The sequence below is a fragment of the Eupeodes corollae genome, chromosome 3 (assembly GCF_945859685.1).
Source record: "Eupeodes corollae chromosome 3, idEupCoro1.1, whole genome shotgun sequence".
Lineage (NCBI taxonomy): Eukaryota > Metazoa > Arthropoda > Insecta > Diptera > Syrphidae > Eupeodes > Eupeodes corollae.
The window spans coordinates 133101598-133219406 of NC_079149.1; the positions used below are offsets into that span (position 1 = coordinate 133101598).

General features: G+C 34.2%; 4 protein-coding genes across 7 annotated transcripts in view; all 4 read left to right on the top strand.

Moving 5' to 3' along the window:
* LOC129952863 (solute carrier family 66 member 2-like) overlaps nucleotides 1–5477 on the top strand; it is a 104501-nt gene extending 99024 nt beyond the window's left edge. For both annotated transcript variants that reach the window (XM_056065757.1, XM_056065756.1), the window contains one exon: nucleotides 5340–5477. In XM_056065757.1, the coding sequence (XP_055921732.1) occupies nucleotides 5340–5423 (84 nt within the window). In that variant the 3' untranslated portion in view covers nucleotides 5424–5477. The remainder of the gene's footprint in view (nucleotides 1–5339) is intronic.
* On the top strand, nucleotides 5437–7664 carry LOC129950813 (uncharacterized). Its single transcript, XM_056062732.1, has 3 exons — nucleotides 5437–5458; nucleotides 5509–7200; nucleotides 7258–7664. Exons 1-3 carry the CDS (start codon nucleotides 5437–5439, stop codon nucleotides 7662–7664), a joined length of 2121 nt encoding a protein of 706 aa, XP_055918707.1.
* Nucleotides 7665–28321: 20657 nt separating this feature from the next.
* Nucleotides 28322–33271, top strand: LOC129950814 (uncharacterized). Its single transcript, XM_056062733.1, has one exon. It carries the CDS (start codon nucleotides 28322–28324, stop codon nucleotides 33269–33271), a length of 4950 nt encoding a protein of 1649 aa, XP_055918708.1.
* A 7446-nt stretch (nucleotides 33272–40717) lies between these two features.
* Nucleotides 40718–111899, top strand: LOC129951038 (ubiquitin-conjugating enzyme E2Q-like protein CG4502). Of its 3 annotated transcripts, none has more exons than XM_056063030.1 (6): nucleotides 40718–41304; nucleotides 110031–110130; nucleotides 110186–110414; nucleotides 110493–110622; nucleotides 111258–111607; nucleotides 111714–111899. In XM_056063030.1, the coding sequence occupies exons 3-6, from the start codon at nucleotides 110269–110271 to the stop codon at nucleotides 111796–111798; spliced, it is 711 nt and encodes a 236-aa protein (XP_055919005.1). In that variant the 5' UTR covers nucleotides 40718–41304; nucleotides 110031–110130; nucleotides 110186–110268; the 3' UTR covers nucleotides 111799–111899. The 3 variants fall into 3 exon arrangements, with proteins under 3 accessions (XP_055919005.1, XP_055919004.1, XP_055919006.1); XM_056063031.1 differs by lacking the exon at nucleotides 40718–41304 and adding an exon at nucleotides 109730–109885; XM_056063029.1 differs by having other exon boundaries at nucleotides 110031–110414.
* Nucleotides 111900–117809: the final 5910 nt, after the last annotated feature.

Sequence of the window (117809 nt, forward strand, 5' to 3'; positions counted from 1 at the left end):
GCCACCAAAATTAAATTGGAAAGAAGACAGAGCGCACGAGTATCGATACAACCTGGAACGGAATTTTCCAACGGCAACCCCAATTTCAATATGCGACATTGAAAAAATTATAAAACTCTCATGCCCGGAATCGAGAAGATACCAGGGAAAAAATGTTTAAAAGTAAAGAAAAATGTTTCGACGTAGATTGCGAAAAAGCACGCAAAAATCATTCGGATGGTTAAAAGCTTTTAGAAAATTCATTCATTATTCCTTCAAAAAAATGTATTTAGTAGCAAATGCAGAATTCAAAGAAATATGCAAGGAAAAAAAAAGAAACTTACAAACTGCAAAGATTCCAAAGAATTCTGGATGGCGATTATCCAATAAAATGGAGCAAAACCAAAAATCTGTTTAAAACTAAATATCGATGTATTGCATAATCACTTCCCATTACTTTTGAACCCAGAGAGTCTTCTTCCATTCCTATTCAATACGCTTAACCTTCTTACTCGAATGATATTTTGGATAGTGTCATAACTCATGATGGAGTTAAAACCGTATTAGTGAAATTGAAGGACTGAAAAGCTTCAGGACCTGATGGTATGCCACTGGAATTTGGAACGGAAAGGCTAACATTAAATTTCACTTCGGCTTTCAATACAATATTGGATAATGGAAGTATTCCAGAACAGTTTAAAAATTCCCTAATTTTTCCCATACACAAGAAAGGCAACATTGATCATCCATCCAACTACCGTGGGATATCCTTTCTCAACGCTACCAACAAGATATTCGCAAAATTATTTAATAACCGATTGACCCGTTGGATACATACATGATAATAAGTTGCTTGGGGAATTTCAGGCAGGTTTTAGAAGTGGCTACTCGACTATCTACAATATTCTGCATAGCATAGCGGCAACCTCTATTGAACAAAAAAAAGAAGCTCTACGTATTTTTTGTCGATTTCAATGCAGCTTTTGATACCGTTAAACGCCGATCACTATTCTTCAAGCTTTACAATTGTGGGATGTCAGACAAATTTGGTCAGGTACTAGAAAGCATCTATGACGAAAATAAGGCAGCGGTCCGAAAATTTGGGGTGTTTCGAATCGAAGATGAGAGTCAAGCAAGGTTGCAATTTAAACTCGAATCTTTTTGCCTTGTTCATAGAGGACCTGATTGATTTTCTTCCTGGTGGAATTGAAATATCGAGGACACTCATCAAAACCTTGCTTTTTGCAGATGACGTCATATTGTTTGCTTACTCGCCCAAAACCCTACAGTTGATGATTAACCGACTAAATGTGTATTGCTGGTTATGGAATCTGAAATTTAATTTGAGCAAACCAAAGGTGATGATATTCCGGAATGGTTCTGTTAGAACAGCCAGGAATGAGAAATGACACTATGACAGAGAACCAATCGAGATTGTTAAAGCCTTCACATATCTAGGATTTAGCATTCTTAGTATGGAAACACATCTTAAAGAAAAGCTGATTAAATCTAAAAGTGCAATATCTGCAACATGGAAGAAATGCTTCTCAAATCAGTCAATATCTCATAGTTTTAAATATAAGGTTTTTTTTTTGCAGTGGCAGAATCTATCATGATGTATGCAGCTTTCGTTTATCGAAAAACACCCCAAATCATATGATCTCAATTGAGACAGGATTACCACCGCTCTTCATCAAAAGTTTTAAATATGCCAGATGAAAGACTCCCAAAAATTCTGGCATTGAAAACAATTGAGAAGAAAAATTTGTGGTATAAGAAGCTAGAAGACCTTGCTGCCTACTGTAGAACAGACTTTCGAATAGTTGATGAAAATGGCAATTACTGCGATAACGACCTTCGGAATCTTATTGCAAATTTAGATGAAAAACTGAGAGACGACGCTATTAATGAAGCTACACCCCCGGTGTAAGCCTTAAAGATTTTACTAAATTATTTTTGTAATCAATGTACATAAGAATATAAACGAATATTAATAAATCGAATTATCTATCTATCTGGTGCAAAACAGTGATAGCTGTGAATAATCCTTACATATATATAACTTTAAAGTCAATTTCAGATTTCAAAACCTACACAAAATTTGGCAACCAAACAAAGCTGTTGTAAACGGTGATTTTTTAAGAGTTTGAGAACTTTTTTTAAAAAAAAAAACGCATAAAATTTGCAAAATCTCATCGATTCTTTATTTAAAACGTTAGATTGGTTCATGACATTTACTTTTTGAAGATAATTTCATTTAAATGACCGCGGCTGCGTCTTAGGTGGTCCATTCGGAAAGTCCAATTTTGGGTAACTTTTTCGAGCATTTTGGCCGGAATAGCCCGAATTTCTTCGTAAATGTTGTCTTCCAAAGCTGGAATAGTTGCTGGCTTATTTGTGTAGACTTTAGACTTGACGTAGCCACACAAAAAATAGTCTAAAGCCGTCAAATCGCATGATCTTGGTGGCCAACTTACCGGTCCATTCCTTGAGATGAATTGTTCTCCGAAGTTTTCCCTCAAAATGGCCATAGAATCGCGAGCTGTGTGGCATGTAGCGCCATCTTGTTGAAACCACATGTCAACCAAGTTCAGTTCTTCCATTTTTGGCAACAAAAAGTTTGTTAGCATTGAACGATAGCGATCGCCATTCACCGTAACGTTGCGTCCAACATCATCTTTGAAAAAATACGGCCCAATGATTCCACCAGCGTACAAACCACACCAAACAGTGCATTTTTCGGGATGCATGGGCAGTTCTTGAACAGGTTCTGGTTGCTCTTCACTCCAAATGCGGCAATTTTGCTTATTTACGTAGCCATTCAACCAGAAATGAGCCTCATCGCTGAACAAAATTTGTCGATAAAAAAGCGGATTTTCTGCCAACTTTTCCAGGGCCCATTCACTGAAAATTCGACGTTGTGGCAGATCGTTCGGCTTCAGTTCTTGCACCAGCTGTATTTTATACGGTTTTACACCAAGATCTTTGCGTAAAATCTTCCATGTGGTCGAATAACACAAACCCAATTGCTGCGAACGGCGACGAATCGACATTTCACGGTCTTCAGCAACACTCTCAGAAACAGACGCAATATTCTCTTCTGTACGCGTTGTACGCATTCATGTGGTTTAATGTCCAATAAAGTAAACTGAGTGCGAAACTTGGTCACAATCGCATTAATTGTTTGCTCACTTGGTCGATTATGTAGACCATAAATCGGACGTAAAGCGCGAAACACATTTCGAACCGAACACTGATTTTGGTAATAAAATTCAATGATTTGCAATCGTTGCTCGTTAGTAAGTCTATTCATGATGAAATGTCAAAGCATACTCCCGCGTGATCTGTCAAATACTAATGCATGAAAATCCTAACCTCAAAAAAATCACCCTTTATAAGATTTTTCTTAAAGTGCTTTATTTATGTGCACAAATGAAAAGAAAACTATTTAACTTAAAAGTAAGAAATGTTCCTATTATTTTGACCAAAGCTTTCAATCTACTCACAAATAAATCACAGAAATGAATATATTAAAAATAGACTTTCATAGTCATAGACGTTGAAATCTCCAAGGACAAGGAATCTACTTTTTGCCACTTTCAAAATTCCCTTCAAAAGGAAAATAAACCATCACCAACACTCCTAGCTTCAAATCCAATTTTGAAAACTTTTCATTTTCACAGTAGAGCCGTCATTTCCTTTTGAACTTGATTTAAGCATCGAGCCATATAAGACGCTTTCTGTCGTTAAGAAACAAAAAAAAAAAAACGCTTAAATCAGTAGTATTTTTATCTCTGCGCGGCGCAAGGACACATTAAATCGCAGCTCACCATCCAAATAATCCTCCATTGTAATCCTACCCTCTCACTCCTCATAAAACCAAACGAATTTGTCGCCTAGATAACAGAATAATATTCACATCCAACATACCACCGACTACCTTCAATTCACAGAAAGGATCCGGATCTGGATCCATGTCACTCGGGTGATGTAACAATTCCTGTCTTCCTATGCTCATTCAAGTGCAATATTAATTTTATCTCTCTGGTTTGAAATTGATAGTGATATTGATAGACAGACACACAGACAAACAGACACACCGACAGACAGAGGAAAGAAATGTTTTATATTTTTATATCAACATAATCTAGTTTATCATTTTTCATTGTTCTTGAATTGAGAGCATTGATTTATGCGTCCGTCGTCGTCGTCGTTGTCGTCGTCAATTGTCCTTGTCACATATTTCACCAAATAGAGATAGATTTTTGTATTCGAATAAAATATTAATGTATGTTTTGTGTTACACATATCGGGGTAAAGGATATTAATGACGTGGGTTTATTATTATTGCAAGGAGCAGCATAAGAGAAAAATTTGCACTCCACATCAAAAATATAACAGCAACAAAATAAAACACATAAATGTGACAATGGTTGAAGGACATTTCACAATTTTCTTTTCCTTCTCTCGTTCATTCTCGTTCTGTCGTTCTCTTTCCATCGTGAGCTATTTACGGTAAAGTAATCCTTTTAAAGTGAAGGATGTTAAGTGTAGTACTTTTTGAATAATTATAATGGCACACATGACTGAGAGAGAGAGAGCTCAGAGAGGTGAAGGATATTTGAGTTTATTTCCGTTGAAAAAGAAAAACTATTTCAGTTTATTTATGAGAAAATATATGCAAGAGTTAGTAATTGACATAAAGCTTTAATATAATTACGCTTATGGTTGAGCTTTTGTTAATTTGAAGTCATGGAGATTAGGTGATTCGAGGTCTTTAATCGACTTCTGTAGAATAAATAAGGACAAAGAGAATACGCTGTATGCCTCCTTGAAATGGACTTGTCCTTTTCGAGCTTCGTCTTCTTCTTCTTTTAATCAGAATATCAATGTTATATGAGGAAAACGGTAACAAGAACTTGCTCTTATAAGAACTTGAAAACTTGGCGAGTCGGGGTCAATCGGCTTTAATTTTTGAGCCAGCTTGATCTTATATGGTTGTAAACCAAACTTCTTTCGCAAAATACGCCATAATGTGGTCTGATAGATGCCCAATTATTGTGAAGTCCTGGAAATGGCACGTTTCAATCGTTAGGAAATTCTTTTCGAGCTCAGTTGACCCAATTTTAAGGCTGTAAGGACGACAGATGTTCAGACTTAATCTCCTGATCCAGCTTTTCCAACTCTCTATTAGCATAATGTCATTCTTGGTTTAAATCTCTATTGTTTTAGGGATGGAATATCTGCCATATGTCACCCTTATGTCACAAGTGAGCAAAAAAATCTAACCTCCTTTTATCCTTTTGTGTTTAAATTAGCATTTAACATTTCTTTTGTTTTTTTTTTCTGTATTTTTTCAGGTCAGCTTAGACATTGCCATTCTTCTGCAAGTTCACATTTACCGAAAAAATTCACAACCACGCAGCGTCCACCGTGGTGATTAGCAGTTTGCCCCCGATGAACAACAACAACAACAGCAGCAAAATCATCCCCAATTACAAAATCAAAAATCCATACCTAATGCAATAGCCAGCGGTGATGATCATCTGCTGGCCTCACATACCGACGTCCGTCATCTAAACGACTATGATAACAGAGCCTTCCAGCACACAATCACGGGTAACAACAATAACAACAACAATAACTGTGTTGGCATTAAATCAACAGCAGCTGATTCTGCCATCTCAATTCCAGATCCAGATGATCTCAATGCAATTTATGTGGCGGAGCGTACGTGTCGCCATCACCGTAACAAACGACAGCGACACAATGCCACCCAAACACCAGATCTGGGTTATCCCAGTTGGAAGCGACAACATCACACCGCCGCCGCTGAAATGGACTGCTGTGCGAAGAGTTGTTGTTGCTATTGTTGCCACTGCCATTGTCATCCGCACCATCATTGTCATGGGGCTCCAGCGACAGCGACGTTACCGACGACAATCCTTCCTCACAACAACCAAAGACAGAAAAAGCGAATAACAGCGGCAAAGAGACTTCCAGAACTGCCATCGAGCAAGCACCTAAAGCTCGCACCAGAGTCTTCCCAATCTTTGTCCAGTCCAGACGATGTTCGAGAGTGCGGACAGCATCATCGGAATTTGCATCATCGCCACCCACAGCGACGACAACACAAATGCCGACTTCCAGAAAAAATTCCAACTGGTGGCACAATCGCTATTGAAATCGATGCCGCCACACTCACCGATGACATCAGCTGCTGCAGTAGCATAAGTAACCATTCGTTTGCAATAGCCATGGCAAACGAAACGACCAACAGCAAGGACATTCTGGTCCATTGTAGCGGTGACAATCATCACCCTCACGAGCAGCAGCAGAAGCACAACCATCAACGTAGGCGGAAAAGCCGACCAAAAGCCCATCATTGTGAGCCATCTAGTCATATAGACACGGTTTGTTCCACGCCATCAACAACAACCGAGGACGAAGTTATTGTTGTGCAACGAAAATGTAAGCGCGGTCAATACATACCTCGTCGACAGGACACAATCGATGGAGCCGCCGATGTCGAAGAGGACGAAGACGAAAACGAACACGAGGAAAAATTGACCAGGACGAGAACGTGCTGCGACGTCAGCTGTTGCAGAGTCAACGAAAGTGTAAAAATAAAACGTAAACAGTTCAACAACCGTAACCTTAACTACTGTAGTAGTTGCAGCAAGTGTAGTAGTTGTAGTTGTTGCCAACAGGAACTGGATGGAGTGTTGCATAAAGCGTGCAGCTTCAGTAGCAGTCTCAGTCATATTGAGGACGATGGCGGGGTAGAGGGTGACGATGAAGTGTGTTCGCGTTGCGATGCTAAAGGCGACGACAGTGATGCGGCAGCTGACCACAGCAGCAGTCAACAGAGTGCGGAGAGCTTCTGCTCCTGCAACTCAACCAGTCGCTGCTATTGCAGTTGCAGTTGTGACGAAAGTGATACCATTCGCAAAGACTCTGCAAGCACAACTCCGGCCACAATGTCGGATGTCTCGACTCCAGTCGAAGCCCCGTACGAAGGCAACTTTGGCGAAGACGCTTTCAGCATGGCCGGAAAATCTTCGGTTTCCCAATCCGAATACTTCTCGCTGTCCTCGGACAAGCCGCCATCACATAGTGTGGCCTCGACGCCGGCGTCGCCACCAGACTCAGTGATGCCCAGCCCACCGGCACTCCCTCGCAAGCATTGCAAACACTACAGCAAGCATCATCGGCACAAGAGTGACGGAAACTTTGACACGGTCTTATGACGAAGTGTTTCGCTGGTCGCGTGGCCAGCGATAGACGTCAACTCACTGTTGCAGCAAACCATCCGCAAGTCGGCCATTCTCCATGAGACACTCTCCGTCGCACCCAAACCACCTGCTTCCGCCTTCTGCGGCAGCGAGGACTCTTCCACCCTCACACTCACGCCGTCGCTAACGACAATTGCCAAATTTCCACCTTCCACTGAGAATAATGTGGCGACAGCTGTGGCCGTTGCCACCATCCATCCTACGACGAATGTTAATATTGGAGTGAGTACAGTGGTCACAACGGCCACCACCTCGACCAGCTACCATCAATCGCATGCTCTGCACCATCCACGCAGCAATGTTCCACGATCGGCAAAGCTTTCGCCAGTCGCTGCAGCAGAAGCATTTGGGTGTGATCCAATGCTAAGATCTGCTGAAATCATTTTATAGCAGTTTTATTGTGCAATAAATAAATTATTTAGCCGCAAATGCTGCAACTCTGCATCGATGCCATATCCAAGAGTCTCCTTATAAATTGTCGTCCAACGGACTGAGTGCTGCTACTTACTTCTCGTTCGTGTCTTTTAATTATTATTATTATTTTAAATAGTTTCTACTCGTTTAAATAGTTTTATTATGCTTTGTTAAAAAATTAAAACAAGATTAACTTTAATATAATAAAATGATTGTATTGTATATGGAATGGATTTTGTCCAAAATGTGAATAGGGAACTGTATGTATATAGCCATGTCAATCTTTGCAATCGGCTTTAAACTTTTCTTAACTTTCAGCCAATTGCAGATATCTTGACATTGACTTGTAACTTACGGGCAGCTTTAAATAAATTTTTAATAATAAATTCTGTTGTTTTTCGGGGGGAATTCGTTTATGAGAAAAATAATAACAATTATTTTTCTTTTTGTTTCTAAATAAAGTTAATCTTTGTGTAAAATCTTATAAATAATTGTTAAAAAAAAGAAGAACTGAATATAGTTTATTTATTTTTAGAAAATCAACAAAATAAAAACGTATTTTGTTTTATTTTTATAATTTTTTGATTTTAATCAACATATCCTCTTTAGTTAAATTTATACATTAGTTTAAACAAAAAAGAGAAATAAACATTACAATAAAAATACATAAATGTATAAATTGTAAATTTTCTTAAACACTTTTTTGTAAATGGGGTTGTTTGATGAAACAAATTGTTTTGTTTAAACAAAAGTGAAAAACAAACAAAATAATTGATATTTTAATGTTTTTTTTTTAAATACTCGATAGAAACAAAATATTAAACAAAAAAACTGAACTAAATATTTTAATTGACCTGAGTTTCCATTATTGTTTAAGTTTAAATTACAATTGAATTTTTTGTATATTTGTTTTTCTTCCAATTGCATTTTATTTAATTTTTTAAATGTCCTGTTTTTTTGAAGTCAAAGTTTTTCAATTTTAATTTGTGTACAAAAAAAAGAAAATGAAACATCACATGTTGTTTAAAATTAGAAACAATTTTATTATTTCAAAAGAAAAAATATAATAAAAATACAAATCCATTTTTTTACAAACCTTGTTTATTTTTTATTATTGTTTTTTTAGTTTCCCAGTTTGCTGTGGGTTTTGAATTTTAGATTGATGTGTGGCTTTAAGAGCTTGAAGGATCAAAAAACTTAAAAGTTTTTGATCAAGTTCGAATTGTATGATTTGTAAAAAAAAGAACTTTTCAAAAATATAGGACTTGAAGCTTGGACACCTAGCACCTGGGCTTTTGAAGTATTGTTTAATTTTTGTATAAGTTTTTATGAGCTATTTACACAAGAACTTTTTGACCACAATTTTTGCACTCCTTTTGTTGTTTTTGTTTTGTTTTAAGCGTGCATTTTTTTAAAGTATTTTATTATGGATGTGTTAAGAAATGTTCAAAGTTTTGAGTGACCAGTTTTGTTTTAATTTCAAACAACTTTTGAACCTTTTAAGACTATTCACGTGGCCTGTTCATACGTACATAGGAAGTTATATTACAATTGTTCCTTTCCATCTTTTAAGACAGCAACAAATTATATAGAAGGTCCAAAAATAAGGCCCATGGGGTTTGATAGCATTTATTTAAATCCGATTCCAAAATTACTATCACATCAGGTTTTTAGAATATTGCTTTTTAAGATTTAAAAATATGTAATACATATACAGCTGTGGACAACTAATTAGAAACACAAATTGAATTCACTTTTAAAGCAGTTTCTTTTTTGAAAACATATTTTTTTTTTCAAAATATATTTTTTAAACTTAAAACAATGTTTCCCAAACTTAAAATTTATTTCATATGGCAGTTTCTACAAAAGACACAGCGTTTATTGGTGGACAAATAATTAGAAACAAAGAGAAAAATCATATCTTATTATTACTCGTATATAATATCATTTACCTTATATTTATCATTAATACCTTGTTGCGAAACCTTTTTACTTCAAAACTTCCCGACATCTTCGTTCCATTGATGAAATAAGCCGCCTGCACTGCTCTACGGGTATAGCCCTCCAAGCAGCTTATTATTATCTTTAATACCTTCGAAAGAACATCATTGTTGGAGTTATTTTTAAGAGGAACAGCTTTTTAACATCGGCCCAAAGACGCTCTATCGGATTTAGGTCTGCACTTGATGAAGAACAAGAACTCTTTCGTAATTCCAGCAGTGTGCTTGGGGTCGTTGTCTTGCTAAAACTTCCATATCACTGGTGTGATATGGCCCAAGCCACTATTCGTTCCTTAAGAATGCCAATGTATTTAACGGCTGTCAGCGTTCCATCGATTCGAAGGATTGGGCCAACTCCTCACCACGAGAAACAACCCCAAACGTTAAGCGAGCCGACTCCATGCTTAATTACTGTCAAAACGTATTAAGGGTGGGACGCTGTTCCTTTTGGCCTTCGGAGATGACGTGCACCATCTTGGCCCATCCTATTTATTTTAGTTTCGTCACTCCACACTATGTACCTCCATTCGTTTGTTGTCCAGTTGGCGTGTTATCTTGCGAACTCTATTTTAAGTCGATGATACCTTGCGGTTACTAAGGGTTTCTTCCGAGAAACACGACCATGCAACCCATCTTCCACCAATCTTCTTCTGATTGTGCGTGGCCCTATCGGGACATCGAATGCAACCGAGAGTTGGCGTTGTATCTCTGTGGAGCTTATTTTTGGGTAATTTTTGGCCAGCCTACTAATTGCTCGATCTATTTGGCAGCTTGTCTTACGGGCTTGTATTTTACGAGGTACATTTTCAGCAGCGATGTTTTGAAAATGCTTTATTCCATTGAAAACTTTCCTTACAGAACAATTCTTTTGAGATGCAATTGCTCTATAGGACATTTTAAACTTCCAAAGCTCAAGAATCGCTTTCCTTGTAGTTGGATCACAACTCTTTAATTTTCCCATTGCAACTACCTCCAAAATTTAAAAATTATTCTTTAAAAACGTTTACAGACAATCCAGAATTTTTTACTTACCAATGCAAAATAAAAAGATTATTTTTATTTCACCCAAATCAAATGTAATTTAACTGGGGTGCCAGCACGTAACTTGATACAACCGAGTTTAGTCGATACAATCGAGCATTGGCAGCACACATTTTGGTTCAATCGAGCTTCCTCGATTGTTTCGAAAGATTTGGCAGCACACAAACTTCAAATTGACGTTTGAAACAAAAGTTTTCACTCGACAGAAATAAGCTATCGTCGGCAGTGATTTTTGTGCGGAAAAATGGAAAAACAAAATATTGAAAAACAAAATATGTCCATAAATAGAAAACAATGTGAAATTTTGACGAACTTCATGAGTGCTCACTTTGATTTAGCGAGGGGAATACTTAAAACTGCCCAAGGGAGGAAAGATAGCAATATGCTGTGGGGAAAAGTGACGGAATCCCTAAACACAGAGGGTCCTCCACAAAAAGATCTGAAAGATTGGAAAAAAGTAGGTTGATGTTAAATATTATGTATATATATATGTACTTATTTACAGATCATTTTTTTTTTAGACCTGGAGTGATCTTAAATACAAGGTGAAGAACAAACTAAGAAGCAATAAACTTCACTTAAAAGGCAACGTTCGGCGAAAGAACTTGGAAACTGTTGTCTGTGCCATACTTAGCAACACGTTTGTTCCAACATTGGTTTGGTAACTCCCACTAGCTAGGAGATTTAATGTTGCACACAGCTGTAGAACTGGTGGAACTGATGTTCTTCTTCTGTCTTGTGGAAGATCTAACGAGCTGAGTATCATTTTAAAACATTCCTTGTTGACTCTAAACTGCTGTACAAAGCTAAAAAAAATTGTTTTACAATTGTTATAGGAACATAATCTTTCTTTTCTTTTTGAATATTTACTCATTTTCACTCAATTCGAATGGGTTGCTGTTATCTCTCAAATATCTTCTTTTTATTTTGGCATAGGACACTTCTTCGCCTTCACTTTCAGTCTCCGAATCAAAGAAAAACATTTCGAAAAAACTTATAATTGAAACTAGAATGGAATAATTTCAAAGAAAACTCATTTGACATTTCATTTTATAGTTCACAATGACTTTTTTAAGTAAAAGTCACAATGGAACTCGTCTCAAATTACGTGCTGTCAAAAATAATTTGTTTCGAGTTCATCGACGATCGACAATCCTCGATTGTATCAAGTTACGTGCTGGCACCCCTGTTTCTAATTAGGTGACAAGTTGAAACGATAAAGTGAATGTGGAAATGAGAAGCAAGTAATGTTTCTAATTAGTTGTCCACAGCTGTAAAAGGCATTTTGAGGGTATCTAGATTCATGGGGTAGTTTTTTTTTGTCAATATAATTTTCGATGGTTTTCCAAATCAATAATCCCTACCTTCAATATTCAGTTCAAACACTTATAGTATTTTATTAAATTGTTGAAATATCTTGGCAAGTTAGATTTCACCTGTTTTACATAAGAATTTAAGAAACGTGGAACTATTTATGCTAAAATTGTTATTAATAGAAAAAGGCAAAATGGTTTGCAAGGAATTTATATTTTTGTACTGAATTCATCAAGCATATTGAAAATTATAAAAATAATGTTGAAAATAGGTAATGGGTATACTAAATTGAGCAGATAAGACTTAAAATCGAAGCTAGGATTCAAAATCAGCACTAAAGCTCAACTTCAAAACGTATTTTTCAAAACCATGAAGGCAATAAATTCAAGATTTCTCAAAACTTTATACCGAATCATATGAAAACTAACTTCCAATGAGAATATCTAGAAACTAAATGCAATACTTAAATGATTAAATTTATATCTAGAAGCCAACAATTTTTACTTCAAAAAATCATCATAAAATGTTGTGTTCAGAATAATGAAAAGACGATTACAAAAAAAGAGGCTGGGATCCGAACCACATTGATAACTTCCCGATCCCGTCTGTCGATTAGTCTTGCTTAAAAGGGTTTGTAGGTTTTGGTGTTTCATTAAAAAGGTTGTCAGTTGAATCATTTAAAAAAAAATGGCTAAAAATATGTTGAATATCAAATAGTTTGATTTTAAAATCTGTTTTTGTTAACGAGATTTTTAGTCTATAACCAATTTTTAACAATTTAAGTAGCATTTCTTGAAAGTTTTTATTCTTTTATAAACAAATGATTGATTGGATTTTTCGAAGAAAATATATAACAGAATGAAATCATTTTGAAATCAATACCTTCATTTATGCGCGGGATATCAAGAACCGAACATTAAATTTTATCAACTTGTAGTAACGTGTATTTAGGTTTCTATTTTTTGTAAAAAAATCAATTCGTCAATTCGATTTTTTTCAAAATTTTACGTTATCTTCCTTACACAACATTTTTTGGAGTTAAATCATTCTTTGTTTGTAAAATATTCGAGGTGACAATTAATTTTTTTTTCAGTGTTTTTGATTTATAAAACAAACCGTTGTTTGGATATTTTCCAAAAATATACTAGTTCGGTATACAATTTAATTCAAGTCGCTAGCATTACTGATTCGTGAGATATTTGCGGTTAACCACTAAATTTTTTGGAGAGTAGTTTCTGCATTATTACCTGTTTAACAAAATTTTTTTGAAGTCTATATATCTCCACCGGTTCTTGAGATATGGACAAGTCAAAAAAGCTCTCCTAACGTACGGATATACGGAGTTATGATCGTCCGTACACACACAGGCACAGACATCTTTCATAAAATCTTTTATTTAGACTCTAGGGACCTTTAAACGTTGAGAAATGTCAAAATGTTTTATTCAAAAATTCCAATGGAAAGTTAAAATTCCATTACATTTACTTGAAACTGAAATTTCTATACATATTTCAATTACTTAAAAATGTATAATTGAAAAATTTTTATAATCAATTACATTTAATTAAAAAATTGCCAGTTAGTTGTAATATAATCACATAATTGTAATTGAAAGCAAAAGTGATGATCGAAAAAAGCAATCATAATTGCTTTTTCCAGTAATCATTGCACAAAAATGTAATCAAATATTACTCGTATATTCGTCAATCACATTGTATTCGATATAAACAAAATAATTTATTGAAGTACTTACTTTTTGTATGTTTGCTCAAGATCAAGATAACAAACCCTTAAAATTGTTCAATTACAAAAAGTTTAATTACTAATTATTATTATAAGAAATATAAGCTTTTATTTGCCATTATTGATATTTTGTAAAATATTTATTTACATTTTTGTTTACATTTTGTTTCTTTTGAATGAATTACTATATAAAATTGACATATTTTCTTAATCAACTTTAATATGTGAGTAAAATTCTATGATCTGGCATAATCCTCCCCAATGTTGCCCAAAGATTTCTATCCTTTGCGTCATTGTACCAACTTTGTCTTTCTTTAAGCAAATCGCAGGCCAATCTTTTCTTCGGTAGTCCAATTGGTTTTCTGGTTTCCTGTGGTGTCCATTTTTAATGATTTTTGTCCATCTTTGGTCCTGCATTCTAGATATATGTCCTTTCCAATTCCATTTAAGGAGTTTTTCTCATTCAACTACCTCCGTTAAACCAGTTCTTCGTCTTATTTCTCTATTTCTCACTCTCTGGCTAATTCGTAGGTTAAGTAGTTTTCTTTCCATCTTGGTTTGGCATATTCTTATTTTGTCAAGTAAACTTGAAGTCAAGGATATAGTCTGTAACCCATACGTCATAACAGTTAGAATAGCAGAGTCTAGTATAGATTGTAATATTTGTTTTAGACTCCAAAATTGTTTCCAACTATTGGTAATGCGTCTAGAAACTTCTTTTTTCTCTTGGTTAATGAATGACTTAGTCTGTCCTAGATAAGTATAGTCTTCTACATATTCTTTGTGTTCGTTATCCAGTATTATGTCATCTTTAATATGGTTAGTCATTATCTTAGTTTTTGATTTATTGATATAAAGTCCAACTTTCTTGCATTCATTTGTGAATTCTATGAGCATATTTTGTATTTGTCCGGAAGTTGATGAAATGGGAACTATGTCATCAGCGAATCTAAGGTTATTGTCCCCAAATATTTATTCCATATCTATTGACCCAGTTTAGTTTCTTGAATATTTCTTCCAGTACGGCAGAGAATAATGGTGGGACATTGGATCCCCCTGTCTTACGCCTCTGCTTATTTTTATTTCTCTTCCTATTCTTTCGGTTTTTATTTTCGCCATACTGTCTGTATTAGGGTTGTTGCGAATGCTTTAATAAAAAGCAGGATTGCAGCCTTCTCAGACTCAGACTGTTTCTTAGTGGATCGTATATTAATCCAGCTCCACAAAATAGTTGTTCGCTGGGAACACTGGCTGATAAATACCTCAGTGCAACTTTGGAGAGCCTTTTAAAGTATGTTTGATGGACTTTCCACCAATCAAGTGGATTATTATTCAATTGTAATCTTTTTTATTTCGGTAACATGCTAACTCCTATTTGAGAAGTGCTACGGGACTAGCGTTATCAGATACTCCTTCGATTTTGTCTTAAGTTGATGAATCTAACATCATTGCTTCTGAAGCAAGCCTTGTAACTTAAACCGGACGTTCCTGGTTCCGAATGTAAAGTCTCATCCATTTTCTTCTTTTTTGTGTTGTTTGCATTTGGTGACAACGTAGGAGAACTGGTGCTTAATGGATCATTTATCATCTTTACAATTACATCTTTTATTCTTTCCTCGATGATGGGTTTGAAAAATGTATGCTTATAGCGAGGGTCTAAGTATGTTGAAATCGCATACAAATCGTTGTCTTGCAAAGATGAAAATTTTGTTAAAAAATTAGTTTTAAGATTCAAGGCTGCCAGCCGAATGGCATCAGTGTCCGATGGTTTTGATAAGTATTCATCAAGTTGTTTCTTAAGCATGATACATATAAGTGCCTGAGAGCTGCTCATTTCACGAGAAGCTTCTTCAAAAAGTTTGAGTAGTTCAAGGCAGCTTTCAATTATTTTCCACTCTTCTGGCAAAATTGGTTCAATATTTTTGTCATTGGCATAAAGACTTTATGCATCTTTTATTTTGGAAAAACGCTTTAACATATAGAATGTGCTATTCCAGCGAGTCACCTAATCCTGTAGTATTTTGAGATGTCGTTGATTAAGTCTGCCCTGATTTTGAGCTGGGATCTGTCCAAATATCAGAAGTAAAAGACATGTCATATTTTTCAAGCAATTCTTTGACTTTAGCAGCAACTTTTCCGTAAAGTTCATTGCAAATAAAATCAGTAAAAAAGTTTCGACCTCTAAAATTATATTTGGGTGCTAGTTTTTGTATAAGACGGCGAAATCCAAGTCCGTCTACAAAGGTAAATGGTAAATTCTGAAGCACTATCATTTCTCCAATTAGTTTGTCAATTTTATATGAGTTGCTGCTGCTAATATTTGTTCCCTTTTGCAAAGATTCCTCTAACGAAAGTTGTTTCTTTGCTTCTTGTAAAGGTGTTACAATTTTTCCTAAAAAGTAAAAAGATGGTTTATGTTTATAAAAAAATATCATACCTGCATCTTCTTCCTTTTTTTTAAGATTTTCATTGTTGACGCTCTCAAATAAAACAAACTCTTCTGGGTGCTTTGACTTTGACTTCAAGTGGTTTTTCAACGAAGAAGTAGTGCGTCCTTTTCGTGAATATGTTTTACGACATATTTTGCATTCGGAATTGTCAGGATCATTTTTATTTAAATTAAAATAGATCCAGATGCTGCTTTTTGTTGGTGGTGGCATTTATGTTCTGTATCTGTATCACTTTTCACTTAATATTTAAAAATAAACTGTGGCCTCTGGCCACTTAGCAAGAGCTTTTATATCCTCAAATCTGTGACCATTGCATATGACTTGTTGTTGCTTTTGTCGTCGCCTATTGGGGACCGAGATTTTTGAATTTAAAATTTTTTCTAAGGGTGAAAGGGTCGTTTTAATTGATCATGATATAGTATGCCGTGCTGTTGCTATTTTTCGAATTTGAAAAAAAAAGCGGTATAAAACATCCGAATCCGCAACAGACTCCACATCCTTATAATTATAGGATGAATTCCTTAGTTTGTCAGCGCTGTCTATATTTCGTCATGTTCTACTGATTCAAATGCTTTGCTGAAGTCAATTTATAAAAGATACAAAGGTTTTTCAAATTCGATAGTTTTTTCAATGAGTTGGATCATTGTTTGTAGATGGTCAGTTATTGAAAAACCTTCTAGGAATCCTGCTTGTTACCTTGGCTGACTTCTGTTTAATGTGTCCTTAATTTTTGTGTACATTTCTTTGGAGAACAGTTTCTAAATAATAGAAATGTTGCTTATTGGTCTGTAGTTACTTATGTCATCTTTATTTCCAATACCGTTTATGACAATACCGTCATTTCCTGTACACTTATCTGTCTATAGATCAATTGCTTGTTGAATATAGGTTTTTGTAAAAAGTGTAACAGTATTTAAGTTGGAGTAACTGACCGCCATCGGTATATTATCATCTTTTATTTCATTCGTCGGTTTGAAGAGTTCTTCGAAAAACTTGGTGTATCTTATCAATAGAGGTTGTTATTTTTGTTTGAAATTGATGTTATCCATTCTTTTCCGTAGTCAAGAATTGATTTTGTCATTTTAATAGATTTTGTGTTGCTTAATATATCTTTATCGCTGTTAACCTCCTTAGGAAGTTTTTGTCACGGGTCCGATTTGCCAAATTGAAAATTTTGAAATTTCTCGACGTTTCAAGGTCCCTAGAGTCGAAATAAAAGATTTTTAGAAAGATGTCTGTGCGTGCGTGTGTACGTACGTTCGTACGTCCGTACGTTCGCGACGTTTTTTCGTCGTCCATAGCTCAAGAACCAGAAGAGATATCGATTTGAAATAAATTTTGTTATACAGATAATAAGGCAGAAAGATGCAAAAGGGCTCTCAAGAAAATTGCGTGGGTGGTTTTCCTACCATAGTAGTTTGAAAAAAAGGTGAAAAATTTGGTTAACCCTAAATATCTTAAACGAAAAACGCTAGAGACTTGAATTAAATTTTATATAATATATTGTAACGTAATATCACAGAAGTATATTTTTTGAAAAAAAATCCAACTAAGGGTTTTTTTTTATAAATAAAAAAAAAACTGAACAAAAAAAATTGTCGTCTCCAAAATTTTACGACTAAAATATGATTTCATCTCCAAAACAATTTTGCGCAACGAAGAAAAATGTTTTTGACATCTGATAAATTTTTGAAAAAATCGAATTGACAGTTTTTTTTAAAAAAAAATTATAAAAATTGGTAAAAATTGATTTTCGACTCAAATATCTTTTCTAAAAATTGTAGATATCGGCTTTAAACTACTTTTATCTTTCAACAAATATTGTTGTTAACATTCAGTAAAATTTTAAAAAAAGTCGAATTGATAGTTTTTGGACAAAAAATTAAAAACCTACAAAAAATTTAACAAAGTTGGTAAAAATTGATTTTCGACTCAAATATCTTTTCAAAAATTTGAAATATTGGCTTCAAACTAATTTTATGTTATAAAAAATATTGTTTTTAACATTCGATAAAATTTTGAAAAAAATCGAATATACAGTTTTTTACAAAAAATAAAACTCTAAAAAAAAAAAACAATACTAAAACTTGGTAAAAATTTACTTTCGACTCAAATAGCTTTTCAAAAATTAAAAATATTGGCTTCAAACTTATTTTATTTCACAGAAAATATTGTTTTCGATATTAAGTAATATTTATATAAAAATCCAACAGTCCGTTTATTCATAAAAAATAAAATCTTCAAAAAATAAACAAACTTTTAAGCAAGACAAATCGACAGACGGGATGGGAAGTTATCAGTGTGGGTCGCATCCCAGCCCCTTTTTTTGTTATATTTTTGGATATCATTTTTCGCATCTTCTTCAATGGTTTTCCGAAGGTATCTTAGTTCATTTTTTTCCTGGTCTGATAAGTTGTCCTTGTTTTGTGGGTTATCTCTTCTGGTTATCAGCGCTTTAGCGTCATCTGTTAATTTATCAGGCTTTGGAGTAACAGCAGTCATCTTATCTGTTCTAATGAATCATATGTATTTTTCGTTTATTCTATTTGTATTATATTTAGTCTTATTTCATTCTTAAGCATGTCATTATATTTTTCAATATTTTCGGTTGGTATTATTCTAGGAATACTAAGTGTTTGTTTGTTTCTTTTCAACGTATTACGGTCCAACTTTTATTTTTGCTCTTACAAGCCTATGGTCACTATCAAATTTAAAATTATTCAATACGGAGATGTCATTAATAGTTTTTAGTCTATTTGTTAGAACTAAGTCAATTTCGTTCTTTGTTATGCCGTTCGGGTGAATCCAAGTCCATTTCCGTGTTTCTCTCTTTTGGAAGAAAGAATTTGCAAATCTGAGATTCGTCTCTTCCAGCCACTTTATTTCTTCGTCTGTATCCAAATGGTCCCATTCCTTCTTCATCGTTGTCAATCTGTTTCCCTAACTTGGCGTTGAAATCTCCTATAACATACATTATCTCCGTCTTTGTTTCATTATATACTTTGTCCAATAAATTGTAGAAGTTCGAAATTTCTTCGTCAGTTGGTGCTTTGTATTTCTAAACATAGGCTACAAATCCTTTCACGAAGAAGAGGCTGGGATGCGACCCACAATGATAACTTCCCATCCCGTCTGTCGATTTGTCTTGCTTAAAAGTTTGTCTATTTTTTGAAGATTTTATTTTTTATGAATAAACGGACTGTTGGATTTTTATATACAAATTACTGAATATTGAAAACAATATTTTCTGTGAAATAACATAAGTTTGAAGCCAATATTTTTAATTTTTGAAAAGCTATTTGAGCCGAAAGTAATTTTTTTTTATTTTTTGTTAAAAAACTGTCAATTCAATTTTTTTTTTTAAATTTTACCAAATGTTGAAAACAATATTTCTTATAAGATAAAATTAGTTTGAAGCCAATATTTAAACTTTTTGAAGAGATATTTGAGTCGAAAATCAATTTTTACCAACTTTTGTTAATTTTTTTTTCAATTTTTAATTGAATGTTAACAACAAGATTATTAGAATGATAGAAGTAAATTAAAGCCAATATCTCAAAGTTTTGAAAAGATATTTGAGTTGAAAATCAATTTTTACCAACTTTTATACATTTTTTTTAGGTTTTTATTTTTTGTAAAAAAAAACTGTCAATTCGATTTTTCTCAAAATTTTATCAGATATCAAAAACATTATTCTTCGCTGCACAAAATTGTTTTAGAGATGAAATCATATTTCAGTCGTAAAATTTTGGAAGTGACAATTTTTTTTTCAGTTTTATTGATTTATAAAAAAAAAACCGTTATAAAAATGTTCACCTTTTTTTCAAACTGCTATGGTAAAAAAACCACCCACGCAATTTTCTTGAGGGCCCTTTCTGCATCTTTCTGCCTTATTATCTGTATAACAAACTTTATTTGAAGTCGATATCTCTTCTGGTTCTTGAGTTATGGAGGACGAAAAAAACGTCGCGAACGTACGTACACACGCACGCACAGACATCTTTCTAAAAATCTTTTATTTCGACTCTAGGGACATTGAAACGTCGAGAAATGTCAAAATTTTCAATTTGACAAATCGGACCCATTACAATAACTTCCTATGGGAAGTTAAAAAATCGTACATTTATAATTCTGTCCTTGAAACCCTTTTTGATGAGAAATCCAACTCCATGCAAGCCTTTGGTCTCACCAATGTAACAGAATTTATCAGTCTGGTTTTCACTTAAGTTTTGTCCAAAAGTTTTGCCCCAGTATATCCAAGTTGATAGTTGATAATGCTAGTCTTAGTTCTGATTGTTTTGCTTCTGTACCTAATGTTCTTAAATTGTATGTACAATTGTCTAAAGTGCTTTTGGATTGACCTTGGTTTGATGGGTAGTTCGGAGGGAATTGGCCGTCATTCCCCACGATGGCTAATCGGCTTGGGGTAGTGTCCTTATTATTATTCAGAATTTGCTTCTTTTAGTTTCTTTTTGCTTTGATTGTAGAAATCTATGAATGTTGTTGTTATTACTAATAACTTGTAATTAAAATAGAAGTTGAAATCAATTATGAAAAGTAATCATTAATTCTCAATTTTGGTTGGTGTTTAGCTTCAAAAAACGCCATTTTTGGTTGTCTTTAAAATTTTTTGAAAGACAAATTTTGAAAACCTGATGTGACAGAAGTATATTGATGAGATGGGATTCGAATTCAGGATTGAAACGAACACTTCATTTTCTTGACTACTGATAATTTAAGACTAAAAGGAAATATAAGCTTTCTTTGGTACTCGGTCGTAAATCTTGAAGCTTTAGAGAGTTCTTTTTTTTCAGGAATACGCTAATTATTTTGTGTTCTTTGTAACCTATTAAACATTTTTTGACAATCTTTTAAAATATTATTTAAATTATTTTTAAGGAAACTTGTTATTCTATAAAATATCGAAGAGAACTTCCTCTTTTTCTTTAGAAACCATCAAAAACAACTCAAATTACCTCAGTTTCTTAAGCCTATTAAATTTACTTTGTAAATATACTACATAAAATTATTCATCTTCCTAAAAGATTAGTTATATTATATTATAAATTAGTTATGAATTATGATGTACAAACAATAAATATATGTAAATGTTTTTTATGATTGTAATTGTTTAAAAATAAGTTAGTTTGTTTTTTTTATAGTTTTTGTTAGCAATATATTATTAAAGCGTTTTTAAACAAAAAAATAAAAAAAATTCTAAAGTTAAATTTGATATTACAACTTTATATATATAATATAAATTTTTATCTTATTTTAGAGCTTACTATAATTAGCAAAGAGAGATTCCAAAATAAATCACACAAACTACCAGACTTTGTCTAGGAAACAAAACAAAAACAAAACAAAGACCGATATAACACCACATCAAGTGGAATTAGTTAAAAAAAGTTTAACTTTAAATTATTAATTATATATAAGAAAAAAAAATTAAAAAAAAGAATACATTTTTTCCAATTGGAATACAAAATGTTGAAATTTTGTTAAGTATTAATTCAAAAAAGTCACTATATCAGTAGTTTTTAGAAAAATGTGCATGTGGAAACTTTTAAAGGTTCAAATTAATTTATCAAATGTCATAAAATGATTAGAATAAATTCAATGTATAACAAAAAAAGAAAAATAATTTTAGAAACAATTTAGTATAGTTTATTTAGTTTTTTATTGGTACTGTTGTAGTTCATAAATTCAGTTCGAATTCCACACATCTTGATTTTTCAGTCGACTTCTGTCTTGGATAGATTTTACCCACCAAAAACTATAATTCTTTACTAAATGTTCTTGAATAAAGAAACTTAAGGGCCTTGCACGTGACTTCTAACAAAGAATGAACGAATTTTACATATTTCAAAAAGTCAATTTCAAACAAAAAGACATTTATATTTTAAGAAACCAATTGACACTAATGTTAAGATAATAAAATTTGCATTTTGTTCTCTAAAACAAGAACATTTTATAGAAACAATTTGGTAGTAACGAATTGCAGTCTGGTTGCTACTAACTGTCAAATTTTATTCGAGTTCCACATAAGATCCACGTTGCGCACGGATAACTTAACCTAAAAATTGTAGCACTCTTGTTTTGTTTTTTTTTTGTGTGAAAGGTCATGGCTGAGGAAAATAAAGAAACAAAATTGACAATTCGTCGCTGTCTGCGAATAGAAATAAAGCTCATGTGAAAGAAATGTCAAAATGTTCGCATATTTTGACTTTTCTTTCACATGAGCTTTATTTCTATTCGCAGATAGCGACGAATTGAATTACCCTTTTCTCCATATTTTCCTCAGTCATGATCTTTCACACAAAAACAAAACAAGAGTGGTATAATTTTGAGGTTTTAAGTTGAGCGCGAACAATTTATTCGTTGCAGTATGGATGGTATGTGGAACGCGAATAGAGTTTGACAGTTCGTAGCAACCACACTGCAATTCGTTGCTACCTAATTTTTTTTACCAAATTATCTTGTTTTAGGAAACAAAGTGCAAATTTTATTATCCTAACGTAAGTGTCAATTGGTTTCTTAAAATTTAAATGTGTTTTGTTTGAAATTGACTTTTTAAAATGTCCAAAATCACGTTTGTTCGTCCATTCGCTCATTCGTTGTTCGCTCTCATGTGCAGGGCTTTTAAGCTTTTCGTCAGAAAACGAATCACAAGTATTTTTTTTTAAATAAGTAATGTCAAAAATATTGTCTGTCTTCCATTAATCATCGTTAGAAAAAACCAAATTTGAAATGTTTTTCTTTTGTTTTTTCGTTTTTGAAATTTGAGTGTGAAATTCTTGTGTTCTTAAGTCTAATAAAATTGGTCTTCCCAAATGAATTGCAATATGTACATATGTACGTTGAAAATAGACAAACTATACTAAATTGATAAATACCTAAAAGCAAAAAAACACATATGAAACAATGCAACGTTATCGTGCAAAAAGCTTTATATTTGTAGTGACTGGAACTTAAAACATTCAAATTTATTATGTAGTTGAATTGGTTTTCAATTGTCAAATAGATTGTAAAACGCTCAAAAGTTTGATAAGTCCTGCGTTGCAAATTTCGGTTTAGGTCCAAACTTAAGAAAAGTATTACATTTCTTATAGCTTTACAATAAATACCTTTTTAGATTCATTCAAAATTTATGGGAAATTTAAGATGACATTTCAAAAATTGACAAACTAACTTTAAAAAAATAGTATTTCAGGTGATTTCTTAAGACTTAGAGTAGAAATAGTGTAAAACGCATTAAATTTCAAACGCATCTTTCTTCGTCGTTAGCCATTTTTGTTTACCAATTATTTAACTGAAGCAACAACTTGAAGATAAGGCAAGTTCTAAGAATCTTATTGGCCAGCTGTCAAAATTTTGTTTCCAATTAAGCAACTAATGGAAAATAATTGACTGGAAAGTAAGTTAAAAAAAAATTCCTAACTATCAAGCCAAGACTACTTACATACGCCAAAATGACAGTTGATCATGTTTTTTCATTTAACTAAAAGCTGAACTTTATTCGTGATCAATTTATTAAATTGGAAAAGGAATAAGTAATAGTTCTTTAAATACAAAAGATATACATCTCAAGATTGAATTTTAGCTTGCCTGAGAAGTGTTTTGTAGACAATCGTTTTTGGTAGGTTTTGCACGGTCAACTGAAGGTAAAAGTAATTGAAGTGAAGTTCAGAGTTTGAAGTTTATGACACTTAAAAAACAAACTAGTTGATTTAGTTTAAATTTACGTTCAAAGAACACACTTGACTGCAAATAAAGTCCCTTACGTTGTCAGAACCCACCCATTACCTTCCAATTAAAGTAACTTAACAAAAAAGTTGATTAGAAGGTTAGTCAAGAAAAAACTTAATGCGAGTCTACTTATGTGAAAATGACAGTTGATCATTTAACTGAAAGCTCAACTTTTTTAATCTATGTTTTTGTATATTCTGCATATTTCTATTTAATTTTTTCTGGATGGACTTATAGCTTGCCTAAGGTGTACGATGAACTTATGGTGAAATCAGTGAAGTAAAGTTCCAAGTTTGAGATTTATGACACTTAAAAAATTAATTAATGGCTGAACTATAAACACGCTTCGTCTTCGTTTGCGTTACGGTGGGCCTACTTCGAGCTTGCTTCGAATGACATTTCTATTATTTCCTCCCTCCAAAGAACAAATATTTTGTTTGTTGACATTTTTTACAGCTGTTGAACTGTCAGACAAAGCGAATGTTGAGATAATTGAACTAGAGCTTCCATTTGGAGTCATATTACGTTACATTACGTTCTTTTCTTACGACTGTCAAACGAAACGTGAGGTCGAAGCTCCATAGTGAAAGCATGCATTGAATTCCTATGGCTGAACTCGTAAACGTCAGGTGAAGGCGAAGCTGAAGCGTGTTTGTGATTCAGACATAACTGCCTTGGTCAAAATGTACATTCATAGAATGAAGTTGACTGCAAAAAAGTCCCTTATGTAGTCTGAACCTGACAATTTTTATCATGGAAGAAATGACAAATTTGACACTTGATTACCTGTAAATCTAACATATTGGGATTATTGAACTTATCATTGGGCTCTACAAGTCGGATTCTTTGCTTAGACATGCTGTCAATGAGCTGAAAATAGCCAATTTTGTACCAAAGCTTTATCAAATTAGATTTTGTATCTTACAATTAATTATCATGAACATTTTTCAAAGGTCCTAAGCAAACACACCTGATGTTTTCAAACGTAGTCTGACAATTGTTGAAATGATGTTTCTTGCAAAATTGGACAGGTTTAGAAGACATAATGAAATTTATATGAAATCATCCGCACTTTTTAACGCAAATTAACACCAAAAGGCAATTAGTTGATTTCCCAGATGTTGTCAATTTCAAACATCAAACCTTACCTCGTTTACCTTTAACTTTAGTTGTTTATTCAGAAAATACCAAAACGTTATTATTTATAAATATAAAAGAATCCCTCTCACATGCTAAAAATGTATTATCAGATTAGAAATAATACTAAATCATTTTCTAATCTGACAATGAATATTTTAATATAAAACCTTAAATGACATTATGCAAAAAAATAAATAAATAAACACAAAAGAAATGACGTTCATATTCCTATTGATTGAAAAGTTATGAACACCTGGTATTTTTACACATCAGTAGGCTTTATTTTTATATTATTTGCAACTTTTCTTGACTAAATTTTTAGTCATAGACAGCTGGATGATCAAATATTGCAAACATTTCTTACCTTAAGTCACTTACATATGTCGTCTGAATCAGCCCAATTACAATAAAGAAACTGTCAGTAATTTTCAAAAATATCTTTATCAACGACATCTCACAGTTTAAGCGTCTCCTGTGAATAGGCAGGGTCAGAAAACATAAAGGACTTCATTTGCAGTCAACTGCATTATTTAAACGCAAAACTATACCAAAGTAGATACATATGTTATTTTAAAGATGTCAAATTTGACATTGAACCCATTTCCAATACTTTTTATATAAAATTGGGCACTAAATAAATAAATCACAGAGTTATGTTTTCATTTGAATAGAAAACACATTTAGTTGGCATTTTGACAGATACTTAAAACTTTTCTTTTCTTTAAGCCCCTTCAGTCATTCGAACCTGCATTTTGACAGTTAAAAAACTGGCATAAAGTGTAAAAAACATTTTAAGCAATGACAACTCACAATTTAATAGTCGTCGTTTGACAATGGCTGCGTTCAATCTCAGACAGATAGGGTATCCGGATACCTTTTTGTTAGTGTTTTACGTGTAAAAAGGAATCCAAAGGTATCCAAGAACTTCGATTGTATGTAGGTATCTGACAGAACAGCTGATTCAACACATGGTTGAATTTCAAGAAACTTGAAAATTGCTTCAGCTTCTTGTATTTGTTGGTAAACAAAAGGATACAAAATAATAGTTGAAGTTGTATTTGAGGATGTTCTGTACATAATAGACGATGAAGAGGCTATTTGCCTCCGAATTTTAGAAAGTAATTATGATCTATTTTTTCAAACTTCAAAATTGACTTATTTTGTTCTCGTTTTGTAGATGTATTATCCATTAAATGTTTTATCTTACAACAATTTTGACTTTGAAGCTTAAATGTTTCTCTGCTGAAATTTGATTTTATATTTTGACAGCTATTTCAGTACAGATATCCAACTCGTTCAAGAAGTTATCTAAAAATCAACTTATGCAAGATACCCTATCCAACACGAGATTTAACGCAGCCAATGGATTAAAATGACGTTTTTGAAAATACTGTCAAACAAAATAGTAAGATATTTCTAGAAGTGGAAGATCGGACAATCGTTTATGCTTCAAACAAAAATTAATAGAAGGTGCAATAACTATTAAAATATACTATTTATGTGTGCTCAAATTTGTATTGAATTTCTGTAAAACAATCATCATTTTCTGCATTTAAAATAAAAGGTGTTTCCTGCATACATAACGTTCTAGTCACTCTAAAAATGTAGCTTTCCTTTAATAGGGTTTCAAATAAGTACGAGTAGGTAAAACAAATATACTATGTATTATTATTAAACCTTAAAATAATTAAACCAATACGAAATTTAAAGAACAAAAAGCAAATGAAAGGACCTATCTATATATTAAAATTTCATTCATTTAAAATGTTGCCTTTTTTATTAACCTACAAAATTATAACTTTAGATACATAAAATATACCTTACTTGAGAAAAACAATACCTACTACCTTTAAAATCTTGTAGATTATATGTATTAAAGTCTTATAAAGTAAAGTACATAATTTTGAAACTACAAAAAATAAAAACAAAAAAAAAGTGTCTAAGTTTTACAATTTAAAAGAAATAAAAAAACAAACACAAAATCAAGAAGAAAAATTCAAGCAATAGTAACTTTTAGGAGACCTATTTTCTCCATTTTTAGTAAATTTAAAAATATATATAAATGTAACACACGATACAAAAACCAATTATAGGTTTATTCATTATATATGACCATTACTCCGCCATGATATTGTAATTCTTAGAATAGTGATATTAAAAATATAAAACTACAATTATTTGATTGATATGTGTTTAAAAATTAAAACAAAAAATATCCATACAAAAACTTCTTCAACAAACACACATTTAAATTAAATTAAATTTATATATAATTATTAAATAGTTCATTGTGTAGAACTGTTTTAAACAGAAAAGAAAAAAAGTATATATATATTAAAAGAATGTAGAAGATTTACTCAAAAATTCAAAACTGTTTTTCTTTTAGAAGGTAAAGAAATGAAGTGAATACCAAAAGTGATATCAATTTACTAATGAATTGTGGAAGCTAAATCTGTCATATAAAAATTCACTTAAGGTCCTTGCACATGAGAGCGAAGAACGAATGAACGAATGGACGAACAAACGTGGTTTTACACATTTCAAAAAGTCAATTCCAAAGAAAAACACATTTAAATTATAAGAAACCAATTGAAACTAATATGAGGATAGACAAATTTCCATTTTGTTCTCTAAGACAAGACAATTTTGTAGAAACAATTTTGTAGTAACGAATTGCAGTGTGGTTGCTACGAACTGTCAAACTTTATCCGTGTTTCACATATCATCCACTGCAACAAATAAATTGTAAATCCACAGTTAGCAGTTCATAGTCGTTGCAAATGTGCAAGATGCTTTAAATAGAATAAAATAAGAGATGTGTTTGAATTATCACACATCAATTATAGGAACTGTAAGAAAATAACACACTCAAAACCACTTAAGACTCTTGCCTGGCTGCTGCCATTCCTTACCAATCTGAATATACCATTTTTGTATTTTTATGTTGGCACAACATGCTGGAACCAAGAAACAGCCATATTGTTTTTCTATATTTTTCGGACGAGAAGACATCACCGGCACATACATTCAGACGGATACAAAATTGATGAATATTTTAAGTTGTACAATAAAACGAAAATTTAAGCCAATTAAAATAAAATAAAGTTTGTTTGAGCTTAAATTGCGTAATAGTTTAATTTCATGACAAAATCTTAAATTTTCTGGCGATAAAGTTTCCAACTCGTGTCCGTGTGCCATGTCTTCGTCGCAACAAGAAGAAGCTCATCAAGACAATCCTGCGCAAGAACTCAATGATCAGCCGCAGCAGCAACACCAGCAGGCATTGAATGAGCAGCAGCAGCAAACAGAAGTGCTTAATGAACAGCAGCAGTCCAATCAAAAGGGATTCCAAAATCGACATCGAGATGCGAGATGCAAAATTTGTGGACAACGCTACAACGACCAGATGGTTCTGTGCGATGGGGTATGTAAAAAATGGTATCATTTAGATTGCGTAGATATAAGTAGTAGTCGGGCAGAGGAATTATTTAAGTGGTTTTGTGACGATTGCTCAGTTATTCACATGAGAAAAATTGATGCACTGCACCAAAAAATTATTCTCCAAATCAAAGAAGTTGAGCGTAATGTTATGTATAAAAAGCGTCAGACAACAATTGACAGCTCATATAAAAAATGGTTAGGTATGAAAAATGGGTATATAAAATTAATAGGTGTGTATGAAGACAGTGAGGGGAATCCGCTTCCAGAACCGAGGTTACAACTGAATGAGGCAAGAGAGGGAAGTGAAGCCGGCAGACGATCGAACTCGTCCATTAACAGCCGGTCGTCACAACGAAGCCTACGTTTTAATCTCTTGCAACAACAAAGGGACCTCCTAAAGGAACAACGCGATAACTTGCGAAAAGATGAAGAGCTTATTAAACGTCAAGAGGAACTTTTTAATGAGCTATCAGACGAGGTGAGTGATGAAGAAGTTGACGGCGATTGTGAGTCAGGCGATCAACAACGAGGTCGAACCGTGATCGCTTCAGCAGTTCCAGCATTCAAACCATCCGCTGTCAAAGTAGCAGATTCAGCTTTCAAACCAACAGCATCTACCTTCAAGCCATCAGCTCCAGCGTTCATACCACAGCAACCGTTCACTTCGATGACTCCAGCATTCACTTCCACAATCCCAGCGTTCACCTCGATGACTCCAGCGTTCACCTCGATGACTCCAGCGTTCACCTCGATGACTCCAGCGTTCACTTCAGTGACAACAGCGTTCGCTTCAGCAGTTCCATCGTTCACCTCAGCGAATCCAGCGCTCACATCAGCTTTCACACCAGCTCCACTGTCGTCAACAACGTATTTCAACTCACCACAACTAGACTCGAGGCAACTAGCTGCAAGAAAAATTTATAAAGAGCTTCCAACATTCACGGGTAGCCCAGAAGAATGGCCACTCTTCAAGCGCATGTATGAGCAATCAACTCAAGCATGCGGATTCAGCGTAGAAGAAAATCTAATGCGCTTCCAAAGGGCCCTGAAAGGGAGAGCACGTGAATTAGTTTCGAGCCAATTAGTTGAGCCGTCATGTGTGCCGCAAATAATGATTTGTTTGCAGATGGCCTTCGGGCAACCAAATATTATTTTGCAGAATCAAATTGACAATATAAGTAGACTTCCTACAGTCAAAGCTGAGAAGTTAGAGTCTATCGTTGAATTTTCAACGGCTGTAACGAATCTCAATGCAGTGATGAAGGCCTCAAATCTTGAAGGGCAATATGACAACCCGTTACTTCTTAAGGAGCTTTTAAAGAAACTCACCAATGATATGAAGATGAGGTGGGCTACATATTCTTTGGAGAGCCAAACACGGGGTGTATTGGCGTTCGGCACCTGGCTACAACTGGAAACGCAGAAAGTTTTTGAAGTATTAACAAGTTCCGATATGACTTGGCCATTGTTCAATTCTGCCATCAAAAGAGACACAGGGCGAAATGATAGGACGATTAAAGAGGCTAGAGTCAACGTTCACGTTCAAACCAAGCAAACTGCAGAATGTTTAGTATGTGGTAAAAAGTGCAAAAGCATTGAGTGCTGTGAAGAATTCAAAGAAATGAACTCTTTAGCAAGATGGGAGAAGGTGAAAGAACTGAAACTCTGTCGTCAGTGTTTGACCGTCCATACAATGAAGTATCCATTTGTATGTAAGAAGGCGGTCAGATGTGACGTTTCTGGTTGCAAAAGAAGACACCACCCATTGATGCACCAAGTCGTCGATGGTATCGTAAACCCTCCTATTGTAGTTACTTCTCAAAATAGCCATACTAATGAATGTGATTGTTTCCAATTTCAATACATCCCAGTGACCTTACGACACGGCAACAAGAAGGTAACAACTATGGCCTTTCTAGATGGTGGATCTAGTGGAACTAGAATCGAAGACAGTGTAGCCAATCAATTGGGTCTTACCGGTCCCAAAGTTATTTTGCATCTTAAATGGACAGCAAATGTCCGTCGGCAAGAGGAATCTAAAAAGGTCTCAATGTTCATATCTGGGGCTTACAATGGCGCAAAGGAGTACGCAATTCCCGTGGCACACACCATTCAAGAGCTTAACTTACCAAGGCAGACTCTCAACTATGAAGAATTAGCAAGCAAGCATCCTCACCTTCGTGGCCTTCCAGTAACTTCATACTTTGGAGAACAACCAAGAATTATGATTGGAATGAGTGACTGGCATCTCGCTCTTCCAAGTAAAACCAGAATAGCTGGCCAAAATGATCCTGTGGCCACCAAGAACAAATTGGGATGGTCTGTGTTTGGATCGCGGAGCTCGTCCCAAAGCCAAAGTATAAATTATCATATTCAAGAATATGCCGAAAAAGATGATGAGAATCTAAGCGAGATGATGAGATATTTCTTCGCAGTGGATAGCCTGGGTGTGAAGATACCTTTTTATGAAGCCACGTCCAAAGATGAACGCAGAGCTAAGGACATCATGGAGAAGACAGCTATGTTTAATGGGGAACGATTTGAGATCGGACTGCTTTGGCGATACGATGATCCTGTGCTACCAGATAGTATGCCCATGGCCAAACTCAGGCAGCTAGCACTCGATCGAAAACTCAAAAAATCTCCATCATTAAGAAACAGTATGAATCAACAAATGGAAAGCTATATGAAGAGAGGTTATGTCCGAAAGTTATCACCCAAAGAGTTAAACGAAGAACATAAGCGGATCTGGTATCTGCCACTCTTCCCTGTATCCAATCCCAATAAACCCGAAAAAGTAAGGGTAGTCTGGGATGCAGCAGCTAAAGTTAATGGAGTGTGTCTCAATTCGTTTTTAGGAAAGGGGCCTGATCAACTTCCCTCACTTTTCGGTATTCTGCTAAGGTTTAGACAGAATGCTGTGGCCATCAGTGGAGACATAGAAGAGATGTTCCACCAGATAGAGATTTCACCCGAGGATCGACATGCCTGTAGATTTTTATGGGATGATGGTACTGGCGTAGCAGTATACATCACACAAGTCATGACGTTTGGCGCGTCTTGTTCCCCAAGCTGCGCTCAATTTGTGAAAAATAAAAACGCTGAAAGATTTATTGAAGAACACCCTCGAGCCGTAGAAGCAATTATCAATAATCATTACGTCGACGATTTACTGGACAGTGTTAATACTTCAGAGGAAGCAATAACCCTTGCTAAGGATGTAAAGATGATTCACTCGGCTGGTGGGTTTCACATTCGAAAATGGAAGTCCAACTCAAGAGAAGTGACGGCTGCGATGAACGAAATTACGTCAACGCCCGATAATCGAATCGATCTTGATAAAGAACCAATGTACTCCACTGAGAAAGTTCTTGGAATGTGGTGGGATACCGAGAGTGACTCGTTTACCTTCTCCTTAAAGTTTAACAAAGGAAACCAGGAAGTCCTCAAGGGTGCCATAAAACCAACCAAGCGGGAGATGCTAAGAATCATGATGTCGATCTTCGATCCTCTGGGTTTAATTGGCCATTTTACGAGTTATTTGAAAGTTTTGATGCAAGATGTATGGCGGTCCAGAGTTAGTTGGGACGACGAGATCTTAGACGAACATCAAGAAGACTGGCTACGCTGGTTACGTGAACTACAGAAAGTTCAATCTGTTTTCATCCCAAGATGTTATGCAGCTGGGATAGTATGGGAAATTTCCGAGACTCAGCTCCACGTATTCGTTGATGCCAGTAAGAATTGCAGTGCTGCAGTAGCATATCTAAGAGTCCAATCAGGTGAAAGGATTATGTGCTCACTTTTCGGTTCAAAAACGAAGGTAGCACCTATTAAACTCATGTCAATACCGAGGTTGGAACTCGTAGCAGCAGTCATAGGAGCCAGATTCGCCGATAGCATTCGTCAATCACTCTCTATTCATCTCAACAAGATTGTACTGTGGTCAGATTCTGCAACTGTTTTGAGTTGGTTGAGCTCCGATGCCAAATCAGTAAAAGGCCAATTTGTAGCGTTCAGAATAGCGGAGATCCAAGAAATCACAAACATTGCTGATTGGAGTTACGTGCCGTCCGAAATGAACCCAGCAGATGATGCAACGAAGTGGAAGAAAGGGCCTTCACTAGATATGAATGATCGTTGGATGCAGGGTCCACAATTTCTGTACATGAAGGAGGAAGACTGGCCATATACATCCCGAGAAAACTATCATGCTATTTCCGAAGTAGTGTCAGTAATCCCAACAAGTAAATTTGAAAGCTGGGGCAAGTTGCTGAGGGTCACAGCATATGTTTGCCGCTACATGGACGCATTACGTGGTATAAAAAGAGAAAACCTAGCTTTGTCTTCGGAAGAATTCCAACGAGCAGAGCGTGTCGTCTACAGGCATATTCAAGCAGAATCGTTATCTTCGGAATTGGAATTCGCTTCATCACCGAGAAACGTTGCAAGGAAGACAGCCCAGTGTTCGAGTATCATACTCTCAATGAAACCCTATTTAGACGAAAACGGAGTAATGAGATCCATGAGTCGAATTGATAATGCAAAGTGGCTGAACATATACACAAGACGTCCAGTAATACTTCCCGACAATAATCGAGCAACAAGACTCTTAATACGTCATTATCACGAGAAATTTCGGCATATCAACCACGAATCTGTCGTGAACGAAGTAAGAAAGAAATATTTTATTCCCAAACTATGACAGCTGCTGAAACGCGTGAGGAAACACTGTTTTCGGTGTAAGATGAATGTAGCCAAGGCCACCCCTCCTGAAATGGCAATTTTACCAGAAGTTCGAGTATCAGCATTTACACCACCCTTTTCGTATACTGCAGTTGATTACGGTGGTCCATTTGACATTGTCCATGGTCGCAAGATTGAGAAGAGGTGGATTTGCCTTTTCACGTGTCTGGTAACCAGAGCAATCCATATTGAAATTGCCTACACCTGTAGTACGGACTCATTCATCCTTTGTTATAGAAATTTTTTATGTCGAAGAGGGACCGTTAGAAAGATGTTCAGCGATCGTGGAACAAATTTCATTGGAGCGGAAAAATTACTTAAGACAACCTTAAAACAAATCAACCATCAATGCATTGCGAATCAGTTTGTAACCTCGGAACTGGAGTGGCACTTTAACCCCCCTGCCTCCCCACATATGAATGGATGCTGTGAGAGACTCATAAAATCAGTTAAGATAGCCCTATACGCGGTAAGCAATGTTAACCGTTACAAACCTAATGATGAGCTTTTCCGTAGCTTTTTAATGGAAGTCGAGGACATGATAAATTCCCGCCCGCTTACATACTTACCCATTGATAGTGAACAGTCGGAAGCCCTAACTCCCAACCATTTTCTTCGACAGTTACCTGGAGGAATGGTTCCATTGGGAGAATTTAGTGATGATGCCAAGTTACTCAAGACTAACGTACTAATGTCTCAGCTCCACGCAAGACACTTTTGGAAGCGCTGGATCGTCGAATACTTACCCACCCTAACTAGAAGAGAAAAATGGAATCAACCGGCCAAACCGCTTACAGTTGGAGACTTAGTTTTGGTGATTGACGAAAGAAGTCCACGCAACCAGTGGCAAAAGGGAAGAGTTGTTGAAGTATTCCCAGGTAAGGACAACCAAGTTCGTAGTGCCTCAGTACAAACTATGACCGGCATATACGAAAGACCAGCGATAAAACTAGCTAAGTTAGAAGTGTGCAATGAAGAGGGTACATTTAGCAAATGTACCGAGGGGGAGAATGTAAGAAAATAACACACTCAAAACCACTTAAGACTCTTGCCTGGCTGCTGCCATTCCTTACCAATCTGAATATACCATTTTTGTATTTTTATGTTGGCACAACATGCTGGAACCAAGAAACAGCCATATTGTTTTTCTATATTTTTCGGACGAGAAGACATCACCGGCACATACATTCAGACGGATACAAAATTGATGAATATTTTAAGTTGTACAATAAAACGAAAATTTAAGCCAATTAAAATAAAATAAAGTTTGTTTGAGCTTAAATTGCGTAATAGTTTAATTTCATGACAGGAACCCATCTACACATCATACTTGCAACCATTCTTAATGAATCCGTCAAGTGTAAACTCAAAATCCACAACATTATGACAAATTCCATAAATCAGAGGATGCAAAATTCGTTCTAATTTATCCTCAAACTTAAGGTTTTGACTAAAGACCTTATTTTACCTTTATTATACAAATATCCAAATTATATAACGGCGATAGAACCACTCAACCTCAGCGACGCAGAGCAAAAATTCCGCCTTCCCGACCTTGACGAAGTGAATATAGCTATATCTAAACTGCCGGAGCTGACGGCATCGCTGCCAAACTATTCAAAGCAGCAGGCGATGGCTTGGTAAGGAGCATGCACCAACTCATTTGCAAAATATGGTCGGAAGAAAGCATGCCCGATGAGTTGAATCTCAGCATAGTGTGCCCGATACATAAGAAAGTAGACCCTCTAAATTGCGCCAACTACAGAGGCATCAGTCTCCTTAACATTGCATATAAGATCCTTTCTACCGTATTATGTGAAAGTCTGAAGTCGTTCGTCAACAACCTGATAGGTCGTTATCAATATGGCTTCAGACCAGGAAAGTCCACTATCGACCAAATATTCACACTACGGCAGATCTTGAAAAAAACCCAGGAGCTTTAAATCGATACCCACCATCTCTTTATCGATTTTAAAGCCACGTACAACATAAATAGGGAAGAGCTCTACAGAGCAATGTCTAGTTTTGGCATCCCTGTCAAACTCAGCCTTTTGTGCAGAATGACGGTGGGGAATGCACGCTGCTCTACCAAGGTCAGAAAAGATCTCACCGATGCATTTGGTGTCAAAAAATGTTTTAGACAAGGCGATGCACTGTCATGCGACTTCTTCAACATCGTTCTGGAAAGAATTGTGCAAAACTCAACCGTCAACACTAGAGGCACAATCTTCCAAACGTCCATCCAATTACTCGGATACGCAGATGATATTGACATAATTAGAAGATCAAAGCGTGATGTCAGTGGAGCGTTCTTGAGCATTGCGACGGAAGCGAAGAAGATGGGTTTAGTGGTCAATGAGGGCAAGACCAAGTATATTCTGTCATCAAAAAATGGCATTGAACAACGACGTCTTGGACAAAACGTCACCATGGACAGCTATAACTTTGAGGTAGTTAGGAACTTTGTCTACCATACGACAATAACTCTTGCGAATCGCTGCTTCTTGGACTTAGAAGGCAATTGAGAAGTAAAGTCCTCTCTCGAGCATCTAAAATCAGCATCTATAAGACACTCATCATCCCGGTTCTCATTTATGGCGCTGAGGCCTGGACCCTGTCACAGAAAGATGAGAGCGTCTTACGATGCTTCGAGAGAACAATTCTTCGGGTGATTTTTGGTCCCGTACGCATAGATGGAGAATGGAGGAGAAGATATAACGACGAACTGTACGGGCTGCGGGCTGTACAGCGACACTGACCTTGCTTAGATGGCTGGGCGAATGGACATAAACGATCCAGCCCGAAAGGTCTTCAAAGACCGCGACTCAGGTGGCGCACCCAGGTAGGAGAGGATCTCAACCAACTTGGCGTGTGAAACTGGAGACAGCTAGCTAGGGACGGAGCTGGTTGGAGACGCATGTTTGTTGAGGTCCAGGTCCGCCCCGGACTGTAGCGCCACCTTAAGTAAGTATTATTCAAATATCAGTGACAGCGTACAATCATTTTTAGAAGCAATTCATTCCTATAATTTTTTAATTATATTGATTCATTGTTTTATAAATAAACACGATTGATTGTTGGCCAAACAAAAAAATAATCAGACAATATTTATTAATTAAATAGTTTTTTTTACATTAAAAAGAAACTTAACTTAAACCTAAAGTTCCCCGAAGAGTAGTTCTAGTCACAAAAATAGCTTTTTCTGCAATAAGCCGTTTGGATTCGGCATTTAAACTTAAGGTCTCCTCTATGACTGACATTACTCGCATTAAGAAATTGTTTAGTTGAGCATTTTACACTACTAGTCAATGGGCTAAAAATTATTTTAAGCTAAGTATACACTATTGAAAGATCTTCCAACATTCCAATATTGGCTGAACTGTCAATAGTCTTTCAATAGCATCCCATTTTTTGTATTAAGCGAAAATTTGTCCATTTCTACGGTTGTTTGATCTTTTTCAAATACTATACAATTTTTTGGTAGAAAATCGGCTGACAATTGCCAACATTAGTGATTTTTTATCAAAAATTGTATACAAAATATATAAAATCTTACAACAGCATCGGCTTGAATAATTTCCAGAAGAATTGTCACTAGTAAAATTGGAGGTTTTGAGTGGGTTTGATCAATTCACCTTATATTATATCTTCTAAGTTTTGTTTGTTGTTTCCTGCTTAAAAACAAGAACACCATTCACTACCGAATAAGTAGATAACCATTCAATTATTTCAGAATGCAAACATTTAGTACTTACTACTTAGACGAGTTTAAACGATTGGCTGCCAATTCTTTTCCTGTTACTTTTGACAGATAAAATTGGGTTCTAGCATTAAAATCTGACAGTATTATAAATCTTCCAGTCGTGTATCTTAGCTTTAGTTAGAAGTAAAGCCAACATACGAAATTCAGTATTGAGATACATAAATGCTTTTGAAGTTTTGAGTTGTAGGAAATCTTGAATAATTTTGCAATATACTTTTATTACTTAATTTTCAAAACCGATAACTAACTTTTTTTCTCCGGCTATTATCTTCTGAGACAATATTTTTGAGGTACTAGGTGACAATTTAAAATAAAAAATAGTGTGACCTAAGCCCTAACAAATCAAAATCCACATTAATTCGCATTCAAAGTCAACAAAAAATTACATTATTGGAATTCTAAACGAGTGAACAGTAACAAAGTTTAAAAGCGATAAATAAGGATCTATTGAATATTAGCTAAGCCAATATAAAAAAAACTTTAAGGCAACCTTAAACGCGTTTAGCTTTTTAAATTTAATTCGAATGAACCCTGAAAAACAGAGCGTTTATAGAAATAGATAGCAATTGAACTGAAATAGAAAGATTTTAAATCCGTCATAAGCGTTAAGATGAGTTTTCCCTAAGATTTTAATTAATTCTTAATTTTAAGGGACTGTTTCATAACATTAAAGTTAAGCTTTGAGTAGTTACACAGCACTTAATTATTTTCTATGTATTTAAATTCTTCTCTAAGCGAATTTTCAAATCCACTATTCTCATGAATGTACGTATTTGTTAACTAATGGAAAGTTATTCTAATTTTTCAGTATTGTACAAAGATTTTGAAAAATGGAAAAAAGTTGGTTGGTGACTGCAGAGAAACGTGAAAAAAAAATCCTTTTGATTTTTCAAAATGGAAGCAACACTAGAACGTACATCAGCGGAAAAGTGGACACCGTGTGTATTCTAGATGTCACTTCTTTCAACGCCATGAAAAATTTGCACAACTTAAACAGATGTCGCTGAGTATTCCTTACTTTCCTTGCCATTGCGAAATCGAATTGGAATCATTTTATTAAAATATTGAATGAAAAATTCATAAACACAGCAATCCAGTCATAATAAGTCAAGGAAACTACTTTGCCGACATACCTCGTTTTGATGATCAGGTACTTACATTTTGAATTTCAGTAAGTGCGGTTATAGTGAATTTTTGTAAATAAAGAATAATGGCAAGAATTTCTTCGAAACTAAAACGAAATATATCGGATGAAAATAGAATATTTCAAGATGAATGGGAAACAGAATTTTTTGTTGTGTCAAGTAAAAACAACGCGGCTACTTGTTTAATATGCCGTGAAAAAGTTATTTAAAAAAAACTATAATATTGGTCGTCATTTTAACACAAAACTGTTTAAAAAGTTCATTACAACAGCAAGAAAATGTTATGTCCGTGGAATTATCTCAAAACTCTGTGGTAACTAAAAAATTTCTCGTTGAATTTTTTTGACTCTTCAAGGAAATCTTTAAATAGAATTACTTTTTCTTCTTTCAACGCAAAGTTCCTCTCCTCCGATTGCTTGCAATCTCTGATAAATCCATCGGCGGATCACTTTTGTATTCATAATTTGTTCCCTTTTTTTCAGCCCACGACCTAGAAGTAGAAGAAGTAGCGCTTGGTGAAGTGGATTCCGCTGAAGGATTGTTAGATATTGTAGAGAAAAGAATTTAATCTTCGAAGAATTTTTCAAATTCCTTCAGATGAAAGGTCAGACCCTTTCCTTTGATACAATTTCAAATTTTCTAGAGGAGAATGACATTGATATTAAGAAAATCGTGGGTGTATGTCCATCCATGACTAGATCTGAAAATGGATTTATAATCTTGTTTCACAAAAATATAGTTTGACAAATTTAATTACATTTCGTTGCATTATTCACCAAAAAAACTTGGCAGCACGGATTATTAATTTAATAATCGATGAAGATTGTAATTGATATTGTGAAATATATTCGAGCGAGAGAATTAAACCACAGAAAATTTAAAAGCCTTTTGAAAGAATTGGGAATTGAGTATGGTGACGTTCTTTTGCATACCTCAGTGGGATGGCTTACTAGGAGAAGGGTTTTGGAAAGGTTTTTCCCTTGCGCCACGAAATAATCCTCATCTTACAAAAAAATAACAACGTTTACTCAGAATTGCAAGATGATCAATTATGGTCTTTTAGCATTTTAATGAGATATCACAGGAAAACTAAATAGCCTCGATCGAAATTTACAAGGACGAAATAACATAATTTCACAGATGGCAAGTAAAATATTTTCTTTTGAAGAAAAGCTTAATTCTTTTCATGAAGAAATAAGAAGGAAACAGCTACAAAATTTTCCAACAATGGTAATAGCTACAAAGGACCTCATCGACATCTCTGAAGAAAACTGCTCAAAAATATTGAATTACTTGACAGCACTGTCAAAAGAATTTGAAAAAAGATTTCATGATATCAGAAAAATAAAAAAATGCTTAACGCTTGTAGAAAACCCATGGCATCTGGAAACAATGACTATCTCACAAGTGGCTTCTGTTTTAAATCAAGATCAGTCAAAGTTTTTTAATGAGCTCATCGATTTTAAAAACGATTCAAATCTTTAAGCTCTGTTTAAGGAAAAAAGGGGAATACTTAGAATTTTGGAGCATTGTCATTAGGTTGGCATGCAGCAACAAGCCAAATCTAAATATTTTCAATAAATAAATAAATACATAATGATGTATGAATGCATATTAAAATCAGTATTATTATTTACGACAAAAAAAAATTTGCGTGGCGCGGGGTAGCGTTACAAAAGTACAAATTGTGCACTGTATCAAAGAAAATACATGGCTCACGTCTTTTTTCTACAGCCGAAAACACGCCCTGAGGCCGACTTCATTTAAGATTCGATTTGGTAAATTCTAATGCCAAACATTGGATTTCCTTATATCTCCATATGGCTGTTCAAAACCTTACCGAATTCAACCTATGGCCTTTCAAAAAGAACATCTTATTTAATTAGAGAAAAAAATTAGGAACATGTTTGCTCCTTACCATAATTCTTTTAACAGTGTTAACTGTAAGCTATCAGTCACATTGAGTTCTTCATCCTTCAAATAAGCTACTTGACACATTAACTTCTAGCTAGAATATTATTTACTTCTTAATTTCCTAACAGCTTAACTGTGACTTAACTTTTATAATGCGGAATAGGTCCTTAAAGTCCTATAACCTAATATATTATGTGTGTTAAATAAAGAATATGAAATAAATAAACACTTTTCCTCAATGACATTCCTGTTCATAAGCGAATACACAAACCATGTACAAACTATACCTTATACACAAACCTCCATTACACCACTCACTCTCAAACACTGACTTTCATTTCGCCGCAAATTTTCCCCTTAATTGCATTTGCTTGCATTTGACATTCTCTTTTCGTTGCACCTTGCTTTTCACAATTTCATTCATCAATTATTTTTTCCTCTCAATGTTTTGTCCATTTTGCTTTGGTCATTTTTGCTCCTTTTCCTTTCGCTTGCGCAAAAACAACCAAAACAACAACAACAACCAAACGAAAAGAAAAACACACCAACTTTTTTGTCGCCTTGGTTATCTTCGTCGGCGAAAACCAACAACAGTCGTTTTTCAATTCTCCTTCGGTTGGTTTCTCTTGGTCTCGCAGCCGCAACGCAACGTAACTCGAAGTCGACATAGGATTAACGGGTTAACAAAAAGAAAATTCACACAGCCAAACCGTTTAATTAACAAATTAAACAAAACAAAAAGAAAGAAAAGGAAAAACAAGATAACAGAATTTATGGACTTTAACTTTAATAATTCACGCTGTGCGTATAAATAAATTATTTATTATTATCAATGCGTGTTTCACTTAAGTACATGGTGTAAGTGTAAAGTGTAGGATTTGTCTCCAACTCCACTCCGACTCCATCCATAGATAAAGAAAAATCATAGGGAGTGAGTGAAAAGTTGTTCCCTCTTTTTAAAAAAAATTCCAAGTGTTGTTGTTTTTGTTGTTGTTGTTGTGGAATGTTGAGTGAATATTTTTGCGGGGTGTATAGATAAATTGGAAATTAAATTTTCAGCTGATTAGAAATTAGAAAACAGAAATTGAAAATTTTGCATTGGAGCATCCAGAAATTCATCTTCCTACTTCCTTCCGGATCCACCTGTACATTTTGTAAATCGGAAACTGGGTAAGTTCTCAATTTGTTTGTTCTGTTGCTGTTTTCATATACATTATTATTATTATTACATTTTGATTACCTACCCCTTGTCCCTTCCCTTGTCAACCTGCCTTCCAGCCTGCCTATCTATATCTAAAGGAAAAAAAATATGTGTGTACCTGTACATCTATCTCTTGACTGACTTGAATGGTGCTCCTTTGAAAAGGATAAAAGAACGAACGAAGGAAGGACAGGACACTATCCCTTGTTGGATGGAAATTGCATTTTCACGGTCATTGTCTTGTGGTTTGTCGTTTATCATCATCGTCGTCGTTGTCGTCGACATTGTGCCGCCACCTAAAATAAAAACTAACTCACATCTATGTACACTCATCTCATCTCGTCACGACGACGATGACGAGGGTGAGGGCGAGGACGAATGGAGGAAGGTTTCTACTTTGGGTCGGGCTCGGCATCGGCAGTCGGGACTCGGGACGGGATGCTGCGAAAGCAAATTCATTGGTTTTCTGTAACAAAGCGGAAAATCGATAAAAAGGATTTTCCCAGTCACAGTCAGTCACTCGCTGAACTGGTGAACTGGATGCTGGATGGTGCGCGGACGGTGACGGTGACGGCGACGACGGTTAGGGGGAGTGGTATTGGGTGGAAATAAATTTGTGGGTGGCAGATTTGTTTCTTCTTCTTTTTATACTATTTGTTGAAATACGATATATTTCTCCTCGTATATAGATTGAGTGGGTAGGTAATTGAAACATTTTTCTTTTTTATTTACTTCTTACTCATCGCCATCAGATATATCACACGCATTTTAAAAATTATGGCCTTATAATAAAAAGACGTTTTGGTACCTATCAACTTCTTGTAGGTATAAAAACTGCTTACAGTTGATGATTTATAAGAATATAAAAATAAACTAGATACCTTTTTTTAAAAAAGGTAAGTTAACGGGACCAAATAATTCACCTTTATTACTTAGTTTTTTTTTTATTACAAATATTTATTTCCTGTAAAATAAAACGCTTCGGGAAATTTGTATTCACACAGGAATAAATTACTGTCATACTCAATAAGGACTTTAATTTTGCATCGTCATATCTTTACATTTAAATGGTTCTTAATGTTACATTGTTAATAATAAAAACTAACATATATTACAAAAATGTTTGTAGTTTATTATGCACCTTGTTTTAATCCCGTTTCTTAAAATCCCGCTTTTTATTGAGTGATTTTTAAAAATCAGGGGTAAGTTCAGACAACATAAGGGACTTCATTTGCAGTTAACTGCCTTCTTTGAACGTAAAATTAGACCAAGGCAACTAGTTAGTCTTGCAAGTGTCATAAACTTCAAGCTCGGAACTTTAATTCACTTACCTCTACCTTCAGTTGACCGTGCAAAAACTACTAAGAACTTAATTGTCGACAAAAACCTCCTAAAGTAAGCTACAAATCCAGTTGGACTTGAATTTTGTGTTTTAAGAAAATTAGTTTTAGTATTCCTCTTCCAATTTGACAAAGAACCCTTTTACATAATACATAAAATAGAATTGTGCCGAAAATAAATAAATCACAGAGTAATAAAGTTCAGCAATCAGTTAAGTTAAAAACTATGCATGATTAGTTGTCATTCTGACATAAGTGCGGAGTTGGCCTTATATTTAGTTAGGGGTCGGTTATAGTCATAGACAGTAGACACATCATATGGCGTTTTTAACTTCCCATAGGAAGTTATTGTAATGGGTCCGATTTGTCAAATTGAAAATTTTGACATTTCTCGACGTTTCAAGGTCCCTAGAGTCGAAATAAAAGATTTTTAGAAAGATGTCTGTGCGTGCGTGTGTACGTACGTTTGTACGTCCGTACGCCCGTACGTTCGCGACGTTTTTTTCGTCGGCCATAGCTCAAGAACCAGAAGAGATATCGACTTCAAATAAATTTTGTTATACAGATAATAAGGCAGAAAGATGCAGAAAGGGCTCTCAAGAAAATTGCGTGGGTGGATTTTTTACCATAGCAGTTTGAAAAAAAGGTGAAAATTTTGGTTAACCCTAAATATCTTACGAACCAAAAACGCTAGAGACTTGAATTAAGAATGTAATAAACTGTAACGTAATACCAAACAAGGATATTTTTTTGGAAAAATTTCATTTAACGGTTTTTTTTATAAATCAAAAAAACTAAAATATGATTTCATCTCCAAAATAATTTTGTGCAACGAAGAATAATGTTTTTGACATCTGATTAAATTTTGAGAAAATCGTTTTTTACAAATAATAAAAACCTAAAAAAAAATTAATAAAAGTTGGTAAAAATTGATTTCCGACTCAAATATCTTTTCAAAACTTTGAGATATTGGCTTTAATTTACTTATATCTTTCATTTAGTAACATTTTGAAAAAATCTAAATGACAGTTTTTTTTCCAAAGTTTAAAAACTGGAAAAAAATTAACAAAAGTTGGTAAAAAATAATTTTCGACTCAAATATCTTATAAAAAATTTGAGATAATAGCGTCTTATTAATTTTTACTTATAAGAAATATTGTTTTCAACACTAGGACAAAGTTTGAGAAAAATCGAATTGACAGTTTTTTTTTACAAAAAATAGAAACCTAAAAAAAAATGTATAAAAGTTGGTAAAAATTGATTTTCGACTCAAATAGCTTTTCAAAAATTAAAAATATTGGCTTCAAACTTATTTCATTTCACAGAAACTATTGTTTTCGATATTCAGTACTTTTTATATTAAAATCCAACAATCCGTTTTTTCATACAGAAATAAAATCTACAAAAAATAGTACGCATGTATCATACTGTCATGATTTGAAATGTCTTCCGTATAAAGGCGTTCAAAATTTTCTTTTATCAAATTAATTAATAAAACAGTCATAGAGTTGGTCCATTTGGCTCTGAAATAAATTTGATTCATAAAAATGCTGTATGCGATTAGTTTTTTATAAATTATCTTTCCTTCTGCACTAAAGCGACTAGCCTCTTCCGTCATTTTTATTGTTTTGACGATATTTTTTTTTTTAATTTCCCGGCTTTCAAATATCAAATTGTTTGTGTTCATCATTTTACTCTGTTATTTTATTCTGAGCTCACAGATCGTGCTCTGAACATGTTCAGAACTAAAAAAGAAACACGAATTCGAAGCTCTGAACGATCAGAGCTCAAAAAGAAACACAATTATTCTTTTGACAGTTCGAGCTCTGCTCTGGACAAAAAAAGAAAAACGCCAATGTAAACACCAGAAACCACTCTGTCATTCATGTTTGCCTACAAGTTGAAATGTCAATTCTTACGCACCCTAAATTGTAATATCAATTCACCACTGCTAAAGTCAATTCACCACGAAAATAAAGTAGAGTGATGAGAAATTATTAAGGGGAGGCACCTAGTGGCTACATCGACATAAGCTATGACATTTTTTGGCAAGAGTACGATAACTCAGGCGACAAAGTTTGATGACGGATTTGTATAGAACAGTTAAAAAAAAAGCATTTTTTACTAAGGGGGCGGTCCATTTCCCTCCGTTTTGGTAAAACTTACAACTGAGTTTTATACATTTTTTAGAGCCAACACTTTTGTCTATTAACTTGTTTTTAAATCAAGTCAAAACTATGCAAATTAAAATAGTCTGGTAAGATATTATATTTTTAAAAAATATTTATTAATCCGATCATCTCAGATGTCAACTTAAGACTAACATCGAAAAACATTTTTGCTGTAAACTGTCATCAAATATGGTTAAACAAAGGACTTTTGGTTTTTTTATACATTTAGGAAAACAACATGGTCAACAGTGATTGAAATGTAACAAAATATTTAATATCATATTTTATGATCGAGACGATCGTGCTTAATGCTAATTATTATATTTTGGTTTATATTTTTTAATTACAAAAAAGGTAAAAAAAAGTGTAATTTTTAAAACTTTAAGATTATCTACTTGTGTTTTTAGAATTATTTGTTCATATTTGTTTTTGATCAAAACTGAAAACTAGATGATTTTATGTCTTCTAGTTCTTGAGAAAATTACCAAAAAAATGTATCTTAATTGAATTATTTTTTCCTTCTTTGAGTATTTACGTAGTCTTATTTTGATAGTAATAATCGAATATTTATTAAAGTATGTATACTCATGATAATAAACTTTGGCTAGAAGTCTTTGAGTTTGAAAGTGGCAAGAAATTGTTAATTTTTAACCTCACTATATTTAAAAGTGTGTACTACGTATAATACACTTTTCAATTCAATAAAAAGTTATAATTTTTTCATATACAATTTATTTAATGAATACATTTCACTTACCTACTTTCCCCACCTTTAATTAATTTTGCTAATTTCAAAATCTGCTGAAAAAAACAAAATCTTAGTTTCCTTTAGTGTTCGAAATTAAAAATAAAAACAGTACATACATAATTTCCTTATTAACTACAATAATTATAGATACTATTCATGTAATATTTTATCTAAAGGTTTTTGGCTATACATTTTATTACATCTCTTATAAAAATAAAGAAATTATTGCCTATGCGCACTTAAGTCTGCCTAAGTTTTATGGAAACAGTGCATTGTTGTGTAAATGCTTAATTTTTTATTCATGGGTATAGCTTGGTGCCTTTATTCTTTTCCCATTATGGCCTCGCCATATACATTAGGAATTATATTTCTTATCAGCTTTTACCACAATATGGTATTTGCACCAGTTCCTTTTTTAATTATATGTGGCTTAAATTGTCCGTCGAATTCCAAATTCGTCGAAGCCCTAATTTAAACAGAGTATCAACTTCTCGTGAATTTGATGCTTTGTCTGATTCCATCCAAAGAATTGTTTCGTCCTATCCTCGTACTGAAATCGTTGGGACGGGCGATTTCAACTTACACAATTCTTCATGGCTTCAACATTCAGGCCAGACAACACCCGATGGAGAGTGTGCAGAAATCTTCACTGAGTTGAACCACCTAACTCAGCTGGTCAACGAGCCCACCCGAATATCGAGGGTTGAAGGTCGAGCAGAAATCACTCTTGACTAGTTTCTTACCTCTGACCCTGATAAGTACACAGTTAGTGTTCTATCTCCTCTAGGCACATCTGACCATTGTGTTATATCAGCAAATTTCTCGTGTTGAAACACGTATGGCAATACGAAAAAGCCAACTGGGACGGTCTCAATAATTACTTCTCAATAATTTACTAGTGACGCTGACGCCAGCGCTGATATGATCAAAGTTTAATTCTCCTTGGAATGAGAACTTTTATACCGAACAGGGTTAAAAGTATTAGACCAAGGAAAACGAAAGTATAAGACCAAGGAAAACGCATGGTTTGATGCGAGCTGTAAAGAGTTTATTAGGGCCAAAGAGGTAAGTTTCCGTTGCTATAAAACCAACCGTACTGAAGAAAGCCGCAAAAAGTTAAAACAAGCCAGGAAGGCCTGCAACGCCCATATTCGCCGGACCAAATTTATGCATGAACAAAAATTACGGCAAAAAATATTGCAATGTTCCAAAGGCAGTAAAAATGTTTGGTCATTTGTAAAAAACATGAGGAATTCTTCCTCTTCATCGGTTCCTACGTTCGTTGTCAATGACACAGCTTTTGTTATTTCTTTAGAGAAAGCTAATCTCTTTGCTAGGCAGTTCACCGCCAATTCGCCAATTCTACGCTGCCAGTGAGTGTTATGACTTTGCCTGTACTTTAGCGAGTAAGTGATTCTAGCGGACCAATGTTTTTTCGCACTCGTACTGTGGCAAGAGTCGTTAGAGATCTAAATACACATAAATCCACTGGTTCGGATAGTATACTCGCCATCGTTCTGAAGAGGTGTTCTTCAACGCTGGCAAAACCACTGCGTAAGCTTTTTCATCTGTCCTACTCCTCAGGTCTTGTTCCGAGAGGACAGCAAACTCACCCTCTAATTCTGACCGATTGCACTTACGTCCCTTCTTTCCAAGGTCATGGAAACGCTGATTAATTATCAGCTTAAAAAATATCTTGAAGATCGAAAGCTTCTTAATGACCGTCAGTACAGCTTTCGAACCAATAGGTCCACTGATGATCTCATGGTTCATCTCACCGAACAGTGGAACAAATCTTTACATCGTTTTGGAGAAAGTAAGATTATTGCACTTGATATTTTAAAAGCATTTGATAGGGTTTGGCATCAGGCTCTCTTATCGAAAATGCGTGCTTTCGGTTTTCCCGAATCCCTTCTTCATCGGATTAGTAATTACCTCTCCGATCGTTCGATACAAGTAGTATTGGATCGATTCAAGTCTGAAGTCCATAAAATAAATGCTGGTGTGCCCCAGGGCTCTGTTCTATCTCCAACACTTTTTCATTTTTATTAATGATCTCCTGACTGCAACTTCTAATCCAATACATTGTTTCGCTGACGATAGAACTCTTAGCTTTTCATATTCGTTTTCAGACTCACATCCCTCTTCTTCGGATGTGGAACTGCAACGACAAAATATGATAAGCTCATTAAATTCTGACCTAAACGTGGAATTTAATGCTTCAAAAACGCAATGCTGTCTTGTATCGTTGAAGCGTTGCCATTGCCATTATCCATGGATGGCACTTGCATCAATGAGGCTGAACTCCTCGATATTCTCGGTATGTGTGTCACCAACCACCTATTGTGGAATGGTCACATACGCGATGTCGCCAAAAACTCCGCAAGGTGTTTGGGTTTCCTTAGGCGATGCAAGAAATATTTCAACCCTTCTGATCTGGCTGTTATCTACAAGACTTATATACGTCCAAAGCTTGAGTATAACTCCCATCTCTGGACTGTTGCTCCTGCAACTTACTTAAGCCTCTTGGATAGTATTGAACGTAGAGCATTAAAATTGATAGGTAATAATATCATCATAAGTTCATTTACTTCGCTTGAACATCGTCGTAAGGTTTCTTGTCTCACCCCTTTTTACCGATATTTTAACGGTTTATGCTCTAGTGAAATAGCCAGCTGCATTCCTCCCCTTAAACAATCCAACCTAATACTCGTACTTCTAGGAATGCTCATCAGTATACCCTGGATCCCAACTTCGGCCGTACTGTCAAATACAGAGATTCGTTCTTTAGCCGTACTACGCGAATGTGGAATGCCTTACCACACTCTGTCTTTCCCAGCCATTGCAATATTCAGGAATTCAATACCAATGTGCACCTACACCTACTTTTAACCCCTCTCTTCCTTTCCTAGTGCTCACACTGTGTCTACATAAAAAGGGTAGTAATTTCCCCTTGAGTTTGCGCTTGTTATAAAAAAATCTTAACGAAAATCCTTGTACAAAAATGAAGAATCTAAGAGCCTACCTGTTTATCTGTCTATTGCAATATTCCAAAAGTCATATTCAATCCAGAAATGAAATGCATAAAATAATATACAATCCCATGACGGGGAACTTATTGCTAAGAAGTTGAACGTATCATTTATAGACAATCAGACGTAAACAATGTTTGAAAAATTAAAATTTCAAAGTCAATAAGATTTTGTAGTGTACTTATATGCACATGAAAATTTGTATAATATACAATGCATACATATATACATATGTACATACATACATACATGCATATGTACATTTTTCTCTTTCGCCTCAACTATTTGTTATGAAGCACAACAATAGAGGTATAGGGTGTTTTGTTAGTTGCATGAGAAGTTTCGATGGTGGTTGTTGTGCTGGTTTGACAGTTGAGAATGACAAACTGTGTTGAAGTTTATATTCATCATGCCAGATGAAAGGTTCCAAATTGTGGTTATTACCTTTAAAACAAATAAATCTGTTCCAAAAATTCATCACAGAACACTTTGTCCGAAGAATTGTGTTTAGTGATGAAGTTAATTTCTGGTTTAATGTGTAATAAAGCTTTAAAATTTCTCCTCACTGAACCGAAACTAAAGTGGGTCTCATTAATAATTTCTCATGGTGTATTACACCAGCCAATCCAGTGATCACATTTAATTTATAAACATGAGCATAGACCGAAGGAAAATAAATAGTACATACTTTTGTCATTCTTGCTCTTAATTCACAGACACAGTTAACTATGACAGGATATTTCGTGTAGAATCACAAATACGCTCCAGCTTCGGCTTCACCTGACGTTTACGAGTTCAGCCATAGGAATTCAATGCATGCTATCACAATGGAGCTTCAACCTCACGTTTCGTTTGAAAATCGTAAGGAAAAGAACGTAATGTAACATAATGTGACTCCAAACGGAAACTCTAGTTCAATTATCTGAACATTTGTTTTGTCTGACAGCTCAACAGCTGCAGAAAAATGTCAACAAACAAAATATTTGTTTTTTGGAGGAATGAAATTTTTGAAATGTCATTCAAAGCAACCTCAAAGTAGGCCCACCGTAACGCAGACGAAGACGAAGCCGAACTAAAGCGTGTTTGTGATTCAGCCATTACCTAGTTTGGCTACCAATCCCTTATTACATATATAAATTAAAGGCAAACATTCCCAATTACAGAACCGTTTCGTAATTTTTGCTTTTCAAAACACCTTGGTTTATGCCAAAAAAAAACTTTAAACTTTTGATGCACTGGAAGTCAATATTCAAGCCATTACTGACGCCGTATGGGCGTTTTTTTTTTGGAAAACAGTGAAAAATTAGACCAATCGAATGGACTATGCATATGTAACTCATAGCCATGGAATGATCAACCAAATTATTATAATAACAAAAATAATTTTCAACAATATTTCAGTTTGTTTTACTTATTTAAACTCTTAAAAAAACACCCTTTAGTACACATTATTAAATTGAGGAATTCCATTTAACAGAATTATGTGTATTTCATATCATTGAAGTTGAGTATTTCATTAAAATGCAATCTGATTCTGAAGACTTAATATGATTTCTGAAATTTGCGATTTGTTTAAATAAAAAATCAATATTGTAGAGATTTGATAAGAAATATTTATGTACCTTGTATGATAACTTGTGTGGATGTAATTTGTTTAATGAATTTATGAGTGAAGTAGAATCAAGAAATTTAAAATGTACCCAGAACAGTTTCCTTATAGGCGTCAGTTTAGTTTAGTTTTTATTTAAACTTCGAGATGTTTGAAATCTTGTTTAATAAAAGCACTTTATTAGATTGAGATGACAAGGGTCACTTGCTCTTAACTTACTTACTTACCAAAAGGTGGCGCTAGAATCCTGTTTGAACTAGGGCCTCACCCAACAAACTTCTCCTTCTAGTTCGGTCCCTAGCTATGTAGATGTTTCCAGTTGCGCACTCTAAGTTGGGTGAGGAAACTTTAAACTTGTGCTCTTCACCTGATCCGTGGTCTTTCTCTACTGTGCTGTCCTATAGGAGTCGATTCGAAGACTTTCCGGGCAGGAGACTACGCTCTACGTAACCTAGTCATCTCAGTCGTTAAACTTTTAGCTTCCTGGCTAAATCTACGTCGCTGTACAGCCCGTAAATTAAGTCGTTCCATCTTCTACTCCACTCAACTTCTATCAATACGGGCCCATAGGTTATGCGAAGAACTTTTCTCTCGAAACGGCCCAAAGTGCTTTCATCATCAGCTTTTCTCATCGTCCATGCTTCTGCGCCGTATAGCAGGACTTTGGTAGCTCTTGTTTAAAAACATATCGAAGAAACAAAACAATACGCTTTCTGGATTAAAATGAGATTTTATTTAGGCTCCAATTGAGAATGTCGATTATATGATCGGTGATCGACTTTTTTCGATTCTCGATTACTTTATTTCATATTGCGAGTGTCGATTGTAATCGAAAGGCTTCGAATCTTCGATTACTCGATCAATTGTTGTCGATCCCCATTTTCTGATAGATCTGTTTGGAAACTGGTTAAACTTGTTTAGCAAAATGTAAGATTTTTTAATTTTTTTTTAATTTTTCAGAAATATAAATGAACTATGTAGTTTTTGTAAGAAAGATCTGTTTAATAAATCTTACATTTTATCTTCAAATTCCAGAGAAATAAAGGTGTCTCTAATATGCCTTCTTTTTCTGGCCATTTCTAGATTTTCTTGGTCGTTTTCAGTGTCGGTGTCACTACCGCTAAACTATAATTCTATTCCATTAATTTTAAGCATATATTCCATATATAGTGAAGTGAGAAATTGCCAACAAAACGATCCGCAGTAGCCAGATTTTTGTATTTCAAAATTGGTACAGCTGAAAGAAGATCTGTCAGAATGATAATAATAAAAAAACACACAAATAGAAGAAAGTTTTGTGAAAATCAAATGTTAAAGTTAACTTAGCAAAAAAAAACTAATAAAATGGACAATTTTTAAGAAGAAATGGTAAGAAAACATCTAGAAATTGAGATTCTATAAAAAAAAAATCATTTAACAATTGCTTCAAGAATGGGGTTTGTTCGTAGACTACTACATTAACATGTGGTGTTGAAGCGAGCTCAAAGATCACCTCAATTCTTTATATATCTGAATCCAGTTGAAATAACCTTGATTTGACTATTCCCATCGGAGATCGGAGTCGAGTCAACATTTGAGAAGAAAAACCTGCGTGAAGGAGTTGGTTTGACAGATAATGCATTATGGTCTGTTTATTTGCATGATTCTGTGCAAAAAATATAGTTATTAATCAAATTAAAAAAAATGGGCATGGAGTAGGTAGCATATTCTAATATGGTACTGAACTAATCAGTTCTTCACACGAATCAAACTATCTCACTTGCACCTCACACATCGAAAACATCGAAACACCATTTGTGTTTTAGAAAGTACTGTCATACTTAATCATTTTTAAATCTTGGAAACACCAAAAGATTTATTTGTTCTAAACTGTGATAAAACTTTGGGGGAATCATAGCAAAACTTAATTATCTTTTCTTTTGTTTTATCTTGCAACATAAGCCCAGTTAGTCCATTTTCATTAACAAAACTAAATAATATCAACAGTAATTGATTGATTTTTTGCCCAATGGAAAACACCTACAAAATTCCAAATGCACAACTACTCAATGAACACAGCCATCGAGATACAAATACAATATCAATCCAAAAATACTCCATTACCAAGATCGGAATCTCAGACTGACATTTCGGTTTGCCTACAAACTAAGTACACACTAAATGTGAGAAAGTGTGCGTGAAATGATGCAATAATCAAATACATTCTCACATTTAGTGTTCCGGCCCATCAAAGTGCTTCATTATAGACTGCAGGCACATCTAAATGCTTTATTTTGAATGAAGTGCTGACATGGTCTTAAATTGGAAGATTTGTATAGCTTTTTAATTTCAATCCAAATAAATGTTGTTAATATATATATTACATATATAAAATAAGATTGATCAAATACATATTTAATGATTTATTAGTGCTGGTTTTTATTTAATTAAATTATTTGCCAACGCAATATGAGTTGCAACTGGTTAAGTATAATTGGAAATGGACAAAAGTGTAATACAACACTTTGTAAAACGACAAAGCAGACAATTTTTTTAGGTGTAGTTGGCTTAGAGCATTTTCTCTGGCGACGTTAGAAGTTCAGATGGAAACAATAGGCGGATGCCTCCATATTTCTTTGTACAGACAATGCTACAAGAAGTATACTTGTGAAGTTCCATTGCCAACTTTAGCTAGTTTAGATTCCTCAAATAAATTAGTATTTTTAGCATTTAAGCAGTTCGATAATTGCAAGACCAAATTTTAATTTTGTTTTTTGCAGGAATATTCCTGAAAATTTCTTTTTGAGGGACTATGTTAGAGTTAGAATTTCGTTTGTAGTTAGATTTTGAAATACAAATTTGAGGTAACCATGTTTTAAAAATAAGTTGCTTTGTGTAAAGCATTTTTAATATATACGTAACTCATTACATTTGTTATTATTAGCAGCACTTTTATTAAAAATACACTTTAAACAATAATATGTAAACTTGAACTTTGGTAACTAAACATTTTTACGGAATGAATGAAAACTAAATTTTGGGTTAAACTGTGGGAATTCGCTAAAAAAAACTTCTTTACGTCAACAATAAACATGAATATCGATTATTTGATCTATTGAATGAGTTGTACATGAATTTAGAACGATTTTTTCACGTTTTCATTTTGTGATATATGTCAACATTTTCATTTTATTTGTTCTGCATTTATTCAACTATAATCGTTCTGATTAGTTTTTTTAACATTGGTGTTCCTTTGATGCAAAGTTTTTTTTATAGCAAACACATGTGTGCATCCATCAATCAAGAATGTTATGGATAAGGTATTTTTCGATTATAACTCTTTTTTTTAAACTTAATATTTATTAATCAAAATGGAATTGAAGTATAGTAGCAAGCTTAAATCATTAAAAACAAACTATAAACATACTTGGATTAGTTAAATTAATACAGATTTTGATTACTTGCAAACAAAATATTTGGGCCGTACATTAACGAAAATTTATAAGAATTCAATAGAAAAAAATTGCGCTCGCACACTTAATTTGATGGTTCTTCGAACGCATCTTTGATACAATAATTCGAGGTTAATTATGAAATTTAAAGAATTTCGTAGTGATTACTCTAAATTAGTGAATTAATTACAAGAAAATGATGTTGAACATGTTTTTTTCAAGACAAAAATTCACAGTATTGAATTTGTTTGCGTAGTTCTGTTTCGAATTCAGCAAACGGTTGTTTTTCCCGTTGGACGATGGTGTTTTATTTGAATGGTTCCATGGTAACATTTTTTAACGGGACACAATAATTATCGAACGCTTGTAAAACATCATTTAATGTTCTTTCGATGTTCGGCAGAGCTTCTTCGCCTTCTGGAACCTCTTCAGGATTTTGTTCGTTGCTAACTATGCCACGAAGTGTTCAATCGTTGGGAAATAAAGTACTATATATTTCCATAGCACGAGGACCGATCAACCAGAGAAAATTAGCTATTTTCGTTGGCTCCCCTTCGTCCATCTTACCATTTGCCATCATGAACATAAAGAATGTTCTCTTCCACATAGGCCATTCTTTAACAAGGTTGGAGCAGTTTAATTCAATTGGAAGTCTTTTATTTGCCATTGTCTTCTGACACCATGTAAGGCTTTTATAAATTAAAAACTTATTCTTCGCAGATTGTTTATTTTTTTTATTGGCGTCCTTCTTGTTCGGTAGTCAGACAATAACTGCATGTACTAAAACTTACAAATGTCGTTTTAGCTTGCTAGCATATTGATGGGGTTACCAGCATTAAATTATTTGTGAATTTATAACATAAATTATTTGTACATTTATAACATAAATTATTTGTACATTTATTACATAAATTATTTGTACATTTATGACAGGTTCGCTATCAACAAATTTACTGAAAAATTAAAGTTTAAAACTGACTTTTTCATCAAAAAAAGTAAAAAGAAAAACATGAAAATAACATATTAACCTCCCCATTTTGTTTTTGCTTTGCAAAGTGCAGCTAGCCCACGGCATGGTTCTTTTTGTTTGTTTTCACTAATTGTCAAAATTACAAATACAACAATGTAAACAAACGGGTTTGGGAGTGAAACGTACGAAAGATTCCGATCTTGGTAAATGGAGTATTTTTGTATCAATCGTACCAACATTTGAGAAGGAAATTACATAAGATCCATTTGAGACTCGAATAAATGTCAAAAACCTATCCATAGTAAGATTCTACTCTAACTTTTATTGGTGTTAGTATGACTATGGATATTGTTTTTATTATTCGTGTAAAATCCTACTATACTATGGATAGATTTTCCAACAAAACACGGGTAATAAAAAACTCTCAAATCTGAAATATTCACAATAAAGACAATATTTCGTGATTTAATTCACAATAGCGCATTGGTCCATCAAACGAAACTTTTCGATTCGATTAATGATCATTAACAACGACAATCAGGGCCTTAGTTCTTACTCACGTAACATGTTAATTTATTTACTTTCAGCCATACGCGGTCTTAAATATGGTTTAAGCTTTAAGGAAAACCTTGCTTGCAATCAGGATACCTTCCCAACCCACCTACGTACATAATATTGAATCAAAATATCCTATTTATTTACTTTATTGTGATGATGTTTACCCTCTTAAAAGAACATTTTGAATCCAACATGCCTGTCTAAAAGTAAACGAAATTCAAATCATGGATCTGAAGTGAAAACAAAGTTTTGGGCTTTAGGATAAGATAGGTATGTATATACATTTTTACCTCGAGTCATATATGAAGATGAAGTCAATGGCGTATTACTGCTGCCTGAAGTGTTTTAAATTCAAAGCCATGTCCCGTGTGCAAAGGAAATCGATTCAGTTAAAAGCTAAGTCGAATCATCCATTTAGGAGAAGAATTCATCTTCCCTTAACAACCCAACCCAACAAAGCTATTCAAAAGATGCCCAAACAGCATTTATGTTCATGTGTATATAAGATACAATTCAAACAAAACAGCTAAGCAACCGAAAATCTGTTAACGAATATTGCTTAGGGTTAGAGTTAAGGAAGATGAGGATGACGACGACGACGTAGACGACGCACGGTTGTATTCACAACAAGGACCTTTATATTGACTTTTCGATGTCTCTTTCTTCTCTGATTGTGGTTTGTATCATTATTTTGATGTGAGTTTGCTTTCTATTCTATATGAGAACCCTATTTGCCACTACGACGACCCTAGCAAGACCCACGACCCTCATGGCCTCACCCTAGATTCTTTTTTTTTGTCAACTCTACATTCCGTTCTAATATTTTTGTTGTTGTTTTGTTTTATTCATTCAAGTCTACGAGCTACGACCTTGGAGTTATCATTTTTTGTTTTCTATAGAAAGTTTGAGTTTTTTTTTGTTGTTGTTGTTCTACTTTTTATCGCATCTTCTCGGAGGAGGTAAAGAGGCGTAGGAGTCATTTTTTATGATTGTGCTTTCAGAACTAATCTGTGCGAATGTGAATCATTGTAATGACGACTGAGACTTTATGGAAAAGCGAATGACGCAAATGGTATATAATTGTGACGCGTCCTTCCATCCAGATTCTCATAAAAAGATCTATCGATGTTAAGGGAAAAGATATCAAGCTTGAAGTGTTGTCAAATGCAGAAGACAGAATATACCTATCTACGTCATAACCTGCCAATTCCATTAAATATCTAGAAGTAGGTAGGTAGGTATGTAATATGCATTTTAAAACGTAAGAACAAGGTCTTCCTGAGGTAATCATAATAATTATGATTGTATAATGAAAATACATATATTTTAAAGTTTCTATCTATGTGTACACTTTACGGGTGTAAAATTCAAAGTACAATAATTAAACGGAAAACATTCAAAGCGATGCATACAATGTCGTATATTCGTATTTTATAGTAAATACGATTGTGTTCTCAATCATGTTTTGACTGATAATAAAAGAAAAACATTAGATTGTGTGGGTCTTCTTTATAGTAATTCAATTTAAATTAGAATTGGAATAAATTACGACTGCAAGTTATTGGTCAATAATTAAAATTAATTATCAATTTTATTTACAATTTCGAACTGAAAAAAATTCATGGAAAGTGTATGTACAGCTATGGTCGAAATAATAATGACAGTACCTTATTGTACTAATTTAGTTAAGGTAACAAATCTATAATATGTAACTTTTTAATATGTATAGTAAATATACATAGACACAGTTGCTAAGAGTAAAACCAAATTAAAACAACAACATGCATTAGAAGTATTTTTAACTGTTATCAAAAAAAAAGTTAAACTTTCTTATGCAAAATAACATGGGTTATATTTTTTTACTTGTGGATTGCTTTGAGATGAACCGTTTCTTAGGTAGGACTGCGATTTTGGTAGCCATTAAAATAGAAACACATTGGAACGTAGAACTTAATATTTAACTATGTATTACCAATAATCTTAGTTTTTAATATTTTTGTTAACTTTTATTAAACAATAAGTTCACTTTAGGAAGTAAATTCAAATTATTCAAATAATAGTCTTGCCGTTTCGAAAGCCAATACGATTCGAATCTGATATTCGATTCGTTTATGAACGCGTACTCTGTAAATGTTCAATCATCTAGTACTTTTTCTTTTTATAGAAAAGATTTGCCGAGTCTCGAAGTATTTCTCATGAGATGCGTCAAAGCAAAAATACAAACAAAAAATCAAAACAAATCACAAACAACACGAGGGATGAGCACACATGAATTTGACCATAGTGTCAAATTGCTTTTGTTTGGTATGCACATTTTTCGCTGATGCTTCCCTATAATGAAATTTATTTGCTAAAATTTCGAATAAAATTTTAATTTTATCTATTTTACACAACTTAACACAATGTTCCTTTTGTGTCCTTTAAAAACGAGCTTCGAATTGCAATCACGGTTGCCAGTTTGGTCATTTACGACCAAATTTGGTTATAATTTTCTTACTTGGTCGCATGGTCATTTCTTATTCCATTTGGCCCCCTTTTAAGAAATTGAAAAAAACTCGGCTCTATTCTCAAAAATAAAAAGCAAGCCTAAAGCACTCTCCATTTGTAAACGGTACATAAATGTATTTAATTGAAGTCACCCAATAACAAATGCTCGATCAATGAATGCATTCCTTTCAAAAATTATTGACAGATAGCTCAACATCTCAAAATCATAACATCACAGATTATAATCTTACAGATAAAATGGGCATTTCAGAATTTTGAGAAAAGGTCGGTTATCATAAAAACGGTTTAAATTAATATTGTTTTCGAAATATAGGTAGGTTCGTTTATAACTTAATGTTACTTCCTCACAACTCAGTTGCTTCTAAGTAGATGTTTTTTTTTAATTAATTAAATTAAAACGAAAGATAATGATAACATATTGTGATCGTAAAAAAAGAGGATGGGATGCGACCCGCACTGGTAACTTCCCATTCCGTTTGCCGATTTGTCTTGCTTAAATGGTTTGCAGGCTTTCGTATTTTGCTAAAATTATTCTAACAAATTTAAAAATTACCAACAATATTTTGAATATGATGAATAGTTTGATTTCTAAATCTATTTTTCTTAACGAAATTTTTTAGTCGAAAACCAATTTTAGTAGCATTTAAGTACTATTTCCTGTAGATTTACTTTTTTATTAAAGAACTGACTGTTGGATTTTTATAAAAAAAAACACGGAATGCCGGAAACAATATTTAAAAAAAAAAATTAGTTTGAAGCTAATATTTTTTTAATTTTTGAAAAGATATTTGCCGAAAGTAAATTTTTACCAACATTTAGTAATGTTTTTTTTTTTAAGTTTTTATATTTTATAAAAAAAAACTATAAATTCGATTTTTCTTAAAATTTTACCAGATGTCAAAAACGTTATTCTTCGTTGCATACAATCATTTCAAAAACATAACCATTTTTTTTCGTAAAATTTTCGAGGTAACAATTATTTTTTTGTCAGTTTTTTTGATAAAAAAGTAAATTAAAGTTCATTAAGATTAATGGGTCCGATTTGTCAAATTGAAAATTTTGACATTTCTCCACGTTTCAAGGTCCCTAGAGTCGAAATAAAAGATTTTTAGAAAGATGTCTGTGCGTGCGTGTATACGTTTGTACGTTCGCGACGATTTTTTCATCGTCCATAGCTCAAGAACCAGAAGAGATATCGATTTCAAATAAATTTTGGTATACAGCTAATAAGGCAGAAAGATGCAGAAAGGGCTCTCAAGAAAATTGCGTGGGTGGTTTTTTTTACCATAGCAGTTTGAAAAAAGGTGAACATTTTGGTTAACCCTAAATATCTTACGAACAAAAAAAGCTAGAGACTTGAATTAAATTTTATAAAATAATCACCTCCCAAATTTTACGACCAAAATATGATTTCATCTCCAAAACAATTTTGTGCAACGAAGAATAATGTTTTTGACATCTGATAAAATTTTGAGAAAATCGATTTCACAGTTTTTTTTATAAAAAATAAAAATCTAAAAAAACATTACTCAAAGTTGGTAAAAATTGAATTTCGATTCAAATATCTTTTCAAAAAATTGAAATTTAGTCTTTAAACTTATTTTATCTTATAAGAAATATTGTTTTTAACATTCTGAAAAATGTTGAGAAAAATCGACTTGACAGTTTTTTTACAAAACATAAAAACCTAAAAAAAAATAATAAAAGGTGGTAAAAATTGATTTTCGACTCAAATATATTTTCAAAACTTTGAGATATTGGCTTTAATTTACTTTTATCTTTCAAAAAATCTTGTTGTCAACATTCAGTTAAAGTTTGAAAAAAATCGAATTGACAGTTTTTTTTACAAAAAATAAAAACCTAAAAAAAAATATATAAAAGTTGGTAAAAATTGATTTTCGACTCAAATATCTTTTCAAAAATTTGAGATAATAGCTTCTTACTAATTTTTACTTATAAGAAAAATTGTTTTCAACATTCTGAAAAATGTTGATAAAAATCGAATTGACAGTTTTTGTACAAAAAATTAAAAACCTAAAAAAAATTTAACAAAAGTTGGTAAAAATTGATTTTCGACTAAAATATCTTTTCAAAAAATTGCTTCAAACTTATTTTATTTCACAGAAAATATTGTTTTCGATATTGAATAATATTTATATAAAAATCCAACAGTCCGTTTTTTCATAAAAAATAAAATCTACAAAAAATAGTACGCAAATTTGGTAAAAATTGATACGAGTACATATAGACAAACCTTTAAGCAAGACAAATCGAAAGACGGGATAGGAAGTTATCAGTGTGGGTCGCATCCCAGCCTCTTTTTTTTTTACTGCATATTCTCGGTGTACCTACGTATTTCCTAAATCAATCCCAGTCTAAAAATCCTACCAAGAACTTGAGTTTTTCAACCAAATAAGTGTTCATATTTAACCTATTTATAAATTTCTGTGCACTGTATGGCACATATAATGTGTGTACTCATACAATTCTCAGTCGAATAATTTGGCCACAGATCATAGCTTTTGCAGGGCGTGTTAGCTTTACTTAAGTAAAAGAACACATAAACTCAAAAGTAAGAAATGTTCCTATTATTTTGTCGATGGCTGTGTGGATTTGAAAAATATAGTATTTTAAATATGTTACCCTGTTGTTTTTTTTTCTTCTAATGATCTCGACATTAAACAAATTTGAAAATTCAGATTGAAGACAGCTCATTGAGAAAGTTCTACCCTCTTCACCCATTTCCAAATATCATTCCGACTATCGTATTCGAAAATACAAAATCAACTCGTACTCATCTGCAAATCATCTTTATATTGCTTTAATCACCAGGACATCTTGAAAAATCAGCCAGCGCTTTTCCGAAAGCCTGCAATATTTCTATGACACCCACAATTCCAATTTAAATCTTCGTGTTTTCATAATAATTAAATTTTCTTCTAATATTTTCAAAATCAAACCATCAACAATCTTAATTATTTGCTTAATACAAATTTTGATCAAAAGGATTTTTCTGTTTGTTTATAAACTGAAAACTCAAAAAAGAGAAAACAAAATATCTAATCTGAGAATTTCTACAGCTCAATCATGAAAAAGTTGTCACCGACAACGTGTTCCCCCTCATTTGTACATAGAAAAAAAAACAATCTAATCGATTTGACGAGATCACCTAGTCTTTATGTCAAGATCACGTTTCTTCAAAATGCCATTTAGCTGCCAGATAATTACTCAATCTTAAACACTTGTCGCTTCGTGTATTTATTTATTTTGGCCAATATCCAAAATCATTAGATTATATACGAGTAGATGCACACTGCGTTCCCTAGACGACAGAGTACGAAGACGACGACGATGAAGCTATAGATGATGGTTCATTAAATTGGCACAAAATAAAATTGGGTGGTATTTCATCTACAGACCATTTAGTGTGAATGTACTGTTAGAAGGTGTCAACAAACTTATCATCTGTTCGCAAGGATTCAATCATCAACCAACAAAGTGGTAAATGTTTTGGTATCTTAGTAACGATGGATAAAAAGGGGTTGATGGCTGAAAAAAGTATAATCTAACCTTTTACCCCATTGAATTCTTTCACACCCCGTATACATAGGTATTAATTGGAAGCAAAAAAAGAAAACAAAGGATTTACAACCCACCAGAACGCAACGTCAAGGCGATGATAAAACCAAAGAACCATTTACACACCACAAGCCATTAAACGTTAAACACTTAATTCCTTTGTTAGTTTAGTTGCAGAAGCAAAAGTTGGAGCCGATTCAGGGATCAATGTTTCGAGCATGAAATCTCCTCAAAGAAATCAACTCACCCAAAGTGTAACTTTTACGTCTCGCCATATCGTCATGGTCGTCTTATACAATTCGAAGAACTCTTCGTCGTCAATCGTTGCAAATTCCCTCCTGAAACTGTTTTACAATGAAAGCGTCTCCGTCTGGCAAAGCCAAGAATGTGTACTCATCTCATATGAAGGAAAAACTCAACAACAAATAAAAATAAAAATAACTATAATAAGAAGAAAATCGAAATGAAGTCGTGAAACAAAGAAAAGACGCGACGTCGAAGACCGTTTCAGGAGAAGACCCTAAAATACTTTTACACAAAAATAATTTGCTAAGACTGGCCCTCGTTGGATTCATTTGGATGCTTTTTGTGAGTTATGGGGGTTTACCTCTCGGATTCCTTGTATCGTATTAAGAAGGGTGAATCATGATTCTTAAAAATAAAAAAATAAACCAAGAAACTGTAATCGAACAAAGTTCTTAGAGAAATGATGATGACAATATTCGTGTTTGGGGTCATATAAAGGTTATTGGACTCCTTTTGATATTAATTTTATGATGGCGTGTGAAAGAACATCAATCCTTATAAGAAACTTAAAAACACCATTTAGAGTTGTGGTCAACTTTGTTTACTTTATTTGTCAGTCATTATAAGGAAGGTACATAACCTGCAGCTTATATGAAAGCTTTAAAATGCGGAAAGGTTATCAAAAGAAGCATAATAACTTAAGTCATGACATTTTGCATCTAGCTAGGCAGGTATCGTGTTTTTTTTTAATGTATGCAAATATTTTACTGGCCGTAAATGCATTTTAGACCAAACAAATATTTTATTAGTGGAAAGAACTATAACAATTTTATGAGGGTCAGTAGGAACGAGTTCGTTCTTTGATCCGTTTGAGGAAAGTTGTTTTAGAATAAAGGTTGTTAAATTAAGTCAGAGTTAAGGCTATTTACACGCTAGCGGCTATTTGTGCACATGTCATGAGAACCAAGGAAATTAATTGTAACTCTTTTGCCACCTTTAAGTTTTTCTATGATTATACATATGTGTGCATTTACAGCTATTGCCAGATTAATAGAAACGTTTTTTAATTTTGATTTTAATTGCTTTTGTTTTTAAGATTTATGCTAATCTGTGTTTAAGCAGATTATTTGAATTGAATTTACTGTTTTGCATCACAGGGTCGGATCGGTTCTCGTCACTGCTAAGGCATAACTTAGAAGTTAAGGGTGTTGATAATTATTTTGTGTTTCAATTCAGTGAATTTTAATTTTTATCTCTGTCTGTATTGGTTTTAATATACAAATTGCGTTTCGCAACAGTCGGTTGAGAACTAGGGTCTAGTGACTTACAACTCTCAACCATTCCTGTCTGCGAGTAAAGTTGTCAGGAATTTAGGGGCCCTACAGTTTATAAGCCGAATCCGAACGGCTAATTTAGGAAAGCACTTTTTCATGACAATAGTTACTCTTTGGAAATTTGTCAATTCCTCGCAAGAGGCAGTACCCGTGAAAAGACTTTAGATGGCATAGGCAGGGATCGAACCCAAGACGTCTCGCATGACAGTCTAACGCACTAACCATCATGGTAAGGGTACTACGGGTATTGGTTTTAGCCTTTTTTTATTTGCAATGACTGGAAAAGGGCAAATTTTTTGTTGGCATACCGCCATACTGTTTCATACAGGCCAGCTGTTTTGGCACTAAGTTTTGGCACTATAAATCAAAAATAGGATTGTCGAATTTTGTCGGGATTTTAAAAAGCGGGATAAGAATTAATCGGAAATTTATATCTTTGAAAAGCCGGATTCCGGATACACTTTGTGTCGCTGAGCTTTTTCAAAACAAAAAACTGGCCGCTTTTCTTCTCCGATATCAATCAAAATTCGGTGCCGCTCTGTACTGGCTGTAAAAAAAAGTGTACAAATTCTGCACGAAATCAAAGAATTGAACAGCCGATGGACGATAGTTAACAGCGGCCTTTCGCACTAAATTCAGAGAATGACCACAACAAGGTATGAACGCCGATAAATGTTTTTTCTCTAAAATAAGAGCCTGCATCCCCTTGTATTTGCCACTCATGTTTGCAGCATTGTCATATGATAGGCCGCGGAAATCCATGATGTCTATTTCCATTTCTTGGTGAGGCAACAATTTCATTGCTACCTCTAAAGGCTAATCCGGGTTCAGCAATGAATTTAATGGTACTAACGACAATTCTCAGGATTTTTCGTCAATACTCGATTTGTTGAGCCTCTTGCATCGCTAGCTCTTGATCGATGCGTCCTGTGACTTTTCACCGTTGCACTTAACTCATTACTGATTCTAAGTAAGTTTTCGAAATCTCTTGTTCATAGAGACGATCGCATGCATGTTTCCAGTCACTGAAAGCTTCTCCGCTGAGTTTTGTTTTGAGGCAACATTAATTGCGGCGTGTAAACATGTTCTTCGTACATTTCCGAACTACGTTGAAATTATCCCGCGGCTGATCTTGATGAACTGATACTTGATCGCAATTTAGAAGTTCTTTGGAACCTTTTTTCACCCAATATTGATCATTTCGTTTGTTATATTAGCAGGCCAAAGACCGATGTCATTTTCGAGACCACAAACTTTTGCTTCCGATCTTGGGTCTGATATTCGCTTATAAAAAATTGTTTGGTGTTGCCGAATGAAACCTCAAACTCAGCATGACTTTGAATACCATAGACGATAACTCCATGTACGGCATCTACTGTTGAATCTCCTGCTGTTGTGTTAGGATTCTGAAGGATTTCTTCTCAATTTGGAGGAGGCCCCCTGGCTTCCGACCAGTTGCCCTCCCCTAAATCCGGCCCTGCATATAGTGGTCAATTAGAAAATATAATTGAAAACAAGATCAAGCCACAGGAAGATCAGAACTTAAAAATAACTCCCCAGGCTTCGACGGGTTAAACTACTTGTGATTGGAAACATCCAAAAACGGTTCTTATCTAGTTTTACTTTTTGAGTTACGTCGTTCAGTAATTTTGGATACAATTTGATCCACTGCGAACAAATCAACCCTAAGAAGAAATTTTCTATGATTAATAATATGTCTTTCTACCTTACACTGTAAACTGAATACACCTACACCTCAAACTCCTAATATTGGAGAGCAGTGTTATCCATACGAAAGGAGACACCAGGCCACACAATAGATGTAATGGTAATCACTACTCCATTAAATTAACTCATTAAAAGGACCTAATCGATTCATAACCTGGAAAATATTTATCAAAAGTAATTAGACTCAAAAGAAGGAACCTTTTTATTTGATTTAAAATTAAAGTTAACTACCAAATTCTGAGACATTTAGTCAAATGCAAAAATAGTGTATACAGAGAATCCAGGATACTTTTTTATAAACAATATTCTAACATTTTGTATATACAATTTATTTAATGAATCCATTTCACTTAACTACTTTACCCACCCTTATTCTGCTTAAAACGACAAAAACTTAGTTTCTTTTGGTGCTCAAAATAACAAATAAAAACTACATAATTTTTTCATTCACTACAATAATATTTTATCTAAAGGTTTTTGGCTGTACATTTTATTACTTATATCTTTTATAAAAATATATAAACTAGTGCCTATGCGCACTTAAAAGGTTTCTTATAACTGCTTTGTCTGCATAAGTTTTATGGAAACAGTTCAAAGTATGCCTTTATTCTTTTCCGCCATGGCCTCGCCATATACATTAGGAATTATATTGCTTATCAGCTCTTACCACAATATGGTCTTTGCACCAATTCCTTTTTTAATTATATGTGGTTTAAATTCTCCGTTAATAAGCAGATCATTCATTACTGCTTCCTTTATCGAAGCTCTAATTTAGACAGAGTATCAGCTTCTTGTGAATTTGACGCTTTTTCTGATTCCATCCAAAGAATTGTTTCGTCCTATCCTTGCACTAAAATCGTTGTTACGGGCGATTTTAATGTACACAAATCTTCATGGCTTCAAAATTCAGGCCAGACCACACCTGATGAAGTGTGTGCAGAAATCTTCGCTAAGTTGAACCACCTAACTCACCTGGGCAACGAGCCCACTCGAATATCCGAATTAAAGAGCAGAAAACACTCTTGACTTGTTTCTTACCTCTGACCCTGATAAGTACACTGTTAGTGTTCTATCTCCTCTAGCCACATCTGACCATTGTGTTATGTCAGCAAATTTCTCGTGTCAAAACTGTTCAGTTAGAGAAAGGGCTCCTAAGAGAACCGTTTGGCAATACGAGAAAGCCAACTGTTACGATCTCAATAATATCCTCAGGATCTTTAACTGGGTACTATGCTTCCTCGATAGTGACGTTGCCGCCAGCGCTGATATGATCACAAGTTTAATTCTCCTGGGAATGGAAACTTTTATACCTAACAGGGTTAGAAGTATCAGACCCAAAGAAAACGCATGGTTTGATGCGAGCTGTAAAGAGGTTATTAGGGCCAAAGAGGTATGTTTCCGTTGCTATAAAGCCAACCGGACTGAGGAAAGCCGGAAAAAGTTGAAACAAGCCAGGAAGGCCTACAATGCCCATATTTGACGGACCAAATGTTTGCATGACCAAAAATTACGGCAATGTCCCAAAGGCAGTAAAAATGTTTAGTCATTTGTAAAAAACATTAGGAATTCTTCCTCTTCATCGTTTCTTACGCTCGTTGTCAAGGACACACCTTTTGTTAGCTCTTTAGAGAAAACTAATCTCTTTGCTATTCAGTTCGCCGCCAATTATACGCTGCCAGTGAGTGTTATGACTCTGCCTGTACTTGAGCGAGTTAGTGATTCTATGGGACCAATTTTTTTTCGCACTCGTACTGTGGCAAGAGTCGTTTGAGATCTAAACACACATAAATCCGCTGGTCCGGATGGTATCCCCGCTATTGTTCTTTGATGGTATCCCCGAGGTGTTCTTCAACGCAGGCAAAACCACTGCGTAAGCTTTTTCATCTGTCCTACTTCTCAGGTCTCGTTCCGAGAGGATGGAAAACTCACCTTATCGACCGATTGTACTTACGTCCCTTCTTTCCAAGGTCATGGAAACGCTGACTAATCATCAGCTCAAGAAATATCTTGCAGATCGAAAGCTTCTAAATGACTGTCAGTACGGCTTTCGAAGCAATAGGTTCACTGGTTATCTCATGGTTCATCTCACCGAACAGTGGAGGGAATCTTTACATCGTTTTGGAGAAAGTAAGATTATTGCACTTGATATTTCAAAAGCATTTGATAGGGATTGGCTCTCTTATCGAAAATGCGTGCTTTCGGTTTTTATGAATCCCTGCTTCATTGGATTAGTAATTAGCTTTCGGATCTTTTAATACAAGTAGTATTGGATGGATTCAATTCTGAAAAACATAAAATAAATGCTGGTGTGCCTCAGGGCTCCGTTCTATCTCCAACACTCTTTCTCATTTTTATTAATGATCTCCTGTCTGCAACATCTAATCCAATACATTGTTTCGTTGACGATGGTACTCTTAGCTTTTCATATTCGGTTTCAGACTCACATCCCTCTTTTTCGGATGTGGAACTTGAACGACAAAATATGATAACCTCATTTAATTCCGACTTAAACAGCATTGTACAATGGGGATTAAAAACTGCGTGGAATTTAATGCTTCAAAAACGCAATGCTGTCTTGTATCGTTGAAGCGAGATATAGCCCCATTGCCATTATCCATGGATGGCACTTGCATCAAGGAGGCTGAACACCTCGACATTCTCGGTATGTGTGTCACCAACCACATCTTGTTCGATGATCACATTCGCGATGTCGCCAAAAATGCCGTAAGATGTTTTGGTTTCCTTAGGCGATGCAAGAAATATTTCACCCCTTCTGATCTAGCTGTTATCTACAAGACTTATATACGTCCGAAGCTTGAGTATAACTCCCATCTTTGGGCTGTTGCCCTGCAACTTACTTAAGCCTCTTGGATAGTATTGAACGTAGAGCATTTAAATTGATAGATAATTATATCATCATAAGTTCATTTACTTCGCTTGAACATCGTCGTAAGGTTTCTATGTTTGATTTCAAAATGTGGTCTAACTTTTCTTTAAGTTCTGCGAAAATGTTTCTTAATGACACTCAAGTCAGCTGTAGAACGAAGAACCGATCCTGCAGGAGCCTTATCTTATAGCACAATCTTCTACCGATTCAGTTTTTAAGAATGTAAAACATGATGCCTCTTAGGGCTAAAGGAGGAGCGCTGTGCTCTTTAAAGTGTTTATTAATGGTATCAAAAAATAAGGCGTGTTTTTTGGCATCTATCTGTAGCCAAATTTGATTTTCCAAAAAAACGTATCAGCAGTTGTTATTGTCTTGCAATTAATGAAAAAAATGCGTAATCCTTTTCTGAATGTTCTTCTTCTCTATTTGGCTGAAAAGTGCCTTTTCGCGAAGTCGTCGAAGTCGAAGTACGCTGATGTCTGCTGAATTAACGTTTGAATATTCAGTCAATTCCAAAGCCTTATTGAAAATGTTGATTGTTTCCTGGGGCTCTATTGTGGTATGTGCTATTTCCAGAATACTGTCCTCGCTTTTACATTCGTCACTGATCAAAACCTCGTTCGTTTCGGTGTCTTTTGAAAGATCTTCATACCATTCATCAGCTACCGAAAAAATGATCTACAAACGTCATACATAGAAGAGCACAAATCGAATCAAATGTTTTTCTGTATACAGAAGAAAATGTTCAAACCTGTGGATTAATTGCGTAAAAATGTTCTAGTGTACGTTCCTCTTGAGAGTTAATTGCTGTTAGCTTCACCTTACTTTAGAACTTGAACAGAACAAAAAAATACAGAAATAAGATGATTTTGAAGGATCTTTGGAGTTGCTCATATAATTTCGTTTGGATATCACGTTTTTTTGACAGTTTTTAAAGGTTTTATAGATATTTTAAAATCTGCTAAATATATCATTGGAAAAAGATTTTTCATCACAGAGAAGTGATTTCTTCTAAGAACTTGTTAAAAACTTCCATTCAACAAGCTATTTCCTTTTCTAAAAATATTTACACATATACATGAAGGAGAACGTCTTAAACAAAGTTCCTTATTTACTTCAACAAAAGTTAACAACTAGTTAAACAACAATGTTTGGTTCAAGTGTATCCTTCTAAGAAAATACTCGTTGTTTTTTGTGAACTATCAAGACCGACCGCCTCCTGTCTCTTCTATACAATCTTTAGTAAAAGATTTAATCTATACCCGTTTGCTTCCTATTTTATTCATTATAGTATATCGTTAAAACAGTTAACGAGGGAGGATGTTCTTGTCTGCCCTTTAACCATATTTGCGTTATAAAAGTTTAATATGTTATAGACAACAACAGCAGCAGCAAAGCAACCAACCGATGATAAAGAACATTTTCTGTCGAAATTGATAATGCAATATGGGTATGTAACAGGGTTGCCATATTAGGGTATATTTTTGACAACAATGTCAGTATGACAGTCCAATAAAAACTGGGCTATAAATAGACCAAATCTTATATTGGATCTTTAGAATGAATGAGTTTCGAAATGAATGACAAGACGTTAATTCTGGTGTCATATTTGCAGGATTTTGACAGCTAAAGACGTCAAAACAGATATTATTATAAAATGTTTTATAAGATCGAATTTATTTTATTTTTCGTTGTATTTCTTAAATAAAAGTTAGTTGTACTTTTGATTAAAGCTTTGAGATATGTTAAATAACACTGGATTTTGTTTGGGCTATTTTGGGCTACAAATATTTGTTTTCAACTGGATTATTATACTACTTTAAGGCATGGCAACCCTTATATGTAGTTTATTTTTGCTCATTTATATTCATATGTATATATTCTGCTTTATATTGGAATAGAGAAGTTGGTCTCGGATGAAAGCGTTAAATTAAGAAAAATTACACCAAGTAAGCATATGTAAGTTCTTGAGAAGAAGAAAAGGAATGTTGATAGTTGGGTTGGGGTATCGTTTATACTCAGAGCCATGAGAATACGACGGGTTTGGGTGTCTTATTGCACTTGTCGGACATCTCCATGACACACAAAAAAAGCAAACAAAATAAAAACAAATGCAAAAATAAAATACCAAAGCAAAGGAATAATTTATTGAACCCGGAATATCTTCAAAAGACAGTGAAGGATCTTTGAAATGGCAAAGAGAGATATTGCGAAGGGCGCTAAGCGTGATGTTTTTTCTGAGCATGTCAAAAAGGGTACATTTTTATGGACATATGTATTTAAGATCCATAAATTATTTCGACGGGATACGATCATCCAAATTTTTGGGTAACAAGTCAGACATTTCTGGAAATATGGATTTTGGGCTGAATTCGGCTTGATGAAAGCCAGAATAAAGATACAGATCCCAAACGACATGTATTTTATGTTTTTGTATTGAAAGAATCGATAATATGTAAGTCAAAATTTAATTCTCTGACAAAGAAATCGATGTTTGAGGTCAGAAAAAATATGGGAATGAAAGGACATCAAAAGGATTTAAAGGTGTAGTCTCAAAAAACAGATTCAAAATTTAGAAAAATAATGATATCTTAGTATTTCCCAATCGTATTCCCAACGAAGAGCTGTCAAACTGTCCAAAACGGGTCAGGAATCCATTTTTACAAGGGCACAAGTGGCAGTGAATGGGACACACGCTTCAAAACGGTAATGACACGTAAGGTAATGCAATCCACTCACTGAAGAAGGCAGAAGTGTCAGAAGATTGAGCAGAATGTAGGAATCCTCAAAATTAGGGAAGTATTGGAAAACACACTCAATGGGGCTTAGGATCGGTTGAGGCTTAAGGTCCCACGGACGGTGTATGTCCGAGGACCAAAGTAAGTATTGGCTGAAACACAAACACGCTTTGGCTCCACCTGACGTTTACGAATTCAGCCATAGGAATTCAATGCGTGCTATCACAATGAAGCTTTGACCTCACGTTTTGTTTGACAATCGTAAGGAAAATAACGTGGTGTTACGTAATGTGACTCCAAACGGAAGCTCTAGTTCAAATTTGCTTTTTCTGACAGCTCAACAGGTATAAAAATAAAGAATGAAGAACAGAAAAAGAGTTTCGAAAAAGTCCTCATAGATTAAAGAACTCCGTATATTGAGCTAACTGACCCAACGTACGTACAACGTCTCTCAGTTTGCACTTTTTCTTGGTCCATGAGATGGACACACCCACGATAGGCTGTGTAAGCTTCTTCCGCGATAAATTCAATTTTTTAGATTTAAAACTTCATATCTTTTACTGCACGAAAAATCAAAACAAACTTTTGAGAAAAAATAGCAGCTGCTTAAGACAGAAGTCATTTTAGAAATGTCACATTAGAAATGTCATTCAAAGCAACCTCGAAGGGGCCCATCGTAACGCAGACGAAGCCAAAGCTGAAGCGTGTTTGTGTTTCAGCCATTAGTCTAAGAACCTTAAGCTTAAGATAACTACAAGTCTTATTTATCCACCTTTAGACTAAAAATGTTAAGGAAAGTTTCAATATTAATCCAGCACTGGTACCACATGACCACTAGCACCATGAGGCATAGTCAAGTTGTAATTCATTTGTTATTTTGTTGACTTATGAAAAGTGATATCTACAAAACTTTATGACTAATAAAATAAAATATGGGATGAACGTTTTGAAGTTTTTTCGGGTGAAGCGAGGCAAAAAGTGAAGCAGAAGCCTTCGATTGTTATGTTGCATAAAAATGCGCTTTATTGTGTTTTTTCGCCAGGGGTGCAATATTTGGAGTGGAGTTCTTTTTTCACACGATTGACGCGGCGGCGCCCGCCGACCCCGACGGCCTATAAAAGGCGACGTTATCTCCTCTTGCTTGAAGGAATGAACCTTGTCTGGTTCGGTTCCATAGATAAAAAAAAGCAGGCAAAACACGTTTGACATTGATTGTTTGTTGTCTAATTTCTTTGCAGGTAATGCCTATGCAAAATGCACTTTTTTCTCAGCCTTTGTCTCTAAAGTGGGGCGTGTCAAGCTAAGTATTATAAAACTTGGTTTATAAAGGAAACACATTTAGCGATATAAAAATAATCAAGTTGAATTTTATTATATGTACCTAGCTATATGTTGCTACGGTAGCTTTTATTATTATCATTAGACATCAAAACACGTGTGTTTTTTATTTTTTATACCTCGATTTTTATGAGACTATTTTTCCTTGAAAGTGAAATGAATGCAAATTAGCTTTTGTTGAGTTGAGTCTGTTGTGGTTGTGGGCAGTATAATGGTGCTATTTAATTGTTTTAAGATTTAAATAGCAATTAGATTTCTTCTCTATTATAATATATATGCACATTTACATACATACATATGTAGGTGTATTTTAAGAAGAAAATATCTAAAATGAACAAGGTTATGTATCTTTTTGCTTAATTTGCATTTATTGAATTTTGTATTCACAATATTTACTGTAACGTGTACGATCTCTTCCTGGTATATTTCTCCTAAGAATGTTTATTTCAGGATTTGTATGATAAATGCTAAAATTATTTATAAATGTTTTTGTTTACGAATTGGAGAATAATTTAAAAATACATAAATCAATTTCAGGTTAGACAATGAAAACCAAAACACAAATTGTTGCAGGTGTTTATTGCTAAACAAACTATTGACACTAAATTAAATTATTTTTTACATGAAATCGTTTAAAAACCAGAGAATAATGATATCAATTTGTGAATCTATGTTGTAAATCACAACTTAAAAATTGGTGGTCAAAGGATCATTTTTGAAATCTAACAATTTAAAGGAATTGTTTAGCATAATAGTCAAAAAGAGTCGCCAGTTTTGAATTAGTTTTATAGGTACAAAGTGAATGGAAACTTAGACTACTGTTAACAAAAATTCTGTATGTACGAGCAAACCTTTTATTACTCGCTCTGCTTAGATTTTAATCGCGAATGTTGATCTGATTACCAAATCTTAACAGATAATTAATCAAATATATATTTCTATCATTTTTTACTTACTTACTTCAATCTAAGAGTCTTCGAAAAATGGGACCAAAAAAGAGCGACGACGCCGCGCCACACGGTGTAGGGGAGTAAAGAAAAACTAATTTAAACTCTACAGTACGGTGGTCTGTGTTTGAATGCCAGATCCTTCTTTTATTTTCTTCTTTCTCTTTCTTGTTTTTAATTTTAGTACATTTTTGTTACAATAAAAGATGGCCGATGATTTTTAGTGGCGGAAAATTTGAAAAGTTAAGAATTTTAGTACAAGTTTTTGATCTTGCATTTACGAGTAAAGCTATAATCGCAATGATTTTTTATTTACATTTTAGAATTTTAATTCAAATTTAGGTTTTAAGTTTAAATTCAAGTTTATACTTTAAGTTTTAAATTTAAATTAAAGTTTAAGTATTCAAAATATCAAATTGAAAATAAATTTTGTTTTAAGTTAAAATTTAATTTAAATTTAGAATTTAAGTGAATTCAAAAAGTGTGTTTTATAAAATTTAATAATAGGTTGATGAACTGCTTGTGCTTCAACACTGTATGAACAAAATAAAGTATCTTCAAAAATATGTATACTGCACCCTTTAAAAGTGTAGTTTTCTTTGTTTTGATTTAATGTATTAGTTTTTTTTTGAAAATCAATAAAAGGGCAAGCAGGAAATGATAAAAAGTAAGCAACTAACTATATAGAAATTGACAAAAGCACCATACGAAAGAAAAACATAAAGTCAAGATATTGATATATTCATGAAAAACCCACCTAACGCTTGAAAACTAACTACTTTTTGGAAAGACACGAAATTGTTTAAAAAACCTTTTTCTAAAGTATTTTTAGTAAAAAATTGTTATGATGCCTTATTAAGAGCGCTTACATGGAAGCTGGAACTGAAACTATACCCAGACAGACAAGAGCTAGAGATTCCTGGATATCCCAAGACACTGGGGACAAAATCACATATCGAAGAACACTTTAAATTAGAATCAATTCAGAAAGTGATACTTATAGGGCCCATACACTACACATGCCTGCATGCGCATACAGTGCTTGCGCATGCAAACTGCCAGTGTATGGTGTGAACTGTGTGTTTGTGCAAGCGGCATGAGCAATATCAAAAAATTTTGATATTTTCTTGCTTGTGCATGCAAGCATGAGTGGTGTGTGTGCTACATTTGCTCAGTCAAGGGCTAAAGCAATCAAAATTGCCGCAGCAGCGGAGTCGGAGCTTGACATTTTTTAAAGTTTTCTGTTCAGCGGTGAACACAAAACTGAATTTTGTACAGTTTGCATGCGTAGTGTATGGGGAAAGAGTGTTTGCGCATTTTTGTGCTTGCGCATGCAGGCATGTGTAGTGTATGGGGCCTATTAGCGGAAATTGATTCTACGAAACGAGTATAGAGCATGCTATAAGATAGCGCAGCGCTGTGTGAGACGTGACAAGAGGGCAAGTGTGGACAAACTTGCGGACAATGCCGAACATGCTGCAGAAAAAGATGACGCAAGGGAGCTGTATAAAATCATTAAGGACATTGTCGGACAGTGTAGTAGCACTAATACTAACCATCCCGTATTAGATTTGAAAGGCAACCTTTTAGTGACGATAGAAGATCAGCTATAAAAATGGATGGATCACCTAAATCCACAATTGAACAACATGTCCCCCAACAAGCGAAGAGATAAGTAATGCGATAAATCTTCTAAAGAAAAACAAAGCAGCTGAGCTTGATGGTATTCCCGCAGAATTCCTAAAAGCAGACCCTGAGGCAGGTTTTACTTAAACTCGTGCAGGCATTCTGGGAGAGTGAAACTTACCCAAGGGACTGGAAGGATGGAGTTATTGTAAAGGTACCAAAGAAAGAAAACCTCAAAAACTGTAATAACTGGCGCGGTATCACAGTTCTGTCCGTTTTTCCGAAGTTAATGGCAACTATTTTTCTCGAGAGGATTAAGTCCAGAATCGAATCTACCCTCAACAGGCACCAAGCGGGGTTTCGCAGTGGCCGATCGTGCACCACATCAGCACCTTGCGAATCATACTCGAACAATCATCTGAGTACCAATCACCGCTGTACCTAATGTTTGTAGATTTTGAGAAGGCGTTTGATCTGGTCTATCTTGAATGCATCTGGAGATCGCTTATTGCGCGAGGAACCTATGAGAAAATTGTCGCAGTTATTAAAGAATCGTACAACAGCCCAAGGTGTTTTGTGTTGCACAATGCATAGTGGACAGTCTTCCGACTCCTTCGATGTGCGGCAAGGAGTGAGACAAGGAGATGTCTAGTCATCAGTTCTGTTTTTGCTGGAGTTGACGATGTGATGACTGCCACGGTGGGTACAAATGAAAGACACGGTATCCAATGGATTCTGTTTGACAAGCTTAGCCACATAGATTATTCTGACGATATATGTCTCATGGCTAACAACACGGCAGGCATAAATCAGATTGGTCATTCACTGCAATTCACAAAGACCAAAGTAATGACCACGGGCCAAAGCACACAAGTTATTCTAAGGCAAGGGACCATAGAGGAGTTCGAGCAGTTTAATTATCTGGGAAGTTTTATAGCTCTCGATGGCGGAACGAACCTGGATGCTAACAGTAGAATAAACAAAGCCCGTAGGGCATTTTCTCCTGCATGGAACTCTAGCAAAATATCGCTACGGACCAAGTTGAAACTCTTCGAATCCAACGTCTAATCAGTGCTGTTACATGCTTCTGAAACATGGAAATGCTCTGCCAAAATCTCGAGCAGACTACAAGCTTTCGGTAACCGTTGCCTGCGCTCTATTCTGAAGATCCGGTGGCCGCAAACCATTACTAACGTTGAGCTGTGGAATAAGACCAGACAGACAAAATTGGACGTAGACATCGCTCAATGGAAATGGCGTTGGATAGGACATACACTGAGGAAATCGGACGACAATATAGCAAAACAATCTGTCCAATGAAATCCCCGACCAATGGAAGACCAAAGATGACTTGGAGGTCATCAGTTTTGAAGGAAGCTCGGTCTCAAGGTTTTCAATCATGGCCACAGCTGGTGTCAGTTGCGGTGAATCGGGATAGGTGGAAGGATATTATTGCTGCCCTATGCTGCAGTAAGAGTTGAAGGGCTGCTGCACTTGCAGCCGGACAACATGGTAAATTTTGGAAAAAATCTTCAGAAGTAGTTAGAAGCAGAAACGGTTTTCAACAGAAAAAGTAAAACGAATATTTAAATACAAGCATATTGAAAAAATATAAAAAATAATGTTGAAAACTATTTTTTTAATTTGATCAGGAAGTTTAAAACGAAATTCGGATTTCTAATCACTACTTAAAATTAACTTCAAGACGAACAAATTTTTCAAAAGCCGCAAGCATTAAATTCAATACCTGTGTTTTGTTGGAAAATCTATCAATAGTATAGTAGAATTTGACATGAATTACAAAAACAATATCCGCAGTATAAATACTACTGATAAAAGTTAAAGTAAAATCTTACTACGAATGGGTTTTTGACATTTATACGAATCTCGAATGTGATTTCGTTTTCAAATGTTGGTACGATTGATATTGTATTGATATCTCGATGGCTGTGTTCGTTGAGTAGTTATGCATTTGGAATCATGTGTTTTCCATTGTTACTGTTGATATTATTTAGTTTTGTTATTGAAAATGGACTAACTGGGCTTATTTTGCAAGAGAAAACAATATAAAAGATAATTAAGTTGTGTTATGTTTAAACCAAAGGTTTATCTCAGTTTACTCGTAGATTAAATAAATCTTTTTGATGTTTCCACCGCACATGAAGTGCTGTCAAACTTAATCATTTTTAAGATTAAGTTTGACAGCACTTTCTAAAATGCAAATGGTGTTTCGATGTTTCTTATGAAGTGCAAGTGAGATAGTGTGATTCGTGTTAAACAATGAAGAACTGAATTCTTTTTTTTTGTTTTTAATTTGATTAAAAACTATAGCGTAAAATTTTAGACGATTTAGTACGATGTTAAATCATTTTTAGTATGATACTAGGTTAAAAAAAGGATTTTGAAAATTTTAAACAAGATAGTATCGTACTATCTTCTTAACATCTTTTTGGTATCGTACGAAATCTGTATGACATATGTCATTTCTCTCAAATTTGACAAAGTGTTTTAAAATTGATAAATTGCGAAATAAAATTTATTTATAGATATTATAAAAAGTAAATTTATTTAAAATGTTTTCAGAAGAAGAAGATTTTGAAATGTTTGAGGATTCAGTGTTGTATAGGATTAAAAGTTTTAAAACTTGAGCAAATCCTCTTGAAGAGCTGGATGATGGTGAATTTTACTCCAGGTATAGATTTGATAAAACAACTGTTCGGTTCTTGGTTGAAAATCTTGATATCCAAGACCCAATTACAAACCGTGGGATACCTATTTCTCCAGATTTGCAAGTTCTAGTAACGTTACACTTTTTTATGGGCATTTCGCCCATCAACTTGATGTTGGTAAATTAAATTTTCTATTACTAGTCAAATAAACCACGGCGAGTTATGAAAACAAAATTAATGAAAAAAGGAAATACAAATTCAATGTTGTCACTTTGACATTTACAAAAATATTTAGGTATGTTTGTTTTGTTTGCTCCACAATCTGTCATTATTTAGATGTGTTCATGTTTTTTTTTAATAAAATGGTTTTAGCACAACTAGTATCGTGCTAAGGCCTTAATAATAAGTTGTTTTCAAAATCCATATTTTATAAAACCTTATTGAATAAGAAACTCATCGAGCCGTCATACTGAAACTGTTGTGGGCCATATTTTAAAACAATTAACCCAATTTCGAATAAATAGCCCAATCTGACAAGTCTTTATATGTAAACTAATTTTGCACAAAGCAAAAGTCAGGTAATACAGTTTCTTCCAAAGATGTTTAATTTAAAAACATTCAAAACAAAAGCTACAAAAATAATTATTCAAATTAGCAAACAAAGAGGTTTCCAATCGAACAACGACTTCGCATCACAATGACCACAAAGTTTTCGTTTATTTTCACTCGATTCCGTCTCGTAAAAGAGGAAACCACAAAGAAAATAAAGGAAGCCTCTTAAACTCTTAGTGATTTTAGTTTAGCAAAGATTGCAGTTGCATTTTTCTTTGTCATTCATCATCTTGCATTAAGCAGAATGTCAATCAACAGCACTGGAGTTTCATCATCGTCTTGTTGATTTACTTGGTTTGGATATATGCGCACTTGTGTCATTCATCACAGGCGGATTTAATGTTTCTTTTATTTATTTTTATTTAAATGAACCAAAACTATTTGCATTCGGGAAGTCGCAGACATTCAGTACCGATCCCCTTGTTTTCATCAATTTTCGTCTCGTCGTAGCGTCGTTGATCTTCGATTTGCGACTTACTCCATGTTCCTTGCTCAGCCCTGCCCTGGTAAAAAGAACGATATTGCACATCATGCATTCCACATTCGCTGGCTCTATAATTTAATATCAGCACTATATGAAGCCCTCGTTGTCCCTATCCTCCCCTATCATAGTACGATTATTCCAACAACAACTAGAACCTGCACCGTGTAAATTAAGCATGTTAAAAATACGGCAGTTTGCCGTGAACGAGTTTCTTAATCACCGTAACCCCAAACCAAACCAACAAATTATGGAAAATGTGCATTCGGACAATTAAACTCAACGGTTTCCGGTTTCATGTTTATTTATTTTAAACGCAGATGTGTTTCATTTATTTTTTTTATTTTTAATAATATGTTCAATAAACTCAAAATAAATGATGATAATAATAATAATAAATATAGGGTTGCTGACATATGTATGGTTCACTTTATACGAATGCATAATATAATGTTGTGGGTTTTATTGAAGAGCTTTTTGCCTGATTATTGTTGAATTAACAACTATCTACTATAGATTGGGTCAAAGAACGCACTTGGAAGGTTATCGATGAAAAATCAAAACAAACGAATGAATATAAAAATGCAATAATATAGATTACAATAATAATCAAAGAAACACCAAAGAAAATTGAATAATTTCCGGGCATGAAGAAACAGAATATTTTTTTTTTCTTTCTCGAATTAAGTTCGTAATATTTTTTTTAGTTTAAAGTGATGCAAAAATAAGTGAAGGCCAATTTCAAAAGCATGGGTTATGAACAGGTTATACTTGAAAATATAAAGAATTAGAGGCTCTGGAGTAGAATGAAGCCCCCAAAAAGCTCTCATAAGGGCGTTTCATTAGAGAATTTTCAGAGAGAAGGTGATGTGTAAGATTAAAAAGATAAGACTGCGGTCTTCTAATATTGAAGTTCGAAATACATATTTATTATTAACTTCCCATAGGAAGTTATTGTAATGTGTCCGATTTGTCAAATTGAAAATTTTGAAATTTTTTTGAAGTTTCAAGGTCGCTAGAGTCGAAATAATATATTATACATTTTTTTTCGTCGTCCATAACTGAAGAACCAGTAGAGATATTGGCTTCAAATAAATTTTGTTATACAGGTAAGATGCACAAAGGACTCTCAAGAAAATTGAGTGGGTGGTTTTTTTACCATAGCAATTTAAAAAAAAAAAAAAAAAAAAAAAAAAAAGATGTTCAAATGGTAGACATGTGCATTCAAGAGGACACAAGCGTCCACAGGTTTTTCTCAAAACCCACCTCTGTCTATCAACTCCTACTCTCACCTCCCCGCGGTGAACATCGGGTGCCTAGTACCTCAACTGGAGATTGGGTTCCGACCCCAGTGGAAAGTTGTTGGGGGCAGCAAACGAGAGAGGGGGAGAGAGGTGTTTCCACTAAGGCACCTCTCCTTATCCAGGCGGCAGCGGACGAATTCTCGAGATAGAATCAACGGTGGCGTCTACAGTTCCAGTAAGGTCGAACTACTTAGTGAACACCTTATAGGGCTTCTTCGAAATATTCGGAGCCCAGGCCTATAAGGAGCAGTTCATCCGGCTCCCCTTCCTTGGAGTTATACTAAGGATCTGGCCCTCCAGGTTGGGGGTTGTGCCGTCGGGGGTGACTTCCTGGCCACGTAAAAACATCATAGTCTCGAAGCAACAACAAGCCTCGGATACGGACGGATTCACTGTTGACAACCCACGCAAACGAAATAAGGACAACGAACTTCGGATATGTACGTGGAATGTTAGGTCCCTTAACAGACCACGTGCAGCCGAACAATTAGCGGAAGCCCTAAACTGCTGCAAGGCAGATATTACAGCCATCCAAGAAGTGCGGTGGGATGGACCGGGTAAACGCAAACTAAAAGACTGCGATATCTACTACGGCGACTGCTACCGAGAACAAAGACAGCGTCTATTTGGGTGTGGATTTGTTGTTGGAACTAGGCTCAGGCAAAAAGTCTTGAGTTTCAACAGTGTGAGCGAGCGCATCACGACAATCCGCATCAAGGCTAAATTCGCCAACATAAGCCTAATATGCGCGCATGCCCCAACAGAGGAGAAAGATGAAGACACCAAAGATATGTTCTTTGAGCTCTTGGACAAGACATATGAGCAGTGCCCTGGCTATGACATTAAAATTGTCTTAGGAGATTTTAATGCCAAGCTAGGAAGAGAAGACATCTTTGGTGGCATAATCGGGAGATACAGCCTGCACGACACTACCTCCGACAACGGATTCAGGCTGGTCGATTTCGCTGCGGGGCGAGACGTTCTGGTAGCTAGTACGTAGTTCACGCATCTTAATATCCACAAGGGGACATGGAAATCTCCTGATCAATGAACCGTCAACCAGATTGACCACATTGCGATCGACGCACGACACTTCTCCAGTATCCAGGATATCCGAACATTCCGAGAGGCCAACATTGACTCGGACCACTACCTCGTTGTAGCCAAGGTACGGCTACGGATATCCCGATCCAAGCCAAAACAAGGAAGTACTGTGAGAAGATTCGACGTTAGACGGCTACAATCGCAAGAGACTGCCATGTCCTTTTCCGATCGAGTCTCTAATAACCTCCTAAGGAGTCCTATGCTTCCTGCATTAAGCATTGAAAACCAGTGGCAACATTGCCTTGCAGCCATCAGAGATGCCGCCTCTGAAGTGCTAGGTTTCACACGGCCACCACAGCGAAACCTCTGGTTTGACGACGAATGCCGGCAAGCGCACGCAGCGAAACAAGAGGCATACAAAACGGCGCTGCACAAAAGGACGAGAGCTGCTCGCGAGCTCTACGAGCAGAAGAGGAGAGAGGAACACCGGCTTCTTAGACGGAAAAAAAAGAGCATGAGAAGCGCGCGATCGAGGAGATAGAGGGATGTCACAACAGGAATGAGGTTCGTAAATTTTACCAAAATGTAAAAAAAACCTCCCAAGGGTACCAGCCACGAACCGAAGCCTGTAAAGACGATCAAGGGAACATCGTAGTAGAACCACAGTCGATGCTGAGAATATGGAAAGATCACTTCTCCAAATTATATAACGGCGATGACGAACCGAACTCCGCTGTAAGGGAGATAGAACCACTCAACCTCGGCGACGCAGATCAACAATTCCGCCTACCCGACGTTGACGAAGTGAAGATAGCTATATCTAAACTTAAGTCAAACAAAGCTGCTGGAGCTGACGGCATCACCGCCGAACTATTCAAAGCAGCAGGCGATGACTTGGTAGGGAGCATGCACCAACTCATTTGCAAAATATGGTCGGAAGAAAGCATGCCCGATGAGTGGAATCTCAGCATAGTGTGCCCGATACATAAGAAAGGAGACCCTCTAAATGGCGCCAACTACAGAGGCATCAGTCTCCTTAACATTGCGTATAAGATCCTCTCTGCCGTATTATGTGAACGTCTGAAGCCATTCGTCAACAACCTGATTGGCCCTTATCAGTGCGGCTTCAGACCAGGAAAGTCCACTATCGACCAAATATTCACACTACGGCAGATCTTGGAAAAAACCCAGGAGTTTCAAATCGATACCCACCATCTCTTTATCGATTTCAAAGCCGCGTATGACAGCATCTATAGGGAAGAGCTCTACCGAGCAATGTCTAGTTTTGGCATCCCTGTCAAACTTATCCGTTTGTGCAGAATGACGATGGAGAATGCACGCTGCTCTATCAAGGTCGGAAAAGATCTTACCGATGCATTTGATGTCAAAAAAGGTTTTAGACAAGGCGATGCACTGTCATGCGACTTCTTCAACATCGTTCTGGAAAGAATTGTGCAAAACTCAACCGTCAACACTAGAGGCACAATCTTCCAAAGATCCATCCAATTACTCGGATACGCAGATGATATTGACATAATTGGAAGATCAAAGCGTGATGTCAGTGGAGCGTTTCTGAGCATTGCGACGGAAGCGAAGAAGATGGGTTTAGTGGTCAATGAGGGCAAGACCAAGTATATGCTGTCATCAAAAAAGGACACTGAACGACGACGTCTTGGACAAAACGTCACCATTTACAGCTATAACTTTGAGGTAGTTAAGGACTTTGTCTACCTAGGCACCGCTATTAATGCAGACAACGACACCAGCGCTGAAATCAAACGAAGAATAACTCTTGCAAATCGCTGCTTCTTTGGACTTAGAAGGCAATTGAGAAGTAAAGTCCTCTCTCGAGCATGTAAAATCACCATCTATAAGACACTCATCATCCCGGTTCTCATTTATGGCGCTGAGGCCTGGACCCTGTCAAAGAAAGATGAGAGCGTCTTAGGATGCTTCGAGAGAAAAATTCTTCGGGCGATTTTTGGTCCCGTACGCATAGATGGAGAATGGAGGAGAAGATATAACGACGAGCTGTACGGGCTGTACAGCGACATTGACCTAGTTAGCAGAATCAAAGTCCAACGGCTTAGATGGCTAGGTCATGTAGACCGGATGGACATCAACGCTCCAGCCCGAAAGGTCTTCGAATCCAATCCCGAGGGACGGCGTAGTAGAGGAAGACCGCGACTCAGGTGGCGCACCCAGGTGGGAGAGGACCTCAACCAACTTGGCGTGCGAAACTGGAGACAGCTAGCTAGGGACCGAGCTGGCTGGAGACGCTTGTTGGTTGAGGCCCAGGTCCGCCCCGGACTGTAGCGCCACCTTAAGTAAGTAAGTTAGTAATTTAAAAAAAAGGTGAACATTTTGGTTAACCCTAAATATCTTATGAACCAAAAACGCTAGAGACTTGAATTGACTTTTATAAAATATACTCGTATTGTATTGTAATGCCAAACAAGTATATTATACAACGAAAAATAACGTTTTTAACATCTGGTCAAATTTTGAGAAAAAACAAATTACAGTTTTTTTTATAAAAAATAAAAACCTAAATAAAAAAATTAATAAAAATTGGTAAAAATTGATTTTGGGCCCAAATATCTTTTTAAAAATTTGAGATATTGGCTTTAAACTACTTTTTTTTAAATATATTAATGTCATCATTCAGGAAAATGTTGAGAAAAATCTAATTGACAAAAAATTAAAACATAAAACATGGTAAAAATTTATTTTCGACTCAAATAGATTTTCTTCAAAATTTTTTTATTTCACAGAAAATATTGTTTTAAATATTCAGTAGTATAAAAATCCAACAGTCCGTTTTTTCATAAAAAAAACAAATTCTGCAAAAATAGTACGCAAATTTGGTAAAAATTGATGTTCAGTTCTTGATATCTCTCAAATTAATTGCATTCATCCAATTTATAATTTATAAAAATTTAAGAATGCTACTAAAATTGATAAAAAATAGTTTTCGACTAATAATCTATTCAACAAAACTAAATTTTCAAACTTAAATATTTCTTTATATCAAAAATATTGTTTGTAATTTAAAAATTTTTAAGAATAATCCAACTAGCAACTTTTTTAACCCAACACGAAAACCTCTTTTTTATTATTTATTTTTAAAACAACCAATGATAACAAATTACACATAGCACCGGTAAACAGAATTAAACTTTTTTGAACTACAAAACTCAAATAATACTTTTCCAGAAAAGTTTTTGTTTTCGAATTTGACCATATAGAAACCAGGCCTAATCTCCATCAGGTCAAATATTTATAATTTACCTTTTTGAAAGCCTTAAAAAGTTCATAATATGGACTCTTTCTGTAGTTTTGAAAAACTTCGAATCATATGCTTTAATGGTTTTGAAACATTTATATGATCACATCTAAAAATACCCGTTTTCAATATTATTTTTTTAATATACATAATCTCAACAACTCAATAAAAAATAAAAACTAATTGTTTAGAACGTCTTGTTTTTTTTCTGTTAAACACTGGTTGAACATAAATCTTTCAGGGTTACTTTAAAGTTTTTAAGACAGGTGAAAACTAACAACTAATAGAGAGGTTTTGAAAAGTAAATTTTATACTGAATATATTTTTCTGTAATATTGAAGATCAGGATTATCACAAATTATATATTGAAAAATGCTATAGGAACATCGAGTGTAGCTACGGCTGTGTGGCACGTAGCGCTGTCCTGTTGAAATCAAATGTTGCCAATATCCTCATACTCTTTTTGTGAACAAAAGTTCGTTCAACGGCCATTCCTTCCTCATTTTCGAAGAAAACTGGCCCAATTATGCCTCTAGACCAAAATAGCACCAAACATTGGCTCGTTTTGGGTGTATTGCGTGTGGGTTTTCTAGTTAGTCCCAGTAGTTTAAGCGTATATCAAATCAGACATAAGCTACGAGTAAGTGTTACCATTCACGAAATAAGCACTATTTAAAACAAAAAAAAACGTAAAATGGTGGACCCTATATAATTTCTTAATTTTAAAAGGTGTTATCTTAAAACCTTATCTGATAGGAGGATTTTGAAGTCAGCTATATTCTTATACCAATCGCATAACTTTATATACTAGTATTATATAATAGATTAAAAAAAATATATTTCAAGTCTGCTACAACGAAAAAAAAAACACTAAAACACCCCTTAAGTTCTCTTTTACTATTGAAATAAAATTCGAGACTTGGCTGACAAGTAAGCGTTACCAGAATTTATTTAAGAAACAAATAATCTCAACATATTTTTTCACGAAAAGATCACGAAAATTAATCCAACTATTAATTAACTGAAATTTTAAAGTGGCAATGCTAATTTGACGAACATACGGTGGTTTTTTAGCAGCATGAAAAGTATATGGTTTGACAGTTGGGAATGTCGAACTATGTTATCATTTATATTCAGTTCGGTTTGGAAATTCTTCATAACAATTCCAAATTGCGGAAATTTAATTTTGAACAAAATAAATTGTTCGTGACTTCCATTTAACTTTATATAATAATGATGAATGGACTATGAAGTACCCGTGGCATGACTATCTTTCCAGAGGCCTCGGCATCACCTCAAATTCTTGTCATGAAAAGTGCTTTCTCAAATTAGCCGTTCGACTGGAACCTGTAGATTCCCGGTTGAGAGCTGTAAGCCCCTAAGCCCTAGTTCTCAATGGACTGTTGCGCCATTTAATTCATTTATTTATGACATTTTAAAATGTCAAATTTCAATAATAAGCTACTATAAACTGAAAATATTGGACCTCGCAATAAGAGCGTATCTAGATTTCTCTAAAATGATGTCCCAAAATGTTATTGCCGGGTAAAACCTTCAAGTACCTACTTGGTTTTTTAACTTTATTGCTAAATGTATGGACCAATTACTCTTGATTTTATACTTTAAAAAACTTTAAACTTTGATATGTTGGAATGTATACACTTCATTTTATATGTTGCATTGTTCATTTGGTATTGAAAAATATTTGACGAATTTTTTTAAAAAAGTGTTTCGCTTTGAGTGTGATATTTGACCAAAAATTAATAGTTCTATAGAGGTTTTTGAAAGGATTTTTTTATAATTTTGAAATTTCCTTTTCAAAATGAAAATGTTTCTAATTTCTATTGTCTTATTATATTCGTACAGGTGATTCTTCAAAATAATAGCTTAGGTATTTAAAACAGATTTTCAACCATACTTTTTTCAATTTTGTTATTGTTTATTATATGAGGATTAAAAACAAAACAAAATAAATTAGTACAAACTTCATGAAGAAAAAAAAAATGCAACAAAGTAGGAAGTCAAAGGTCAAAAAATTGCACGTAGAGTGATAAAAGGCTTAATTATATATATGTATGTATGTATGTAAGTTTTAGTACCGAGTGTGATAACCTTTCGCTTTTTATAACATCTTGAAGGCGATTCTTCATAGAGAGAACTAGTTTTGAAGTGATTTCCTACGAAATTTTGTTCCATTCTTCCAATATAACGGCTTTTAGCTGGTTTTTATTACTTATTTTTAATTCCCGGACCTTTCTACCTAAAAATCCATAAGATGCTCAATGGGATTAAGGTCTGGGGATTGGGGAGGATGAGGCAATTGCGATTAAACATTAAAGAAAAGCCACTCCCTTACTATCCTTGATAAATGTTTAGGATCGTTGTCTTGCACAAGTAAAAAGTCGTGTTTAAGGCCAATTTTTAAAGTGCTGGCTTTTAAATTTTCTTTTCAAATTTGTAAATATTTGTTTTTATCCATTGTTGTTTCTATAAATAATAAATTTTTCACACCATTGGACCCCAAAGCTCCCAGACCACAATATTTCCGCCTCCATGTTTCACCGTTGATTGCAAATTCTTCACATTTAATGCTGTGTTTGGTTCCCTCCACACAAATCTGCGACCTTCCGATCCAAAGACATTAAACTTGCTCTCGTCAAGGAGCAACACATTCTTCCAAAAATCATCTGGTTTCGAAACGTATGCGTTCGCATAGTTCAAGCGTTTTGAAACGTTTGCTTTTGAAATATATTTTTTTTTTGTGCCGTGCGAACATTATATCCCTTTAAATGCAGAAAGTTCCAAACAGTTTGAGGGTTAAGCGATATTCCATCATTTGCTTGAATGTCTGCAGCTATTTTAGGAGCACTTAACTTGGGATCAGCCTTCACCATTCTTTCAATTTTTCGTTCCATATGAGCGTCTAATGTTTTTTTTCGACCTCTTCCTGGGACCACTCAAAGCTTTTAATACGAATTGAACTGTAGACCGTGGTCCACCAATAGTTGGGCGATATCTGAGCATAACTTTCTCCGTCGTTTCTTAGTTTAAAAATCTGTTTTCTTATTTTAAGTAAGAGTTACTTTTTTATGAAAATCCTCTATTTTCAAAATAAACTTCGCAAAATTAAAAAAAAAAAACAATTGAAAAGATCAATACACCACAGCATACTGAGCCTATTTCTCTCAATATTATTACAGTACACAATTTATATTTCAAAAAGAACCGTTATTTCCATTTTGTTAGAGAAGAGAGCTGTGTACGAACATTTGTTTGATGTACGAGCAATTTTTTGATATTCCTGGCAAAATTCTACTAACGGTAAAAAAAAACCATGATAATTTTATCAAATAAGGTCAATAAGCTCAGATTTGTGGTAAGAAGTTCATAGCGTAAAGGAAACCCATTTATTTTCAATTGCTGTATGCGTGCAATTTTTTGATGTTGTGTACCTTTGGATTAACCTCGCAAAAAGAAGTCGAAACATTAATTTTAGCTCGAAGTGAAGCAAATAAAAATGTAGTTAAAATTTTCAATACTTAAATTTTAATTTTCAATAAACTGTGAAACAGCTACTTGAGAATTGCTATAAATACGCACCGCTTTATTATGAAAACAAATTTAATTTTCAAAATCCCACAATGCCACCACAATTTGTCAAGACGTTATCCAATCCAAAGCGCCTTCCGTTCGTCCTTTAAGCGTTGATTCTATATATACTCGTATATATCTACGGTACGTAAAACATCACTAATATCGTGGTTCGTCAAAATTAAAACCATGTTTTAAATTGTTGCCGAGACAGCTTAACAGCACTTTCAAAGTAGTTAATTAATTGAAGAAGATTTCTTCGTAAACCATCACTTCAAAAGCAATTAAATTACTTGTGTCTGACGTACATATATATAAATATTCGTACGTCGTTGGTAACGTATCTATCCTTATAACTGGTATTGTTTTGTAAGCCTTTCATCAAGTGGAAAATAATTCCTGAGTATCTCTTCAGATTATCGTTGTTGCCATTCGCTTTTCCGAGTTCCGACTCATCATCACCACCGCTACCGCAGCGCCGCGCCGCCAAGACTTCAAGAGGCTCCAAGGAAATATTAACCTTAAGATCCTAGAGAAAATGACGCACAATCTAAGCTAGCTATGGATTTGTCTATCTATATACTTCTACGTTGTGTTTTTATTAATTATGTTGTCTGTTTTGGTAAGACTGTGTCATCTGTTTTACTTGTTCAGATGTTGAAAACCCTTCTGCTTCAGTTTTCTAAATAAAATTCATAAACAAAAACAACAAGTTGTTGTAAATAGCTGCAAGCTCGAAATTATTGTTGGGATATAAATTATCGATTTTATTTATTCTGCGAGGTGTGATGTTCGACCTCCACTGGCGTAGCCCTGAACTGATGCTGCTAAGAATTAGAAGATGCGTTCTCTATATGCACTTGTTGTAACGTCTCCCAAGCTCGAAGCAAGAAGGCAGGACTTGGCCCGGCAAGGGAAGGTTATTTTTAGCTCTTGATTTCAATTTCAGTCGCAACTGGCAACACACAACAGCTCTGAATATTCTAGCGATGCATTTTATTTATTTAAAATGAGGAATGCCATGCGTTGCGTAGCTGTGGCAGCAGCAAGCACAAGAACATATAAAAACCGAGGGCCCCACTCAGTTCCGTCCGTCACGGCCATCGCAGTTGTGGTCGGAAGCGGAATGTTGCTGCAACTGCAACGCGCTTCCCAAGAAATCGATTTGGTTGGTCACGTTACGTTGAACGTCACTGTGTGTCGCCCCAATTGATGGTTATTAATGCCAGCTTTTATAGGTACTAACTTGTATGTCCGTCCGTCCAAGTGGCGTGGCGGCTGATGGTGGTGGAGGGTTAAACAGTTTTGCAGGCAGCAGCACTAATGGTTCGTTGCATGCCACGAGTTCCACGAGGTACGAGGAGATAAAGCCACCTATGTATGATTGATTGGACTTTATTATATGAACAGTTGGTCGCTCGTTCGGTCAGACGGGGTTTTGTATTTATGGAAATGATGCATAATGAACGATGAACAAAATAAACCGCAAAACTGCCAACTGATTACATCAAGAATTGTATTTTAAGCCGACCGAAGTGATGGCAAGTGTTAACGATGCGACGAGACGTAGAGGGCGGTTGTGGCAGGCAGGCCGGCCATAAGGCCGACCAAAGACAAATGTATGTATATTCTGAATGGTGATATAAATCTTGATGGATTAATTTATGAAGTCTATGTTCTAGTGGTTTTTCTTGATGTTCGATATTAATAGAGGCATTAAAGTTGTGGCTAATCTTTTAGCTCAATTGAAAATGATGAATGGCATTAATTCAATTAAATAGTCTACAAAGCCATCAAGCCTGATGGTTTAAACTTTAAGATCATTTACCAAACCAACATTTAAATAAAAAAATCCTAAATTTACTTACCACCGAATCGGACGAGGTTTTCCAATTATCGATCTGGATTGGAAAAATTGATTTTTTTGTGAAGAATGGAACACGATTGAAAATTGATTTCTTCTTATTAAACATTATTGGCAATGTTCGTTTGGTTAAGTTAAAAAAAAAGAACATCAGCTTGATTTAAAGAGGAACTACTTCTAACACAATTCTCGAAATAAAAATTTGATTTTGCATAGAAAATAAATCAATTTTTGTTTGCCCAATGGAACGCAAACCGTTACCTCCACTTATAGTTTTTGTTCAGATATTTAAGTCCACTTAATTTTGTAAATAGTTAAATCTTTCTTGGCCAACTCTCTAATCAACTTTTCACAAAGAGTGCATTATGTGGATTTGGAATTGATTTTTGACAGCTGAACAAACAGCACTAAAATTTGGTTGTTAAGTCATCAATGTATTCATTATGAAATGTCAAACTATACATAAAATTAATTAATTAACAGCCGAAAATATGTATGCTCTCTAAAAAAACATTTTATTTAGATAATTTTGAACTAATTTTTCTAAATAAACCAAAAATCTCATTCATCAAACTGACAAATGAAAATTTTAATGATGTTGTGTCAAATCTCAAAAAATGAAAGAAAAAATTTAATTTATTTTGCTCAATGCAACAGAATAATGGAATTTTGACACATTTCAATCAAAAAGATTTATTTTACCAATGGAAAAGCACTAAAATTTAGACAACATGACATAAGGGATTTCATACGCTGTCAACGGTGTTCTTTGAATACAAAATTAATCTAAAGCAATTATAGTAAGTTTTTCACGTGCCGTTTATTTCAAACTTAAAACTTTACTTCACTAACAGGCTGCGCCATCTAGTTGTATTTGATTTCAACTTTGATCTGGACATATATAAACAAGGATATTTTTCCATTTATTCACCTATAAATAACCCTACAAAAAAAAAAGTAGGGTACAGTTGAGAGTGAGATAACGCTTCCTTTGAAATTGAAATACGTTATCGGCTATGATATGGCAAAGTGCTCCGTCATTTTTCAGAACTGGGGTAATCTGTCAAAATCGACTGGGAAATGGCGGAGTTACTCAATGTTAAGGTACATACACTTGACAGTTAAAGCTTGACAGTAATGCAATTCTTTCTAGACAAGTTTTTTTTATAATTTTTTGACAGCTAGTCTTCCTTATTTTAATAGACTTTGGCTGAATCACAAACACGCTTCAGCTTCGTCTACGTTACGGTGGGCCTGCTTTGAGTTTGCTTTGAATGACATTTCTGTTATCACATCCCTCCAAAGAGCAGATATTTTGTTTGGTGGCATTTTTTTTTACAGCAGTTGAGCTGTCAGCAAAGCAAATGTTCAGCAAATTTGAACTAGAGCTTCCGTTTGGAGTCACATTACGTTATTTCCTTACGATTGTCAAATGAAACGTGAAATGGAAGCTTCATTGTGATAGCATGCATTGAATTTCTATGGTTGAACTCGTAAATGTCAGGCGAAGCCGAAGTTGAAGCGTGTATGTATTGGCTGAATCACAAACACACTTCAGCTTCGGCTTCATCTGCGTTACGGTGGGCCTGCTTCGAGGTTGCTTTGAATGACATTTCTATTATTTCATCCCTCCAAAGAGCAAATATTTTGTTTTTTGACATTTTTTTACAGCTGTTGAGCTGTCAGACAAAGCAAATGTTCAGATAATTGAACTAGAGCTTCCGTTTGGAGTCACATTATGTTACATTACGTTCTTTTCCTTACGATTGTCAAACGAAACGTGAGGTCGAAGTTCCATTGTGATAGCATGCATTGAATTCCTATGGCTGAACTCGTAAACGTCAGGCGAAGCCGAAGCTGAAGCGTGTTTGTGTTTCAGCCATATATTATCCACAGGGTGAGTCAAAAGTAAATAATGGTGTGGATTAGAAAATATTAAAAAGGGGTAAATTTCCTGATAAATAAAATTTAATATATACATTTCTGACATAAAGAAAAACAAAAAATAGTAGCATAGATCAAAGCTACAAGTACACAACTTGAACAAAGCATCGAAACTAAATGACACTAAAGTGTAAATTGCCACTCAATACGTCTTGATTCTTGAACTCAATAAAAAGTGGGCGTGAAAAAAGACACACAAAGACATTTAGTCTAGAATTTAACTCGTACGATTTTTCAATCCAATTCAAAAAATAAAGAAAGCCATTAGCTTAAATCTGCATTATCATACACACGAATCCAAATCAAGTTGCGAAGCGATTAAAAATGCCATGTGAGTTGAGTTCCCTTAACCTAAAGGTCACGATTACACGAGCATATAATCAACCTACAACATTATAAGCTTTACGTCATGTCACTTGAAATCAGTCCCTTATGGAGTGTTGGTGAGCTTATAACCCTTCAACAACTGCGAATGACCGCATACAAAAAGAAAAACTTTGTGGCATGTAATAACGAAAAACAAGGTTTATTTTTTTCTTCTCGTCTCCCACATGTTTTGTAGGACATAAGGCGGATGAAAAAAAAATAAACAAAAGAACACAAACAAAATATTCGATTTTTGTTTTCAAGTTCTATTTATTTTCTACTTCTTTTATAATGTTATACTTATAAATGATAAAAGGGCAAGTTCTACGAAATAAATTCATATGTGTCATAAGTGTCACACTCTGTATCACTTGCTTGGGATGTTCATTTCTTAGACGTTTTTTGGGCGGGAATCTGAAAATCTGATGACTCTGAACTATGAAGGAAAACATAATTCACTCAAATCTAACTGTCTTTCTACATAATTCATCACATGCATAGTAGACTTTATAATAACCTTTCAAAATCAAATATTTATGTATGTTTCTGACAGTGCTTAAATATAAAAAAGGTTTTATAGGGTGTTCCATTCAAGTTGCATTTGTCTAAGGATTTGACAATTGAAAATGTCAAACTGTACTGACATTTCTGTTCAGTAAGATTTGACAATTCGATATCAGTCGTTTAAAGTCAGAAAAAAGCTTTCAAATTGTGTGATTTTAGCGAATCGCTATTGCTTCAATAAAAATTGCTTATTTTGTGAGGTTTACACGCTGCGCTAGCAGTTCCTATCGGCAATTTTTAAGTTAATTTCTATTCACTCAAAAATACATTTTATAATGTGAACCTCCATGAAAATTGTTTTTTATTTGAAAGGACTCGGCTTCTCACGACATAGATCCGAGTGGTCAAATTGTCAAAGACTCTTCTCCATAGATCCGGCTGAATTAGAGCCATGGCTTGTTTTATGTTCACCTTTAGGGCATCGGTCGAGATATAACCTTACCCTCAAATCGTTCATGCAAAATGTCAATCTTGGCGTTTACTATTTGGCACGTAGCGCCATGGGTACAATGCGTGCAGTGTTAGCGTTAACGAAAATCATTTTTATCATTTTAACGTTTTGTTCAAACGTGTAACTTGCCATGATGATTTGACATAAACGACTGAATAATAAACAAAAGATTTGACAGATGTCACCAAAACAAAATGGCCGCCCAAAATCTACCAGCGTCAATCGAAAAATCCTTTACGAAAGATTTGTGAGAAATGCAATGAGATGAGATATGATAAAAATTTCCCTGGCAAATTTAATGTGCGTTTTAATGAATCTTATCTTACTATCATTTCATTTGTTTGAAGGGAATGTTGGAATAAGTACCAACTATCGAAAAACTTGTTGTTAACACCCACGAGAGGAGATAAGAACACTAGAAATCCTTTGTGGTCAAGTTACAACCTTTATTATAATCCAAAATTATTCAATTCATCAGTAAACTTGTAATTAACTTTCAATCAAAATTAATAGTATACTCGTAACTTACAATAGTTTTTTCCTTATTTGAATTTTTCTTGTACTTCAGATTTTATTCTAATTTGTTTTTGTTAAAACTTTTATATTTTTTTGCCTTGAGCTTTTATTTCTTATAATTGTTGGTTAGTTGAGAATATGACAGATGACAGAGCCAAATAGCCGGAAATCAACAATGGCGGCTTTTGACATTCAAGTACTTTGGAAGGTGCCTACATCTAGTACTATTTCTTATGGGTGTTGCCAACAGGGAATTTCAAGCATATTTTAATGTCTGTCCTGGGCCTACACCAGACTTACACCTAACGAAACGCTTTTGTGCATCCAAAAACTGTTCAACTCTTCCTTAAGACCATTTTGACGCATTGTATTATAATGAATACATTTTAAGCAGCTTGTTTACATTCCAGTTAAATTTTTCAAATATTTTCGGTTTTGTTTGGCTTTTGTTCCAGGAAAAACAAGAAAAAACATTTTCTTGTAGAACTTATTCAAATTTTTCAAATGAACAAACCTCGCTGATTGATAAATACAAAATAAGTTGAACAATCAATAATGAGAGACTTTAATCAAGTGTTTATTGTAAATGATTCAGAATGTAGAAAAATGCACAAATTGGTTTGCACTCGAAATTGAAAAACATCTTTCTGAGTCTTGGCGAAATAAACTAGAAAACTTATAAATAAAAACAAGAGTTTATTACACTCGTGAAAATGATCTAAAAATAGAAGTTGATCAACCTCTATATCTGGATCTGGATGTGTTCTTCTTAGTCCCTCATTGTGTGTCTGATGGTTGTAAAAATATATCTTTTATCCCATTCCACAAGTCGAAAGTCGTGTTTAGGACAAACAAAAGAAAATAAACACGCAAAAATGTTTTCGGATTGAACTTTACCAATAAGAATGTTAATCGATCTGCGTAGGTGTTTTTCCTGTGTTATAAACTTATTGCTAAAGTTTTGGTGATGCTTTTAATGGGATACCTATTAATTTAAGTAGATAGATTTTGCACCATTGATGATTGGATTCAACTTTGGAAGAAATAATATTCTTTTCATTTGATACGTTCATATGGTTCCATGACAACAAACGAAATATTGTTTTCACTTTAATACGTCCATATGAACTAGATTAATCTACGTACTTTATCAACAAAATTGACGAATTCTATAATCTCACGCTAATATGGATGTCAAATAGTTCATTTGTTATTAACAATTTCTTAGCAAGTTTTTCACATTCCACTGAGAACTGCGAAATTTATTCCTATTATATATAATAAAAAATATCCATTGGTCCTTTATGATTACAAAGTTTTAATCACCGTTGACTCTAAAAAAAAGTCATCATTACAAAAACACTATCACCGCCATTTTGAAATATATCGCTAGTATTAAAATTGTGATATATGGTTGAAGTCCCTTATGTCATCTTATCCTATGCAATTTTCTCCTGGATTTGATACCGGAAGTACTCTGACATTATATCGAGTTTGACGTTTAAGAATTTAACTGGGCGAGTTCAGGTAAAATAAGAAACTTCATTTTCAATAAAGTGTTATCTCTGAACGAAAACATTTGGCCGGTTTATATTTCTGATATTTCAAAGAATTTTCTTAGTTAGAAAAATTTTTACCTAGACATCTTATCAGTTTTACAGAACCTCCTCTTTGAAATGTGTGATAGAAAATACTTTAGAAATCGAATAATACTCATTTTTTTTACAAACCTCTGAGTTTAAAAAAAAATAAAACTTGACAATTTATTGACTACAAAAAATAAACTTCGGATACAATGGATTGTACTTACATTCAATATCCCTTTTCCAATTTGTCATTTGGAATGAAATAATGGACAAAATTACTAAATTCAAAAATAATTACGTTCAGCTTTTAGTTTAACGAAAAAAGTTACCAACTGATATTTGACACAAGCACACTTGACTTCAAGGTGATGGAGATTTTTCTTGTCTAATTTTCATGTCAACTTTCCAATAAAGTTGCCTTAATTGGATGGTAATTTTTTGGCATCTAGCCAAACAGACATTAGTAACTTGCCTTACCTTTATATGCCTTATGTCATCTGAACTGTTAAAATTCAGCTTTAATTAGAATTCCTCCAAGATAAAAACAAAAAAATAGATTTTTTTCATATTCAAACTGAGTTATATTTAAATTAGCTGAATAAAGTAACAAATTCTAAATTTTACTTAGTTTCATTGCGATGGTTATTTGCGGAATCCATTGTGTTTATACAATCTTAGAACATTTGTACACATCTGACAACAAATCTATTTTTACAAGACGAAACACAAATTGAGAAAATATATTTTACTAATTCCAATATATTTTTTTTAAAGAACTATCACGAGGAATGTAATTACCCGGAAAAGAGTACGTGAGCTATGCGTGCTCCACAGCGGTTAAGATTTAAAGCAAACCGACGAATTAAACCAACTTTTTTCGAATAAAATGGACATTGGCTGCGTTCAATGTCAGACAGATAGGGTATCCGGATACCCTGAGATGTCAAAAAAGGAATACAAAGGTATCCATGAATTTCTGGGCTATGTAGGTATCTGACAGAACAGCTGATTCAACACATGGTTGAATTTCAAAAAACTTGCAAATTGATTTCAGCTTTTTGTATTTGTTGGTAAACAAAAAGATAGAAAATGTCAGTTGAAGTTGTATTTGAGGATTTTCTTTACACAATAGACGATGAAAAAGCTATTTGCCTCCGAATTTTAGAAGGTAATTATGATCTACTTTTTCAAACTTCAAAATTGACTTATTTTGTTCTTCTTTTGTAGATGACCGATTTGCAAAATTATTAATCGTATATAGAATTCCAATTGAGCTAGAGGAAATTTAACATATGTAGATTACAGATTAAAGTTATCTCTTATTTATTAAATTGTTACGCACCTATCAATTCATCACCATCCGACGAATCAGTTGAATTATCCATTAAATGTTTTATCTTACAACAATTTCGACTTTGAAAGTTAAATATTTCTCTGCTTTTTGTGAACAACTGAAAGTTGTTTTTATTTTTTGACAGCTATCTAAATACAGCTATCCAACTCGTTCAACAAGATATCTAAAAATCCACCTATCCCACACGAAATTGAACGCAGCCATTGTGTGTTCTTTTTCTTGTTATGATTAACTATTGTCAACTATTGTTAACGGTGGTCGTCATAACACCGTTAATAAACTCATTGTTGAAGGTGTACGATTTATAACAATCCACAACCTAACTTCGGAGATAGGTTGAAAGTGTTTAACTGTCAAAGTGAATGGTTTTGTTTATAAACAAGCAATTGTTTTTTATTGGTTAGAAGAAAAAGCTATTTTTCATCCTGCTATTTTCCATTGGTAAAATTACTTAAGGTGACGTTACAGTCCTGTGTGAACTAGGGCCTCACTCAACAAACTTCTCCATCTAGCTCGGTCCCTAGCTAGATGTCTCCAGTTTCGTGCTCCAAGTTGGGTAAGTCACCTTCCACTTATGCGCGCCACCTGATTCGCGGTCTTCCTCTACTGCGCTGTCCTGTGGGTGTGGGTGTGGATTCGAAGACTTTCCGGGCCGGAGCATTGGTTTCCATGCGCTAAACGTGACCCAGCCCTCTTAGACGTTGGACTTTCACCATTCTGGCTAAGTCTACGTCGCTGTACAGCCCTTACAGCTCATTCTTCCATCTTCTCCTAAACTCCCCTTCGATGCATACGGGACCTTAAATCACACGACGAACTTTTCTCTCGAACCGACCCAAGGTATTTCATCCGTTTTTGTCATAGTCCATGCTGGTGCACCGTATAGCAGGACGGGGATGATAAGGGTCTTTTATAGCGACACTTTGGTCCCTCGAGAGAGGACTTTACCACTCAATTGCTTTCTTAGTCCAAAGAAACAGCGGTTAGCAAGAGTTATTCTGCGTTTGATCTCAGCGCTGGTGTTGTTTTCTGCGTTTACAGCGGAGCCCAGAAGTCCTTGACTACGTCAAAGTTACGTCTGTCGATGGTGACGTTTTGACCAAGACGTCGGTGTTGTAGGTCCTTTCTTGACGACAGCATGTACTTTATTTTGCCCTCATTAACCGTTTAACCCATTTTTGCCGCCTCTGCCTCAATACTCCCAAAAGTCCCATTGACATCACGCTGAGTTCTTCCGATTTTGTCAATGTCATCAGCAGACTTTTGGAAGATAGTGCCTCTAATATTGACGTGTGAGCTCTGCACTATTCTTTCAAGCACGATGCATGACAGAGCACTACCTTGTCTTAAACCTTTTTTGACATCGAAAGGTTCTGTTAAGTTGTTTCCAACCTTTATTAAGCAACGTGAATTCTCCATGGTCATCCTGCAAAAACGGAAGAGCTTGGCAGGGATGTCAAAACTAGACATGGCTCTATACTGCTCGACCCTGTAGATGCTGTCATATGCGCCCTTGAAATCGATGAAAAGATGGTGGGTGTCGATTTGGTGTTCTTGGGTTTTTTCCAGGATCTGCCGTAATGTGAATATTTGATCAAACTGTGGACTTTCCTGGTCTAAAACCACACTGATAAGGACTTATCAGGTTTTTGACGATGGGCTTTAGACGTTCATATATTACGGCAGAGAAGATTTTATAGGCGATGTCAAGTAGACTGATTCCTCTGTAGTTGGTGCAGTTTAGAGGGTCTCGTTTTTTCAAGATCGGGCAAACAATACAGAGGTTTCATTCATCGGGCATGCTTTCTTCCGACCATATCTTACAGACAAGTTGGTGCATGCTCCTTACCAACTTATCTATAGCTGCTTTAAAGAGCTCCGCAATCAAGTCATCCGCTCCAGCGGCTTTATAAGGCTTCAGCTTTGATATGGAAATCTTTACTAAGTCGGGAGGACGGGATTGTTGGCTTTCGTCGTCTATGTTCAATGGATCATCCTGCGTGACAGCGGAATTCGGTTCGTCGTCGCCGTTATACGGTCTGCAGAAATGGTCCTTCCATATCTATGATGTTTCCACTTTCGTCTTTGCAGATCTTGATCCAGATCTTTCAAAACACAAATTTCCCACGTTTTTGCATTCTATAGTGCAAAATAAATTGATTTATTTTTGATTTAAGATCACATCTGCAGATCTAGATTTTTCAGCACCCCTCTTTGCTTCAATACTAATAAAATTAAAAAAAAAAATGCTTATATTGGTATTTGACAGCTCTACCGCACTCGTTAACACGTTTGACAGCTCTACCGCACTCGTTAACACGTACACATTACAATAATAAAGGGTGTCCCAAAATTAACGCAAGATTTTAATTTGCCGCCAACCCTGAAAAAAAAGCAATTTGACAGCTAACAGTATAGGGTTATTAAAAATGGAGCGTTACACGATAGAACAACGTGTCTTCATTATTAAAGAATATTTTAAAAATAGTGAAATCTTGGCGGCTGCAGTTCGAAAATTTCATACAAAATATGGTCGGAATAGTGTTTTAACTTCTTCAACTGTGAAGAGATTAATTAAAAAATTCATGGAGACTGAATCCGTTGGAGACGCCAATCACACTGGTCGTCCAAAAACAAGCCGTTCAAATGTGAATGTCGAAGCAGTGCGTGAGAGTGTTGCTGACAATCCAGGAACCTCAATTCGACGTCGTGGACCAGAATTGCAAATTTCAAGAACCTCTCTACAGCGTATACTCACCAAAGATCTGTGCCTTCATGCTTACAAAATTCAATTAACACAACAATTGAAGCCTAATGACCATGGACAGAGAAGAGAGTTCGTTGAATGGATTATTGATACATATTTTTTTGAAAATGATGCTGGTCAAGCAGTGACTGTTACTGGTGCTCGATATCGCGACATGATTACACAGTTCTTTCTGCCAAAATTGGATGATATTGATGTGTCCAATATGTGGTTTCAACAAGACGGTGCCACATGTCATACAGCCCGTGAAACAATTCAATTACTGCATGAGACATTTCCAGGTCGTGTACTCTCTCGTTTCGGTGATCAAAATTGGCCTCCTAGAACGTGTGATTTAACACCATTAGACTTCTTTTTATGGGGTTATTTGAAATCACAAGTCTATGTCAACAAGCCCACAACCACATGTGCATTAAAGGAGGAGATTCAACGCTGCATCAACGAAATTCAGCCACATTTATGCAGAATGGTCATGGAAAATTTCAACAAAAGAGTGCGCATGTGCATGCAAAGCCAATTCCATACATAACCCTATCCTATGTACTTTACGAGTCAATAAAAATATAACTATCAAAAGACTAAAAACGGCGTTTTCTATTTAATTCAAATCTTGCGTTAATTTTGGGACACCCTTTACAACTACAAAAAAAAAAACAATTCCAATCGTGTTCCAATCGCCAAAAAACAATCATTTTATTTAAGGAAATCCGAATTTACCCATGGAAAACCCCATACGATTTGCATACATTTTTACTTTTTAATTTTTTTTTTTAAATTTCTCAAGCTAAAAGTAGTGACAAATTTATAGTTATTCATTAAAGGAATTAATACGATAAAATCAAATATTAAATTGTTGATATCAGTAATTTGACAGATACAAATTTTCTAGTCGTTTTTAAATGATTTCAATAAATTCTAACAATTTGTAACAATGACACTCTAACATTTTTTTTGACATAACAAAAATAATATTTTCTGTGAGAATAAAAAAGAACGCACCACATACCAAATCGTGTTCAACTGACCATTAACACAAATTTGAGCAATCAGCAATCTCTTGTTTTTTTTGGCACAACCCCTTCTATCCAATATTTTACCAAAAACAACGATTTTAACACCCACTATTATAATTTTGTGTTTTCCCAACTGTGCTTAATAAAAACATAACACCACCTAATTAGCTATGAAAATCCTCTATTATCCTAACCCTAAATATGTACACAAAACAAAACTGAGCCGAAAATTATCAAATTACTCTTGTTTATTACGTTAACATATTATCTATCCGAAGCCTTAGGGCTGGACTTGTGTTCATAAAGGGGTTTTTTAAAATTAAATTCGTCCTTCCTCTTTAATTTCAGTTTGAATTTAATAAAGTAGATTGTGGGTCAAGATATGCATCAAAATAGTTTCAAATACAGAAAGCAAAAGTTTTAGAATTCTTTGTTTAACTTAACCTTAAGGAGGATAAGAAGAGCGTATTTGAAATTAACATTTCCAAGCGGAATTTCACACAAGTTTTCTTTTAGTCAAAACCTTGAAACCGTGAAAAAATTCATCTTAATAAATTTTCACCTTCTACCTAAGTTGAAATTGAAGTGTTTTCCAAGGAAAATATATTTTCAGCCAAAATGAAAGCTCCTTAAGGCTCATTTTTAAGAAACACAAATAGCCGAAACATTGACATTCCATTGTATCTACTGGTAATTACGCGAGCTCTAGGAAGCTTTGTGAATTGCTACCTATTAGTTTATTTCACAACATCCCCTTCCCCGACACACACAAACAAATGAAAAAGACACCCTGTGTTTAATTAATTCAATGTCCTCTTCCATAGATCTACCAACTTTTTCCTACCTACCTTACCTACAGTCTTAACATTGCCTAAAATACTTTTGCTGACACTGATGTTTTTATTTTGCTTTCGGTCTAGAGAGCCTATGGCTCATAAATTACTATCCTTCTCAAGAATTTTATCTCTCAAAGAATACAAGAATATAAAAACGGCCAAGAAGAATATATTTGCCTTTGGTAATTTTTTAGATAAGAATTTTTTCCAAAGTGTTAGCCTATAGGAACGTACATACCTATATTGGATTACTAAAATTACATATTTACAAAAATATATACAAAATTTGATTTTCTCTTCAATGTACTTTATACAACGAATATACATACTCGTACAAATGTACATATAGAAAAATGTCGCAGTAAGGAAAAAGGAAACAAGGAATGTATTTTTGAAAAATTGAATTTGCAAAATGAGCCTGTAGCTTTATCTTTGTCATGGACGGCAAGACCATGACTTGTAGCTCCAAGGAAAATTATGCGTTAAAAATATGTACAAAAGTTTATTTTTGTTTATAGAATGTAAGGATGTTTGTTTTTTAATAATATTATATTATATAAACTTTAGTTGAACCATAAAAATAGAAACATATTATGTGTTTCATGGAAAAAGTTATCAGGACGACAAAAAAGGAGAGTCTAGGTGGTTGGATGCATTCATTGTCTAGAATTAGATATTTAAAGTTTAACATGGTTCTGGCTTGTTGGTGGGGAAAAATTAGAAAAGAAAAGGCTTTAGCAATTTATGTGCTTATGACATGAACTTTAGAAGATAGAATATTTTAATTGGTTGTTGGTAAATGTTATTTCAAGAACTATTGAAGTAAGTCAACTAGAACAGTAGTCTTCTTTAGGACTCTATGACGACACAAAATGAATTCTTGTTGTGCTTAATTTATCTTGAACATCCCACCTTTCCAGACATCAATGGTACACACCACTTCAACACACACGTTGGAACTCCTCGAATTTATTTTTAAAAACAGAACTACCTTTCGACAAGTGATCTACAATGTGTCATGTAACTGACTTTATTCAAGGTCACACAATTTTCAACAAAAAATATGTTTCCCGCATTAAAATTGTTTATGTTTATTTATAATTCGTTAAATACTGACGTTAACAATTCTTAATAAACGGTGATTTTTTAAGAGCTTGAGAACTTTAAAAAAAAAAATGCATAAAATTTGCAAAATCTCATCGATTCTTTATTTGAAACGTTAGATTGGTCCATGACATTTACTTTTTGAAGATAATTTCATTTAAATGTTGACCGCGGCTGCGTCTTAGGTGGTCCATTCGGAAAGTCCAATTTTGGGTAACTTTTTCGAGCATTTCGGCCGGAATAGCCCGAATTTCTTCGGAAATGTTGTCTTCCAAAGTATAGTTGCTGGCTTATTTATGTAGACTTTAGGCTTGACGTAGCCCCACAAAAAATAGTCTAAAGGCGTCAAATCGCATGATCTTGGTGGCCAGCTTACCGGTCCATTCCTTGAGATGAATTGTTCTCCGAAGTTTTCCCTCAAAATGGCCATAGAATCGCGAGCTGTGTGGCATGTAGCGCCATCTTGTTGAAACCACATGTCAACCAAGTTCAGTTCTTCCATTTTTGGCAACAAAAAGTTTGTTAGCATTGAACGATAGCGATCGCCATTCACCGTAACGTTGCGTCCAACAGCATCTTTGAAAAAATACGGTCCAATGATTCCACCAGCGTACAAACCACACCAAACAGTGCATTTTTCGGGATGCATGGGCAGTTCTTGAACGGCTTCTGGTTGCTCTTCACTCCAAATGCGGCAATTTTGCTTATTTACGTAGCCATTCAACCAGAAATGAGCCCCATCGCTGAACAAAATTTGTCGATAAAAAAGCGGATTTTTTGCCAACTTTTCTAGGGCCCATTCACTGAAAATTCGACGTTGTGGCAGATCGTTCGGCTTGAGTTCTTGCACCAGCTGTATTTTATACGGTTTTACACCAAGATCTTTGCGTAAAATCTTCCATGTGGTCGAATAACACAAACCCAATTGCTACGAACGGCGACGAATCGACATTTCAAGGTCTACAGCAACACTCTCAGAAACAGACGCAATATTCTCTTCTGTACGCACTGTACGCATTCGTGTGGTTGGTTTAATGTCCAATAAAGTAAACTGAGTGCGAAACTTGGTCACAATCGCATTAATGGTTTGCTCACTTGGTCGATTATGTAGACCATAAATCGGACGTAAAGCGCGAAACACATTTCGAACCGAACACTGATTTTGGTAATAAAATTCAATGATTTGCAAGCGTTGCTCGTTAGTAAGTCTATTCATGATGAAATGTCAAAGCATACTGAGCATCTTTCTCTTTGACACCATGTCTGAAACCCCGCGTGATCTGTCAAATACTAATGCATGAAAATCCTAACCTCAAAAAAATCACCCTTTATATACTTAAAATCTAAAAACTTAAACTAGACTGTTAAAAAATTTTAATTTGCAATTTATACTTTTTACAAGGGTGGATTGAAAAGTTTCCGGCCTGACCAAGAGATGGCGCCAATAGGCCTACCTTGAGGTGGCGTTTTATAGTACCATCTTTAGATATCTTGAAGCTATAGTTTCCGCCCGATCGTCATGTTAGTTTAGTTTTGAGAGCACACTGAACAAGTAGCCTCTGTGTTTTTCTTAAAAATGGAAAAGTTGGAAAATCGTGCTGTCATCAAATACTTCTATTTGAAGGGGTTAAAGCCGAAGGAAATCAAAGAAGAGATGGACTCAACACCGGGGACATCCTGCCCATCATATTCAATCATTAAGCAGTGGGTTTCCGAGTTTAAAAAGGGTCGTGTGAGCACCTCTGATGAGCCTCGCTTAGGACGCCCTGTTTAGGTCACAACTCCAGATATGATCGAAAAAATCCATCAAATAGTGCTGGAAGACCCCAGATTAAAAGTGCATGAGGTAGCTAAGACCTGTAAGATGTCAAATGAACGTGTGCAAAATATTTTGCACCAACATTTGCATATGCAAAAGCTCTGCGCAAGATGGGTGCCGCGTTTGCTAACAGCCAATCAAAACAAGTCAATCGTTGCGATGGCTAAAATCAACGATCTGAAGTTTGAATTGATGCCGCATCCTCCCTACTCTCCAGACCTAGCCCCGAGTGACTATTATCTGTTTCCTAACCTCAAAAAATGGCTTGGTGGTAAGAGATTTGCGGACAATGAAGAAGTTATCGAAGCTGTAAATGGGTAATTGAACACCGCTATGAGAAATGTATCAGCCTTGGAGGAGATTATGTTGAGAAATAAAAAAAAAAATTCTTAAAAACGTTGTTTTTCTTGATCAGGCCGGAAACTTTTCAATCCACCCTCGTATACTAAAATTTGGTGAATTAATTTCAATTTTTGATTGAAGGGGCTATGTATACCATAGTTTGATCTGCTAAAATTAGTATTCAATGGTTTCTGGAGTCTTATACTTGAACGACTAAAACTAAAGTTTAAACTACCAAGAACTGATGGTGATGAAATTTGTCCGTTTATTTTTACAGCAGTTAAACAAAACTGCAAGTACATCTTATGATATGTCAAAGAAGGAAGAGAAAGTCTCTGTGAATAAGGCGGTAATGTATATGAATATCATGAAACCACGGAAGGGATCGTAGACAAAAACGCAAAAATCTTTTCTGAATGGCTTCGAGTCTTGTGACGTGTACGGTGTAGTAAGGTGACCATACTGTACTAGCATATTCCAGAGCCGGTCCACAAATGAAACAAAAAGTAATTTTTAACATATGGATAACGGAAATCACGGACAAATCTCTTAATAAAACCCATAACTCTATTTGCTTTTTTAACTATGATTTAAATATGTTCATTGAATGTTAGGTTAGGATCTAAGACAACACCTAAGTCAGAAAATACATATAGGTACTCTTCTTAAAGGACAAGAATCAAACATGTAATTAAAAACGATTGGAACTTTTTTGCGTGTAAATTTGTTATACATTTGTCAACATTTAAAAGAAGACGATCATTATTGCACCATTCCCTGAATAATATTAAGTCTTCTTACAAGAGAAGACAGTCAGATGTAGAGTTCACTTTTTTTAAATTTTAATGCCATCAGCATATATCAGGACAGACAAATTTTGTATGATCGAAACCAAGTCATTTATAAATAAAACAAATAGAATAGGACCAAGGTGACTACCCTGGGGGACACCAGAATTCACAACAAATGAACTTAAACACTCATTACTAAATTTAACGTCTATCTTGCAAATATGAGGAGATCCAGTTTATGAAACTGTCGTGATAGTTTTAAAAGTTTTGTTTTATGAGACAATTTATCAAAGGCCTTGCTGAAATCAGTAAAGATACAATCTACTTATTCACGTTTTTCAAAAACATCTAAACAAAAGGACGTAAAGTTAAACAGATTAGTAACAGTTGAAAGCATTTTAACAAAACCATGCTGGTTATCACAGATAATTGAACTACAGTGAAAAGAAAGGACGCTACATACGATTGACTCCAATAGTTTAGGTATCACAGATAGTTTAGCAATAGGTCGGTAGTTCATTATTTCGTTTTTAGGACCTTTTTTGGGTACTGGTATTATGAAAGAACTCTTCGAGATAAAAGGAAACAGCGAGTTACTTAAGGACGTGTTGAAAAGAACACATAACGGGTGTGCTAAATACGCAGCACATTTCCTTAAAATAGATGATGGTACACCGTCGGGACCACGACTAAAAGAATTATCAAGTTGTAGAATACTATTAAGGACAGTATCTTCACTTATAACGAAATTGATAGAATTTAAGTGGGGGAAATTTATAACAGTGGTAGATGTGTTAGGAAAACTAATAGTATTATAATATACAAAAGCATCTTGGAAGTAGTTTGCAAACATGTTCGCAATTATTCTCGGCTCATTACTACTTGATGTCGAATCAGTCATTAAGTTAGCGTACCCACATGATTTCTTCTAACGATTAACGAATTTCCAAAAACTATCAGGATTAGTTTTAAGGTTTAATTCAATTTTCCAAATGTTAGAGTAGTCAGTGAAAAGTTGTTTTATAATAATGAACGTCCCATAATCATCATCAGTTCTTGTTTGTAATCTATCTAAGCTTTGTTCCTTTAGTTTTTTAAGTTTTTAACGTGAGAATCAAACCATGGTGGAATACTCAAGTTATTTCGAGTCTTTTTAAATGGAATAGTTTTGTAGAGTTAAATAAAAAATGTTACACATATCGTCAATATTTAAGTTACAAAATAAGTGACCAATTGATCGTACATAATAAAATAAAAAAGTTTTCAAAATTACACCTACTAAAGTTTAATTCTAGTTTGTTGTTATTTGGTTGCTATCTATGAGGTGAAGCCATGTATTAAGTGCTATGTGTAATGCAGGATGATGGCGATCTTCATCCACAATTTTGACAGCAGAAGAAATCACAGCTGCTTCAGAGCATATGGCTTCGGAGAAAAAAATACTTGATCGAGTTTTTTTCCAAAATGGTTCTTCGCATCGTTTAGTTGGCTTAAGCCACATGAAGACATGCCATCTGTTAATAAAAACTCGTTTGAAGATGACGCGTTTATTGGAGCGTAGAAGTTATTGTCGTCAATTGGAATCCAATTGAGATTGTGTAAATTAAAATCACCAACAACCAGTACTTCATCTTCAGGCTCCAAAAGGATATAAATACTTTCTATACAGTTGTTTAGTTTTTCATAAACCTCGTTCTTGGAGCTTGAAGGTTTATATTCTGATTCAATAAATAAATGTCCTGTTACAATTTTAATTTTTAAGCATAGTATTTCGATGTCTGTTGATCGAAAGTCGTCAATCAGGTTACCAGTGAAAGTATTGTTGATAGCGACAAGAATTCCGCCACCAACGGCGTTTAAATCGTCTGAGTTATTACGGTCACGTCTGAAGACTTGATAAGAGGAGTCAAAAAGCTCCGAGTCCGAGATAGAGTTGTTGAGCCATGTTTCAGTCAATATTATGATATCGTGAGGAAGATTGTTAATGTTTTTGTCAACCATTTTGGTCTTTGTCCGAAGTCCATTTACGTTTTGGTAGTAGATTAATACATTCGTACCGTATTTTATTTTAATCGATATATGTATTATACTAAAGCAATACTCTTTTGCCAAGAACCTTTCACCATAAGGCAAGAGTTCCAATATTTCTCATCGGGTCAAATATAGTTATTCACACGACTCAAAACACGAAAATCAGACAAATTTAAACATTGGTTGAAAAATTTTTGTTGTTCCTGGCAACCTGATGGGTCATAATTCAAAGCCGACTTTAAAATTACACCTTCACAACAGTTTTTTGAAATATTACTTTGCAAATTCGAAAACTCATAAATAAGACTTTTCGAAGCTAAATAAATTCATAAATTCATTGTCAATAAAACTCTTTATAGTTTCGCAAACCTATAATTCCAATCTACGATGTACAGTTTAAATATTTATAGTAATTTTCGAAAAATCTTCTTGATTTGTGAGAATTGAGCTGTCTTAAATAAATGTAAAGAAAAGCTGAATCATTTATTCTGAAACTGTTATGAAAAGAAAGAGACAAAACGATTTGAAAGTAACTTTTATTTTTTGTAAAAAAACGTCTTTTAAACAAGGCTATCACATCAAGTTCTTGAAATTATATTGAAAAATATAAAAACAAATTGAAAGCGAGTATTTTTTTAAAGTTGAGCATTCCGTAAATACCGAAATACGAATTTTAAATCGACATTGAAAATTTGCTTCGAAACGTATTTTTCAAAATAATGGGTGACATAAGGGACTTCTAAGTAAGGCATGTTTCTAGTAACTGATTGGAGGGACAGCTGCCAAAAAATTATGGAAACTTTACTGGAAAGTTGACTGGAAAGTTAATCAAAAAAAATCTCAACTATCAAGTCAACTCATGTCAAAATGACAATCATGTTTTTTCATTCAACTGAAAGCTGAACTTTATTACTCTATGATTTATTTATCTGCACTATTCCATAATATTTTGTGTAAAAAGATTCCTTGTCAAATTGAAAAAGAAACAAGTAATATTTCTCTACAGTACAAAATACAAATGGTGATGGACTTGTAACTTACCTGAGGAGTGTTTTCTAGACAATGATGTTCTTGGTAGTTTTTGCACAATTGTTGCAAGTTCTGAATTTGAAATTCATGGCACTTGAAAAACTAACTAGCAGCCTACGTCAAAATTTACGTTCAAAGAATGAAGTCCCTTATGTTGTCTGAACGTGCTCAATGAAAACATTAAATTCAGGGTTTCTCAAAATTTCATATGAAAACTCATAACTCATAAGACTTTTCAGAAACTAAGTAAGATACTAAAATGATTTAATTTTTTTTTGTAGAAGGCAATAATTTCTTCTTAAGAAAGTAACCTTACAATATTTTAAAAAAACTTGTGTGATATAAAAACTATAAAGCAAGTATCGAATTAAGGATAATTTAGGAGGTATTGTTTTGTTTTGAAATAAAAAGAAATCAATTTACCGACCAATGCTATGTCTTTAGTATAGAATTTTTAGTTTCAGAAATCATACATTTTTTCGATACAAACTTTATACTTATGTGTATTTAATTTTGTATAACACATGATTGGGTTGGGTATCCCGATCGCGAGCCGACGCTTCAAAGTTGCGCACCCTAAGACTTCGGGGCGCCCTGGTCTACGCCATCTCTCTAATGTAAGCATGGTTAAATGTACTACAAAGGACTTTCTGAGCTGGTTCCTCTTCAAGCGTAAAAAACTGGGACAAATGAGATTTTTTTATCCTTTTCGATTTATCAACTTAGCTCTTTAAATTTCGTCTCACACAATTGTCTTTTAAGAAATTTTCCTTCATTGCTATAATTTCTACTGATTGGCTGCGTTCAATCTCGTGTTAGATAGGGTATCTTGGAAAAGTGTTTTTTTAGATACCTTGTTGAACGAGTTGGATAGCTGTATTGAGATAGCTGTCAAAAAATAAAAACAACCTAGCAAATTAATCATTTACGAAACGAAAACAAAATAATTCAATTTTGAAGTTTAAAAAATAGATCATAATTACCTTCTAAAATTCGGAGGCAAATAGCTTCTTCATCGTCTATTATGTACAGAACATCCTCAAATACAACTTCAACTAACATTTTTTATTCAAGTTTCTTGAAATTCAACCATGTGTAGAATCAGCTGTTCTGTCAGATACCTATGTACATATCCCAGAAATTGGGCAGGTTCCCACAACATAAAGGACTTCGTTTGCAGTCAACTTCATTCTTTGAACGTACATGTTGACCAAGCCAACTAGTTAGTTTTTCAAGTGTCATGAATTTAAAATTCAGAACTTTTCTTCACAAACCTCTACTTCAAGTTCACAGCACAAAAACTACAAAAATCATTAATTTCTACAAAACACTACTCAGGCAAACTACAAGTCTATCAAAATTTGTAGTTTAAAGAAATATTACTTATTTCTTTTCCAAAATTTTACAGAAACTATTAAATGAAGTTGTGCAGAAAATAAATAAATCATTGAGTAATAAAGTTCAGCTTGTAGTTGAATTAAAAAACATGATCAAATGTCATTTTGACATAAGTTGACTTTAGTTCATAGTTAGGGAGATTTTTCTTGACTAACTTTCCAGTCAACTTTCCAAATAAAGTAGCTTTAATTGGAAGGCAATTTTTTGGCAGCTGTTCAATCAGTGCTAAAAACTTGCCCTACTTTCAAGTCCCTTATGTCGGCTGAACCTCCCCATTCTTGGATACCTTTCGATTCATTTTTTCAAATCTCAGCTGTTATTTTACATGTAAAACACTAACGAAAAGGTATCCGGATACTCTCTCTGTCTGAGATTGAACGCAGCCATTGAATAGTTCCAATTTATAATAATTATTTAACTACTCCTGTATCCTGTTCCTTTACCTTTTCCTACAAAGATTCATACTTAGACGTACAGACAGCATGAATATAAAACCATAAAAACGTATTCTTATTTCAATTTATAGTAATAAATTTAACTATCAACGTTATAATTTTTTAAATGCTAGTTTCATATAAAGCCTAACTCGCTTTTAAACATTCTTCCTTTATCATCTAACAATTTAAAAAAAAAAAACTCTACGAAAAAAACGTTCTTTCTTTAAAAGCATGAAATTCTAGTATATTTAAACATTGAAAACTCGATATGCCCTCAAGCAATCAACAGCGAATTGTATTTATCACTTGGGACCATCTTCAGTGCTCTTCAGCTACAAGTAGTGTAGCAACCATACATACCCATGCTTTTCCCTTCAGTTTTAAGTTTTTTTTTTTTTTGTAATGTATTATTAATCCTTCGGAAGAATAAAATTGCATTTCAATCAACCCAAGATGTGATGACAAAAATCAATAAATCTCAAATCCACAGAGAATATTCTTACATAAAAAAAAATATACCCTAAAGAAAACACCCTGGTGGGATCTATTATAAAAAATCAAGTAATAATTTCAAGATTATGTTTATGGTCATGAATTCTCCTTGAACTCTTATCCCCGCAAAAAGTGCAACAGCGTGAACATAACAAACCATATTGATTTGAATCTTCATAAAATGTGTGTTTCATCTTCTTTTTCTTATTTGCAGGGCTACCAGAAGACAAAACCACCAAAACTTACTGAAACATCTTCTGAATCCTCATTGTTCTAAAATGTTTTGTTCAAACAATCTACTTCAAATTTGAGAGGTTGAGGTTAGAAAAACAAACAAAAATCAAGACAAGTAATCTTTTTTTTATTAAGAAAGTGGACAGTGGAACTTTCAAAAAAGAGCAATCAAACAATCTAATCGATATTAATCAAGGAGACACAAAAACCAACCTGCAATGTCTTCAAGGTCTAAGGAAAAAGTTGCGGCAGCCATTCGAAAACTTTTCAAAGGAAATGACAAACAATCTGAGGGTGCAGAAGGTAATCAGCCACCTGCTGTCAACGGAGGTCCTTCAGGCTCACCCGGTCGCCGACTAAGAAGGTATACATACAATATATGAAACTTATATAGTATTGAGTGTCAGTTAAATAATTTTTGTGACTATTTTTTAAATTTTAGAGGTGTTTCACCAGCTTCAAGTAAATCCACTTTGAAATTAAATGATTCCACAATTCGATCGAGACGGCTAATGAAGGAGTTCAGAGAAATACAAAGAATGCAAAACAGTGCAATGGGTCCCATATTTACAGTGAGTTTATTTCTAAAAACACCTTTCCTTGAATAAATAACGACTTCGTGCAATAGGTTTTTGATGGTTTTAAAGCTTTCAATCTACTCTTAGGAAGTCTATGAATTAACCTACTTTTGACAAAAATGTCTAATAATTATACTAATTATAAAGGACGCTAGTTGTTACCTAAATTACTGCATTTGGCAATGACGTGGGCATTGCACAGAAACTACAATTATTAAGCATGAGCTATTATTTTAGTTTCCAGCAAAGTTAACTATTTATGCATCTATTTATGGTTTGAACCAATATATATTCAGAACCGCAATTAAATCCTGCAACCCTCAGAATCCAATTTGAGGGCAGAATTATTTAAATGCACATTACATAAATGTTCGCACCATGGATGTCCGTTTCCAGTGACACACATGGTTTTAGAATTACATATTTAGTGTCGCTTTGAAAAGTTATTCAGCTCAGTGCTGTACCAAAAGCTAAAGCCGTTATTCATGCTGATGATTTTTTTTTTGTTTTTTATCAAACGCCAAGAATACCACTTAAAAACCTAATTGCCACAACACATCACCCAACTGGAACAACCCAACGTAGCTTTTTATAAACTTTTTTTTTTGTTATTTTAAAACGTTCCACAGGTCGAACTGGTGAACGACAATCTATATGAGTGGTACGCCCGCTTGCATATTATCGACCCGGATTCACCACTGGCCGAGGACATGGTCGAGCTAAACATTCCATTCATCCTGTTACATTTGGTATTTCCGGAAAACTTCCCTTTCGCTCCACCATTCATGAGAGTAGTTGAGCCACGAATAGAAAAAGGATTCGTAATGGAGGGTGGTGCAATTTGCATGGAACTATTGACGCCACGCGGATGGGCAAGTGCTTATACCGTCGAAGCAGTACTCATGCAGTTTGCGGCCAGTTTAGTCAAGGGACAAGGTCGAGTAGCTAGAAAACCAAAAAGTACAAAAGAATTCAGCAGGTGAGTACTTAACTTAGCTTAGTTAGCGTTTTTTTTAAATTTCCTAGAGCACGATTATGAAGTAAAATTGAATATTTAATTTAACCTTGTGTTTATATCATTCAAGGAGATCTGCAGAGGAGGCATTCAGATCGTTAGTGAAGACGCATGAGAAGTACGGATGGGTAACTCCAGCACTATCTGATGGCTAAAACGTGTATCCAAACATAAAGTTTTGAATCTCTCTCAACTCACTCTTTCTATTCTTGTAATGAAATTAGTTTTATTTTTATATATACATAAATTATGTGCATTCGATTCAGTATTCATTCAAAGGTCAAGCCAGACCAACAAGGATTTCATTTTTGATACGTTCATCGAAATATTATTTCAGAATCTTAACTCTTAACTTTTCTTTAAAACGAAACAATGAATGCCACATCTGGAGCACAATCTTTATGTTTCGATAATAAGCTCGCAATATTTATAAATTTAAGAATCATCTTTCATTTTGATCTCTTCGTTGAACATATTTTCTCGCCATAAAACAAAAAATTATTAACCCAAGACAAAACCTACCAATTTTTAATTCTCGTATAGATAAAATTTATTCAATTTAAGAGTAATTAATGATGAAAATATTTCTTAAATGTAATGTAAGCCGGATCTTGCACATCTGAGCTCAAACACAAAAAACTAAAACCATCCAATATATTAAGAATTAATTTTTGATTCAAATAATTTTATTTTTTGGATTAAAATATATAAAACAAAAACTTATTTAGGTAAATAAAATATTTGAGCTCATTATAGAATTAAAAACATTTAAAATTTAAACATAAATGAAAAATGGAATTGTTCAAGAAAAAAAAAACAAAAACATGATGTAGAAATAATTGGTTAAACATAAAATATATTCGCTGTAAATTATATACCAGCTTTAACATTTTAAATACATTTTAAACAAATTTACAAACATTTTCATTATTATTATTAAAATTAGAAAATTTAAAAAGAAAAATATAAAAAAATCTGCCCATATTTTAAACCTAATGAAAAGAAAAGGCCAAATAAATCTTAACATTTTCTTTTAATTTATTACTATTTTTATCTTAACTTTAACAAAAAAAAGAATATAAAGAAATACGTGTTAAATAAAAAATTCAACTGTGTTATGAAAATATGTTATATTATTTTATTAATTTTAATAAGTTTTATTTTGAAATTAAAAAACAAAAATTCTTGCAACTTTCAATTCAAAGATAGTTTGTTGTATTTTTTAAGAAATGTTATTTAATTTTTGTATCTTAAAGAAAAACAAAAAAAGAAATTAATATTAAATATGAATTCATATATATGTGTGTATATATATAGAATTCATAGGTAGCTATTAATGTATCTCTGTTGAACCATATATAACTAGAATAAAAAGAAGAAAACAAAAAAGATTTATCTAAATAATATTCGTAAATAAAAAATAGAACATTTTATGTTTTCGTAAATATATATTATATATTTAAACATAACATTATACATTTAAATAAAATGTTTATTTGTTTTAAAAATAGTTAACTTGAGTTTTATTTGCGGTTTTCAATGGGTAAGATGTAAGAAGACGAGAATTTTCTTCAAAAAACTAACAAATTCGAGCGAACTCGTTTTTAAATTCTTATAACTATCTTTTTTGTGTCTGCCTTCGTTAAAAAAATAAAGTATTTGTAATGAACTTTCGTCATTCAATCTCCTAAGGGTAGATACGTCATTCTATAATAATAAAATACGATACGTTAGGATTTTAAGATCAGGGGTTGAATCGGCTAAGGTGATTGTTGATAAATGACATTTAAAATGATCAAATTTGTTCTACATAAGGTGATAGTCAAATTGATACCTAAAAAGCTATCACAAAAAAATGTAAAAGTCGTTTTCAAACAAATTTGTTTATTCCGAATAGAGCTACCATACGCTTACACAAACGACTGGAAAATTTTCTTAGTTCACTTTGTTTCTTTTAAAAAACACATTCCTGGGACCGACAAAGCTTACGACATTCGAAAAAAGCAAGAAAAGTAAGAATTTTATTCAAAATCAGCCAATTTGAAACTTTTATTTAGATATTTTATAAGAATCAATTGAAAATTTCACCAAGGCAACAACGAATTTTGACAATTTGAATCTAAAATTGTTCAATCGAATTGAATTGAGTTGAATCATCTTACACAGACGGAATGAAAATGATAGTCAATTTGACTATCAAAAAATTGATAGTCAACAATCACCTTAGCCGATTCCACCCCAGTTTTCTCAATTAAGGTTGAGCAAGATATCGTGAACAACATGAGATAACAGTGATACGAAAAAAGACTTACTTTAGAAAATTGTGTTAACGGGACTTAAGAAAAATGGGTTGGATTGTATTTAACGAAAATAAGAGAAGAATGATTAAGTTGCCATTATTGACATAGTATACATGGACTACTAGCGGTGTGGATTTTCCATACAAAATTTTAATAAAAATGGTTCCACTTCAAATTAGCTACACTAGCCCTTCCAGGCACAGTGGCAAAAAAAGTTATGAAATATTTAGCGACATCTGTTTGTATTTAGTTGAGATAAGCTTTTTCTGACATAGAAAGTATTGACATCTAGTATAATAGACAAACGATGCCATGTTTGTTTTTGATGTTATTGACATTTTTTTAAAGTTCGTGCAAAATGAATCAGAAATAGGCTGTGCGCTGTGAGTATTAAATGTAAATGGTACACAATTTTTCCGATAGGCCTCTTTGCGCTAGAATTTAAAAGTGGAACCATCGTGAAGTTGGCTACTAGCAATCCATGCATAGTATGTCAATGGATGCCATGGTGCAATATGGCCGACTTGACATGACGTTTTCATATACAATGGGCGCATTCATAAAGCTAGTGACTACGTAGTCAAAATTCAACTAGCTTTGTGAATGCAAAATTACACTATAAAGCTAGTCAATCCGGAACTGTCATATTAATGACAAATACAAATATATAAAATAAGAAACGTTTGTATTTTCAGAACTTTAAATTGTTTTTTTCTTTTTAAATTCAATAAAACCAAATAGAAGATATAATATGATTAATTTATATTTGTATTTAAATTCCAAAAGGTTCATTACATTTTGAATTCTTGTGTTTTTACCCAGCAGCTGATTGTGAAACGTTAAAACCAGTGTGCACTTACTTTGTAGTCGAAAATTGTACACTACGTCGGAGGGGAAATTTCAACTAGTTTTGTAGTTAGATTTAGCGAATCAGAATCCCTTGACTTCGTAGCAACTAGCTTTATGAATGCGACCATTCTTGTGTTTTTACCGAGCAGCTGATTGTGAAACGTCAAAACCAGTGTACACTAACTTTGTAGCCGAAATGTTTACACTACATCGGAGGGGAAATTTCAACTAGCCACTAGCTTTGTGAATGCGACCAATTTTAAGTCGGTTTTTGACAGTTTATAATTGAACATTTTTACGTTTTTCGTGATTATTTTACCAAATGTCAGTTTCACTTATGTGAGATGCAATTTCATTCAATGTTTTTTTTTCAATAAGTAGAACATATTCACATGAAGCCTTATTGTTCGAATTTCACTTCTTTTCAGTGAAAAGTAAAGAGAATGCTTATGAATTATACTTGGTTAGTTTTGTGTTTTTAAATGTTTATATGAAAAAATACCTAGTGTTTTGAACTAAGACAAATCCTAGTCGTTTAATGGGAGCATAATGGACCTTACTAATACTCAAATTTAATATTGAGGTGTGAAATTGGCATGTGACCTAAATATTAAAGTCGAATTTTAGCAATAAACAATTTAATAAAAAATATTGACTTAACATGTATGGGCTATTATTTGTGATCTTTACAATGTATGGTATTTTTTCCAAAATTCTTAAAGTCCACTTTTAATTTTGTTATTGTTAAGGCCCAATGTATCGAACAATTACATAAATCTCGTATCGATCCGCCAAAGTTTGAGCGGAACAGTTTTTGAGGTATCTGCCCAACTTTCATAACTTATTTATTATTTTGTTTTCTAGAAAATTGAACTTAGTACGTTGACTTCTTCTAAATATCCTTAAATTATATTCATATGTTAATCATAATAATCTTTTATTTTATACATTTTTACTGATGTTTTTTTTATCAAAATAAAAAAATGATTAGGAAGTTTTTTTTAAATAAATATGACATTCCTACTATCTGTGAAATGTGTCCGCTTTTACTTCAAAACTTCAAACAAAAATATGATCACTTTATCTTACTTTATCTTGAAAACAAATTCTAACAAAGTTGTTTCTCAAGTTGATTTTCATAATCATCGTTCAATAATTTACCCTTTGTTTAGCATTTTAAACACTTCCATTATATTTACGATCCATGCGTTAAATATTAAACGATGGTTTTTTATTTCCCTATTTACTTTGAAAAGTTGCTGTCAAAAATAGCAAGTCGACTCGCTAGTTCTTTCAGTCCAACTTTAGTAGCGAGTAATTTGGCAAGAAGTGATGTAGCCACCTGTATCTACTAAGTAGTCACTTGTGGCAAAGTGACATACGTCATTATTTAATATTTTTCAATTAAATTAACCTTAAAGCTACAAAGAATGCTTAAATTCTTTACAAATAAAATAATTGATCGTATAATCAATTTTAAAAAATGTTTACAATACAAATTATTTCCTAAATTTCAAAATTGACTACTGTCACTTTGCTTTATGAAGACAGTAGAACGATGATATTATGTAACTTTATCATCATTTCTTCAATGAATTTATTGTATGCGCGTTAAGCAAAGTGTTTCATCAAGGGTTGTCAAAAAAAATTAAAATATTAGAAATTATAAATAGGGCCAAACTATCTAAAAGCTTGACTTAAAATAAAAAGTGACAGCAAAAACAAGGGAAATATTAATAAATCTTTTTAATAGTTCTTGCCACCACAGAGAGGGTCCGTATGATTACGAGTACCAATTTTTTAAATGTGATAGATTAATGTCTGCAAACTTTTTAGATGGTACTGTCAAGTACAGAGGTTTGTTCTTTAGCTACGCTAATGGGGAATGCTTTACCACTCTATACCAATATGCCCCGACAAGCCTCCTTTCTCTCTTTTTTAATGCTCCTGATTTTTGCCATAAAACGGCAATACCGCCACCAAAAGCAATCGGATTAAGTAAGTGTAAGTGACGTTTAAAAATAAAAGCATATATCAAAAAGTATTCGCAATATAACGAAAACGAGGGATTTTTATGACTATCGTAATTCTTCAATACGAATTTAGCTTAGCTCTAAGCTTAAGTTTGTAATTGCCATCACGGCCATTTGTCACTTTGGCTTATACAAAACTGACACCAAACAGCAAATCTTAGCGATCTATCTTGGCGATCACAATATCGCATATCGCTCCATTTCGTCTTTGTTTTATCGACATGACGACAACTGCCAAATTACAATAAAAACAAATTACAATAATTTTGTTGTCTTGTATTTACAGAGTCCGGTGAGTATGCGGCGATGAAACCCAATTTTGACATGTCTACCATTGAACAAATATCAAAAAATCACATCAAATCCACACGCATATCATTCATCTGATACTGTAATCGGCAAAATTATATCTATCGCAAACATTTCTCTAAGCCAGTGATTTCCAAAATAATATTATTCCTTTGTTATATTTGTACCTTAAAAGTCTCTCTATTTTAAGTCCAATAATTTTTCCATAAATTGACTAAAATCATAAGTCTCTTTTTAATCTATTGTTGTGGAGTTCCACACTCTGTAGTCGAAACGAGTTATAGACTTTAATTTTAACACTTGGCACCACTTTTCGCCGTTTTAACGATAATTTAATTTGAATCATTCTTTTCACTTTCTAATAATATATTAAAAATGTATGCAATATTTTTGAAACAAATCTTGAATGTTTTTTCTTGAAGAATTAAAAATAAGAACAAATTTAAACTTGCTCATCTTGATGTTGAAATAACCTTTGACCTTTCTTTGTTTAACCGGAAATATTTGTTTAAATTTACTAACAATTCTGCTACAAAAATATAATCAGCCCTATCATGAATTCCATCGTAATCTTAAATTTTTACGAATCCCGAAAAACTGTACCTATCATGAAATCCGTTCGTAGAGGAAAATCTCATACAATTTTGCATTACGAACGGATTTCATGATACAGTT

Coding starts and splice junctions, on each gene's coding strand:
- LOC129950814 (XM_056062733.1), top strand. CDS start 28,322: ATGTCTTCGTCGCAACAAGAAGAAGCTCATCAAGACAATCCTGCGCAA.
- LOC129950813 (XM_056062732.1), top strand. CDS start 5,437: ATGAACAACAACAACAACAGCA. Junction 5,459..5,508: donor GAACAACAACAACAACAGCA/GCAAAATCATCC, acceptor CTAATGCAATAG/CCAGCGGTGATGATCATCTG. Junction 7,201..7,257: donor CAAGCATCATCGGCACAAGA/GTGACGGAAACT, acceptor TCGCGTGGCCAG/CGATAGACGTCAACTCACTG.
- LOC129951038 (XM_056063029.1), top strand. CDS start 110,269: ATGTCTTCAAGGTCTAAGGAAAAAGTTGCGGCAGCCATTCGAAAACTT. Junction 110,623..111,257: donor CAATGGGTCCCATATTTACA/GTGAGTTTATTT, acceptor AACGTTCCACAG/GTCGAACTGGTGAACGACAA. Junction 111,608..111,713: donor AGTACAAAAGAATTCAGCAG/GTGAGTACTTAA, acceptor ATATCATTCAAG/GAGATCTGCAGAGGAGGCAT.